The 127,011-nt window shown below is 42.8% G+C and overlaps 4 protein-coding genes across 5 annotated transcripts; all 4 read left to right on the top strand.

Annotated features, from left to right (window-relative positions):
- Positions 1-24,574: 24,574 nt before the first annotated feature.
- Positions 24,575-41,053, top strand: LOC144688778 (perilipin-3-like). The gene is made up of 8 exons (XM_078555695.1): positions 24,575-24,697; positions 24,993-25,080; positions 28,861-29,056; positions 30,101-30,183; positions 32,454-32,739; positions 35,500-35,687; positions 39,366-39,503; positions 40,539-41,053. The coding sequence occupies exons 2-8, from the start codon at positions 25,009-25,011 to the stop codon at positions 40,932-40,934; spliced, it is 1,359 nt and encodes a 452-aa protein (XP_078411821.1). The 5' UTR covers positions 24,575-24,697; positions 24,993-25,008; the 3' UTR covers positions 40,935-41,053.
- LOC144688779 (perilipin-3-like) lies at positions 24,595-89,830 on the top strand. Of its 2 annotated transcripts, none has more exons than XM_078555697.1 (8): positions 24,595-24,697; positions 78,818-78,905; positions 80,128-80,323; positions 81,720-81,802; positions 82,341-82,626; positions 84,029-84,216; positions 86,747-86,884; positions 88,361-89,830. In XM_078555697.1, exons 2-8 carry the CDS (start codon positions 78,834-78,836, stop codon positions 88,721-88,723), a joined length of 1,326 nt encoding a protein of 441 aa, XP_078411823.1. In that variant the 5' UTR covers positions 24,595-24,697; positions 78,818-78,833; the 3' UTR covers positions 88,724-89,830. The 2 variants fall into 2 exon arrangements, with proteins under 2 accessions (XP_078411823.1, XP_078411822.1); XM_078555696.1 differs by lacking the exon at positions 24,595-24,697 and adding an exon at positions 78,348-78,471.
- Positions 58,310-66,587, top strand: LOC144688310 (perilipin-2-like). Its single transcript, XM_078554740.1, has 6 exons — positions 58,310-58,354; positions 63,026-63,097; positions 63,944-64,166; positions 64,438-64,625; positions 65,053-65,193; positions 66,240-66,587. Exons 1-6 carry the CDS (start codon positions 58,310-58,312, stop codon positions 66,585-66,587), a joined length of 1,017 nt encoding a protein of 338 aa, XP_078410866.1.
- An 18,421-nt stretch (positions 89,831-108,251) lies between the features above and the next one.
- Positions 108,252-112,490, top strand: LOC144688309 (perilipin-2-like). Its single transcript, XM_078554739.1, has 7 exons — positions 108,252-108,311; positions 109,006-109,198; positions 109,840-109,913; positions 110,291-110,528; positions 110,786-110,973; positions 111,289-111,417; positions 112,134-112,490. Exons 1-7 carry the CDS (start codon positions 108,252-108,254, stop codon positions 112,488-112,490), a joined length of 1,239 nt encoding a protein of 412 aa, XP_078410865.1.
- Positions 112,491-127,011: the final 14,521 nt, after the last annotated feature.

Raw genomic sequence — 127,011 nt, 5'->3', positions numbered from 1 at the left:
AAGGGCAGAATTTTATGTCCCCCCCCAGTGGACTCTACTCTCACACCGGAAGCAGGCCAAGAGGCAGGGAGGACATAAAATCGGGTGGTATGTTAAGGGGTGCCGTGCCCATTGCCTACCCGCCTCCACTGGAATTTTACCAGTGGCGTGGTATATGTCAGGTGGCCCACCTGCCCGTGGTCAATTGAGGCCATAAAGCAGCTAATTAGTGGCCACTTCAGAGCCTCTTCCCACCTCTGCTAATATTTTACCATTTGGTTCCCTGTGCCAGCAGCAAGGGCCATCACCACTTACGATACCCAATTGTCCGGTCTCCCAAGCGCCACCCGCCCTACTGTGCCCCTCCCCAACCCCTCACCAAGGACTGCCTGACTGGTGCCAGTGAGCCCACCCCACTTACCTTTACCCCGAGCCTCCAGCACTGCTTCTCGTACCAGATCTCCTCCAAGCCCAGCAGTGGCCAACACTCCCCATGGCGCTGCTGGGACTGAAGCCCTGTTGGCCAGTCAGATTGCTGGCAGCTCTTGGAGGTGGGACATCCTGCCTCTGGGGAGTGGGGGGTGTTGTATTTCTACATTTGCTTAATACAAACTTACCAATCTCACACAAGTATAAAGATTCAACAGCTAATGTTAACAAGAAAGTACAGCTAGACCTCTTTCACACCACATGCTGCTAGCCAAACTAAAAGTTCCTCTGAACAATGTCTGCTGGTCACATGGTTTACATCCTGGCTACTTATCATTAGCATTTTCTCTCTTAAAGCGACATCACAACATTTCCTTTTTTTCCAAGATAACATTATGTACTTTAAGGCAGGGATTTTCCAGCCCTGTTGTGGTGGGACCCACTGTGGGAGATTCATCAGTCCAGCCAAAAGCCCATTGACTTTCGACGGGACCAGATGATCCAGATGGCAGACGGGGCCAGGAAATCCCACCCTAAGAGTGAAAATACATATACTTTAGGGTAGTTGCGAAAACTATTTAAACAAAAATAAATCTCTGTTCAAGAGTTTAAGGATTTAAGAGTTCAAGAGTTGGCATAACATATAGGTGGTTTAACAATCCTCCTGGATCTCGAAATAGTATGAACTTCATGAGATCTAGACTTCTCACTTGGGCATGCTTGACTTGTAGGTGTGTTGATAAGCTGTGTATTGTCGGCGTGCTGATTGTTTTCATGTTGGTTTTCCACAGCATCACTCTCCGAGTCCACCTCTGGATATGTTCTAGACACAGTTGAACTGCTTGGTGTTATACAGTTGCACAATTCTCTTAGCTGGCTTCTGTTCCTTCTTAGTGTCGCTCCATTCAGTGTTGTGACTCATAGGATCTAGGCTCATTGCACACTTTGGATACATCTGCTGGTAACCAAGATCCCTGTATGACTTGGGCCTTTTGTTCTACACACAGACTAGGCAGTTCCGCACCAGCATGTCAGTCGTACACCACCTTCATTCTCCCTTGTTTTTTGAGAAGTCTCTCCTGTACTTCTGAGAGATTGGACAGGTGATGACTTGGCAAAGTTGTCCTAAACTGCCTTTTGAACATGGTTTCCGCTGGTGACGATAAGCCTATCTCTAAAGGTGTTGCTCTTAAATGTAACATGACAATGCGGAATCTTGTTTTGGTTTCCTGCACTTTATGATTAATGACTTAACAGTGCAAACCATTCACTCGGCGAAGCTGTTGGATTTTGGATAGAGTGGCAAGATTGTCACATGGCTAATTCCCCATTTAGCACACGTGTTCCCGAAAAGGTCTGCCAGCGTACTGTGGCCCATTGTAATCTCTGCAGGCGTATAGCACAAGCTGAAAATTGAACTCATTATGTCTGCCATGGACGTACTTGAGGTATCCTTCAATTGTCTGATTGGAAACCTGGAAAAGTAGTCAGTGACTAGGAGAAAGTCATCGCCATGGATAGTGAATAAATCTATTGCGATTTTGGATCAAGGGTACGATGGAACTTTGTGAGGGTGTAAAGTTTCTTTGCATTGATGTGGCTGGTGTCTCTGGCATGTTTCTTACATCCTCACTGTCTTCTTAATATTGTTGATCCATGGCCAATACACAGAATAGCTTGCCAAGTGTCTTGTTCGCTCTATATGCCCCTGATGTAACTGAAAATATGTCCTAGCAAAGAACCAACTCATCAAGGTCAACACTGGTAGGACAGCAGCCACCATGGAGACCTTGGCCCAGGACGTCAGTCCTGCCCTGCTACACGGGCTGAACTCCATCACTGATGCTATAGTTGGCCTCCAACAGTATGTACACGAGAGGGGTGCTGGGCAGCTCAATCTCACTCCAGCTACCCTCAAGGAGTCAGCCTGGTGCTCTCGGGCACCCATAGGGAGGAGGATCAGCTGGTACACACCCCGGGGTCTTCCATCCAGTTGACTCCGGGACTGTCCAGCCCACCCGAATCCCATCTTCCTGTGACAACAGCAGCTCCAGCTCCACAGGCCAAGGAGGGAGCCACTGCCACACAGCAGCACACGGAATGCAGGCCGGGGCCCTCCAAATCTCGGCCCTCCAGAGGACGCCCTCCAAGGTCATCACAGACAGGGCATTTGTTATGAAACAGGATTTGATAGAGGCTGAGTTATTTAAAATCCCAGAGGGAAATTATAAACAACTGTCATAACCTTTTCAATTGGTGTGTTTTGAGTTGCAGCTCTAAATTCAAGAATAAGACCACCAGTTCTCAAGAGATTTTTACATCAAACTAAATGAGACATTTATCAATTTACAACAAATTAATCACATACATGTCTACAAATTACTACTATCATAACTTTTTAACAAATTCCCAAATTAATCCCCATTAAGGCAACAATAACCAATCAACTTAAACAGACACCAGGCAAAGCATTTTTCACTTCACAAATTCGAAATGAGGTTCCTTTCAATTTGGTTCCTTTGCGGATACAGTGGTAGGCTTATTGGCTTAGATCTTACATGCCTCTGACACGCACACACAAACTCCTTTTAGTTATAACCAGCCTTTCTCTTTGAATGTAAATTTTCATTGTATCACCAGGCCCTTTAAACCCCTTTCATAGTACCAATTTTATTAATAATATGAACATTGCTTGGTGACTCCTAGCTCGGGGCAAGATTTCACTCCCACTCTTAAATGCTCTATTCAACAAAATGCAAATGTTCCCTTTACCTCACTGTTTACATCTCAAAACAACTATACATACTATACAAAAATAGAAAATGCTGGAAAAACTCAGCAGGTCTGACAGCATCTGTGAAGAGAGGAACAAAGTTAATGTTTCGAGTCCATATGACCCTTCTTCAGAGCTCCAATTAATCCAATTAACACACACAGACTAAACGTCTATTTTTTTTTTAAATTTCCAATAACATTATATACATTAATATCTCTTCATGACAGCATTGCAGTCAACAGGCTGCCTCCACCTCCGCTGTGGGTGTTCAGGGAGCAACAAGACGTAGCTGCAGGGTTAGAAAAATTAAGAAGAATTAACTGTTTTGGAGTCCACCAAATAAACTAAATTAACAAAACGAGGGATAAAATAAAACACAGCCCCTAAATTAGGGAACTGCGAAACCAAAGACAAAATTTAAAGGAAACTTACAAACATCAAATCAAAATGTGATTGAGGGGGTCGATAAAGCACCCCAGTCCCTGCGGTGCCCCCCGGGCACGGAATTAAGAAGAATTAGTTGCACAGCCTGAGTACGGGCATTAATCACTCGAACATACTGTTCACTATTGTCAATGAACTCCCAAGGATGTCTCCCTGCCTATGGCTCCTTGTTATGATGACCAGTGTTTGTGTCACTCAGATGTGAAACCTTTCTGCACAAGATAAAGGCAGATGTCTCAGTCCAGGGCCTCTTCCCTGTGCTCTGTGCAGCCTTCAGACCAAAATGATGTCCCGGCCTCGCACTCCCTGGACACATTACTGATGCCTGCACCACGATAGTGCGTGTCATTGCTGCCAGAATGTAGTAGGCAGGTGTCATTGTCACGGAGTTCCGTCATTCTCTCTGTGTGCTCTTAGTACCTTTAAGGTGGGGCTGGCCCCCATCTCTTCAGCATCTGTTACCAGTGACACTATGCTCCTGGAGGGCTCAGGTGCTGAAGGCTGACAAAGGATCAGATGCTTCTAAAGTTTCATGGCTGCATCTCTATGATATGACCCTGATCATAGAATGCAAGAGAGCTGCCCTCAGTCAGGATGGAGTCAGACATTCTCAGAGGCTATGTGAAGGTTGATGGAGTGTTCTCACCGCCTGTCATCATCATCCTCCTGCAATTGAGCGACTATTAGGGCCTCCACTGCATCTCCATGGCAGGAGCATTCTCACAGAGGATATTCATGCTGCCATGAGCCAGGCTGGAGTCAAACATTCAAAGGTGCAATGTGAGGATCTATGGGGTCACCTCACTGCATGTAGTCATCATCCTCCACAAATCTAGCAGCCTTGAGGGCCTCCTGAGTGCGCCTTCCTCATCTGGCCAGTGCGAAGGGCCTCAGCCCCGGCATCATCGCCTTCAAGGACCTCCTCACCCTCATCCTCGTTGACGTCCTCCTCATCGGAGGAGACGTCCAGCTCTTCCACCTCCTTCTCAGCCAGCTCATCTCCCCATTGCAGCACCAGGTTGTAAAGGGCACAGCAGATGATGACAATACATGACACCCTCTGTGGGCTGTATTGCTTGGCTCCACCAGACCGGTCCAGGCACCGGAACTGCATCTTCAGCACCCCATGGTCTGCTCCACCAAGTTGCGGGTTGCAGCATGAGCCTCGTTATTCCTTCACTCTGATGCAGTCTGAGGCCGCCACACGCGTTCATCAGCCACATCCTCTGTGGGTAGCCCTTGTCCCCTAGGAGCCATCCCTGCAGCATCTGTGGACCCTGGAAGATTTCAGGGATGTGTGACTGACTGAGGGTGGAGGCATCGTGCAAACTCCCTGGAAACCAAGTACACACCTGCAGGATGCATTTCTGGTGGTCTCACACCAGCTGCACATTCAACGCGTGGAACCTCTTGCAGTTGATGTAGTTCACCATGAGATCTGAGTGCCACGTAAGTGCAGTCAATCGCACCCTGCACCTGCAGGAAACCCGAGATCTGGGCAAATCCAATCGCTTTTCCATCCTGGCTATCCAGGTCCCGGGCGAAATGTACAAAGTTGTGTGCCCTCGCGAAGATGGCATCCATGACCTCATGGATGCATTTGTGGGTGGAGGCTTGTGAAATCCCACAGAGGTCACCTGTGAAGCCCTGAACAGAGCCACTGGTGTAGAAATTGAGTGCCGCTGTCACTTTCACAGCCACTGGCAGTGGATGCCCTCCATGTCCCCGTGGCGGCATATCCTGCAGTAGCTGGCAGATGTGAGCAACCAGTTCCCTAAACATGCACAGTCTTCGGCGACACTGGTTCTTGGTCATCTGCAGGAATGAAAAGCGGTGTCCATTGACTCTGGGTGTCATTAGGTGCCGACCAGCGAGGCTCGCTGTGGATCTTTGGAGGCGTGTGTGGGAACCTCAACCGCCCCTTCTTCATGAAGTTGTTGCTCCTGCCTCTGTGCAGCCAGGAGCCTCAGTTGCTTTCTCCTCCATCGTCTTCACTCTCTGTAGATCATCAGGCATACAGGGTCCATGATCCTGATGTACTCCTCCTGCAGGATGAAGGAGAGAGAGAGACGTGGTTAGCAGGGGCATACTAAGAACCTGTCTTGGTTAAGTGTGAAGGCCCCCTAACGCTTCCTGGAGAGTGCTGGCCACCATTTGGATGGCCAGAGTTCAGTGCACTGCATGGCTGCCCGAAATCCCACCCACCTCCGCTCCACTCCACTTGACTGGTTGGCAGCAGCTTTGCCCACTGGACTGCATGTTGTGCTCTCAGCTCAGGCGCAGACATTCTCCTAACCCACACTGCAAGGCTGCGCTGTTAGCTTGAACCATGGGAGAGACTGGTCCAAACTGGGATGCTGACGTTGCAAAGAGCTGTGAGCGCCTCCACCAGTGACTGCTCCATGGCCAGCTTTAGCAAGGAGACTGTACAATGTGCCCAGTCATCCAAGTGTTCTGCAGTCCACCAAAACGCTCATGACTTTGAAGTCTGTGCCAGGGAGGGTGAAAAGCGTTGGAGCACATGGTAACACTTTGATTCCTCAGCATTGCTTTAGTGGGCAGATAAGGTAGAAACCCAACTCCAATCATATCAACGTGGCTGTGCCTGAACTGTCTCAGGTGCAGAAGAATGGACACTTTATAAAGGTGTGTGGCCACTTTCCTCGCCCACCCTATCCGCAGGACAATTTCTCGGCGGGTGCAGCAGACCTCACTTCCCACATGACTTGCTTACTCTCTGCGTACTGCCGACTGCACCAATACTGGTAGTTGCACCTAATGCATGAATGTGTTGTTATCCAGCTACAAGGGCTTCATATTTTCTTCCATATTTTAGCAGCATATCAGTGTGACCTTTCTTTTTCTCCAAAAGATCTTTCTGGAAGGCATCAATTGATGTTGAGGATAAAACCAGCTCCATTATTCGTTCGGACTGCTCAGCATTCTAGAAATCAAGACCCTTGCCCTTATCACGGCGCCTGCTGCTGAACTGATCAATTGACTCTTGTGGCTGTTGCCTGAAGCCACCAGCTCTAAACGGTGTATTCTAATGTTCACCTTTACACGAAGCTGATCCTCCAGCATGTTCCACAGCTTGGCATGATCCTTCTGATCCTCCTCAGACAGGCCCAAAGTGCTGACTCTGTGCAACCCCTCGTTTCCAATGGCTATCTTTACTTTCACCACTTGTTTATCTAGTTCTGTGTTGAATAAACCTGAGAAGCACAGCTCCATCCCTTGTTTAAAAAGCCTGATTCGGTGAGGACACTCTGTGGCCTTACAATTCACGCTGGAGAATCTGGTGCTCATCTTCTTGATGTTTCCTGTCTTTTACAAATGCTGTCAATATGTAGGGGCTCTGCAGCTTCTCTACACCATGGGGCGATTCAGCAATGCAGCACCTGTGTTTTTTTCCCTCTTTTCTTTCTTTAGGCTGGAACATGGGTTTTTTCCATTCCGTGTGCTGTCCTACACGCGGGAATGGCACTGGAGGACCTCATAGTGGCCCTTGCAGCTTCTACTGTCTGACTCAAAATAGGCCCTCTGATTCACCACCAATCTGGCTGCCCCCAAATCAGGCACTCACTATGGAAGCTTTGACCTCAGATTGTTAACTGCCTGACCAACTTAAAATCCAGTCGTAGCTTTCAGGGCCAGAGGAGGCGCGCTCAGCCCTGACTTCCCAGCCAGTAGGTGGAGTCACCACCTCCACATTAGGCCCCAGCCCAAAACTCTTGGGACAAAATACCTATGGCCCATAACTCTTCATAGGAGTCAATGTCTCCAAGAATTGGAGAGAAGAATACAAGAGACTGCAAGAATTACAGATACATGTTTTTGAATGATCATCACATTTTTAGGATAACATTATCATCTCTAAAAACGAATTTCCTCCTTTTGAATATTGTGAATTGCACAACCATCCTCATCCCATTTGGGATTCATCAAGCTCGCTATGCAAGAGCACAGACGGCAGCTGGTTGGCATCCAACTCACAAGTGAAGAACTTTAACACACATCAAGAAGAAAACTGTTCATTGCAATTGTTTCAGTCACTTTAGAGCGCTGAGCAATTAAAGGAGCCATTCCCTTTCTTAGGAAGCAGTCACCAGTCTAGTGGCCACCAAACTAGGACAGTAAGTGATCCAGCATTACACAGCCACTTACTATTGTTTGGTTGTGTATTGAAGTGGTACATGTATAGTATTGCCTCACACAAATGCTCTGCCTCTGTTGACTTTATTGTCTGTGTTATCAGTGGCTCTGCTAAATTGTGCTGTGCTCTGCGCTGAGTAACTCCACAGATATGAGTTGTCAGTTCAGATTCCAAAGTGTGAATCTACAAGTGACCTGATGATTCAGAGTTAAGTCCACACATCTCTGAGTATACACCCCAGGAAAACTGTGCATTATGTGCTCAGTTAGCATAACTCAGAGGTGCTGGTGAGGGTGCTAGAGCTAGCAAAGTCTCCCTGAATTTGAGAAATGAGGGTCAGCCAGGGCTCCCACTACTGATCACTATAGGATCCCCTACTGTAAAGATGGGAAGATGGCGGAAAAAGAAAGAGTCATATTTAAATAACACCTTTCACAACCTCAACACACCACAGCCAATGAATTGCTTTTGAAGTGTAGTCACTGTTATAATGTAGGAAACTGGGCAGCCAATTTGCACACAGCAAGCTCCCGCAAACAGCAATGTGATAATGACCACAAAATCTGTTCGTCCTCCAATTCCACAACTCTCCGAAATATCTGCACTCCTCTAATTCTGGCTTGTTGTGCATTCTCAGTCATAATTACTCCACCATTGGTGGCCATGCCTCCGGTTTCCTCAGCCCCAAGTCCTGGAAGCCCCTCCCTCCACATTTTCATTACGTTAAAGTCACTATATAAATATAAATAGTTTGGTAGTGCGGAACTTGAGTATTGCTGAAAAAAGACACATGCTGTCAAAGCTTTCTGTCTTGCATTTATCAGGTCAATAAGCTAGAATACCAAGGCCAGAACTTTTCGCTGAGTGAGCGGGCGTACACCCGACCCGCTCAAGCGTAAAATAGTGTATGGTGATGTCGGGCGAGCATTCCGACGTCATTGTGCACTCATGCGACATTCCGGTCGGCAGGCACGTGCTAAACTCAGAAGCATGCCCACCGACAATTAAGAGGGCTACTAAGGCCATTAATGGTGCAATTAACTGGGATTTTTCGCTGCCCATCCAACATTACAGTTGGCGGGTGGGTGAATCAGCCAGACGGCCTTTGCATTTTTCAGGAAACCTCACCCAAGGGTGGGATGAGGTTTCCATTATTAAATTATTAAATTAATAAATTTTAAAAAAACCAATGCACAGAATTTGTATAATGTCTATGCTCAGGTGACTGTTTGTGTTGCATGGACATTTTTTTCTGGATTTAAAAAGCTTTATTTGGTACTTTTGAAGTCTTCAGCTCCCTGAGACACTCTCTGCCTTCAGGGAGCTTTCTGGGAGCGCTCTCCCACAACTGCGCTGACTTCGGGGCTCATTCTCCTCCCAACCACCCCCCCCGCCCCCTCCCCAACCCAGGCAGCGCTGAGCTTTTCAGCGTGCTTGACATTGGCTGGCTGTTAATTGGCCAGCCAGCGTGAAATCACGGTCGGGGGACGATCGCAGGTGGCGGTCCGTTCCCCGGCCGCTCCCGGGCATGCCGATCATGCCCACACGCCGGCCTAAAACTACTGCCCCAAATGTAAAGGGAACAACAATTTATACTTCATGAGAAGAGAGTGCTGATTGATTTGCAAGTGAACTCTGATTGATAGAGCCATTGTCATGGAGAATGCACCAGTTATACAAATATAAGTTGTTGTTGTTGTTGTTGTTGATATTGACTGAGGGATAAATATTGGCCAAGACACTTGGGACAGTTCCCCTGCTATTCTTTGAAATAATGCCATTTGGATCCTTTGTGTTTTGAGAGGACCAACTGAACCACAGTTTAATGTCTCACCCAAAAGATGGTTCCTCCAACAGTGCAGCACTCCCATAGCACTGCACTGATTGTCTGCCTAGAACTTTGTGTTCAAGTCTTTAGAGTGGAACTTGAACCCTCAACCTTCTGACTTAAGGTTACCAATGACTAAAACAGGTAGAGACAAATATTAGGAGGAAACCCAGATTTTCCAGATCCCAACATTCACCACCAGTTTACTTAATGTTTTTCTTGAAGCTAAACTGCCCCTTCCACTCCAAACATGATCTTATGTATCATCAGGACGTGGTCTGAGCCATGGACTTCATTACTTTGGGGCTGGAGATACTGTGAACAGGTACACTGGTTGAAGTCAGATGTATTAGCCTGTGGTCAGCAAAGGTGGGCCCACCAAAAGTATGAAAAGAAATGATGCTGAATATTTTTCATCCCCTTTATAAAAACAGCTAATGGGATATTTAAAGGTCTATTAGTGAGCTCCAGCACTTCCCAATGGATTGGCACCCAAATCAGAATTCCAGCCTCCTTGGTCAGGCTTGAGATGTGCCCTATTTGTCATATTTAAATGATATGGGCTCTTCCTCACCCTTTGGCGAGGTCAGTACCAGTGGTCATAGGCAAGTGGGGTCAGTACCAGAGGTCATTGTGAAACCCTTTCTAGAATTCAACTCCACAAAATGCATCAATAGATTAAACACAGGTGATTGCTTCAAAGTGGGGCATAAATGTAGGAACAGAGAACATATAAATAGAAGTGAGTGGAACAGATTTGAAACAGATATCACATTGGACATCTTTACGGAATGAATGAAAATAATGATTGGAAGAATTGAAAGGCTATTGGAGGCAGTTCATTATTCAAAATGGAGCTCTGACATGATTGGACAGGGCGGAGCCAATAATGTGATTCGAAATCTGCAGTTCCAGGATTGATATTCCAGAGAGAACTGTGGGGTCAGCACATTATAGCAAGATGCACTAGGAGAGAGCCAAGTTGCAAAGGCTGGGATTTTGGCCTCATGGACAACGCACATTTTACTGGGGAGTGGGAAGGAGTGGTGTGGGTACAGAGGGAGCGATGGCCTGCGGGAATCTCAGGCTTCTGAGCCCCAACGGTTAAGGAAAGGTAACTTGAGTGGCCCTAATGGGAGATCGAGGCCACAATCATTGTAACCAAAAGTTACTTTCCTCCCACCCTCCTTTTCAGTGAGTGAAGTATGTAGTGTAAGCGTCTGGCATAGAAAGGGTTAATGTGGGACTGGGAGTACTGCCCACACTGTGATGTAAAGGAACGCATGACCCAAGTCTGGAGGGAAGTCTTGTACTGCACACATACCTGTGTAAAGGCAAGCCGCAATGCAGAAGGAGTGTAGCTGCAGAGGCAGGCTGGTAAGAAGACCCACCTCAGTTCTTGGGTACAGGAGCCCAGCTTCCAACATCATTCCTATGCCCTCTAAACCTCACCCTCACCTCCACCCCCCCACCCACCCCCACCCCCCCCCACCCAGACATACCCCCTCATATCCCACTTGCTACTCCATTTCCCCCTGCCTCCTCCATACCCCCTCATACCCCACATGTCCCCTCATACACCCCATACCCCCTCCATTCCCCCATGTACCCCCAGTAGCTACCCACTCAGTATCCACTATCTATGGCCCTCAGGAGTCATGCACTAGCAATGGATGCAGGTGAAAAAAACTAAACCTGTAACAATCTAATTAAACTCTCATTCAAACCTCTAGCATTGATACTCTAAATACCTGTTGAACATAGAAAAAAAAGTGCAACCCCTAAAGTGGCCATTAAGTTGTATAGACAAACAACCTCCTGTATTCAGGAACCACATCAAAGGCAGGTTATGTTATTACATAATCCTAAAAGTGTCAATCACACCCATGAGCAGATGTGTCAAGAAAGCTGAGGATGCCAACAGCTTTTGGAACTCAGCCAAACATTCATGATAGTCACAGCTGTCAAAACATTAGCTTTCAGCTCCAGTCCCCACTGAAATTGAAAGAATAGAAGGTCCCTTTTACATTTAGAGCAGATTGCCTGTTAATCAATGGAGTGGAGCAAGTGGTTAGGTTTTTTAATATTCAACAGCAGGGCAATCCTTTTCAAAGTAAAGGTATCAGGACATTTAAATCTCAGTCCAAAATATGGCATGAGAGTTTCCCAGCACATTGTTCAACAGTTTTGAATGCACTGTGTCATTTTCTCCATTGGAAATGTACTATAATGCATGCCAACACTTGCATAATGCTGGTCAAGGTATTGGTCAACTTTCCTTTCCAGATCACAGCCTTGTGATCGATCGCTGCATTAAAAACATATCTACATTCCAATACAACATCTAATAGTGACATTTGAAGGTGTCAAAATGTAGCTGGGACAAAATCTTGGAATTCCTTCCCTAACAGCACTGTGGGCGTATCTACACCTCAAAGACTGAAGCAGTTCAAGAAGGTGGCTCACCACCACCTTCTCACGGGCAATTAGGGATGGGCAGTAAATGCTGGCCTAGCCAGCTACACCTGCCTCCCAGGAACGATTTAAAAAAATTAACACTTACCTGTCAAAATGTCCAACCCCTCAGCAGGCATCCCCCAGCGGCCATGAACTCTCCAAGGAGATACGTTTTCTTTTGGGCTTCCAAAACTCATGCTAGCACACAAAGATGATGTGGAGAAAGAAATTCAAATTTCCTATTGTCCTCAGAATGACGACCCCAGCCTCAGAAGAGTTACATGTGTGTTTTGTACCCGAAGCCTTCCCAACACATGAAAAGGCCAGGTGAAAACCAGAAAGGCAGGGAAATTTATCAATCTATCTTTTGTCCTACAATCTACAAGCATTTAAAATCCAAATTGGTGTCAATTAGCCAGTAACCTACATTACCTTAAAAGGCCTCATTGTCTGTAAAGTGCATTAGGATGTACAGCAGTCGCAAAGGGCGCTAAATACATCCAGGTTCTTTATTTTTAATCCTGTATTTATCTTGGTTTCTCTGCTGCATTTCACAATCCTAGTGATAGCCTACTCTATGAGACTAGGCCCTCACCTAGTTGTCCATTTATAAACAACATCAGTGTTTTACAGGTAAGAGAGGAATGTGGTAATCTTGTGAACAACTCTTTTTGAATTCATTACCCCTTATCATTGTATTGCTTGATTAACATACAAAAGGGTTTCAGATACACCAGGTTACATTAGTCCTTGTTCCCTCAACTTAGTTTTGCATCCTTTGGTTGGTGGGTGAATCTGGCATCTTCCTTCCATTTCCAGCAGAATCCATGGAAATGAAATGGAGTGTAACATCGTAGCACCCTTTCCAAAGCCTTAACTTCTGATACACCCCCAGACCTCCAGGGTCTGGGAGGTAATCAGAATCCTGTTCATCTGAGACTAGGCATACAACATGTCACAATTAAGGTGGGGCGGATTTTGACTTTGAACAATCCTGTAAAATGGCCGATATTAAGATGGCCACTATTGGGTTGCTCACCTGTGATACATCTCTCAAAATTTTTGTTTTCTTGTCATCGATGGGGTGGAAAATTGGATGAGGTGTACTTTAATGGCCAGATTTTGCCCATTTTGCACTATTATTCAATGTTAAAATTACTCCCAGTGTCTCAAGAATTCCGTATTCTACATTTCTTTCTGTATTTGATATTTCACAACATGTTATTTTTGTTGCTGTGACTTATTGAACACAGTTTTCTAATTTGGTTAGTGCACTGTCTGGTATAACTCTGAACCATCTTTCCCGGAGCTCCATCTTTGAATCCAGCCAATCAAGTTTCCACCCCTGCCCAGTACCGAAACAGCTCTCATCAAAGTCACATGAGACCCTATGTGACTGTGACAAAGGCAAACTATCCTCTTTCTTCTTGACCTGTCTGTAGCCTCTGATATGGTTGATCACACCATCCTCCTCCAACGCCTTAGCTGGGTGGGACTGCTCTCAACTGCTTCCATTCTTATCTACCTCATTGTAGCAAGAGAATTACTTGCAATGACTTATCTTCCAGCTCCCATGCTGTTAACTCAGGTATTCCCCATGGAGCTATCCTTGGCTGCCTCCTATTATTCATCTACATGCTGCCTCTTGGGGACACCATCTGAAGCACAGCATCAGCTTTTACATGTTTGCTTTTGCTGATGACACCCAACTCTAACTCACCACTGCCTCTCCTGATCTCCACTATGTCTAAATTATCCAAAAGCTTGTTGGACGTCCAGTACAGTCCCTACAATTAAATATTGGGAGGACTGAAGCCATTGCATTTGTCCATACTGCAAAGTCCATTTCCTAGATACTAACTCCATCCATCTCCCCAACAATTATCTGAGGCTGAACCAGATTGTTTGCAAACTTAGGGTGGAACGTTCCGTGCCTTCTGGCATTGTGAAACCAATTTGCAATCGTCCACTCAGTCCATCAGTGGCGGGCAGCGTTTCCCACCGTCGGACATCAGGAACCTCATTGTAATACATTAGTGTATCATGATAAGGCCAGCCCGCCGGACTCATCCCCTGCCCCCGCTGAATAGTCCACCCATGTCGGCATGGAGATTTACAACAGCATATAAAAGGTGTGCACTTGGCAGGCTGCACTCTGAGGGGAACTCGGAGGTAAGTGCACAGTAACGTTGCAGAGTGCTTGCAAGGGAAGTCTGTTAGACTTCAAGGTTGAGGTGTGTTGCAGGGCGTGGTCAAAGGGGGTTGAAGGTTGTGCACAAGCATGTGTGGGGTAATGGGGGGTGTGTGGGTGAGGGAAGCAGCCACGCATTAGGGACACCTATAAAGTGACCATTCCTCAAGAAGAAGGGGCAGCTGGGGCTCCCGCACACACCGCCAAAGAGCCTCAACGAGCCATTGCTGGTCGGTGCCTAGCTCGACCCGGGGTCTATAGAATCCGCCTTTCGTTCCTGCAGATGACTGAGAACCAGCATCGCTGAAGACTGCACATGTCTAGGGAACTGGTCAGTCACATCTGCCAGCTACTGCAGGATTTGGTGCCACATGGACATGGAGGGCACCCACTGCCAGTGGCTGTGAAAGGGACAGCAGCGCTCAATTTCTACACCAACAGCTCCTTTCAGGACTCCACAGGAGACCTCTGTGGGATATCACAAGCCTCCACCCACAGATGCATCCATGAGGTCACGGATTCCACCATCGCGGGGGCACACAACTTTATGCATTTCGCCTGGGACCAACAGAGCCAGGGTGCAAGAGCAATTGGATTTGCCCAGATCTCGGGTTTTCCACAGGTGCAGGGTACCATCGACTGCACTCTCATGGCACTCATATCTTCATCGCAACACGCAGTCAACTATGTCAACCACAAGGGATTCCATTCGCTGAATGTGCAACTGGTGTACAACCACCACAAACGCATCCTGCAGGTCATGGTTTTCAGGGAGTGTGCACAACTCCTACATTCTCAGTCAGTCAAAGATCCCTGACGCCTTCAAGGGACCACAGATTCTGCAGTGATGGCTCCTCAGGGACAAGGGCTACCCGCAGAGGATGTGGCTGATGACACCCGTGTGACAGCCTCAGACTGCAGCAGAGCGAAGGTATAACGAGGCTCATGCTGCAACTCGCATCTTGGTGGAACAGACCATCGGGATGCTGAAAATGAGGTTCTGGTGTCTGGACCGGTCTGGTGGAGCCCTGCAGTATAGTCCACAGGGGCTGTCACACATCATCGTCGCCTGCTGTGCACTTTACAACCTTGCGCTGCGATGGGGAGAAGAGCTGGCTGAGGAGGAGATGCAGGAGATGGTGGTCTCCTCTGGTGAAGAGGACGTCAACGGGGATGAGGGTGAGGAGATCCTTGAAGGCAACGATGAGGTGATGAGACCCTCGCACTTGCCAAATGAGGCAGGCATGCTTGGGAGACCCTCATAGCTGCTAGATCTGTGGAGGATGATGATGACATGCAGTGAGGAGACACCATAAGATTCTCACATTGCATCTATGAATGTTTGACTCCAGTCTGGCTTATGGCAGCACACATACCCTCATTAATAATGCTCCCATCATGGAGACGTAGCGGAGGCCCTAATGGTCGCCCGATTGCAGGTGGATGATGATGACATGCAGTGAGGACACTGCATAGATCTGAGAATGTCTGACTCCTGTCTGGCCAAGGGCAGTTCGCTTGTGCTCTGTGATCAGGGTCATATCATAGAGACGCAGCCATGAAACTTTAGAAGCACCTGATCTTTTGTCTGCCTTCAGCACCTGACCCCTTCAGGAGCACAGCGTCACTGGTCACAGAATCTGAAGAGATGGGGGGCCAGCCCCACCTTAAAGGTGCTGAGAGCACTCAGAGAGAATGAAGGAACTCTGTGGCGCCTGCCCACGACATTCTAGCAACAATGACAAGCACCGCCGAGGTGTAGGCATCAGAAATGTGTCCAAGGAGTGTGAGGCCGGACAATCGCTTTGGTCTGAAGGCTGCACAAAGTACAGGGAAGAGGCCCTGGACTGAAACACCTGCCTTTATTTTGTGCAGAAAGGTTTCACATCTGAGCTACACAAACACTGCTCATCAGAACAAGGAGCCATAGGCAGGGTGACATTTTTTTGGAGTTTATTGACAATAGTGAACATTATGTACAAATGATTAACACCCATACCCTTCTTAACCTTCCTAATGCTGCTGCTATGTCTTTAGTGTCATATTTGACCCTGAAATGCACTTCCAACTATATATTCACAACATCACCAAGACCACCTCCATAACCTTGCCAAACTCTACCACTGCCTCAGCTCATCTGCTGCTGAAAACCTCATGCTGTGCCTATGATGCCTCTGGATTTGACTATTCCAATGCACTCCTGGCCAGCCTCTCACGTTACACCCTCCGTGAAACTTGATATCATTGAAGAGCGCAGCACAGCCCGCGCAGGTAGCAGCCCACAGCAGTCAAGGTAAGTCTGCAATGAGTCTCTTTCTCCTGATTAATAATCAATGAGTTCAAATCTCTACAGTTTGAGGATTTAAATTCAGTTTTAAAAAAATGTGAGAATAAAAAGCTTGTATCAGTAAAAGCTCTCGGATCGTCACTAAAATCCAACTAGTTCACTAATGCCCTTGAAGGGAAGGATATCTGCCATGCACAGTCTGATTTATGTGTGACTCCAGTCACAACACCATGGTTGAGTCCTGTCGTCTGTAGTGGCCTCACAAGTCATTCAGTTGTCAAGGCAACTAGGAATGGGCAATAAATAACAGCCTTGCGAGTGACACCTCCATCCTGAGAATGAATATATAAATTAAAGGGGTAATTTTATAATAAAATGAACCTGTCTAGTTGATTCACAGTGTTAAAACCCATTATTTATCAAATAAATAGAGTAACATACAGTTATCTTGAGGGTGCTTTCCATCATACCTCCCCCACTGCACTAGTAGGGCTCACATGAGCCACTGAACCAATATTAAATGTTTAAATGATTGTCTATCACATTGGCCAACTGAACATTCACCCTGCAACTGCTGCTCCACAGTTTAAACCGGCAGTACAAAGACTTTGAGATGACAGCTTTCAATAAACAACTTCTGCTCAAGTAGTGCTGGGGAGGTTGAAGGTCAGTCACCTCTCGATTTCAGGCAGAGAATTCCTGTTACAATCATGCAGAAATGACAGCAAACACATGGATTGTTAGTAAACTGCGTAACTGAAGCCTGAACCGTTTACCAGTGATTGATGTCTGTGCTCTTGTATTGGCCTGCCCTTATGGGTTGTGGGGTGGTGTAGTGACATTTCTCTGTTGTTGATGAGTGAAAGGTTGCTGCTTTTCTCTACAATTAACAATCCATTCCTAATTAACCACTTGGAAATTGCACCTTTCAAAACCATGCATTCCGAGAAAGCTATTTATCCTTTACTTTTTCAATAAAAAACAGGAATATCATCCCAAAAATGGAGTGAATTTGCCACCTGTTGTGGCACTGAACTGTACAGATCATAGCAATCCAAGTTTGTTCCGTGCTAACCGATCCCCACCAGGAAATTGGTGAGGTTGTCACAACTGTCTCCTGAAACATCCCAATCCTGCCGACCAGTCTCCTTGGGCTGGATTTTACAGCTGTAAATCAGGCAGGCCTCACCCGCACCCACCCACCCCCCCCCACCCACCCACCCCCACCCACCCCCCGCCCCCCCCACCCCCCGCGCAAGCGTAAAATACGGTGTGATGATGTCATGCAAAATGACATCATCACGCCAGTCTCAGAAATTATGGAAGGCAAGCGGTTGCTGAAACAGGAAGCCTGCCCGCCATTTTGAAATTACCAACTAACAAGGTACTGAGCTTGTTAAAGAGCCACTTGTACGGAATATTTCATTGCACGCTGCATTTTTCGGGCACCGGGCGAAAAATGGTTTGGGCAGGAGTGACGAGGCTTCACAAGGTCAGAAGAAAAGGCTTTCCTATGGCTGTCCCAAGGCTATCGGTAGCAGCAGATTCTTCTGGTGAAGGCGTCAGCACCTGCATTTGACTTAATTTATTGATGTTTTTGAGCCTGCCAAAACAAATAAAGAGACACTCAGAGAACAGGGGGACATTAAATTTGTAGCTGTGACTGACTTTCTTTCACAGCATAACCCTCCTGCCGCGTGACATTCTGGGCCTACAATCCCAATTGGGCATTGTTAATTGGCCACCTTCCCAGCGGATGGCCACTAATTGGCCTTCTGACACTTGGTTTGCCGAGATGAGATGGCAGGGCGGGAGCAAGCAGACCGCTTACTTCCCATTCTGCCTCCCTCACCATGCCGAAAACATAAAATCCAGCCCCTTGCCACTCACACCAGATTGAGATGGGAGTCAGGCTTAGATTTTGGCGTTGAGGCCCAGGAGTTTAAATAGCCCCTGGGGCTCATGCTTATTCCTCATCCTTCACCCCATTCCAATCCTCATCGCCTTGTCCTTCACCCCATTGTCTCTTAGCCCCTCACCTCACACCCTCACGCCACAATTGCACCCTGAGCTAAAATTGGCACAATAATAATCAGATAGATTGGTACAACAGGAGTTAAAAGTATGTGCAAACAGGAAAAATATGTATAGATTACAACATCTAATGTGCTATTACGAATGATTTTCAAAGCAATTATCATCAGTGGACTTTGGACAGTTACGCAATAACCTATGATGCAAATCCTAGCAGTATTTACTATCCAGCAGTTTCCCATGTGTGACACAGATAGTTCTATAGGTCAATTTACCAGTATGAAACTTGGGGGGGTGGGGAGGGGATGTGAGGAAATAACAGAATAACCAAGGTACTGAAATATACCTGTACTCCAAAAATAATAAGTGCAGAGGGCAGAGTCGAAAATAAAACTATTAGCAAGTCAGCTGTATGAAGGTCCTATATTATAAACTTCTGTAGTTTGCTGGTTGTTTGGACTGGTGTCTATATGAAACAGGATCCTGTACAGGATTTTGCAACATTCAGAATTCAAGCCAACTGGGTCGGCCATGCAACAAGTCCATGAACCTCTGAAACAGAAAGATTAACATTTTGGCTCGATACCTTCCACAGAGGAGTTCAGATGATTCAGAAACATGGACCTGCCCTTTCGTTTTATAATTGCTGATCAGCCCTCTGCGTACTTGCAGCACATTCTGTTTCTATTTTGGATTTTCACATTTGCAGCCTTATTAAAAATCTGAGCCTCTGTCATTCTTGTGAATTTTTCTTTTCTCCTCGCCCCACCCCACTCTTCCCACCTCCCATCCCTCCCAAATGCACCTCCTCTCTCCTCTCTTCCATACCCTGCCTCTCCTCCTCTCTGTCTCTCCCACTCTTCTCTCCTCCAATCCCCCCAGCCCTGCTTCCCTCTCCTCTCCTCTTTTCCACATTCCTGGATGAACACTGTGTAGTTCAATTAAAAGTGGCTCCCTTCTCTTTGGAGGAACTATCGCTCGTGCTCCCCATAATAAGATGCCATCCTGGCTGGTTATTTCATGTATTCTGTTGAAGTACGGTTTCATTTAATCAGATATGGGCTTCTGTGACCAATCATGTAGCACTTGTTCTCGTACTTGAGATAGGACTGGGTCCCGACTTGTCTGGTCTCTGATCTGTTGAGCACATACCGGCGAGGAATCTAAGAAATTTAACAGTAAAACGAGTTCCTGTGGAACTGGGACATGCTCATCATTTTCTTGTAAAGGCAAACGAGTAAGGGCATCAGTGTTTGCAATTTGATTGCCAGGCTTATGTACAAAAGTGTATTCGTATGCTGCCAGAATTAAAGCCGATTGTTGTATTCTGGCTGAGGCTATGGGCGGTATAGCCTTTTCCTCACTAAACAAGCCTAGTAATGGTTTGTGATCTGAAACAATTGTAAATAGGCAGCCATGTACGTACTGGTGAAATTTCTTGACACCAAAGATGATGGCCAGGCCTTCTTTTTCTATCTGCAAGTATCCTTTTTCCCGCTGTGGTGAGCATTCTTGATATGTAACCTATTGGCCGTTCCGTGCCACCGTCCATCTGATGAGAGAGCACTGCTCCCACTCCGTAGGGAGATGTGTCACATGTCAGCACCAATTCTTTCGTCTGGTCATAATACACTAATAGATTGGACGAGTGCAACAATTGGTTCGCCTTTATGAAAGCTTCTTTCTTGGGTGCCTCCCAAGACCAATATTGATTCTCTTTGAGTACAGAATGCAGGCCAACACTGTAGACAAATTGGGTAAGAACCGCCCATAATAGTTGATCATTACTAGGAATGATTTGAGCTCTATGATGTTCTTTAGCGCAGGTGCCTCTCTTATGGCTCTCACTTTCTCCTCAACTAAGTGGAGGCCCTGCCAATCTACCCGGTGACCCAAGTAGATTACTTCCCTCGATGGGAATGTGTACGTTTCTTTTTTCTAGCACAGACTTTAATCTCAGCCTTCTTTTTGACTTCACTATTGGCCAGATTTCTCTCAGACACAAGCTAAACTTGTCTGAGCTCAGTGGCTGAGTTTCCCAAAATTTCATTATCTGTCTGCTTCTTGGGAAATTAAGCGACTTTTGCTTAGAAAGCCTCTTTGGCATCATTTAACTGATTCTTCAGCTCTTCATCTCTTTTTTGTATTTGTTTGCTGTCTCCTGGAAATTGAACATTGTTGTGTCGCTCTGCCAACTCATTCTTCAGTTTATTCAGAGAGGTGCTGAATTCTTTCTGTTTCTCTTCATACTTTTCCAAAGGTACAAACTTTGACCTGAGGGAATCTTGTAGTGTGTGAAGGTCTTTCGGCAGGTTTTCTCTTTCCTTTCGAAGATTGCTCACATCGTCTCGGGCTCTGTCATCAAGCAGGGTCTCTTCAAGTTTCTTCTGCTGTTCTTCCATGTTTTGGCTTAAGACAGCCTGCATTTCTTCAGGTTGTTGAGTCTTTACACACTCCTTTATCAAAACAGGAATGCTTCCAGCTTCCTTTTGGAATCCCAGAGGCCAATCAAGGTCGATTTCCCTTAGCCAATTTCACCCTAGGAGGCTTGGTCCTCTGCCTCTCAATATTAACACTGGTAGCTTTGCCGATTGGGTTCCATAATGGACAGTTACTCTGCTTATGCCTTTTACTTGAATGTCTTCACCCGTATGTTTTTAGCTTGGTGGCTGTTTCTTCTAAACTTAATTGATGTTCACCATTATTCAAATATCTGAAAGTATGTTCCCCAGTTACTGTAGTGAAAGCTCTGATGTCCACTTCCATTCTAACAGGTTTGCCATTTACTTTCACTGTAACAAATATTGGTTCTGTCTTTCCAACTTTCAGATTAAACAACAAGTAATTGCCTGAAACAAAAACAAAAATTGCTGGAAAAACTCAGCAGGTCTGACAGCATCTGTGGAGAGAAAGATAAAGTTAACGTTTCGAGTCTGTGTGACTCTCCTTCAGAACTAAAGAGAAGTAAAAACATGGTGAAATACATACTGTTTAAGGGGGGTGGGACAGATGAAGCTGGATAGAAGGCCAGTGATAGGTGGAGGCAAAGGAGAGATTGCGAAAGATGTCATAAACAAAAGGTCGAAGGGGTGTTGATGGTGGTGATACTGGCTAAAGGAGGTGCTAATGGTGACATTAAGAGTAGAAAGCTGAATGAGCAAGTGACAGATGGCTCTAGTGGGGGTGGGGGTGGGGGGAGGGGATGGTGTGGGGGAAAAGATTGAAGTAGACTAAAAGGTGGGGATAAAACAATGAATGGAAATAAATTTTTTAAAATAATAATAATAGAAATAGGTGGGGAAATGTATATGTATATGTATAAAAAAATGTAAAAATAAATATATGAAAAAAGGGGATCAAAAAGGGGTGAGGATGGAGGAGAGAGTTCATGATCTGAAGTTGTTGAACTCAATGTTAAGTCCGGAAGGCTGTAAAATGCCTAATCGGAGGATGATGTGCTGTTCCTCCAGTTTGTGTTGAGCTTCACTGGAACAATGCAGCAGCCCAAGGACGGACGTGTGGGCATGAGAGCAGGGTGGTGTGTTGAAATGGCAAGCAACAAGAAGGCCTGGGTCATGCTTGCGGACAGACCGAAGGTGTTCCGCAAAGCAGTTACCCAGTCTGCGTTTGGTCTCTCCAATGTAGAGGAGACCGCATTGGGAGCAGCGAACGCAGTAGACCAAATTGAGGAAGTGCAAGTGAAATGCTGCTTCACTTGAAAGGAACGCTGCTCTCTTGCCCACATGTCTGTCCTTGGCCTGCTGCATTGTTCCAGTGAAGCCCAACGCAAATTGGAGGAACAGCACCTCATCTTCCGATTAGGCACTTTACAGCCTTCCGGACTTAACATTGAGTTCAACAACTTCAGATCATGAAGTCTCTCCTCCATCCTCACCCCTTTTTGATCCCCTTTTTTCATATATTTATGTTTTAATTTTTACATATTTTATATATATATACGTTTCCCACCTATTTCTATTATTATTATTATTAAAAATTCATTAATTTATCCCCACCTTTTAGCCTATTTCGATCTTTTCTCCCGCACCATCCCCTCCCCCGACCCCAGCCCCACAAGGGCCATCTGTCACTTGCTCATCCTGCTTTCTACTCTTAATGTCACCTTTAGCACCTCCTTTAGCCAGTATCACCACCATCAACACCCCTTCGACCTTTTGTTTATGACATCTTTTGCAATCTCTCCTTTGCCTCCACCTATCACTGGCCTTTTATCCACCTTCACCTGTCCCACCCCCCTTAAACAGTATATATTTCACCACATTTTTACTTCTCTTTACTTCTGAAGAAGAGTCACACAGACTCGAAACGTTAACTCTGTCTTTCTCACCACAGATGCTGTCAGACCTGCTGAGTTTTTCCAACAATTTTTGTTTTTGTTTCAGATTTCCAGCATCCGCAGTATTTTGCTTTTACCTTAGTGAGTAAATGTCTGAATTTGTTGTTTCAGGCTCTTCTACATTGTAGATTTCATTGGGCGTCTTATTTTGTTTACAAGCCTGGTTGAATCTTTCCTTGTACTGCCTCATCATATGTTCATTTCTATGACAACAGTAGCATTCGATTTTTAAACTGCCAATCGCTAAAAGACTGATTGTTTCCACCTCTACTAAAATTATTCTTCGATTTCGCTGCTAAGTTATTTTTCTTTATTCTTCGGTTAGCGGGGGATGTTTCCTGCTTCTCAGCAGAGTTTCACTTTTTTGTGCCACTTTCTGCTGAGGTTTCCCGCCCAATGTGGAGGACAGCACCATTTTACGCACCCTCTATTGCTTGTGAATCTTTTACTGTGCTTTTCATGGCCAGCATTATCTTTAGCGCCTTCTTGAAACCCAGATTCATTTCGGACAATAATCTTTTCTGAATAGAGTCCTCTTTCACACCACACACTAAGCGATCTCTGAACATGTCATTCAGAGTCGTAATGAACTCGCAATGTTCTGTTAGCTGCTTCAAATTTGCCATGTAGTGTGCAATTGTCTCACACAGGGCTCCATTTTGCGAATTAAACCTGAACCCCTGCATCGTGACTGAGGGCTTGGGTTGGAAATGACCCTTCATGAAGTCCACCAATTCATCAAAATTTTTCAAATCTGGGGCATTGGGTGCCATCAAACTTCCAATCAGACTGTAGGGTTTGCTCCCACAAGTACTCAAGAGGATCGCTCATCACTTCCCTTCCCCATAATCTCATTCACTTGAAAAAAGAATGTAGGCATTCTATGCATTGAGATCAGTCGTCTGTGGCTGGTTCAAAAGGATCAATTCTCCCAAATTGTGGCACTTTGAGAGTGGATAACTTCTTCAATTTTAACGGAGCTTGTTACTTACAATCACTGGGTGAGGTGCAGTGCCAATTTCTTCTTAACCTGATTTCTACTGTTCAATCTTATTTTCTCCTCATCGCAACTTTGTTGTAGGGGGCTGAGTTGTACTATTAATGATAGAGTTGATCTGCAGCCACTTCTTGGGTGGAAACATTACGTTTATTTACAATGTACTCAGCAGCAACTACGTGTGTGCTTTCAACTCCAACTCTACACTGACTGCTGAGGTCACCCACGCTACTCTACTATTGGTTACTACAGACTATGTGATCTTCCTTAACAAGTATTATTCCTAATGGTACATTACACACCAAATAAAACCCACAATTACTACAAATCCCAAGATCAGCCATGCTGGCATTGAATGACAGAGCAGGATTGACAGGCCATATGGTCTACTCTTGCTCCCATTTCTTGTGTTCTATAGAAGGTGCTAAAAGATTGATGTTCTGTTACACTACAGTCTTTTTTCGTGTCCATCGTATCTGCCAATGTCTTCCAGGGTAACTCGAAGCCATTCCCCCACAATCTGTCACTTCTGGTTTGCGCTCAGCCCATATTGACACAAATCAAAGACACGCCTCTGTACTCTTTGATTGGTCGGTGCCTCATTAAATTTCACTCTTTCAGTGTGGATTGGTCATATTCATTGTCATTCATAAATTGTGCCCCGCCCTGACAATGTCGGATAGCTATTTAAATTCATTGCTGTGCCCTAGTGGCTAAATTGCGTAGAGAATTCAGAACAGCGTACGTCTTTAAGGCAACTTTGTAAGTTTAGAAACTATTTGCTTTGTAAGTTTGTCGTATTTTTCTTCTAAAATGTTCGACGGAACTTTTATTGTTCAGTTCTGGTGTATTTTGCCTTCTACAGACATACATTTAAACTTTTTATTGTGGGATTTCCTAAACTCGTTAGTGTAAAAGTTGCTCTGACTGCCCCAGTTGCTGTCTTTATTCAGTGGAAAGTGACTTTACTCGGTCACTATCCCAGCCTCGGTGGCCCTGGATATCAGCCTGTGAGAGTTAAACTAGCTGATTTTTATTCCTAATTTCTTTCCACCAGACTTGGTCGATTTGTTATGGCGTCGGAAGTAGCCGAAAATGTTGCGTTCTCCAACCCACCAGAGCACCAGGAGAACGGGGAACAACAGGTACTTTAACTACTCCCTGTGGCAGCAAGTGTGGATGGGTGTTTCTAACTTGGTAACCTATAGACTAGTTACTAATGCGGGAAACACTCGCATTAAGATAAAAATCCAGCTGAGACGAGTTTAGACTCAGTCCTACTGGGAAATGTTGGTCACTGATTCAATAACTTATTGCGACCTTTGACCGAATTCATTATCTTAAGTATATAAAGTTGCAACATTTGCACTGTGTACATCGGCGATCAGCTTCATCGTTAAAGCTATTTTTTTAAGGATCTAAGCAGCAAGTTTAGAATCTTGCCGTTAATGTCTTTTTGGTCCTTTATTAATAAGCCCTTCCGCTCACTTTCTCTTTCATAGCCCAGCCTCCCCCACCATTATTGGGAGTTGCAATTCTCACGTATTGCAGGACCTCTCTAGTGATTCAGAAAAATGGACGCTGATGGCTCATGTGCGTGGATTTCTGACGTTAGCAAAACATTGAAAGAATAATTAGCAAAGTATATGGGATCTTGAGCTTCATTAATCGATGTATTGAATACAAAATGGAGAAGCTATACTGAACCTATTATGTTCTGGTCAGGCCACAATGAGAGAATTGCATCCCGTTCTGGCCACCACACTTTTAGGAAGGATGTGAATCAGAATGGCTCCAGGGTGATGGAGGGTTGTTAACCTCTGAGCTCCCTAGTGTTGGATTTTGTAACTCCAAAGATGTGCTGGGGAGTTCCCAGGTAAGGGTTTGCATAGCAATTGCCTAGAAATGTGCACTTCCTGTGGACAATTGCGCTGTGCTGGGAACCATCTGCAAATGTAGTTTAAATTGCAAGTTTTGGATGGTTCTGCCAGGGTTTTATCTATAGTTATCTGGGAAAAGTTAGAATTTAAACTGCTAACTTCTGGGTAACTATTGTAAAGACCAGACTGACTTTATCCCCCTCCAAAGGGGACTCTTTCTCCCCTGGACATGCCCCAAAGTTCCAGTCCCTCCTGATATCTAGCTTGCTGTGCCCCTCCCCCCCCCAAGTCGTTTTCACTTGCCCTCTCCCTGGCCTGCCAATTTCAATGGGACCTTAGTGCTATAAAAGGGATATCCTCCAATTTGTTGGATTTGGAGACAGCTGTGATGCCTACATCTTGCCCAGCCTGAGTTGGAAGGTTGGGTGAGATAGGCATGGAAGAAATTAGTATAGGTAAGTGGGCACAGTAGCAAGCTGACACTGATTGTCACTCTGAGGAAGTTACAGCTGGAATTTAGCTACAAAGTTATTTTTGAGCAGCTGGGGAGATTTGCTAGGAGTGTGCAAAATTATGGGAACTTTGGATAAGTGACCCCAAGGTGTCCCATTGTTCATGGTGCAAAAACAGGACACAGGTTAAAGGGTTTGAGCAAGAGCTGGTTTGGTGGGGGTAGTAGGGGAGGGATATGAGGAAGAAATTTTTCATGCAGCAGATGGCAATGACCTGAAACTTTCTGCCTATGAGAATGTTGGAAGTGGATACAATCAATATTCTCAGAAGGAAACTGAAGGGTGGGGGGGAAACCTGCAGGACTGTGGAGATAAAGCAGGAGAATGGGACTGACTGGATTGTCCTACGGAGCTGGCATGGATTCTGTGGGCCAAGTCACCTCCTGTCCTGTCATGACTTGAGCTTTTCAAGTGAGAGGAAGGGTTTGGGGAGGTATTATGGCAGGGCTGAGTTACCTGAAGGCTTCATTCTGAAATGAAGTGGTAACTGTGTAAACAGTTGCCAGAACTTGTGGTGAGGAGCACATGAGCAAGTCAGGCTCTTCCTCTGCTGAGTCTGGAGCTTTGGCAGGTAGTTTAGAAGGCTGGGGATAAGGGGAGACAAAGTCAAACTATGAGGTGCCTGATGAGCAAATGGATTATAAGGAGAGTGATGACATGGCTGAGATGTGAAGTTGATTGGCAAAGTGAGAAATGTCCTATTGGGATATCATACTCCAAATTATTTATCTAATTTAGAGGTATGGCATCAAATGGCAATTCAGGCCAAACTGAGATATGTAGCTAATGTGAAGGATCACACCAAAATACAGGAAGACCAAGCTGAGTAGAAAGAGAAAAGCAAGTGCCATTATGGAGCAAAGTTGTGGAGGCTCCCTTTGGGAGCAGGAATAAAAAGGCCATTGATGATAAATGAGTTTGGAGCAGATTTATTCCCTATTTCTGTGATCTCTTCCAGTACCACAACCCTCCCAGATATCTGCATTCATCTAATTCTGGTCCCATCCCCAATTTTAGTTGCTCCACCATTGGTAGCTGTACCTTCAGTTGTCTCTGTCCTGACTCTGGCATTCCCTCCCTATACCTCTGTCTGTTGCTTCTTAAGACACACTCCTTAATACTTGCCTCTTTGACCAAGCTTTTGGTCACCTGGCCCATTCACACCTTGTGTGATTTGGTATCATATTTTGTGTTAAGTTCCTCTGAAGCACCTTGATGTTTCATCAAGTTAAGGTGCTTACTAAGTATTAGTTGTGGAAGATGAGAAATTGCCAAAAAAAACAATCATAAGTGTGCAAAGCAAGAACTGGTGTTTATACCTAGAGGAATAGAAAAGTAGGTAGATTTCCCCAAATGTACTTTAGTGCATGAAATGTTCACAGCTTTGTAGCTGCCAGTTTATTTGGGTAGAGACAAAAACTTTACCTTTGCGTGTACTGTTTTGGTGTCTTGTTCTTCCAGCATCTGTCCACATAAACCTAAGCATTCACAATGTGTCAGCTGCCTTTTTCTGAGGTTTAAAAACCTTTAAAAATCCTTTCAATTGCCTTTTCAGTTCATGGTGAAATCAGATTGAACAGGCAGTACCTTTTTGGGTTCTGAGGGGATTTCACTTCTATCGGGCTAGCTGGCCTAGGGTTACTTAAACAGATGGATAAAAGTAGCAACTTGTGGTCCATAAGAGATGCTAATGATCACTCTTGATAGCATTTAAATGGGTATAACTGTTTTTGAGATGTGGTGTCTAACATTATTCCCCTGAAAACTAGTGGGGTGGGTTTCATATTGCCTATCTGGGCTGACTTATCTTTATGATAGTTGCTCAATCTTTAATGTCAAAAGTATTTCATTGCACAATATGGGAGATTGCTATAAAAGTCCAACTGTACTCTAGAACTGTACCTTGATGTCCACTGGCACTATACTGAGTATTGCCAATCTTGCTGGATTAGCTGGGAGTTTACTGGAATCTGCATCCATTGACAGTAATCCAGGAGATTTGACCTGTTTATGTATAGTGGATGGGGGTGGCAGGCAGCTGAAACTTTTTTGCCTGGTGTTGGGTGGGAGTGGCTGTTGATGGCCCCTGGACATTTGAAGAGCACTAGTTTTACTTCTAGTAAAGATGGTGGCCCCCACAGCCAGGTTGAGGCCACTGCATTCTCTAGAACCTTGGGATTGTTGTGGGTCTCCTTGCTGGCCACAGCATTTGAGGTGAAGTACAGGTGGGGAGCACAGTGCTGTGGGGTTAGTTCTACAGGAGGCTGCCAATTCCGAGTGGAATGGGAGGTGGAAGAGGGGCTCTGCCTGGAAGGGGGCCTGGGGGAGTAGGGCATCCCTGGGCTCTGCTCTTGACCTGGCTGAAACTAATGGCAAGGGGTAGATGAAGGTAGGAGGTTGTGGAGTGTCTGTCAGAATCTGTCCAGCCATAATTGGCAACCTTAGTGCTGAGAAGCATGTTTCTTTTTGTCCCTTGCATCATTGGAATGAATTACTGTGCAATGATCTAGTGATTCCATGACTTGTGTTTCAGAATGTGGTGGACAGGGTGACCAGCCTGCCTCTTGTGAGCTCTGTCTATGACATGGTATCAGCTATGTACAACAGCACCAAGGAGAACCATCCATATGTGAAGACTGTCTGTGATGTTGCTGAGCAGGGAGTGAAGACCATCTCAGCTGTGGCTGCCAGTGGTGCCAAGCCAATTATAGACCAGCTGGAGCCTCAAAGTAAGATTGGAGCATACAGTACTTGGTTCACTCAAATTGGTGACTTGTAGATTAAAAATCACTTCATAGTCAACTATCATTGAGTTTTTAAAGTGTAGCTTTAGCACCCCATTAAGAGGGTGAGTGTATCCAGCTCACTCAACGAGTGAGGGGGGTGGTGAGGAGGGTTGGAAGTTGAAATCCAGAGATTTGAGCACATAATCTAGGCTGCAACTTCAATACCATACTGAGGGAATGCTGCAGAGAGGCTCTATCTGCCCCGTTTGTGTGGCTAAAGATATTCCTCCTCGCTATTGAGGGTGAGGAAAATGCAGGAGATGTCTTGGTTAACATCTAGCCCTCAACTAATGTCACAAATCATCTGCCCATTTAGGAACATGGCCTACTCTTGCTCTTAAATCCCTTGTGGCCCATTATCTCATTGTTTGGGAAGCTCTTGCCATATGCAAAGCATTTGGTTGTTGCCATATCTCATCAGGTGTGAGCCACTCTCTAAAGAGTATCAGTTCTGCTTGCATTTTAATGTTACAATGCATAAGCATGATTACTTTGTCAACTGCAGTATTAATTACAACATAATCTGGCCTGGGTCCAGATTAGTCATTGTGACTAAAATTGGTATGTGATTTAATTCAATATTGGCCAGCAGCCTACTAAATGTGAACTATTTCCAAAATATTAGTAGTGATTATATCTGACCTATATAAAAATTCAGGCTATAGCTTCCAATCTTCTGACTTTCTGTCTAGAAAGACAAAACAAATAGCACTGTCATTACTACTGTCATATGGGTGTTAACTATTGCATGTTTTAATATGGAGTAAATGCAACTATTATAAGATCTCTTTTCAATATTCTGCTAAAGCTTCATGAATACAATTTGTTTAAAACTAAAGCTTGAGCACAAGTATAAAATAAGGCACTCTGCCAAGTTCAGTCCTTCAGTAACTATTTTTGGCAGAAGCTATTGGCTCATTCTAGAATTGGATAATGTGGGCACTTTAATGCTTACTTGCCTCTAAGCAAAGGTTCTTTTGTGCTCAGTTGCAGCAGCTAATGAATATGCCTGTAAAGGCTTGGATAAACTGGAAGAGAAGCTTCCAATCCTTCAACAGTCCACACCCCAGGTAAGGAAATAATTCAAAATGACCTGGCCTTGGTGGGAGGTTGAGGGGGGGGGGGGGGGTGAAACAAATCCTGCTTCCATCATTCTTGAATGAATAAGCCCTAATTGCCCTTGAACTGAATGGTTTGCTAGGCCATTTTAGAATGTGGTTAAAAGTCAACCAGGTAAGGATGGCTGATTTCCTTCCCTAAAGAGCATTAGTGAAACAAATGGGTTTTTACAATCAATGATATTCTAGAAATTGTTAATTGAATTTAAATTCCACTGGTTGCTGTAGTAGGATTTGAACCCATGTACTCAAGGCATTAGCCTGGGCCTCTGGATTATTAGTTCAGTGACATTACCACTATGCCACCATCGGAGAGGCCTTCTGTGCTTTAACAATTATTGATGGCCAAGTACTGTCATATCCATGCCAGTGTCTGCAGGAGGAACTCCAGTCCCATTCCCCATAGCTCTGCATATTTTTTCTCTTCAGATCTAATGTACTATGGCTATAAGGACACTGCACTTCCAATCCAATGGAGTCTCACTTAGCCACTAAGTTGCAAGTTCTAACTCCATATTTACATTTCTGTTTGATTGGTCTTACCAGTCAGGGATAACATCTGTTCTGGATGTGCTGAACTAAATTATGGCCCCATCTTTCAATTTCTTCTTTCCTCCTTGTAGTTAACTTGATATATTGAGTCCTTTCCCTAATGACTCAGTTTTTCTTAACTGATTTAAGTGTTTCAATTTGTTATATCCACCTTATGGTAGTTGTCCACTGGTCACTATCTGCCTAAAAATCTTGTTGTAATTCAGACAACCTAAAGTGGCGTGACTAGATCAGATCAACCATTCATCAGTTCATGTGAATGCATACTTACTTCAAAAACTGAGGTATCCTGCTATGTGGATTAGGAAGCCATCGCAACTCAATTGGTAGCCATCTTACCTCTTGTCAGTTTGTGGGTTCAAATCCCATGCAAAGATTGAGACCCAGATTTGTGCTCCCAACTGAGGAGTGCAGAGACAGGACATTTCCCAGCTCTGCAAACCTGGCCTGGAAGGTTGGACTGGGTCAGGGTGGGCTGGATTAGAAGCTAGGCCCCTGCCCCAGAACAGCAGAGGCTGCCAGGTGTGGAGGTGGGCTAGGCAGTAGGCCTGCCTCTCTGCACAGCACTATATCCAGGGTTTTTTTTAAAAATGGATTTAAACAAAAGCCCTCCCATACATCCCCCTCTACCATGCCCCACTGAACCCCCATGTCCTTTATAGTCCCTGTGGCTACTTGGTGCCACACATGCCCCATCCACCACCCTTTGCCCTTCATCCTCTACCAACTCACCTAGTATCCACCATGGGCAAACCTCAGGAGCCATACTGTCATTAAAAGTTTGTCTATTGGTGACATCACTATTTTTAATAAAAACACCCTCATTTCAATGGGTTTTTAAATCAATTTCTTCAATTAATTTCTTATGAAAACAAATGTTTCTATAACCACTTGGAGCTGTCAAACTGCTCACTTAACAGATTCTCCAATGTGATTAATGTTGGGTTATAAAATCAGTCACAGTACAAATCCTGTGGTGATGGCCCTGGGGCTTAAGTCAGCAGACAGGAGTGACATATTCAAGCACTAATTTTACTTTTAAACTGCATGCTGTTTTAAGTTCAAAGCCCAGCAAAGTTAGATCATTGGAATTGTCAAAATTGTTGATCAGTTTTGCATTTTTTATGCAAAATCATATCTACTTTTAACAATCAAAGGGTGCCATACTGCTGGGAACCATGGCTGTGTAATTTATAACCCTCCCCCAATTTTTCCTCTACAAAAATGGCTGAGGCTGGGTTTGGAGATGGGGCTTCCAGATTCAGGCCCCTGCTGGCAGGGACTGAGCTCCTTTGCACAGAAATTCAGACCTGACAGTCCTGTGCTGTCTTTCAGTTGATCTCCAAACTGAGGCCCTGTCAGTCCCCCTGAGTGGTTATGGGAAAAACATTGCCCCACAACCCCCCCAGAATTATTGAAAGCAGCAAATTTCTGTCCACTGTCCTAGCTAATATCTATCCCTCAACCAATATCATAAATTTAATCTGGTATTATCTTACTACTATTTGTTACCTTGGCTGTAAGCACTTTAGGGAAATCCTGAGTGATTCTGTATAAATGCAAGTCTTTTTTTTTAGATGTGGAAAATCTCTCATTCTCATTTCATACAGAATGTTTACCTGTTGACTCAGTACTAATGTACTGAATTATCATTTTTGCCTTTTAAACAGGTTGTTGCTGATACCAAAGAGCTGGTTTCATCCACAATAACAGGAGCCAAAGATGCAGTCTCCAACACAGTGACTGGAGCTAAAAATACAGTGACTGGGGTAGTGGACATGGCCAAGGGGGCAGTGCATGGTGGCATTGAAAAGACCAAGACAGTGATGGTTGAAGGAGTTAACACTGTCATGGCATCCAGAGTAGGGCAGATGGTTGTCACTGGTGTGGACAGTGCACTCAATAAATCTGAAGAGATGGTTGATCATTATCTTCCAATGACTGAGGAAGAGCTGGGTAAGTAAGAGGATCTATTTTTACTACCTCCTTCTTGCCCTTGGATGCTTTTGTATCTGCTTCAGTTGGTCCAAACATCTGGAGTTGCACCTTTAACTGAGCAGTGAAGTTTTTAAATCCATTTCTTCAATTAATTTCTTATGAAAACAAATGTTTCTATAACCACTTGGAGCTGTCAAACTGCTCACTTAACAGGTTCTCCAATGTGATTAATTTTAGGTTGTAAAATCAGTCACAGTACAAATCCTGTGGTGATGGCCCTGGGGCTTAAGTCAGCAGACAGGAGTGACATATTCAAGCACTAATTATACTTTTAAACTGCATGCTGTTTTAAGTTCAAAGCCCAGCAAAGTTAGATCATTGGAATTGTCAATTGTTGATCAGTTTTGCATTTTTTATGCAAAATCATATCTACTTTTAACAATCAAAGGGTGCCATACTGCTGGGAACCATGGCTGTGTAATTTATAACTCTCCCCCAATTTTTCCCCTACAAAAAATGGCTGAGGCTGGGTTTGGACCTTTAACTGAGCAGTGAAGTTGTCAAGTGCAAATCAGTCATTATGGAGTTATGACCACCTTGAACACATAACATTCTATAAATTTTAAAGATGTTTTGCAGGTTTGTATGAAGTACTTCAGAAGTGTAAAACAATGTGCCTAGGTATTGCTATATACCTATAAACCACAAGCAGCAAATCCAAAAGGCTGTTGATGCTTAATCCTATAAGCTGTTCCCTGCCCCATACTCTTCACAGGTGTGGTGGAATATGCCCACTTGCCTGGAGTGCAGCTCCCACAACACTCAGTTTGATACTGTCCAGGACAAAGCAGCCTGCTTGATTGGCACCACATCTACAAACATTCACTGCCTCCACCACTGACACACTAGCAGCAGTGTGTACCATCCACAAGATGCATTGCAGGAATTTACCAAGGCTCCTTAGACAGCACCTTCCAAACCCATGACCACTACCATCTAGAAGGACAAGGGCATGAGATGGGAACATCACCATATGGAAGTTCCCCCTCCAAGTCACTTGCCATCCTGACTTGGAAATATATTGCTGTTCCTTCACTGTTGCTAGGTCAAAATCCTGGAACTCCCTAACAGTGCTGTGGGTGTACATGTACCTACACCACATGGACTGCAGTGGTTCAAGAAGGTAACTCACCATCACCAAGGGCAACTAGGGATGGGCAATAAATGTTGGCCCAGCCAGTGAAGCCCACTTCCTGTGAAGGAATAAATGTTCAGTAACTGAACTGTTCAATCTGAAAACAGCAATATAATCTTGAAGTCCTAATTCATGCACTCAACACAAATGCTCAGCCTAATTTGTTTCTTGCTTGTCCAACATCTGTGTTTATGGTGCTCTTGCATAGCTCTAACTTTGAGGGCATTGTACTTGTGGCTAGGAGCACAAAAGTATAGTATAGGAAGGTTGAGAAAGCTACAATGGTGTGCTCTGTCTAGTATAATTCACCTGAGTAAAAGTTACTTTTGAATCACTGAAATGAAGGTTTGACTTGATATATCCCATTAACTGTTGGCTGTAATGACTGAATCTTCCTCTGGACAGACATGAGCACCAAACAAAACCAAACCCTTTGCCCTCATGTCAAAATCAAAACATTATTAAGGTTGCATTTATTGCCCTTATAGATGCAGGTGAGCCACCTTCTTACTTCATTAGTTCATGAAGGTATATCCACAATATTGGGAATTTGAGGTTTTTGACCCCAAGGCAATAGAACAGCAATATTTCTAAGTCTGGATGGTGTTACTTTGAGGCAACTCGCAGGTGGTGGTCCCATGTGCTTCCAGGCACTAAAGGTCACAGATTTGGGAGGTGCTACCAAAGAAGCCTCTACAAATGGCTGTGGTTTAGTAGATGATACATATCTTGGCCATTGTGTGCCCCAGTGGGGGATGGGATACCAATCAAGTAAGCTGTCTTCTCTTGGATGATAGAGCTGCAAGCTTCTAGGCAAGTGTATCATGCTGCAACTTTGTAGATATGATGGCAAGGCTTTGGGAGTCAGGAGAAAGTTGCATGCCACAGTATACCCTCTAGCCACTATGTAGCTGGTCCAGTTTCTAATCAATGGTGTCACACCTGGTTGACTATGGGGGATTTTGACATTGGGAGGTGATTACTTATATTAAATTAGTTGCTGCCTGGCACTTGTGTAATGCAAGTGTTCCTTTTCAGCTCAAGCTGAAATGTTGTCCAAGTCTTGCTGCATGCAGACACTGCTTTATGAAGTTCTAAAGTGCTGTTTGATTCCACTTCTGACCTTGTGATGGAGGAAAGGTCATTGGGAGGGAAAAGCTGAAGATGATTGGATGCTGAGGAACTCCTGCAGTGATGTTCCTGAGCTGAGATAATTGTCCTCCAACAACCACAAGTATCTTTTGAGCTAGGGTGTGATGTGGAAAGCTCCCCCTAACTTCCAGTAATTTAAATTGAGTTCACACTCTTATCAGGAGCATTCTCACCTGGAATTTGGCTCTGTTTGTTTTGCCCAAAACTTTAATGAGAAATTAAGACACTAACACTAACTGAACATTAAGTGCTTGTTGCTGTCTGTCAGCCATACCTACAATTGAGTAAACTGATAGGGTGGTTGGATTTTTGTGGACCACACATACTTGGGTTGTTTCAACTTTGTTGCATAGATGGATAATTGTGTATACAAAGAAATAATTGCCTCAAATAACAGCCTTGATCATAAGCTGTTTTTTTTTGTGCTTCAGCAAAACTGGCCTCTTCTGTTGAAGGCAGTGAAGTGGCCCCAGCACAGAAGCAGAGTTACTATGTGCGCTTAGGATCTTTATCTTCAAAAGTGCGTCATAGAGCATATCAGCACTCTACATCCAAGATGCAGAAGGCCAGACAAGGCAGCCAAGATGTTATGGTTCAGCTTCACAACACAATGGATCTGGTAAGAAATGCATGCTGTTGGTGATAGATTTTTACAGGGCTACAACCTGTTCATTGTCTCTGGAAGGAATGACTCTCAAATCAAAATATTGTACAGCTCCAAGATTGAGCTGCAACCTCTTGGGGGCTTTTATACAACTAACTATTTGGTCACACTGAAGTGACTAGTCACTTCTGGCTGCAGACATTGTCTTACTACCACCAACCCCCCACATACTAATCTGGAGCACACCTTTTCATACCCAGTAGCTAGGTAAATGAGAGTTGGACTTGGAGAATCATGGAAAGATCCTTGTTCTGATCAAATCCAATGTAATTTTAGTTATAGACACTGCAGAGATAAAACAGTGGCAATGGGAACTCATTGTAGAGGGGAAGGGCACACTAAGTTCTATAAACCAAGGGGCAACAGTAAATATGTAGATAAATTCAAAGGAATAAAGTAGAAGATTCATTTCTAAGAACAACATTAAAGGACCCAAATTGCATTAATTAAAAATCTCCTTTAAATTGGCAAAAGGGATATTAAACTCATTGTATGTAGATGGACTTTTAAGCACCTGGGACAATAGAGACCTGTTGCCTGCAGCTCCTGTTGTGCGGGGTCTCCAGGACTGTCTTGCATTACCACATGTGCAGGCAGTGCCTCCAGTTGATCAAACTGACCACTCAGCTGAGAATCACTCACTGCAAGGAAGCTGAATTTCTTGGCATGTACATCTCCTTGCAGCTAGAGTTCAAGAGAATTGAAAGTTGATGGCCATCCAACAGTGTAAAAGGTACACAGTGCAGAAATGAGTGACACTAACCAGTTTCCAGTGCTGAAAACAAATGAAGGTGACTTTTTGTCTAATGTATATACACAGTGCTGGTCTCAATGCTGTAAGAATCTTAAATCCTCCCTCTGCACAACTTCACCAGTGACATGATCACCTATTCCTGTACTCACTAACCCCTGACACTAGAGTAATGGAGATTTCCAATATAGGGCAAATGACTGCACAAGGCCACAGCAAGAAGTGTAGAAATGTGGTGGTCATAGGGCTAAGTATGAGGGGAGGGAGTAAACAGCCAGAAGTGTGGTCCATGTGGGAACCAATGCCATAGGAATAAAAAGGGTTGGGAGTCCTTCAGTCATTAATTTCTGCAGTGAGTTTGGGGAAATTAGAAGTGCAGGATTTCTAAAGGTGTAATCTCTAGATTACTCCTAGTGTCACATCCTAATGAGTAATGGAATGGTATAAAGTAACATGGTTGAAAATCTGATTCTTGTGCTTTGGGACCAGCTCCAGCTCCAATGCATGAGTGACCTAGTTATGCCTCCAGTAGATTTGACAACATTGGTCCCAAGAAGGTTAGCTCCACAGTGAGGAAGGTTGTATCTAATTTGGCAAGAGGATGGACAGCAAGTTGAAAAGATCTAACCCAGGTGAATTTGCTTCTTACCAAGGAGTTTGAATCTATCATTGAACAAATAAACTCAGTTTTTAAACTAAACACATTTCCATAATGGAGAAAAGGGCATCCAAAGCTATAGGTTAAAAGGAGGCTATAAAATTAATCAGCATAACTTTTGGAAAAACCATATTTGACTACTATTCCTTGAAGTAATAGATTGAGAATGTTGTAATATATGGATGTTTGAGGTGTTTAAGTACCAAATGATAGATTTGTTAATGCAAAGCTCATGGGGTTAAAAATGGATACAAGATAATGACAAAGTGAACAATTGTTTTCCAGTGGGGAGTATAGTGGTGTTCCCAAGGGGTTGGTAGTGGGACCTGTGCTCTAAATAGATATTGATGACCTGGATGTGTCTATATGGCATAATTTCAAAGTTTATGGGTGAGATTAGTAAAATAAGCAGTCACATGGCAGCTGAAACTTAATACCAAAAGTGCATCTTGATAGAAGAACAAGACAAACTAAATGACATGATTTCAAAGGGATGCAGGAACTGAGACCTGGAGCATATGTACACAAATCCTAGAAGGTGGCAAGATACTTGTTTTCCCTAATGCCCTTTTTTTCAGATTGCATACTAAGCAAATGAAGTTGTGATAATTTATAAAACACTAGTTACACAGCTGAGGAATATTGTTCATTTCAGAAAGGACATTAATTAGGCCTTGGGCAGGGTATGGAAGATATTTGTTCTGGGGATGAGGAACTTCAATTATAGAGAGGCTGGGATTGTTCTCCTTTGGACAGAAGACACAAATGGTTTTAAGTAGTAAATAACTGTTTCCAGTGACAGCCAAGTCTGCATTCAGAAGATGCAAATTTAAGGTGATTTTTTAAAAAAAAAACTAAACTTTAACATCCAGCTTTTATGGTCTGAAAGGATTATGTAAATAGATTCAATTTACCAAAACAATTGGGTGAACATTTGAGGCAGGAAAAAACCTGCAGCACTAGGGAAAGAGCAAGGGAGTGGAGCTAATTGAATAGTTCTACCAAAGGGCTGGCACAGGCAGTGGGCTTGTGCTGTTGTCATTCCATTGTACACAATATGGAATCTTTCTATCTCAATGTGGACTTTAAACTGAGGTTCACTTGTATTGCTCTAGTCTAGCCTAGAGCCTCTTTAGCCAAGATTGAACCTGGTCTTGAATAGTAAGAGGATCTGGCCACTGAATTATTGTGCAATAATAATTGGCCCTGCTGCCACCATGACTCTAGCAGTCAGTCAAAGCCTTTTCCTGAGGTAAGGCATGTTCATTTGATCTGAGACTTGGAGAAACCTGTAGCTAATCTGAAGTGGAGGGGCAGCAAACTGCATTTCAAAATACATTGGAATTATTCATTTGTACACTATTTAGTATCTAAAGTGGAATGAAGAGGGGAAGCTGACAAAATAGATGGCATGTATGATTGTGTAAGGGAACTTTGGGTAAGTCACCCATACTCCATTTTAAAATACTGTTCCAGTGGCCTTTCACCTTATTTCCTGCACATGGAGCTTCAAATGATTATAGCTGAAATTGGTACAGTAAATGGAGCTGATTTGCATTCTTAATTACAATTGAAAGTGCTGTACTAACTTGTATAATTGTATTTTGGCTTACAATTCTGACCAGGGTGTGTATGGACTTGATATCATTGAAGGCATTTAGTGCTTAACAAATTTGAACATTGCACCATTGTTGGCTGAGTTGGTACTATAAAGTTGATCTGAAGACACTACTTAGGTGGAAACTTTTAAGTTAATTAACAAGGTACTCAGCAGCAACTACATCTCTACACAACCAATTACTGAGGTAGCCTGTGCTGCTATTCCTATTGGGTGCTAAAGATCATGACATCTTCCTTAACCAGCATTGTTGTTAAAGGTGTTTCTAATTAAATTTCTTGGGTTTAGTTGAGAGTTAACATTTATAACCATTTTGAAAGTTCACAAGTTGTTCCACTTCTGAACTCAAGCTTATTCTAGAAATTAGGTGCATCTCTAAGTGGACATTTAACTAAACCTGACCTTGTTACAATTTTAAATTTCCTGGATGACTATAAAATCCTAAATAATACATTTGCTAACTTGGAAGTTCAGATTTAAATGACCAATAAAAACAAATCACTTTTTTTCCTTGAGCTGAAATGTGTAATGAAACATTGCACTGGGAACTGTTGGTCTACCAGTTGGTTCAATTTTTCAGTATTTTATGACTTGCTATATTTGCAGATTGAATTGGCAAAGAAAGGAGTAGATTCAGCAAATCAGAAGCTGCATGGGGTTCAGGAAAAGCTGCATCAGATGTGCGTTGACTGGCAGAAGAAACAAAAAGGTCAAGTGGAGGAAGAAGGGTGTCTGAAACCAGAGGTACAAACTCATATTTTTACTATGGGGAACAAGCATCTATACTTTCTGCTAAATTGCTGCAGCTATCAAATAGAACTTATTATTGAGTAAGAGGAAGCACCCCAGGCTGAATGTCTTTGAATCCAGATGCCATTAAACCTTGAGTTCCCCATGTGCTCAAGGATCAATCCCTTCACTTCAATGCTATTAGAAAATTGAGCCCTTGTAATCAAACAGGCTAGTCCTGATGGTGGCTTCAGTGCCAATACAGACAAATGCCAGATAGTGACTCACATTTAATAGTAATTCTGTTCCTGCAATGGCTGTCATCTGTCATGTAACCAGTTTAGTGTTCAGACCAGAGCCTGGTATGTTTGGCAAAATTTGGCTTTATCTTTACCTCTGCTGTGGTACAATTGGGTTGTACATCCACAAGTGGGACCTTACAATACCACCAACTGGTGGGATTGGCTGGTGCCACCAAAGCCAATGGACTTTTGGCTAGTTTGCCACATCCACTGCAGCAGGTCCTGCTGCAGCAGGGCTGGAAAATGCCAGCCTATATTTCATAGAAACAGGAAAATAGAAGCAGGAGTAGGTCATTCAGCCCTCCAAGCCTGCTCTGACATTCAATATGATCATGGCTGATTTTCTACCTCAATGCCATACTCCTGCTTTATCCCCATATCCCTTGATCTATTGAACTACAAACTATTGTCTATAAAACTACATGTAGTGGTGGGGGTGGTAATCATTTAGGTAACTTGCAAGCAACAGTGGAGTGTCATCAGCCAAAGCTTGGATATTCCAGAAAGTCATCTCCTGGATGTGATCACCAAGTTAAATCACCATTTTTAGCCTCTTCAGCTGTCTGACTGGTCAGCTGACTCTGCAAGAGTTACCAATGATTCTTAGTTTCATACCATATAATCCATTTATCTGTATTCAAAAACATTATGCTGAAATTGTGGATTAGAGGTTTTATTAGGCATTACCTAGGGTGCCTTTGAAATAGACCAAAGGGTGATTAAATTCTAATTGTTTCTTGCATTGCAGCAACTTGAATCCCAAACCCTAACCATGACTCACAGTCTCACCCAGCAACTACAGACTACCTGCCTGACCTTGGCTTCAAATGTACACGGCCTCCCTCAGCACATTCAAGACAAAGTGCAGCAGATCCGCAAAACAGCAGAGACCATCCACACCTCTTTCTCCTCTGCCAGTTCATTCGGTGATCTCTCTGGGCAGCTCCTGGTGCAAAGCAGAGAGCAAATGCTGAAGATCCGGGAATCCATGGATGGGGTAATGGACTATGTGCTTCACAACACTCCTCTCAACTGGTTGGTGGGTCCCTTTGTCCCAGAACTGATTGAGCACTCTCAGTCAGAGCAGATGATTGAGGACCCTCAGTCAGAGCAGATGATTGAAATGGATGAAGTCCAAGAATAGGTGTGACCTGCCTGTAGCTATATACTGTATATGGTTAAACTACAAGTTAAACTTGTCAGATTTTGTATAGTGAAAATAGCCCTATTTCTGAAAGTATGAATAAACAGCATTAACCTTCACTCTATTTCCATATTGAGTAATTGTACTACCCTACAATCTTGTAACGTGTTTTTTCCCTTGTTTGAATAATGACATCATTTTGTGGACTCTTGCTGCCATGTTGTGTTAGTGTTGATTTTTGAATTAGATAAAGCTCCTGCCTAACTTCAGTTAATTGCATTCACCCATGAACTTGAAGGGATATCAGCCCTCCTGACACCTGTTTAGTGAGTAGGAGCTTTAGAGCATTGAAGTTGAAATTTTGGATGCCTGCCAGTTCAAGAGTACTTTTTTGTAGAATTTTTATTTGCAGCATTTACTGCAACAAGAAGTTGGGTTCTATTTGAGCCTCCATTTTGATGTTACAGCTACAGGAAATTTCCCACCATCTTGGGTATTTTTCTTTTGCAGCCCAGATAAAGATAACAATCATTGTATTTGAACTGCCTGTGCATTGCAATAATGCTGAACACCAAGTGAGTGTTCCAGTCAATCCTTTTGTGTAAAGTGAATTGCTAGTGTCTGTATTTCTTATTCCAACATGGAATCCCACCATCCCCACCCAGCTGTTAAGCACATTCACCTAGCATGTCTGAGTCAAGAGATGGGTTTGATGTGCCATACAGCAACTTCAGTTTACCTTTTTACTTTACCTAAAGAAAACTACAAGAATGTAATACTGTTCATTAATGAGATGTATTAAAATTCAATGATTTTTGTAATCATGCTCCCTACTGGAGATATGGTCAAATATCACTACACTAAAGATGGGCTGTAAATTTTTCTTGCACCAATAAAGTCCAAGAGCTAATGGAGGGGATAAAGAGATTGAGTGTATTGTCAGTTTGTGCAGCCTATCTGGCATTCTCCGTACTTGTGCTTGCTGGGTAAGAATGGTAATGCTAATCTAGTTTGATACATTAGGACAAGTTACAAAAAGGATACTTGCAGACAGAGTCAAGGCCATGTTGGCACAAGTATTAACACTTCAGTTTATTTACTATTGGCTCACTCTGGCCGTAAACTGCACTTGAGGGCATTCAGCACAAACATTGTCTATACCCTGAATACAACATAATATGGTCAGAATTATTTGTGACTAAAAAAAATCTATTTAATTTTATATTGGAGCAGAATCAAGCAAAATAATTTAATTGGCTTTCCCAAAATCATGTTTTGTTCTCATAACTGAAGTATCTAAAGTGGAATGAAAAGGGGCAGCTGACAAAATAGATGCATGTATAATTGTGTAAGGGAACTTTGGGTAAGTCACCATACTCTAGTTTAAAAGACTGTTCCATTGACCTTTCACTTTATTTCCTGCACCATGAGCTCCAAATGATTAACTGAAATTGGTACAGTAAGTAGAACTGATTGCATTCTTTAAAGTAATTACAATTGAAATGTTGCACTCATGTCTCCACAGTTGTATTTTAGCTTACAGTTCTGACCAGGATGTGTAGGACTTGATATCCTGATCTAAGGCATTGTTAGTGCTCTCAAATTTAAGAACATTGTTTAATTGAGTGGTGGCCAAGTTGGTACTACTGATAGTATCTGCAGATCAACTCTAAGTGGAAACTTTGAGTTTATTTACAAGGTACTCAGCAGTAACTACACACGTGCTGTCAACTCACTCTTTCCCCATACAACCAACTACTGAGGTAGCATGTGCTAATCTTCTAGTGGGTATTAAAGGTCATGTGATCCTCCTTAACCAGCATTGATGTTAAAGGTATATTACACACTAAATTAAACCATTATTAGCATATCCCTCCCCTTTACTCAAATATAGAACTTATAAGTACAAATATCTCAAGATGACAAAATATTTACACCAGGTAAGGAATTTACAAGTTCAGCCTTTCTGGTGGCTTTCTTATGCGTGTAGAACATCTCAGCTCTACAACTTATTTTCTGGAGTTGCCTGAACACCCAGTGCTTTGGTAGGCACCTGCAATTCCGTATCCTCAATTTTTATAGGAGCATCAGCCGTGTGTGTCCTGGGTTGAGTACTCAACAGGAAATGCTGACCTGGCCATGATCACTGATGAAATTTGATTCTTGGTGATCTGTCTTTCTCCCTCTCCTGTAAATGATCCACATATCTCCCTATGATAGAGGTCTAGTCACCACTTATTTCACCTGGTAACCACTTTGGTCCCTCCCTCAAGTTTTTCATATATATCATCTCTCCCATGGTAAATTTCCTCATGGCTATGCCAGCTGCATCTAGTTTTCTGGCTTCCCTGAGTTTGGCATTATTAAGCTCAATATTATCCTGAGATAGCGTTTCAGCAATAACTCCACATGTTGTATGACAGGTAATCCTGTAATGGAAAAGAAAGCATGCCAATGTGGTCGTTAAGGAATCTCCAGTTAACTGCTTTATGCCTTGGACATTTGAACCACCCTTTTGGCCAGTCCATTTGAGGAAGGATGGTGTGGTGATGTTTTTACATGAGTGATAAACCATTGCAACTCAGCACTTGTAAATGCTGTGCAGTCATCAGAAATGACTACTTCTGGTAGTCCGTTTCTCAATTGTAGCAGTCGACATTGGTGGCTTCACCTCTTATATGTCCATCCATTTTGAGTGGTCACCAACAATGAGCAGAAACATTGTTCCCATGAAAGGTCCCACATAGTTAATGTGTAATCACACCCAAGATCTTCCTGGCCACTCACAAGGATGTAACGGAGCTGTTGATAGTAACTTTTGCAGTTGCTGACATTGCACACAATTCTTCACTAAATTCTCTATTTCGCCATCCATCCCAGGCTACCATAGGTAGCTGCATGCTTTGGTCTTCATTCAGGATATTCCTGGATGTGTGCTGTGTAGTTCAATTAAAAGTGGCTCCCTTGTCTTTGGAGGTACTATCACTCATGGTCCCCACAACCAGCCAGGATGGCATCTTATTATTTCATGTCTTCTGTCAAAGTACGGTTTCATTTCATCAGATATGAGCTCCCGTGACCAACCATGTAGCACTTGTTTTTGTACTTCAGAGACTGGACTCAGTCCTATCTAATCTGTTAAGCACATAACCGCAACGAATCTAAGAAATTTAACAGCAAAACAAGTTCCTGTGGAACTGGGATTTCCTCATTTTCTTGTAAAGGCAAATGACTAAGTGCATCAGCGTTTGCAATTTGATTGCCAGGCCTATGTATTTGTAGGCTGCCAGGATTAAAGCCCATCATTGTTTTCTTGCCTAGGCTATAGGCTGTATAGCTTTGTCCTCACTAAGCAATGGTTTGTGGTCTGAAAGGATTGTAAGATGGCGGCCATGTGAATATTGTTGAAATTTCTTGACACCAATGATGGACAGGCCATTTTCTATCTGCAAGTATCCCTTTTCCGCTGTGGTGAGCATTCTTGATACGCAACCTGCTGACCATTCCATGCCATCATCCATCCAATGGGAGAGCACTACTCCCACTCCGTAGGGAGATGCTTCACATGTCAGCGTCAATTCTTTCATTTGGTCATAATGCACTAATAGATTGGACGAGTGCAACAATTGTTTCACCTTCATGAAAGCTTCTTTCTGGGGTGCCTCCCAAGACCAATGTTTGTTCTTTTTGAGCAGAGAATGCAGGGGGGCAACACTGTAGACAAATTGGGTAAGAACTACCAATAATAGTTGATCATTCCTAGGAATGATTTGAGTTCTGAGGTGTTCTTTGGTGCAGGTGAATCTACCCAGTTACACAAATAGATCACCTCCCTCACTTGGAAAGTGTACTTTCCTTTTTTTAAACGCACTCCAGCTTGCAAGAAACATTTTAAGACTGCTTCTAAATTTGCCAAAAGCTCTTTTTCAGTGAATCCTGTCACCAAAACATCACCTAAATAGACTACAGCCTGGGGCAGTCCCTGCAATAAACTTTCCATTGTTCTCTGGAAAATGGCGCAAGCTGAGGAGACACCGAAAGATAATTACGTGTATTGGTACAACCCTTTGTGGATATTAATTGTGACAAATTCCTGGGAGGCATATCTAACTCTTGTTGATAAGCATGACTCGTGTCAAGCTTCGTGTAGGTGGTACCACCTGCCAGCTTGGCATACAAGTCCTCAATTTTTGGAATGGGGTGTCTGTCTAGCTTAGCTACTTTATTAACCGTTAATTTGTAGTCTCCACAAATTCAGACACTTTGGTCTGGTTTAAGGATGGGGACTATGGGTGCTGCCCATTCAGAGAACTGCACAGGTGGAATAACGCCAGTTTCTCTAGTCCAGTTTGGTGTCGACTTTTCCTCACAGTGCTTATAGCACTGGTCTTGCCTTCATGAATTGAGGGGTTGCTTCCAGATCCATATGAATTTTTGTCTGCAGCCCTGGATCTTCCTAAGATCGTCCTTGAAACTGTGGCATACTTTCGAAGTAGCTCTGGTAACCCACTTGCTCTCAACTGGAGAATTTCAGCCCATTCTAACTTAATTTCCTTTAGCCAGTTTCAGCCCAGGATGTTTGGCACCTCGCCTGCTACTACCATCGAGTTCAGCTTTGTTGACTGGCTTCCATAACAGACAGTTACTCTGCTTATGCCTTTGACTCGAATGTCTTCGCCCGTGTATGTTTTTAGTTTGGCAGCTATTTCTTCTAAATTTAATTGATGTTCACCATTTATTCAGATATCTGAAGGTATGTTCCCCAATTACTGTAGTGGAAGCTCCCATATCCACTTCCATTCTAACAGGTTTGCCATTTACTTTCACTGTGACAAATATTGGTTGTGTCTTTCCAACCTTCAGATTAAATAACGAGTAAATGTCTGAATTTGTTGTTTCAGGCTCTGCTACATTGTAGATCTCGTTTGGGATTTCTTCCTCTGTTTACAAGCCTGCTTGAATCTTTCCTTATGCTGTCTCATTATATGTCTATTTCTGTGACAATAATAACGTGATTTTTTTTAAACTGCCAATTGTTAAAAGACTGCCTGTTCCCACCTCTATTGAAATTATTCTTTGATTTCGCTGCTGAGTCATTTCTTCTTGTTTCTCGGCTAGTGGGGGCTGTTTCCCACTTCTCGGCAGAGCCTTGCATTTTTGTCCCCTTTTTGGCTGGGGTTTCCCGCCCGATGTGGAGTACGGTATTCAGCAACTACATGTGTGCATTCAACTCGAACTCTATCTCTACACAACCAACTACTAACTACTGAGGTAGCCCGTGCTGCTCTCCTACTGGGTACTAAAGATTATGTGATCTTCCTTAATAAGCGTTGTTCTTAAAGGTATATTACACGCTAAATAAAACCATAATTACCACAACCACCATCTTCCTTTCATTTCCTTGAGCCTTCTTCAGAATTTAATTAGCTCACAGGTACCTAAATTGGTGTCACCTGCAAATTGGATAAACAACAGCTCTTTTCTCTCCATTCAAACCATTAAGAGTGAAGGCTGAGGCCCCTTTACAGATATCTCAATGATGCTACCAATCATATTCTGCCATTTTAGAGTGATTGGCATCCTTCAACTGTGGGAGATGATGAGAATGCAGCATCTGAACTTTGAGATCGGATAATCTGCATTTGGGTGTATATCCATTTATCCTACCTCCTAACCCATTATATGCCCAGTGGATTTCCTATAATTCCACATGCTTCCTTTTTTTTAGCTAACTTTGCTTGTGGAACCTTTGCCTTCCAGCAGTCCTTATAGCAACAGCTATGGACGTTACTATATTAGTGACCTACTCTGGTTAGTTGAACATGACTTTCATTTACAAATCTATGCTGGCCTTTTCTATCTTAGTTCATATTGTTTAAAAGCTCAGTCATTCTCCCTAATAGCACATTTTACTAACTTCTGCAATAGAAAATGGGCCTATAATTTCCTGGTTGCTCTCTCCTACTTTTGTAATGGTGTGACATAGGTTCAGGGATTGTTACATTGGATTGAAAAATTATCAGTGTGCAGAAACTCATGACTAAAGCATATGCAGTTGCTTCACTTAACAAGCTGCTAGCCATAAGCTAAAATATCAAACATTTGAAAATGTTGGAAATACACAGTAAGCCAATCATTGACTGGATAAAGCATACAACACAAAGTTCAATGACTTTGATTTGCTATTTTGTTTGAATTCCAGATTTGCACGTGCAGTTAATTTTAAATAGATTGACCACCAATATAAAACTTGTGACCAAGATTCACATGGGCATCTGATGAGTGCTTTTGCTCATTAGATGTGACATTTTTGGAGATGTTTCATATTTAAGCATTGAGTTCTTTGCATTTTCCATTTACCCTATAACTTGGTCTGATTAGTTCCTGTATTGGATTCCAAATATTAATTATCTAACCCTGACTATTCTCAGTTTGGTATCAGTTGATGGGGACAATAGCATGGAAGTAAGGTCATAAATAATAATGAATTGACAAGGAATGGCTACCCCAAGAAGACCATTTTAAGGTTAGCACTGCCTAATAGCTTCTGCACTAAATCAGCCATAAAGAATTCCTGAAGTTGAGAAATAGAACAACTGGTGCTTTTTTTTTTCATTTTTCAAGGAAAGTTTATCACAGTAGCACTATGCAATTTTGTATGGGTTGGAAGGATTAGGAAAAGTCTATTCTGACCAGGACAATCTTCAAGACACACAAATTCAGCAAATCACAATCTGGTCAAACTGATTTATTTTCTAACAACTGCTTCTTCCCACCTTCCCCCCCACCCTGCCTTCCAACCACCTCTCTCCCTCCCGTCCAGCACTCCCACTCCCCCAAGAAACTGTCCAGAGTCAAACAAATTTGGATTACCATGGTTAAGACCAAATTTAGTGAAGCAGTCAATCCCCTGTGGCACCTGATCCATTACAAAGCTTTTAGCAAACCAGCTCAGCATTTACGTTCCGAATCAGCCGAGTATGTTCTAAAGATTGTTACCTAACCAATTCCAACTGAAACATTCTGCATGTGAATGACTGACTGCCTTTATCAAACCTAGGATCAAATAAACCATGAGATCTTCAGGAATGCATGCTGTCAGTTCTTTGCTGTCAGAGCAGTTTCAGTGGTAAACAATGTAAAACAGGAAGAAAATAATTCTCCCTAAAAGTTGAAGTTAAAAGATGCCAAATATCTCCTGGACCGCTTGGTCTCCACCACATGATAATCTCCTGATCTCAACTATTTTATAATATTTTCTCACAGGAAATTATTATAAAGCATATCGTTGGATATTTTGCATCCACCTGAGAGAGCAGACAGGATTTGGTTTAACCTCTCGTTCAAATGACACCACCCCTAGCAGTACAGTATTCCTTCAGAACAGCATTGGGATGTCAGCCTAGAATGTTTCGATCAGTTTTTCTGAATGGATTTTGAACCGACAACTTTCTGACTAAGAGGCAAGAGCCATGCCGATTGAGACCAGAACTTGCATGGAGTGGCAATCACAGTCCGCTCCTCGTTACTTACACTGAAATTGTTATGAAACTAACATTTTTTTTTCATTATATTATTGTGGTTTATTATTAATAGGTTTATGGGTGTGAGTGTAGATGGTTCTGTCTGTGTGATTGAATTAGAGTCAGATAGACTGCAAGCTTGAAATTATCAGAAGAAATTAGGGGCAAAAGGCATTTGAAATGTTAATGAGTAAACATGAATGAGGGCTGAGCATGTAGGTGGTAAAGGAAATTTGCATATTTAGATAAGTGAAGGGGTTGTTTGGGTTTCAAAGGGATGATAGGGTGTTTACAACTAATAAGATAAGCAAGGGCAAGCAGTATGTTTATTTTTCCCAAAGGTACTGACCATATTGGCAACATGAAAGACTTTTATATTATGGGAAAAGTAAATATCTAAAGACATATTGAACAGTGGAATTTACAAATTAAAGAGAGAGAAAAACATATATCAAGAAGGATTGAAGGCTATGTTGGGGAGGCCATGTAAGATCTAAAGGGGCCATGTAAAACAGCCTTGTGGAAGCCTCCAGCCACTTTTGCAGAAGTCTGCTGTGCACAGTAACCAAAGGTGGAGGAAAGCCTTTGGAATTCCACTGTCGAAAATAGTGCAGTGCAGCTGTTCAGGAATTCTCTCAGTCGAGGGCAGTAGAGCCAGGGGGCAAAGGAAACCACATCCCAATTTTTTACAGCACCAGCTGCCGTAAAGCAGGTATGTTTATAGGTCCCAGCCACTTTAAGACACCAGGGAGGAGGTAAATGTGTAAGATAAGTGGATAGGATTGGGCGGGTATGTAGTATGTAGGTTTGTCGGGTGGTTGGGGGATGCTCGGGTGGTCAGCGGAGTGGGGTTGATCAATGTGGGAGGAGGTTGGATGGTCAGAGGGGATACTGAGTGGTCTCCAGGGATGTGGTCGGAAGGGTAATCGGGAGGATTGGGAGGGTAGTCAGGAGGTTGCGTACGGGGGTTGGGAGGGGTCCCGTGAAGGGTCAGGAGGGTAATTGATAGGTCCTGTGGGGAGTCAGGAGGGTAGTCGGAGATGGGGGTTAGTCAGGGGGTGGGTCCAGTGGGGTGTCGAGAGGGTAGTTGAGGGTTTGAGGAGTGCAACTAGGGGTCGGGAGGGTAGTCGAAGGGATTCCATGGAAGGTCGAGGGTGGGGTCAGTACTATAGTTACCCAGGAGTTAGAAGTGATTTTAACTCTTCTAACTTTTCCTGGGTAACTATCCCTGTAAGACAATCAGGGTTTTGGGTGGTTCCCAGTGCAGGGTAATTGCCCATGGAAGTTTGAACTTCCTGGGCAACTGCCATGCAATCCTTACCTGGGGATCTACGGTGGGGGTGGGGGTGGGGGTTGTGTCCCCTAGCACTTCTGCGGGATACCTCTCGGGTACGACACCCAGAGGTCAGAGGTCATGGGCCAAAATGATCCTACACTCAAGTCCAGGTCATTTATATATAACGGGAAAATCAATGTTCCTCATACCAAGCCCTGAGGGAATCCCAATGCATATTTCACTCCATCAATAAAATCAGCCATTCACCATTATCTGTCTCCTCTCACTTAGGCAATTACATTCCTAAGTTCCTCGAATACCATGTGCTTCTATTTTCCAAATGTCTACAATAAACCTTTTTACCTTTTATGAAAATCCATATATATAAGATCATTGCACTATCGTCATCAACTATCTCTGTTACTTCATTAAAGAACTCAATAAAGTTAATCTGACATGATTTACTTTAAACAAATCCATGCTGATTGTCTCCTATTAACCTATGCTTCTTTAAGTGAGCATTAATTTTAACGTAAGATTGATTGTCCTACAGTTACTAGGGTTATCCCTCTCCCTTTCTTTTAATAGAGGTGCAATATATGCAATCCTCCAGCCCTCCGGCACCACTCCAAAATAACTGCAAGATTATGGTCAGAGTTTCTGTTATCTGCATTGTAGCTTCCCTCAGCATCCAATCGCAACTGGCTGACTTGTTAACTTTGAGTGACACTAACCTATTTAGCATCTATGGGCAGAATTTTACCCTTGGTGTGCAGGATCGGCAGGGGCAGGCGGGTATGGTCAGGAATCCGACACCCGCCTGTGATTGGCAGCGCTCCGCGATTTTACACAGGCGAGCCAATTAAGGCCCACCAGGCATGATATGCAGCCTGGGATGTGCGCGAAGGGGCGAGCAGGGGCAGGAGCACGAAGTCCGCTGGGTCCAACACTGGCAGCCAATTCAAATGCAGCCTCGGCAGCCCTGGAAGGCTGCCACCGAGGGACGCAGAAGGTTTGCCAATGAAGAACGTAACGGGTGGACACGGCAGGCGGGAGGGCAGAAGGTGGGGCAGTTGGCCCGGTGTTTTTCGTGAGAAGGTGGCAGCCTTGCCCTTGTCACCAGGGACGGGAGGAGGTGGCCCTCCACCACCCCCCCCCCCCAGCCCCCCCCCCCCCACCCCACCTCTCCCTCTTCACCAAAAAGGCCTGGGAGGAGCTGGCATCCAGGGTCAGCAGCCACGATGTTGTGAGGCCCACATGAGTGCAGTGCCATAAGCGCTTCAATGATCTCCGATCAGGAAGGGCGAGTACCGTGTTGGCATGGGTCACTTTGCAGAGCAGTTAAGAGCTGCCCATCCCCTCCTTGGACCTCAGAGGTGTTAGAGTGTGAGTGGCAAATGTCAATGAGACAGGATCTGGCCAGGGGGTGAGCCCTGACTGCTCGGACTGAGTGCCTTGCGGCCCCAGGGTGACGAATCGGCTGAGACCTGCGAGGTGTTCCTCAGGTGGGATTGGCCAGGCTGCAATGGCGCTGCAGGTAGAGAGCGGACTAATCAATGCTCCTCTGCCCTTTCAGGAGAAAACATCCCATAACAATGCTGAAAGGTTGCAGACTGGCAGGATCCCCATATCTCCTCATCCTCTCGCGATACAAGCAGGAGGTACTGGAGCTGGAGAGGCGCCATGCACCTCGGTCAAGTGGCCGTGGTGAGGTTGGAGTGCCAGAGGGAGATAAGAGTGCAATGCACTGAGATGAGAATGTCAGTTATTGCTACCATTCCAGTGTGGGCTCTATATTGATGTGAGCCTGGAATCCCCATTGATAATCAAAAGACCATGGTGGGTGTGGTCAGGACCATGATGCAAATTTCTGTCTCATCAGGATGCCAGGCATGCACACTGACAGTTTCACGAGTTAGGCTCCCCAGCAGCTCATTATGAGGAGCCTGAAGGCCCACCCCTGACCCCTGAGGACCACCATGCTGACCACGCACCAGCATCACGCCCTCTCTGTCGAGCAGGCACCAGCGCAGATACAGCATCTCGGTGGGCATAACATTGCCGTCTAACCTATCAGTGCACATTGGTGAGGGCACTTTACAGTCACTTGAGGTACAGGCGGAGGCAGGGAGTGCCCAGTCTGAGGACTGCTGGGGACAGGACAATGCTCAGTCAGTGGCTGATGATGGGCCTCTGGAGTCGTCCCTGAGGCAGCAGATGCTGGCTGTCCAGTAGGGTGTACGGGAGGATCTGGCAGAGATACATGAGGGAATGCGTGCCATGGTGTCCATTGTGGAGGAGTCCATGCGGAGCATAATCACTCTGTTGACCCTCATGGCCGAGTGCAATGCCTCCTCCATAGAGAGAGTGGCGACTGTCATGGAGAGGCTCCTCCAGGGACTCAATCAGGGATTCCTGGGGATGTGCTCGGACCTGCAAGCCCTCACACCGGCAATAACCTCAGCTGGTCAGTGTCAGTGTGGGAGATGGATTGGGCACCCAGTATCCCAGCTAGGTGCCCATCCATCAATGGTGAGCAGGGAGGTACAAAGCGACATTGGCGCACAAGCTGCCTGTTGCCTCTGTGGGCTCCTCTCATGGCGCTCCGGATGAGGGCAGCAGCTCCTCCACCCCTCTGCCAATGACCATGGCATCTGATGAGGTTGTGGTGACTGGGGAGATGCCAGCAGTGGAACTGACCATTCCCTCCCAAGTGGGTCCATCACAGGCTCCACGGGCCAGAGGATGCCCACCGAGGTCATCAAGGCCAACAAGACAGCAGGGTGAGCAGGCTGTCTCCAATGCCAGTGCCAGCAAGGGGGGAGCACCTAGACGTAGCACCCACAAGCGAAAACTTAAAGCACCTTAAGCACAACATGGGCTTATCACGGATGATATTTGGTTCCCCCATTTTTCTTCATTTTTTAATGGTGTGATGGAAAACACCAGTTCATGATAATTTCTGCGACTTTTAACATTCACAAGTAAATGATATGTTATTTTGTGCAACTGGCATCTGTATGTTTCATTTGTTCTGTAGGTGCAGGATAGGCCATGATGTTATGACGGACGTGTGTCTCCTGAAACTTTATTGCAAAGGCACGTAGTGTATGTTGTTAACCAAGGAACTGGTCCTGTCAGGGATCGAGTATGGACCCTGAAGCCCTGGTATGCGGTGGTGGTTCTTATTTGGTAGTCTATCTAATGGAGCATTGGATCAATGCTTCCCAGGTGTCCCTGCCTCCCTGTAGGTTACCCAGGTCTGCGTGTATGCCCTCAGTGTTCTCCTCATCATGCTTATCCTCTAACCCACTACTGACTGTTGCTTGTGCAGCTGCGTCAAGATCTTCTTCCTCCACTGTATGCCCTCTTTCCACTGCCAGATTGTGGAGAGCGCAGCATGCAACCACTATCAGTGACACACAATCTGAGGGGTATCGGAGTGCGCCCCCTGAACGGTCCAGGCATCGGAATCGTATCTTGAGAAGACTGATGGTTCTCTCAACCACAGCCCTTGTGGAGGCGTGGCTCCTGTTGTACAGCTGCTCAGCTTCTGTTCTTGGATGGCAGAGAGGCATCATGAGTCACCTTTTGAGGGGTAGCCCTTGTCACCCAGCAGCCATCCAACCAGTCAGGCTGGAACACTGAAGAGCCTCGGCACCTGGGAGTACCTCAGGATGTAAGCGTCATGGGAGCTGCCTGGGTACCTTGCACAGACTTGTAGAATCAGCATCCTGTGATCACACACTATCTGCACGTTCATGGAGTGGAAGCCCTTCCTGTTGACGAAGACACCCGGCTCACCCGCTGATGCCTTGATGGCCACATGTGTGCAGTCATTTGCACCCTGGACGCAGGGGAACCCAGTAATCGCTGCGAAGCCTCTGGCTTGCTCAGACTGGCTGGCCTCATCCATATGGTAAAGAACAAAAGTCAATGGACGCCTGAACAGAGCATCTGTTACCAGTTTGACACAACTACGGACAGCTGATTGGGACATTCCACAAAGAGCACCCACTGATCCCTAGAAAGAGCCGGAGACATAGAAGCTGAGGTCCACCGTGATCTTCAGCGCCATCGGCATGGGGTGTCCACCCACACAGTTGAAGTTGATCTCAGGGCCAATCATCTGACGGATGGAGGTCACTGTCTCCTATGAGAGACGGAGCCTCCTTCGGCACTGAACCTCAGACATATTGAGGTAGCTGCATCGCTGCCTGTAAACCCTGGCAGCAGGATAGTGACGTTTTCTGTGGCCCCTTCCACCTTGGACTTCCTGTTGGCCCTGCGCCCGTTGTGCCTGCACCTCTCCTCCCACAGCTCGCTCCCCTGGAAGCTGAATAGGGATGCCTGGCCTCCTCCCACTTCTGGTGTTCTCTTCCTCCCCAGAGGAGGTGCCTCCAGCGGAGACCACAATCCCCATTACCAGTGTAAGGGAAGACTGTCTGATAGCTGGAAGGCCTCACGCGGTGTGAATCCTCCAGGGGCCTGGAAGACAACAGTTGAGTCCTGAACTGAAGTCTCTAAATTCTCTGAATGCAGCTCTGAAGCGAGATGAAGCTGTGCTGTTCACAGGAGCAAGCAGCAGCAAGTGATATCCTGACTAATCCTGAACTCCTCAATAATCGCTTTGACTAGGCCACTGGCCCCTCTTATCCCACCCGTGCTTGAGGTTTTGCAAATTGTGGCCTCCCCGCCTGCCCGTTTTTCCCTTGCGATGGCCTAAAAATCGCACGGGCTACGTAAAGTCTGAAACAATTTGTGTCTCAAGGGCCTTAACTGGCCAATTAATTAATGGCGGCTGTGCCTCCATCTCCATCGTGCACCCGCCTAGCGAAATATTGCAAGAGTGCGCGTTGATGTCGGCACACTCAGCTGACATCAATGCACTTTATTTAACACTCGAATGGGTCAGGCATGCTCCCTCCCGCCAAACTAAAAATTCTGCCCCATGTCTATTTTTATCCTGTCCAAAACTCCTCCTCTTCTGCAATATTAATTTCATCCTCTTGTGAGGACAAATGCAAAGTATTCATTCAGTATCTCCACAAAAAGATTTTCTTTTAAGTTCCTAATTGGCCCTACCATTCCTTAACTATCCTTTGACATTCTGCATCCTTATACAAAATTTTTGGGTTGCCTTTTGTGTTACCCATTAACCTTTTCTCATTTTCTTGCACTTTGTTTACCCTTTTTAAATATTCCCTTGCCCTCTTTTGCCTTCTTTTCTACTGCATTCTGCACCTAATTATCAGAAACCTTTTACTGGTTTAATTTTAACCTCTATTTTCTTTGTTATTCAGGGAGTTCTAGCTTTAGATCCTTCCTGCTCATGAGAATTTTCTTGTTTTTTACTTGAACTATCTCAGCCTTGAAGGCCTGCTATTGCTCAGTCATTTCTCCAGAACAATATTTTTTCCAGTATACCTGTGCTAGGTTCCTCCTCCAATCACTTATATTATCTCTCTTCCAGCTGACTATTTTACCTTTAGTTTTTCTTTGTTTCTTTTTACAACTTATAACTTTTAACCTTTATTTAAACCTAATTATATTACGATCACTATTACCGAGGTGTTCTCCCACTACAATACATTCCACTTGCCCTACTTCATTCCTTAGAACTACATGCAGCACTGTTTCCTTCCTCATTGAGCATACAGATTAAAGAAGTTGTCCCACAATTTAGAAAATCTTCGTTATCCTTTCTCTTTATCCTGTTTTCGCCCCCAATTGTATGTTAGGGTAATTAAAGTTCCCTTCTATTGCTGCTCTATTATTTTTACATTTTTCGGAAATTTGTCTACAGATTTTCTCTTCTAAATCCTCGTCATGATTTGGGCACTGACGGTAAACATCCAGGAACGTAACAGCTCCTTTTCTGCTCCTTAACTCAAACTAGAGGTTTAAAATTGAATCTATTTGGTTGACCATATCTTTGAAGAACTGTAATATAATTCTTAAGCAATACTGCTAACCAACACCGCATCCTCACCACCTCCCCCCCTCCTCCCCCGGCACCCCCTGTCCCAAACATCCTCGCCGTGTTCTTTTTCCTTCCCAATCCCTCCTGAATACATTGTAGCCAGGAATGTTTAATACTCACTATTGTCATGAAACTATCATATTTTTCATAATATTGGAGCCTCACGGGTGTGAATGTGGATGGTTCTGTTTGTGTGACTGAATTAATTAGACTAGAGATGCTTAGGCTACAAGATTGGAATTATCAAAAGAGTAGGTGTAAAACAGACTTTTGAAATGGAGATGGTTAAGCTAGAATGAGGGTTCCACAGATAGGGTGTGAATGAAATTTGTATTTTTAGATAAGTGAAGGGGTTGTTTGATTTTCAAAGGTGTAATTTTTATGGTGTAATCTTTACAAGTAACAAGATAAGTGAGGCAAAGTAATATGTTTATTTTTCCCTAAAGGAAAAGGCCATATTGACAGCATGAAAGATTTTTATATCATGGGAAAAATCAATTTTCAAAGACATGTAAAACAATGGGATTTTACACGTTAAAGAGAGAGAGACATATATAAAGAAGGTTGGAAGACTATGTGGGGTGTGGCCGTGTAAAATCTTGAAAGGAACACCAGAGGTGAAGCAGTCTTGCAAAATGCCTCCAGCCATTCTGAAGAAGTGCTGCTCCAGAAAATAAAGTTGTGTTAAAAAGCCTTTAGAATTCCACTGTCGAGTGGGTGCGTGTGGTAATCTTGCTGGGTTGATTATTTAAATTCACAATCTATTTTCAACTTTTGCCTTAAAGGGGTTGTATATTTGGGAATCAGGAAAATTAGGAATTTTGGGATTTGGCATAGTATTAAGTAACTGTAATCTTATGTATGTATTTACATTCTTTTCTTTTGTTAATAAATATTTTAATTTATTTTTTTAAATCACTAAAGGTGTTAGTGGACTCATTACTTCTGAATTCAGTGCATAAATCTTCTCGTAATAAATACAAGTTGCAGAACCGTTGTGATAGCGTGGCCAAGTTTCCCTTGTGGATTTGGTCCGCCTGGTATATATCACCTGCCACATCATAGCACTATGTCCATTTTTAAACCTGGCCTTTGATATAGCCACTAGATCATAACCAAGTGGGAACTTGTACCTGCAACTTATCAACCTTATTTGTAAGATGGAAGCTCAGTTACCTTATTAGAACTTAGACACAGAAATTTAGGCTGACACTCTAGTGCAGTACTGAAGGAGTGCTGCACTGTCAGAGGTGTCATCTTTTGGATGAGACATTAAATCAAGGTCCCTCCTTGCCTCTCAGGTATACATAAAAGATCTCATGACACTATTTTGTAAAAGAACTGGAGAGTTATCTCTAGTATCCTGATTAATATTTATCCCTCAATCATCACAAAAAAGGTTTTTTTTATCACATATCACATTGCTGTTTGTAGGAGCTTGCTGTATGCAGGTTGGCTGTTGTGTTTCCTACATTACAACAGTAACTATACTTTTACAAGTATTTCATTGGCTGTGGAGCACCTTGGGACATCCTTTGGTGCTATTTTAATGCAAGACTTTGTTTTTTTAAGATTTCCCTGTTATTCTTATAGAGGTTAACTCACCCTACCCTAAATCTACTTAAACAGTAGCATAATGAAGGGCTGTAACAATTGTATCCTTTATTACCTGAATTGGGTATTTGCCCCTCTCACACAATACTTCTTTAATTGTCTGAAGGCAGACTAAGCAATCATTTGGCGAGACAAGGCTTGATCCAAATCATTAAACTGCTTTATTTCATAACACCATATAGAGCAGAGTTATGATGTAGATTCACTTAATTCAATGGTGTAACCTGTATTTGCATTATAATATAAAAATAATCAACACTTTATGCTTCTCCACATTAATGAATTATCTTGTTTGCCTTTAACAAACCAATTTTGAATTTCACTGAATTATATCTGTTATATAGCCTTTTTCTGGTTCTCATTGGTTTATAGCTTCCTGTCTCAAAAATCGTTACCTGTTGTTTCTGTTTGTCTGCCTGTTTGTCTCTCTTTCTCTCCCTTTTTAATCTTTTGCTGTTCATAGCCAGGCTGCTTGCCAAGTGCCCAGAGCCAATAACTCCCTGCTGCAGGCATTCATTGATTACTAAGACAGGCTAAGAAATTGCTTATTATTTACAGTACATGAAGAGACAACATCCAAATTAGTTCCTTAGCATCTCAGATAACTATTGTCTCAGGTCTTTTTATTAATCCTGTGTGAATACAGTGGGGGAAATATTGGCTGACCCCAAAAATGGGCATGGGGATTATGGTATGTGATTAACCTGCACCCCTTCATAGCATTGCAGGCAGAACATTGGTGCTACCTACTCTTTTAAGTGATTGCTGAATGTAACCAGCACTCCCTGTGTAGTCATTGACTGCAAGCAGAAGCAGGGGCTCTGATATCACGAGGACTGTCCCTACTTAAAGGCAGCATGCAACTCTTAAAGAGGAGGTGGATTGTGGTTACAAGAAGTGGCCCAAATTTTTTCAAAAGACAACCTGGGTACAAGTTGCAGCGGATGCCAATGTCAGGATAATTGCATTACGAACACAGATGAAGTACAGGAAGAGGTTTAACAATCTGACGCAAGTTGTCAAGGTGAGTGAGTTTACCTTCAAATGGAATATCCTACCACGAGCCTCATCCACTGTTTAATTACCACAACCCCTCAACATCTACCGACAATCTCTATCAATCAGTACTCAACCCTGGAATTCAAAAATTATCTCCCCTTCATATACTCAGCACTGTTGCAAGTCTTAGGCAAACAACTTACATCTTCACACTGGTGGCTATGCAACCTTAACAATATCACCCAAACATATTGCAGGACACTCACTGACACACTTCCCACTTACTTTCAGGAGAGAATGATGCATAACAGCAAGCAAAAACTAGAAATTGGATTAGAACAAGGGTACCTGCATGTTTTAAACCACATGGAGGGCAGTGCTGGCCATCATGGGTAAAAGAACTGAGAAAGACTTGGATTTATAACCACAGGCCCTCCCAAAGTGTTCTGCAACAATTGAAATATTTTGAACTGGTGTCACAGCTGTAATGTAGGAAATGTGGTAGCCAATAAGCAATGACCCAGTAAGCTCTCTCAAGCAGCAATATGCTAATGAGCAGACAATCTGATGGGTGTCACTGAGGCCATGGGCCACTGACAGGCTCAATAAGGATGGTAACTACATACCTAATCATCCTCTCATCCCACAATCTCTTCTGATTCACAAGTTGCAGATGAAATAAGCATGCAATTCTTACTTTCTCCTCTCCCCCTCATCCCAATCCGACCCTTGTCAATTTTCCATTTGATGTACCCAAGAATTGGAACCTTCCCAGTCGATGGAGGAAGAGGAAGAAGACAGTGAAGATGAAGAGACACCATCACTGGATCTTACACTCAGGCAAAAGATTTTATAGGCTAGAGGACAGATCTGCACATGGTGAGACAACAGGCACAAGTGTGCAGGAGCCAGGGTGGTCGGGAAGCAATTGTGTATATCGCCAAGGTAGTCTAGAAACAGTCAGACACATAAAAAGTTAAGGACCATGGTCACTATGGCTGCTACAAGCAACACTAGCCTTGCCCTATTTTAAGGATGCAGTTATGGCTGCAGTAGTTGACAGATTTCAGTTACAGCCTCTTTTATGAAGCAAGGGCATGTCAATTAGTTGTCACTGAAATTGGGGTAAGAGAATTGGTTCTAAATTCCGTCAACAGAAATGGCCTCCTGCTGGCTGCCTCTCTCCCCTGTCTCCTCTTCGCTCTTCTTGCAACTTGTCCTCTTTTGGTTTCCCCATTCATGCTTAACTTCCAGAGGAAGCCCCACCAGACCTCTCATGTGTCTCAGCACAAACTTTTAAATTAACTAAAATGTACTTAACTGCACCAGCCAGACCTAGACTATCCAAACATTAGACACGTATAGGAAAGCTCCTAAAGCCAGTACATTGGCACCAGCAATTAAAGAAATAAACCAGCATCAAACCTGCAAATAGTTCATGATCCCTTTAACTAGCGCTGGTAGGGGTCTTCCATCATGTTTAATAGGTGTTCAGTTGTGTGAGGTTAAGACAGGGTGTAGGCTGGAGCATAGAGTTCTAAAATGGCAATCTGACATCAAATGAGCAGTACACCTGTCATATAATAAAGGTAAAATACTGCAGATGCTGGAGATCTGAAATAAAAACAAAGTGCTGGAAAAACGCAGCAGGTCTGGCAGCATCTGTGGATAGAGAAGCAGAATTAAAGTTTCGAGTCCAATATGACTCTTCTTCAGAACTGAAGAGAAGGAGGAATATGATGGGTTTTATGCTGTTGACAAAGTGGGGAAGGGCAAGTGGAGCAAAAGAGGTCAGGGATAGGTTAGAGGGTGGGAAAGATTAAATGACAAGGATGTCATTTAAGGCAAGGCAAAGGGAATGGTAATGTTGAGTTTTTCCAGCATTTTCAAGTATGTGAAAAGAAAAAGATTAGTGAAGTCAAATGTAGGTCCCTTACTGTCTGACATGGGAGAACTTATAATAGAGGACAAGGAAATGGCAGAGCAATTAAACAACTACTTTAGTCGTGTCTTCACGGAGGAAGACACAAATAACTTCCCAGAAATACTAGGAAACAAAGGGTCTAGTGAGAAGGAGGAATTGAAGGAAATTAGTATTACTAAAACAATAGTGCTGGGGAAATTAATGGGACAGAAAGCTGATAAATCCCCAGGGCCCGATAAACTACATCCCGGGGCACTAATGGAGGTGGCCATAGAAATAGTGGATGTATTGGTTGTCATCTTCCAAAATTCTGTACATTTGGGGACAGTCCCAGCAGATCGGAGGGTGGAAAATGTAACCCCAATATTTAAAAAAGGAGGGAGGGAGAAAACAGGGAATTACAGACCCGTTAGCCTAAAATCAGTAGTAGGGAAAACGCCTATTATAAAAGATGTGACAACAGTACACTAGAAAATATCAACAGGATTAGACAAAGTCAACATGGATTTATGAAAGGGAAATCATGTTTGACAAACCCACTGAAGTTTTTTGAGAATGTAACCAGCAGGTAACAAGATAAGGGAGAACCAGTGGATGTGGTGTATTTGGATTTTCAGGAAACTTTTGTTAAAGTCCCAAATAAGAGGTTAGTGTGCAAAATTAAAGCACATGTGATGGGGGGTAATATATTGGCATGGATTTAGAATTGGTCAGCAGACAGGAAACAGGGAGTAAGAATAAACGGGTCTTTTTCAAAGTGGCAGGCAGTGACTAGTGGGGTACCACAGGGATCAGTGCTTGGGCCCCAGCTATTCACAATATATACCAATGATTTGGAGGAGGGAACCAAATGTAATATTTCCATGTTTGCTGACAACACGAAGCTTGGTCGGAATATGAGCAATGAGGAGGGTGTTAAGAGGCTTCAAGGCGATTTAGGCAGGTTGAGTGAGTGGGAAAATATATGGCAGGTGCAGTATAACGTGGATAAGGGTGAAGTTATCCATTTCGGTGGGGAAAACAGAATGGTGGGTTATTATTTAAATGGTGATAGATTGGGAATTGTTAATGTACAAAGGGACCTGGGTATCCTTGTACACCAATAACTGAAAGCAAGCATGTAGGTGCAGCAAAGTGTTAAGAAGGCAAATGGTATGTTGGCCTTCATTGTGAGAGGATTTTAGTACAGGAGCAAGGATGTTTTACTTCAGCTATACAGGACCTTGGTGAGGCCACACCTGGGGTAGTGTGTGCAGTTTTGGTCTTACCTAAGAAAGGATATACTTGCCATAGAGGGAGTACAGCGAGGGTTCACCAGACTGATTCCTGGGATAGCAGGATTGTCATATGAGGAGAGATTGGAGCTACTAGGCCTGTATTCACTGGAGTTTAGAAGAATGAGAGGGGATCTATGTATAATGTATAAAATTCTGACAGGGATGAACAGATTAGATGCAGGGATAATGTTTCTAGAACAAGGGGTCACAGTCTCAGAATATGGTGTAGACCATTTAGGACCGAAATGAGGAGAAACTTCTTCACTCGGAGGGTGGTGAACCATTGGAATTTCTCTACCACAGAAGGCTGTGGAGGCCAAGTCACTGAATATATTTAAGAAGGAAATAAGTATATTTCTGGACTCAAAGGCATCAAAGGGTATGGGGAAGAGCACGGGAGTATGGCATTGAGATAGAGGATCAGCCATGATCATATTGAATGGTGGAGCAGGCTCGAAGGGCCAAATGACCTACTCCTGATCCTATTTTCTACATTTCTGTTTTTATTTTAGTATGTATGTCATAATCTGTTGGTCTATATGTGGCCAGTGGTCATCAACACTTCCTAATAGAAGTGAGCATGTGCATCTGACACTACATTTTCAAGCATTAGGAGGACATTACCACTTACAAGATGGTTGTGACAGGTCCCAATATTTCCCCACTATGTTTTAGCATGCATCATTTAAAATAACTAATTCTGAGATATTTCTGTTGAAAGATGATCAAAAGATCTCAAAATGTGACACCTTGCCTTTCTCATTAGCATTCAGACCCACCATAGCAGCCTAGCTTAGGTCTGCTAACAACACAGGCTAGGAATTTAACCTGGGTCCTTCCTGAACTGGACAAAACTTTTACCCATAGAAGATTTCCACCTCTCTCATTTTTTTGATAACCCTTTTCTTCTTTAATACTTCACTTATTTGAACTGCACCTTAAGAACCCTCCCAATTGTCCCAGCCCCCTTTGCAATTTATTAGCCTTGCTTTTGATTGGAATAGGCTGTGAGTGATTGAGGAGTATTAACATTCCTCCTCTAACACTCTCAGCATTGGTTGATGACAGCAAGTTTGTTAATTTTGTGAGTTTCTATTGGTTAGATTTTCTTTTATTATTGAAACAAGCCCATCCATCTGATGGGTATATAAATGTATTGCATAAGCAATTGATAAAGAGGAGGTTAGAGAAGAGTAAATTTGTTGAGGGTGAGGAATGGATTGTTTTAAGATCATTTCTGTTCCTATACCATTTGTGTGGTTGAGTTGCTTTAATTTTGTGCAAATGATGAAAAATTTGTGAACTCTTGTATTTTAGTAGACTCCTATTTAAGTTGTCTGTGATTTGAGTTATTGCTTTACAAATTAGTGTGTGAAGGTGGATGTAAGTTGCTATGTTGTTGAGGCCTGTCCCTATTACATACTATATGGTTCTTAATTTTTAGGTGGTGACCATTTAAAGTGAAGCCAATTTTTTTTTTTTTTTACTTCTGCAGGATTTTTGGCACAACATGGCATCAACAACAGAAAAACAGGTTCCCAGCACTGCAGAAAGCAGGAAGCAGCAGGTATTTAATTGCTTTTGGGGAAGGAGTATGATTTTTTTTTTGAATGAAATGTTAGCTTATTTAAATCTACTTTTTGATATTTAAGATTTTTTTTTTGTTTAGGGTATGGAGGTTAGTGTTTCCTTTTAAATAAATGTATCTTGCCTAAATAGCCATGAGTGTACATCTATACTGCAATGATTATTACACAGAACACTAAGATTTGGTGTTTAATTCTTTCCAAGAGGACTTCAGTCTCCTGAAGAAAATTGCATTGTCAACTTGGTTGGAGTGTTGCAGCCAATTAAGGCTACAACTTTTGGTTGCTTACAATTTTTAAATCCAACAATTAAAAAAACAATTGTGGCTTGGTTATTTGATGTACAAGGCTACCTTAAGAGGGCACTGAGTGACTAAAATTGTGTGGTAGGTTCCCTGAAGGTTATTGGATGAACAGATTTCAAACAAATCTTTATCTCTTTCTCCCCTCTTGTGAGGTCAAAGTTCCCAGATATATTATCTTTAATTTCACTGACAGCATTCAAGCTCTTGAACTGCTGGTCCAATACTACTATTGAACCCTGGAGTGGGAGCTGCTGTAAATGTTGGGTTTAAAAGCTCTCCCTGCTAATGCAGGGCTTTCCTCCTTTGTGCCTGCTCTCTTTCTCCTCCTCCTCTTTCTCTCCCACCCACCCCCCCCCCCCCCCCCCCCCCCCGGCCTCTTCGCTTCCAAAAAAGAGCGCATCTATGGTATCTGGCAACTAGCTAGAATTTTTAAAAAGGTGAAATATTTTCATGGATCTGTACATAACATTTAAACAGCCATTTTTAATCATCAAATTGAGCTGCACATCCATTGTCTTGCAGGTCTTTGTTGAAACAGGGAATCTAGTGACCCTGGCTGATGTAAAAGATACAGCAATTGAGGTTGTAAAAACTGCAGTACAAGACAAACTGGAAAGAACTAAAGCAATTGTGGTTGAAGGTGCCAGTGCTGTGGGTCAGCTCCTGGCTACTGGTGTGGATATTTCTCTCCTCAAAACTGAGGAGCTGGTTGATTACTATCTTCCTATGACCAAGGAAGAACTAGGTAACTAGAAACCTGAAACTTTGTATTCATGTTATCTTCCTTGTAAATCAATTTTTATTATCCTTGGCTGTTGATCTACTTGAGCTTTTAAACCAGATCTTAATCACAACCTGGCTGGCTATTCTTCCTCCAGTCTGACTTTGGTTCTGGTTTGCTTTATCAAGCATTTTCTGTTGACTTAGCATATGAGCTTATTTTGGGGAAAGACTTTTCTAAGTCCTCCCATTCATTATCTCCAATATTCAACCTGAAGACTTTGTTTCTGTCTCAGCTAAAGTTTCCACTCCCATTGAAGATTCTGATACTGCAACAGTACAAGAGCAGAGTTATTATGTACGCTTAGGATCTTTATCCTCAAAGGCTCACAATCGTGCATATGAGTATTCCATAGTGAGAATGCAGAAAGCCAAGGAGAATGGCCAGGAAACACTCTCTCGCCTTCGCAGCCTTGTAGATCTGGTAAGAAAAACTGGCTTTTTTTGGATGCTATATTAGCTGTGCTCATTTTTTCTACTCCATTCAAGGCCAACAAGAATTTTGAAGAACTGCATCTAGTAAAATTTTTTTGTTTTGATAATCATGGGAGAGGAGTAAATAGAGGATAATGCTAATGGACTAGTTGGGCTGAACGATTTATGCATTCTAAAAAATTAAGACTGTACACTAACCACCCCATAGATCTATGTAAGCTGTTATCCTTTTTCCATATGTACTATAGGATCTTTGAATAGTTCAAGTTACTCTTTCTTTAGAATTAATTCAGTACAGTTAAGTATTCATGATGTAGTTGATTCTTCAATTTTGGAATGGTGTTCTGAATGGGGATGCTTGAAAGTTATTCCTGCTTGGAAGCTGAATATCTTCCCAACAACTTATGTATTTCCAGATTGAAATGACCAAGAAAGGGGCTGAATCAACTCCTGGCAAACTCCAAGAGATTCAAGCCAAATTAAGTCAGATCTTGCTCAACTGGGGACAGCACCAGTTGGGTGATCAAGCAGAAGTAGAGCTGTCAGAAAAAACTGAAGTAAGAACTTTAACTTTAACATCAAATGACAGGATCCTTAATTAAATTAAATAATAGTCTCTAACCTCCTTTAGCCAAGTGGCATAAAAGGGCAACCACCTGGGTGAAGGCTTATGACAGAAATTGTAAACAGGTCAATCATCCCTAATGAGTTGGTTAATTAGCACTAACCCTACCATCAACACCCCTGGTACAGCAAAATCTTATCCTTCCAAAGGGTGGTTATCAAATGCAAATTTTAACACTATTTAAATATTAGTAGATTTTTTTTTTCAGAGGAATCCATTTTTAAGGTGGCTATGACCTCCAATCTTTACCCAGAGGATTTGGCTGTCAAGGCAACCGTTTGTCCTTCAGTCAATGCCAAAATCTCTTATAACAGGCTATTATGTTTACACAACTTGCTTTTAACATAATAAAGCATCCCAAGGCATAATCAGACTAGCATAATTTGACACAGCTCCTTAGCTATTGGGGTAGATGGCAAAAGCTTGGTTGGATGTTACAGGAGCTTGGGATATAAGCGGTGAAGGCATAACAAATGGGAATGATGTCAATTAATGTGCAGAGATCCTAGAAGGTGATGGGAGAAGGAAAGATGGAGGGATTTGAAAAGCAGGATGAAAATTCAAAATGAAGGCAAAGGAATGGGTTGGTGGGATTTTTCTAGTTGGTAAACTTGATCTCTCATTCCAAAACTCAGTACATGATCTTGGGAGGCAGATCCAGAAATTTAATAAGTAATTTCTGGACATGGATGACCATTCTGACAGTATGTGACCTAAAGTAGGTAATGTGGTGATTTCAGAAGCTCATCTGTTGCAACCTTTGTCATTTTAACTGTCTGGTTCAGTCTTTGGTTGAACAGGGAATGGTTTGTGGTGTAATTTGAAGTGTGCTTTTTTTTGATTCCTAAATAGTCTTCCCTAAACTGGTTCTCATTATTAAACTAGCTGTCGCAAATAATTTGCAAGTACTTTCTCCCTGTCTTCAAAGGAAAGTTTATAGGCTAAAACTAAATGTTTGTTTGTTTTTAAATATTGCAGCGTCTTGAATCTCAGTCACTGGCCATGACTCAGAATTTCTCTGACCAGCTCCAAACCATTTGCCGAACCCTGGCTTCAAATGTTCGTGGTCTGCCTCAGAATATTGAGGATCAAGTGCAGCATGTCTGTAAGTTAGCAGAGGAGATCTACAGCTCACTTTCATCAGCCACCTCCTTCCAAGATCTCTCAACACCATTCCTGACCCAGAGTAAAGAGCAAATGCAGAAGATCCAAGAGGCAATAGATGGGGTGATGGACTATCTGTGTCACAACACCCCCCTTAACTGGCTAGTGGGGCCCTTTACCCCACAGCTGACTGAAAATCAGGAGGCTCAGGGGTCAACTTGAAATGAAGCAATCTGAGGTGTCCCAATAGATTTGGGTTTTCCTTCCATTATCATGGGCATTTATTGAATTGTATATTTGTTTCTCCAATTATCTCTGGGTATGAATATATTTACAATATCTGCTGTCTTGAGTAAGGATAGTTCTGATTAGGAATGGTTTAAGACTAATGTGAATTCTACTTCATAAGCATGATTTTTATTACCACTATAATGCTGCTTGACTTGAATACTTCTATGTACTTTCCAGTTATAATAAACAAATGCATACCGAACAAATTAGGCTAAGCCATTCTATCAGTCAATTTTTCCCTAAATCCACTGCTGATATTGAACACTTTTTTTTTTTCCTGGTTACATGCTGCTGCAAGTAAAATCATTTGCCTTGTGTTAATCTTTCCCTCCCTTCAATCCTGGACCTATCCTTTCACAAGGACTGAGTCTTCAGCAATTGTTTCTCAATTTCTATATCCTGATCAGCATGATCTCAATATTTTTGTTCTTTTAAGCTAAGTTTAACCAACCCAGCTCTTGCAGGTACATTAAATGTTAGTTTTTCAATGTCAGGTTTTATGAACTGACCATCACTCTTGAGTGATGACCATAACTAGCTTGCTGGTGTGCATCTGGAATACCAGCAATAGCATATTCCAAGTGTCAGGTAATCCTTGATTGAGCTTATTGATTCATTTGGTATTGAACAAGGTGAGATCAGGATGCCACCCTGATGACTAATGTCCTCTTAAAACAATCTGCCTTTCTCACTCCAGCCATTTGTTATGCTCTTGTACAATTTCCTAGAATATTGGAACCCCTTTTGTTTCCACTTAACTGTCTCTTTCAAATGTAGATGAATTCATGCCACAGTCTTGGAAATGGCAACAAGTGTCATTCATCCCATTGTGCCTGTGCTGTTGCTTAGTTCAACACCCTTGCTTTTTTTGTTACCTTGCAAGTTCCTCAACTATCTACCCAATCCCTTTAAAATTAATAATGGAATCAGTTTCCTCCACTCTTGGTACAGCATCCAAATCCTGGAAAGATTTCTCCTCATCCACTCCAGCTCCTTCACCTAAGGGTTTTAAATCTAACCTCTGGGTTCTATTTTCTGTGACAAGTGAGTGGATAACCAATGTTAAACTATCTATTAGTTCCCCTCTTAACTTTTTCATTACTGAAGACTCTCATTCCCTAGTCAGATTTCCCTATGCTGTTTTGAGGCTTTACATCTTTTTCTGGAGTGTTGCCCCAGAATCGCTCAATATTATAGCCGAGGCCTAACCAGTGATTTTAATCAGTTCTCTGATTTCTGCTTTTATATGCATCCCTCTTAGTCCATGTTAGCTTTAGCCACCTCAAACTTACTATGCCACCTTTTTTCAAGGATGTGTATATGGACACTAAGATCTTTGATCATCTAGCCTTAAGTTGTGCTGTGTTTAAGTCCATGCAAACTGCATCATTTCCCACATCGCCAATTTCCATTGACTTTGTCTCTACTTTGTTTTCACCATCCTATCTAATTATCCTCATCATTCTCTAACCACATTGCTAAGTTTCATAACTCCTCCTGTAAGGTATCATCGAAGAGGGTGTTGGTGACATGGAACTCCATTGGTTTGGTCCATGATTATGCTTAGCAAAATACTGCTGTGGTTTACTGTTGCCTTCTGCGGTATAGCTAACCAGGAAACACTTACTCTTACCACCTGCTATCAGGTGTGTTGTAAGGATTTATGGCTCATAATGTGGCCAAACAGGTTGATTATGAGCATGTCTTTTGTGGCTATCAACTCCTGATATGGGACTTGAACCTGGAGCTTCTGGCCCAGAAGTAGGGACACCACCATTGTGCCACATGACCTCCACCCTCTCATCACCTGCAATCTTTATAATACAGCTACCCACACCCAAATATAGGCCATTTATAAAAATTCAAGAATAATGGAACCAAAGCTGCCTCTTGGGATACTCCACTCCAGAACATCTCCCAGCCTGGAAAGCATCCATCCAACATAGTAGAAACATGCTCTGGGAGGCTTGTTAGTCAAACGAAACAAACTTTATTTACACAAGAGCTTCTGTGGCTGCTTCTATCTAACCAGCCCCCCTCAACCATTTTCTAAGGAACTCCTCCCCTAGAATTCATTCCACAATGCTAGTAACACATTGGGTGAACAAATCATATTCCTACTCAGTCAAATTGATCTTAAAGTGACAGTCATCACAACCACCATCCTCTGCTCCCTATCAATGAACCACTCCCTTTCCATTCTGCCACTTCCCCTTAATTCCATTGTCTTCCATTTCTTTAATGAATCTCCTGTGTGGCACTTTCCAAAAATTCATACATACAACATCTACTACGCTACCTTAATCAACTTTTTACCACATCAAAGAATTAATTCAAGTTTGGCAGACGGAGTTTTTTGTTAACAAATCTCTGCTGGCTTTCCTTGATTATGAAAGTATTCCTTTGGGTCCTTAATTGGCCCAATGTTTTCCTAGTTAACTGCATGTTATCTATTTATAAATTCTTTAGGGTTCAATTGAATGTTGTCTGATAGACTTTTCTCATAACCTCTTTTTGTCTTCCATTTTAATCTTTTCAATGCCCTGTCTTAGCCTCAACATTGTTCAATTTGTACATTAATGACATGCCTCCAACCCAGTCCTGGAAGTTTATCTATGCAGGTGACACCTGCAGTGGCGTACAGACTCACTCTCCCTGAGCTAGAATACACATTAAATGACAGCATTGCAAAGCTGGCCGACTCCTGCGAGACATGGTGCCTAAAACCAAATACCATTAAACAGCCTCTAGCATATTCTGCCTTCACGATGACAGTGCTAAGAAAAATCACCCAGGATGGCCTCTGTTTATCCAGAGATCACCCTTGATGGAACCCTCACATACAGACAGTACCTCATCAAGACTACAGGAAAAATTAAAACCTGCAACAACCTCCTGTCATGAAAATATAATTTTAATAATAATGTGATTTATTGTTAAAGTGGGTTAATAGTGAGGTTTGGATTAGTTTCTCTGTGTATGTGTGTGTGGGGGGGATTTTATTAAATTGAAGACAGCTATTCTGGAGCTTTTGAGTTATCAAAAGGGAAGCTAGGTTTGAAATGCTAAATACATAAACATAGAGTTTTAGAATGTGAGGTGTGAGGAACATTTGCATTTTTCAATAAACCAGAGGAGGTTGAATTTCAAAGAGATGATGAGATGTTGCATCTAACCATAAGAGGCTAAGCCAAAGTGTGTTTATTTTTCCCAAAGGTTACTGATAATTCAAGTACTAAGAAAGTTTTATATTATGTGAGAAGTAAAGTTGCAAAGACATCTTAGAACAATGAAATTTACATTAAAAAGGGTGAAATATGTATAAATAAGATGAGGTTATGTGTGAGGGAAGAAGGAATTGTAAGGTCTAACAAATATGAAAAGGCTCCAGCCTCTAGGTATCAAGTTGCTGTCTACAAGAACCAAAGCTAAGAAAACTCACTGTGACTATTACTGTCCAGGGTATTGTGTACTTTGCCTGGGTCTGTTGAAATCCATTTTGTTTTACTGTTGCCTTAACAGAGGTGTAACTGGGAGTCAGATTAATTAGGGGAGCTAGGAGTTATCATAGTAGTAATTTGTAGACCAATGTTATGTGCTTAAAATCTTTCCTTCTATTAATAAGTGTTTAATTTATTTTTTTAAAAAGACCTCAAAGACTAAGTGGACTTATTACTACTGAATTAAAGGCACACATCTCGAAATAAAATACAAATTGCAAAAACAGTTGTGGCAATTGTTTCAAGTTTCCCTCTGGGATTTGAGCAGTTCAGCATTTACCATCCATGGTGCCATAACACCACCTTGGTAATTAACTAGCTGGTATCTCAGGAGGATCACAAGCCCAGACCAAAAGACCTCTGCTCTTGCCATCACAAACTCAACTACAGAATGCTACACCCCAGTGTGGTACCAGTCCACCCAGACCAAATTTATTGATGTGCAGCTCATTCAACAATGCGCACCATCATAGGTACTCTTCAGCCAACTCACATCCTCTGGCTCCAAGTCCTGACCAACATTGTCCCCCCACCCACATCAGGAGGGTAATTGTGGTGTACCTACACCACTGGGACTGCAGCAGTTCAAGGAGGCAACTCACCACCATCTTCTCAAGGACAATTAGGGATGGGCAATAAATGCTGGCCTGGTCAGTGATGCCCACATCCCATAAACGAATAAAAAAAAAACACCTGCCCTTATTCAATGACCTCCTCAACCCACCAACAATACACCTTCCCTCATGGCACCCAATATGGTTAAGTCCACCATGCTGAGTAACAGCTGAGGACCTATGACAGGAGGATTGGCAGGAGAAAACATCCACCAGAAACCATTCTCTCATCATAGACCCCACAGCTCATCCAACCAGCTTTGATCTCCCATGTCAACAATTGGCCCTTTTAAACCATTACCAGGCTGGCCAAGGCCTCTGTGCAGCCACCTAATATCACTGGGGTCACCAAGACCAACCAAGCTGCAGCTGTGGTGCAGTCCAAACAATGACTCACATTGTCAAGGAGTGTCCACTGACCAAACTTGAAGGTGGGCTTAAAGAATTCTAAAAACAAAAAGCTAAAAGCTACTGCGGATGCTGGAAATCCAAAACAAAAACAGAATTACCTGGAAAAACTCAGCAGGTCTGGCAGCATCGGCGGAGAAGAAATCAGTTAACGTTTCGAGCCTTCATGGCCCTTCGGCAGAACTGAAGCATAGTTAGAAGAAGGGAGAAATAATAATTGGTTTAAGGTGGGGGGGTGGGTGGGGGGGGGGGGTGTGGAGAGACACATTGAGGGTGTGATGATTGTGGAGATGAGCAGATAATCAAAAGATGTCACAGACAAAAGGGTCAAAGAGGCGTCGAAGGTGGTGACATTTGTCTGAGAAAAGTGCTAATTAAGAATGGAAGACAGGATATTCAAAGTACAGCTCTAGTGGGGGTGGGGTGGAAAGACTAACAAGGTTTTAGTTTAGATTTAAAAATAATGGAAATAGGTGGGGAAAGAAGAATCTATATAAATTATTGAAAAAAAAGGGGGGGGGTGAAGAAACGGGGTGGGGATGGGGGGAGGGGGAGTTTAAGATCTAAAGTTGTTGAATTCAATATTCAGCCCAGAAGGCTGTAAAGTGCCTAGTCGGAAGATGAGGTGCTGTTCCTCCAGTTTGCGTTGGGCTTCACTGGAACAATGCAGCAAGCCAAGGACAGACATGTGGGCAAGAGAACAGGGTGGAGTGTTAAAATGGCAAGCGACAGGGAGGTTTGGGTCTTTCTTGCGGACAGACCGCAGGTGTTCCGCAAAACGGTCGCCCAGTTTGCGTTTGGTCTCTCCAATGTAGAGGAGACCTATATAGCCACTGACAAGGCTATTGTCTGGCTCTGTGAATATGCACATGCTAAATAAAAGTAAATAAATGCCCTCTTGTACTTTCTGTAATGTTCCAGGTTATTAATTGAATCTTACTCCAGACTTTTGTCTTAAATTTCCTTCTTCTGTTTTATCTTTAATTTCCTTTACATCTAGGGACACTTTACCTTTTCCCTTCTGAGGGGTATACCTAGTTTGTACCCAAACCATCTCTTCCCTGAAAGCCCTTTACTTCATTATTGCTTTATCCTGCAATCACCTTTTCTAATCTACCTTATTAGGAGCCTTCTTTAAGTTAGTTATTCCCCTCTTGAACATTTTTACCTTCAATATTTTCTGGCTTCTTTCTGTTTTGACTTTAACCTGAATTATGTTATGGTTATTGTTAGCTAGGTGATCTCCTGCTGTAACATACAACAGTACACTTTCCAACATATTCCAATTTCTCTACTTCATTTCCCAGAACCAGATTCAACACTGCTTCCTTTCATAATAAAAACAGAAAATGCTAGAAAAACTCAGCAGGTCTGGCAGCATCTGTAGAGAGAGAAACAGAGTTAACATTTTGCGTCCATATGACTCTTCTTCAGAGCTCCGTTTTTATTTCAGATTTCCAACATCCACAATATTTTGCTTTTATTTTACTGCTTTCTTCCTTGTTGGATTGGAGGTAAATTGATTTAGAGAAAGTTCATCTGTACACAAATCAGAATTTCCTCTCCTTCCTTAATCTTAGTGCTATGTTTTTCCCAGTCCATATAGGGAAATTAAAGCTTCCTAATATTACTAATCTAATTTTTAACACATGCCTTTGAAGTTTATTGACAAATTTGCGCATTGATCTCTTTCTCACTGTTTGGGAGTTCTATAAAAAAACTTCTCAACGATGTAAGTGTTCCTTTTCTGTTCCTCAACTCAAGCCTGTTCAGACCTAGAACCATTTAGTAAATCATTTCTATTCTTCTCAGAAACAGCTTTCTGATTAATACTGGGGGCATTGTTTCTATTGAAGATTCTATTCATAACCATTATTGCCACAGACACCAACACAGCAGCTTTGGGTGCACATCCGCAATATAGGCCAGAAATTATTGTGGTGATAATAAATGAATGCTTTACACCTTCTACTGACTTTCCTTTGTTGACTTTTTTAAACAGGTTAACCCGTCTGTTAGAATAACAGATGGAGAAAGGTAATACCAGTGCATTAAGCAATCATCTATTGCTAACAGTATCAACTATGGTTGATATGCTGATTCGCATCTGAGAAGTAAAATCAGGTGAAAATTTGGGTGTGGCCCTTCATGAGAATTCAGTTCTAAGGTTTTGTTTCAGTGATATTGACTCATCCTTATACCTTCTGAAGCCACTGAAAAATTAAAGTTACTTATTTAAAACAGTCAATTCAGCATTTCTCTAACTTGACTAATCGCAATTATGGGCTGCCATGAGGTCAGCGACAGGAGCTCATGCAAAAGTGAGGCAGTTTTGTTTTGTGTATAAAGAATGCAATACAGTTCATAATTACACATCTATCCCAAAAGATATCCCAAAAGATAAAAATTATGATGGCATATCTGGGGTTAGATTTGCTGGGCCCAGTGAAGTTGTGCTTTAGGTCCCTACATTTCCTTTCACTTTCAACATATCTGCATCTATTCCAGGAGAAATTATATTTGGCTTGAAAGGTGAAATCACCATATGCTCTAAAATGTCTGAAAATACACCAAATAAAATATGAAAATCACAATTTCATGAACATGCCATCAGCATTCAAATTTCAGATTCTAAATCTGTCAATATCACAAACAGCAATTTCTCAGGTACTTTATTTGTTTCCTTCTTCAATAAAATTATGGAATATTGGTTTATTGGTATATTGTAATATTGGTATATCTGCAGCCACAAGCCTGTGTCCCATTGCACTTTTAGTCTAACTTCATGTTTCCATGAATCACTGTTTTTGGACTGTCAGCTTTTGTCATTTTTCTGGATTGACATATTTTTTGGACTGCTGAGTCCTGGTCTGCTTTGTCAGTTTGTCATGCTTCCCTTTCACCTGCCTATTAAGAGCATAGGAAATAAGAGCAGGAACAGAGCAAACAGAGACTTGAGCCTGCGTCACCATTCAATAAGAACATGGCTGATCTTCTACCTCAATGCCTCTTTCCTGCTCTATCCTCATATCTGATATTTTCCCCATACTTTTAGCTTTTCACACACTGTGGGCGGTATTTAATTGAAGTGATGGGAGGGGAGGTCTCATACTCTGGCTGGAGAGCCATCAAGAGCCCACGTTGTCTCTTTTCGGAAGGCCTGCTTCATGAAGTACCAATGAGGCACTTAACTGGACAGCGGCCAGCCTTCCCCCAGTGCAGACCCTTGGAGCAGAGGTCCCACCTGCTGAAAGCTGCCAGCCAATCAGAGGCTGGCACTATGCCCACCCAAGGCCTTGGATAGCCAAGGGACACAGGAATATGCAACTGATGGCAGAAGGGGTTTTGCAGGATGGAGGTCACAGGTTGGGGTTCACAGGGGGAGGAGGGTCAGCAGCAAGGGCAGGAGGTGGCTCTCAGCAGGCTCCGCCCCCACCCACCCCCTACCACCACCATCCTGATGCTGGATCCGCTGATCAGGCACTGAGTGCTTGACAGTGAGGATCCGTTCCCCAGCACCCCCACCCCAGTGCCCTCACACTTTTTGGGTGTTTCCCACTCACCGCTGGGTGAATGCCGGCTGAGGTAGGATAGGGCATCATGCAGGAGCAGAGCATACAGAGCCTTGAGCCTTGTGCAAGTGGGCATTGAACTAGTTTGTTATCTCTGTAGGTGTTGCTGGACTTGCTGAGTTTTTCCAGCATTTTGTGATCTTGTTTCAGATTTCCAGCAACTGCAGTATTTTGTTTTTAGGCAGCTCAAAAGCAATTTTAGGACTAATATCTGGAAGTTCTTCACACAGAATGGTCAACACACCAACAGACTCCCACTGCAGCCAAATACCCTGGAATATGTTAAGGAGTCAGTTACTGCAGTAAGGAGAGATGATATCTTGGAGGGGGCATCGAATGAAGCTCTGTTGGTAGAGCTTAGGATTAAAAAAGGGGCAGCCACATTGTTAGGTGTTTATTATAGACCCCCTGACAGTCAGCGGGAAATTGAGGAGCAAATATGTGCATAATTTGCGGAGGTGTGTAAAAATAATAATAGGGTAATTATATTAGGTGATTTCAACTTTCCCAACATTAATTGGGATAGACATAGTGTTAAGGGCTTGGATGGAGTGGATTTCTTGAAACTTTTGAAACTTGAGGACTTTTTAGGACAATATGTAGAGGGTCCAACAAAGGACAGCGCAGTGCTGGACCTAATTCTGGGGAATGAAGCCGGACAGGTGGCTGAGGTGGTGGTGGGAGAGCATTTTAGTGATAGCGACCACAACATAGTAGAATATCACCACCATCAACACCCCTTTGCGCTTTTGTCTATGACATTTTTGGCAGTCTCTTCTTGGCCTCCACCTATCACTGCCCCCCCTATTGAGCTCTCCTGTCCCACCCTCTTCTACCAGCTTATATTTCATCACATTTCTATATTTCTTAGTTCTGATGAAGGGTCATACAGACTCAAAACGTCAACTGTATCCCTCTCCGGAGATGCTGTCAGACCTGCTGAGTTTTTCCAGGTATTTTTGTTTTTGTTCTAGATTTCCAGCATCCATATTATTTTGCTTTTATTATGGTACAATTTAAGCTTGTTATGGACAAAGAAATAGACAAGTTGCAAAAAAATGTTTTGGATTGGGGGAGAGCAGATTTTAGTAAAATAAGGCAGGATCTGGCCAAGGTAGGCTGGAAACAGCTACTTGTGGGGAAATCTACAGAAGAGCAGTGGGGGGCGTTCAAAAAGGAAATGGGGAGGGTACAGGCTCAACATGTTCCCTCTAGGGTGATAGGAAGGAGTAACAAGCCCAGAAAACCATGGATGACCAGAGATATTCAGGATATGATGAGAAGGAAAAGAGAGGCTTTTAGCAGATACAAGGGAAGCAAATTAGTGGAGTACAGAAAGTGCAAGGTGGAGCTTTAGAAAGCAATTAGGAGAGCAAAGAGGGGATATGAGAAAGCTCTAGCTGGTAAAAGTAGGGAAAATCCTAAGATATTCTATAGGTATATCAATGGGAAGAGGATAACCAGGGAAAGAGTAGGGCCCATAAGGGACCAAGGGAGCAATCTACGGTTGGAGCCAGAGGACATCAGTAGAGCGTTGAACAAATACTCCACATCCGTCTTCACCCAAGAGAATGAGGATGAAGGTATCAAACTCGGGGAGAGAGACTGCGAAGTTCTTGAGCAAATTGATATAGGGAGTGACAAGGTATTGGGGATGTTGGCAGGCTTAAAAGTGGACAAATCTCCAGGTCCAGATGATTTGTGACCCAGACTGCTGAGGGAGGCAAGGGAGGAGATCATAGGGGCTCTGACCCAAATTTTTAATTCCTCTCTGGCCACGGGGTAGGTGCCAGAAGAATGGAGAATAGCTAATGTGGTTCTGCTATTTAAGAAGGGTTGCAGAGATAAGCCAGGGAACTACAGGCCAGTGAGTCTCACGTCAGTGGTAGGGAAACTATTGGAGAAAGTTCTGAAGGAGAGAATCTATCTCCACTTGGAGAGGCAAGGTTTGATCAGGGATAGTCAACATGGCTTTGTCAGAAGGAGGTCATACCTAACAAATTTGATTGAATCTTTTGAGGAGGTGACCAGGTGTATAGATGAGGGTAGTGTAGTTGATGTAGTTTATATGGATTTCAGCAAAGCCTTTGACAAGGTCCCACATGGGAGACCTATAAAGAAGGCAAATGCACATGGGATACAGGGTAATTTGATAAGGTGGATTCAAAATTGGCTTAGTTGTAGGAGACAGATAGTGATGACAGAAGGATGCTTTAGTGACTGGAAGCCAGTGTCCAGTGGCGTACCACAGGGATCTGTGTTCGATCCCCTATTATTTGTCATTTATATAAACAAGATAGATGACTATGTGGGTGGTAGGATTAGTAAGTTTGCGGATGACACAAAGATTGGCCGGGTGGTTAACAGTGAGGTTGAGTGTCTTGGGCTGCAGGAAGATATAGACGGGATGGTCAAATGGGCAGATAAGTGGCAGATGGAATTTAACCCTGAAAAGTGTGAGGTGATAGACTTTGGAAGGAGTAATTTGACAAGGAAGTATTCAATGAGTGGCATGACACTAGGAAGTTCTGAGGAACAAAGGGACCTTGGCGTGTGTGTCCATAGATCTCTGAAGGTGGCGGGGCATGTTAGTGGGGTGGTGAAAAAGGCATATGGGACACTTGCCTTTATCAATCGAGGCATTGATTACAAAAGTAGGGAGGTCATGTTGGAGTTGTATAGAGCCTTGGTGAGGCCACAGCTGGAATACAATGTGCAGTTCTGGTCGCCAAATTATAGGAAGGATGTGATTGCACTGGAGGGGGTGCAGAGGAGATTCACCAGGATGTTGCCTGGGATGAAACATTTAAGTTATGAAGAGAGGTTGGATAGACTTAGGTTGTTTTCGTTGGAGCAGAGAAGACTGAGGGGTGACCTGATCGATGTGTACAAGATTACGTGGGGCATGGACAGGGTGGATAGGGAGCAGCTGTTCCCCTTAGTTGAAGGGTCAGTCGCAAGGGGACATAAGTTCAAGGTGAGGGGCAGGAGGTTTAGGGGGGATGTGAGGGAAAACCTTTTTACCCAGAGGGTGGTGACGGTCTGGAATGCACTGCCTGGGAGGGTGGTGGAGGCGGGTTGCCTCACATCCTTTAAAAAGTACCTGGATGAGCACTTGGCACGTCATAACATTCAAGGGCCAAGTGCTGGTAAATGGGATTAGGTAGGTCAGGTGTTTCTCACGTGTCGGTGCAGACTCGATGGGCCGAAGGGCCTTTTCAGCACTCTGTGATTCTGTGAATATTTTAAGAACCAATTGGATGGTGCCGATTAAGGACAGGCTGAATGAGTGAACTGAGTCAAATAGTCTTCTTTGGTCCATTATTATCTTGTGATCTCACTTGTAGTCAGCTGATAAAAACATTACTGTTTAGTATTACTTTAATATTTTGCGTACCTACAATATTTCACCAATCAAACTCTTCCAAGGTCATATGAAGTAACCTCGCCCCGCCCCGCCCTCACCCCGCACTCCAGTCACATCCAGATTCGGTTCAGCCCTTGACATGACTGAAATGAACCAAACTCCGCCTCTGAAGTCTTTGATTTGTCCATGCCTAAATCAATTTCATTCTTTCCATGTTGATTGCTCAGACCTTTTGACAAGCATTTAGTGTGCCCCACCCGGATAGCGTCATAAGGGTTTTAGAATTTACCACTCCGTACTAGGAACTAAACTGTAGAGGGTGTAAAGAGTAGTGTAAGGTTTTGAGCGGAGTTGGTAAGTTAAGATTAAACTTTTTGCCTATTTTCCAAAACTTTGATTATTTTATTTAGTAGGTTTCTGATGCGTTTTTGTTCGAAAGTGTTTCAAAGTAACCTCCACTGTTGTAAGGATCTTCTCTGGTGTGTTTTGGCACAGGCAGACTTTTAAACTTTCTACTGAAGGGTTTCTGGGATTCCGCCCAACTTTTAATAAGCTGGTCAATGAACTCGTTACTGTAAAAGTTGTTCAGAATCTGTCCTTGGTCTCTCTTACTCGGGCATTATCCCAGCCTCGGCGGCCCTGGATATCAGCCTGTGAGAGTTAAACTAGCTGATTTTTATTCCTAATTTCTTTCCACCAGACTTGGTCGATTTGTTATGGCGTCGGAAGTAGCCGAAAATGTTGCGGTCTCCAACCCACCGGAGCACCAGGAGAACGGGGAACAACAGGTACTTTAACTACTCCCTGTGGCAGCAAGTGTGGATGGGTGTGTTTCTAGCTTTCTAACTTGATAACTAATACTCTATAGTTACTAACTACCGCAATCTATTGAGAAATCCTCCCATTGTACAGTGTAAGATGATGACCTGTTTAGCACGAGTTTAGGGCCTGCGGTCGGGGAGTTACTTTCTGTTCTGATGGGAAATATTACTCATCGACTCAAGCACTCGGTATTGTGACCTTTGGCCTAATTTGCAACAAACTTAACTTTCATTGCCTTGAAATAGCTGCAAAATTCGTCTAAGAGCTTCTATTGTAAAAGGCAAACTAATATATTTTTTTAAAAACTAAGCAGCAGCGCATTTATAATTTAATGTTCATTTAAAAGGGGCCTCTTTCCACCCCCCCCCCCCCCCCAAAACTCGATTCACCAAAACACTTGGCCCTCTCCCAACTGTTCAGTTCTTTATCATTTTTTTGTTTATTCCTTGCGCTTCAATGAAGCCAAAAGAACTATTTTTTTTTATTAAGGTTATTTATTGTTGTAACTGTTAATAATTCAAAACGGACGGATGAGAGAAGCTGATGTTGTCTAGTGTTCCATTTTGGGATTGCAGCTCTAGACAGAAGCTACACCCTATCAAAATTAGATGGGGGTAGGATAGGGGCAGGATAAGATATGTGAAACAGGAAGGGTATTTGATTGGAATGATGACTTGCTCATAATTGGCAAATACTGACCCATAATGAAATCTCGAAGCTTATTGCTGGAAATGCTCAGTATGTCTGGCAGCACCTGTGGTGAGAGATTTTAAAAATTTGATGTTTTGAGGTCATTAACCCTTTTTCTGCCTGAACTAACCCAAAGTAGTAGGGCTGAATGGCTAGTTTCCATATTGTAACTTCTATTTCTTGTCTGGTCTAACAAGAGATACTGAACAGTACCTAAAGTGGTTGCTGTAAATTATAGGTAGAACTATGCTGAACTAGACAAAGTATCTGAGATGCTCACTAAATGTACAAATTGATATACTAAAATCCTTGCATAATCTTTTAGGATGATTGTGCAATCTTTTCTATTTTGTAAGCATTTCCTTACACTGGGTATGGGAAGTTGCTATAAAAGTCCAGCTATTCTTTCTAGAACTGTACTGGGCAGTTTCTTTTGTCCCTTGCCTCATTGGAATGAATTACTGTGCAATGATCTGGTGATTCCATGACTTGTTTCAGAATGTGGTGGACAGGGTGACCAACCTGCTTCTAGTGAGCTCTGCCTATGACATGGTATCAGCTGCATACAACAGCACCAAGGAGAACCATCCATATGTGAAGACTGTCTGTGATGTTGCTGAGCAGGGAGTGAAGACCATCTCAGCTGTGGCTGTCAGTGGTGCCAAGCCAATTATAGACAAGCTGGAGCCTCAAAGTAAGATTGGAGCATACAGTATTTTAGTTGCCTGAAATTTAAAGGCTAAAATTTGCCTTAATGGTGCCTGTTCATTAAGAATAAAATAATTGAATATTTTGCTTTGGGACCCCCTGGACACAAGGAACCTTTTTTCTGAAATGTAAGCTTGGTGCCTGGTGATAATTAAAAGGAACTAGAATTCTCCTAAATAAGTGCAAAATCATTTTTAAAGTTTTTCGAGATCAGGCAAAGAATCAATTAGTTGCCAAGTATAATTAAGCTACAATTTCTAACTGTCACATGGCTCCACCCAAGTAGAGGATTAAGAATTCATGTGTGAATTCTGCTCTGATCTGAAGTCTGCCCTGAAGCAATTGTTTTATATTGTATTCTACCTGCCCTTCAGAAGATTGAAATGAAGGCATGTTCAGGTATGCATCCCTAACTTTCAGATGAAAGCATTAATCTGAGGACCCAGACCTATTGGGTGGCTGTAAAAGATTTTTTTAAAAGCAAGATGCCCAGTAGTTATCCCTCAACTAACATCGCTAAACAGATTTAGTCACCTTGGGACTTTATACAGGTTTATTGCTGTATTTCCCTATATTACAAGTGACTATTTTTGTTCTTCTGCCAAGAATACTAAAGTAGCATATCATATCTGCTGCTAAACACTAGGCATTATTGCATCATAAAGGAAAAGTGGGAAGTTATTTTCTCAATCTCTAGAAGGTACAAACTGACAGATTTTCATATTGAAGGTTCAGTTTCAAAAATGGTAAATAAAAGCTACAGAGTTCTTGTGCATTACCAGTAGCTTACTAATGAACTGAGCTTTATTCAGAAGCTCTGCCTTCCTGCTTTACAAGACCCTTCTAGTAGTTGAGAATGTTTATAAGCAGGGACTCCTGTACTATATATTTAAAGCTAGCATTCAAAAGAATCCTGGGCACTTTAAGCTTTGCTTAGTACAGCCCTTGCTGTGGATAGTCTCAAAACTTAAGCTCAACAAGAAGTTGTTGTGGCCCTCTTGGCTCTAATGCACTTGGGAGTGAAGCCTGCATTTTAATTCCCAAATTTGGCTACTTTTGCATTTTGTCACTACAGCCATATTTAAGTAGTGTGATGTTTATCAAAGCAAATAGAGGTAATTGATGTGATTGTAGGTATTTACTATTGTGGATTAGTACAGTAAAATATGAACATGTAATACTATTTTTGATAAGCAAACAAGGGTTAAAAATCTCTACAATTTTTATTTAAACTATTTAAAGTGTAAGATAAATACTGAGACTCAAGTTCTCAGCCCTTCAATAACTTTGTGTCTAAAGCTAAACTTCTAGAGTGGGCCAATTGGCTCGATGTGGACAATTTACAATTGTTTGCCTCTAAGCAAAGGTTCTTTTGTGCTCAGTTGCAGCAGCTAATGAATATGCCTGTAAAGGCTTGGATAAACTGGAAGAGAAGCTTCCAATCCTTCAACAGTCCACACCCCAGGTAAGGAAATCATCTATAAAATAACCCTGCAGATGGTACCTAGCTTTCAAAAGGATTGTAATTTACCAATAGTTTATAGGAACACTGCACTTCCAATCTACTGAAGCCATCTTTTACTATAGTGGCTAGTGAAACCACTAAGTTGTAACTTCATATTTAAATGCCTGCTTAGATGGTGTCTCAAACTATTACTTTTTTTAGAAAGCCCTATCTTTTAAATTTCCCTTTGCCTTAATTTTTTGAACACAACCTAATAGTAACTATTGGATTCTGTACAAATTGAAATAATAGCTGACAATTCCATAATTTTGTTAGTGTCTGGGCTTGTGTGGGGAGGAAATTAATTGTAGAAGTCAATTTGACAGATTCACCAGCTGCATCTGTGTGCACGTTTTTGAAATCGCCTCCTGTATGGATTATAGAGCTAGACAATGAGAATGCAAGTGCTCATCCAGAACCTGATGTTTGCACTGTTTGGTTTGACTAGTATTACAAAAAAAATGTACTGAATTGTCATCTTTTCCCTTTATAATTACAGGTTGTTGCTGATACCAGAGAACTGGTTTCATCCACAATAACAGGAGCCAAAGATGCAGTCTCCAACACAGTGACTGGAGCTAAAAATACAGTGACTGGGGTAGTGGACATGGCCAAGGGGGTGGTGCATGGTGGCATTGAAAAAACCAAGACAGTGATGGTTGTAGGAGTTAATACTGTCATGGCGTCCAGAGTAGGGCAGATGGTGGTCAATGGTGTGGACAGTGCACTCAATAAATCTGAAGAGATGGTTGATCATTATCTTCCAATGACTGAGGAAGAACTAGGTAAGAGAGGATCTAATTTACTACCTCCTCCTTAGTAATGGGATGTTTTTGTATCAGCTTTAATGCCATAAACCTTAAGAGGTCAAGTTGGATCTTGCACGTCAGTGATCATTCTCTATACTGTCAACCTTGAGCATGTATGCCATTGAAATTTTAAAGATATGTTCTGCAGACTTCTACCCTTGAGAAATAAGTTCTTTAGTGTGCAGAACATGGCTTGTAAGCAGTACTTGTAAACAAAAAGCAATACATCGTTTGTTAACACTTATCCCACTAACTATTCATTTCTTGCTTTCCCCCTACTCTATGCTCTAGTCAAATGGTTTAATGCTGAACTGTCCAAAAGGAAAATGGGTGTTATAAAGCTCAGTTACATTCACTTCTGCATTGGGAAAGTTAGTGCTTACTTTGGGAATAAGTGACTCTAGTCCTCACAATGTCCTTTAATGGCCAGGAGCACAGTCTCCTGTATAGGAGGTTTGAGACTGCAAAAGTATTAAACGGTTCCAACAGTGGTTAATTCTAGCTTCAGAAGTTGTCATTGTAAATGCAGATTTGACTAAGTACATACGAAATAGGAGCAGGAGTAGGCAATTCAGCCCCTCGAGCCTGCCCTGTCATTCATTACGATCATGGCTGATCTCATTTCAGCCTCAACTCCAATTTCCCGCCCTCTCCCCATAACCTTTCAGCCCGTTACTAATTAAAAATCTGTGTCTCTCCTCCAATTTATTCACCGTCCCAGCATCCACTGCACTGAGGTAGTGAATTCCACAGATTCAAGACTCTTTGAGAAAAGTAATTCCTCCTCATCTCTGATTTTAAATCTACCACCCATTAGCCTAAAACTATGGCCTCTCGTTCTAGAATGTTCCAGAAGGGGAAACATCTGCTCCACGTCTACTTTGTCTATCCCCTTTAGCATCTTGTATACCTCAATTAGATCTCTCAACCTTCTAAACGCTAGCGAGTATAGGCCTAAACTGCTCGATCTCTCCTCATAAAACAAGCCCCACATCTCTGGAATCAATCTAGTGAACCTCCCCTGGACCACCTCCCAGTGCAACTACATCCTTCCTCAGTAAGGGGACCAAAACTCTGCACAGTACTTCAGGCGTGGTCTCACCAATGCCTTGTACAGTTGCAATAACACTTCCCTATTTTTATACTCCCTTTCTTTAGCAATAAATGCCAAAATTCCATTTGCCTTCCTTTATTACCTGCATACTAGCTTTCAGCGATTCATGCACGAGGACACCCAGATCCTCTGCACTGAAGCATTATGCAAACAGTTTGATTTGAGAACCCTAGATCAGATTGAGGGTGGAAGGAAGTTGATCAAACTTGAATGTAAAACCTGTCTTGAGTAATAGCCTTGATTGGAAATCCTCTTGTGTTTCAGCAAAACTGGCTGCTTCTGTTGAGGGCTTTGAAGTGGCCCCAGCACAAGAGCAGAGTTACCATGTGCGCTTGGGATCTTTATCTTCAAAATTTCGTCATAGAGCATATCAACACTCCATATCCAAGATGCAGAAGGCCAGACAAAACAGCCAAGATACCATGGCTCAGCTTCACAACACGATGGATCTGGTAAGAATACATGCTACTGGTGACCCTTGTGCTGCTGGGTGGTTTTGACATGGACTGGAGCCTATTCTTTGCCTCTGCAAGAATCTGCCATCAGTCCAAATGTGTCCTGTAGTTTTTAATCTACATGGATATCTTCAGGTTCAGTATGACCAGTCTCTTGTATCATGGACATTGTCCCCCTTTTTTACATGCCCAAGAAATGATGGCTGGACTAGACTTATTAAGGGATCCTTCACCTATCTCCAAGTACTGGAAGGAATGTGCTCCTCTTACAAAGTTGATGCCAACTTTGATTCAATGTGTTGTTTTTGTCAATAGACAGCTGAATGGAGTGTCAATAGCACTTCTCTACACAATACATCAACTTTAAAATTTGACTTACTTGCATGGCAATTGTCCAACCTAGTTCCTCCGCCAGCTAAGGTTCTTACTATCAGCATCCACGTCCAAACTGGCCACTGATTTGATTAGTAAATGCTCCAATTGATGGCCCTGTTGCCACTTGATGTCTCCAGCTGTAAGTCAAAGCTACTACCCCAGGTTCTGATTTATCCTTTGAGCTGTGGCTTGGAGCATATCAGTGCACTCCATACACTATGCAGCAGACCAGATAAAGTAGTCAAGGCATGTCTCTGCTTCAACATGATGGATTTGGTAAGAATGCTATGTCGTTTTTGAATCATTACATGAAATAGGCATGATTCCATCCCAAGAAGCACTCTTCACTTGCAGCAAACTTGTTTATTTTTATATACAAGAGATCACTGGCTGCTCTAGCAGAATGTGCCTTCCTCCATCTAGAATGTCCCTGATCATAATAACTAGGTTCATAGGGCAGAATATTGAGCTCAGCAGAAGGGCACGAGCCCGACCCAGCTAAGCTTAAAATGACGTGATGACATCAGGTGAGCGTCCCAACATTATCACTTAATACTGCAAAATTTTGTTCTGCAGGTGTGCTGCCGACTCCGGTGCACACCCGCCACCAATTAAAAGGCCTATTAAAGTAATTAAATTCAAATTTACACTGCCCATCCAACCGTGCAGTTAGCAGACAGGCAAAAACGCCAAGCAGCCTTGCGCTTTAGTAAACCTTATCCATGGGCAGGATGAACTTTTCTAAAGCCAATAGAAATAAAAAAAAATTTTATACCTGAATTTAAAAACCATGTCCCTGCTCATGTGACAGTCACATGAGGGAACATGTTGTATGACCTTTTTATTTTGGTTATTAATTTTTTAAAGCGCTTCATCTCCCCTGAGGCAGCTCTGTGCCTCTTTCGCGCACATGCACAAAAATCATGCTAGGCCCACTCACTGCCCTCACCTGTCTGCACAGGTAACGCTGAGCACTGCCACTCACGTTCCATGCTGGGCAGGCCTTAATTGGCCCGCCTGCGTAAAATCAGTGTGGTGCCAATTGCAGGTGGTGGTCAGCTTCCTGACCACCCTTGTCGAGCACCCCAGCCAAGGGCAAAATCCTGGCTGTGGTGTGTAACATAATAGGACCTGGGGTCTAGCAACTTCTGGAGAGAGTTTAACAGTAAACATTTCAAGTCAATGACTTTTTCATATTTTCTAATGAAAAGTCATTGGCCTGAACACTTCTTTCTCTCATCCAAATTGGCTGCACTCATTCTAACATATGTGGACTGAATTTTCCAGCCCCCCTTAGTTTGGTGGAGGGGTGCCTGGGTATCAAGGCTGCTCCCTAATGCAGATCTGTCACCAGGGAAGTTTCTGAAGGGTGAGTGGGGATGCAGATCAGCTGCCTGCTAGATGAATGAAGGCAAGCAGCCAATTTTAAAGTACTTAAACCCCAGGCTCACCAACATTTTTTATTTCTGACAGCAGAGCAGCACCTCCATGCCACCACTAACCCCCACCCCATGGTGGGGTGGCTGTCAATGCAATGGAGGCAGCCTCCTGCTGCAGGTGGGGTAGTGGGTGTTACATCTGGGGGAAATTGAGACTCCTGCTCAGAAGTGGACTGGCAGCACCAACGGCCCAATGCTGCTCCTGGAGGGGTTCTCCTCATCAATGAGGCCTACTAGTTGGGGCCCCTCTGAATTGCTTGTTTATGCCTCCTGAGGGTATCCCTTTTTTCTCTTTTGAGGCCTCCTCTGTCGCCAACCTGTCTTGACAGTGCCCATCTCTTCCCTTTGGGGCTTCTGAAGCTCCTGTCCCTATGATTTTTAACCAGCAACATCAGGGCCCACCTGCCAACCTTAAGGCAACAAGTGCAAAGGTGGCCTCCAGCTGCCACAGTGGGGAAATACTGCTGGTCAAGCTGGCTCCCAGCAAGTGCAAGCTCAGGTCCCAATGTTGGAGTCCTGAAGCAATGGGATAAATCCTGCCCAATATTTTTTAACTTGTTAGCCTTCAATTCTAAAAGACTGGCTGGCAATGCACTTCAAGGAAAGCTCAATTTGCACTGAAATGGGAAATGGAGAGATTGCACTGGGAACTTTTAGTCTGCCAGTCAGTTCAATTTTTCAGCATTTTATCACTGGCTATATTTTTTCTTCAGATTGAATTGGCAAAGAAAGGGGTAGATACAGCAAATCAGAAGCTGCATGACGTTCAGGGCAAACTGCATCAGACCTGGGTTGACTGGCAAAAAAAACAGCCAAAAGAGCAAGTGGAAGAAGAGGCTCAGAAACCAGAGGTAAAGATTCATTTTTACTCTGGGGTCAGCAGGTGGAGGTTTGGGCAGCTATTGTACAGAACTTTGCTGCCAAGGGAGGGAAATTAGTTCAGGCTCTTTTGATTCAAATAGTCACTGCTTCGCAATCCCTGTGTTATACTCAAAAGGATAAATCGCTTCACTTCAAAGCTACTAAAATTTTAAAGAATGCTTGTATCTTCCTGGCTAGTTCTGTAATGGAGTGACCGTGCAATACCTGAGAACTGCCATAATGTGAGCCTTAGGAGACACAGTTCCTGTAAGTGTTGCCCTGACAGGTAGCAAAACTTGTCTTCATGCTAAGCCCAAGAGGTATTTCTCCTAAGCCAGTGGCATATTGGGATATACAGCCACTCTGGTATCCTGATTTGTGAATAGGTTATTGAACATCTGAAACTTTTTTTTGACACTTCTCTTTTAAACTTTCAATCTCTCCCCTCCTGAAAATAGACTGTCAGTCAGCCAGCCAGCACCTCGTCCAAGAAGCCATTTGTACTTGGACAGTCCAGCCAGTGGGCTTTTTGACCTAATGGGGAGGGCATTGTAGCTGGATTTAACAGACCTATATGACTTCTGTTAAAATTATGCATGTTTACCACTGGCAAGAGTATTGCAGATCCTTTTTATGCCTCCAGTTGGGTGGGTGATGGGCTGCTGCCATCTTGAACTGCTGCAGCCCTTTGTAGGGATGGTGTGACTTGGAGGTGATGTTCATGTGACATTGCTGCTCTTGTTGTTCTTGCTGGTGGAGGGGAAGGGTGGTTCTACCAGAGTAAGTTTGGTGGAAATGCTGCTGTATATTGGAGATGGATATTAATCCATGACAGGAAATGCATAAATTACTCCTCTGGCCTAGAAGATGTTTACTTTTCTTGGCTGCCTGATTGAATGGAATATCCAATTGGTTACACTAGCTCCTGCTTTCTTGGTAGGTGGCACAGGGGACCCAATCTCTTGGCTTCTTACAGCCAGGTGTTTATTACTAGGCCAGTTTAGTCATTGTTACTGTTGTCTCACATCTCAAGGTGATTTTGATAGGAAAATTCATCAATGATGGAGGTAGCCCAGCATTTTTCTCGTCATGGAGGTGGCCATTCCCTGCTCCTACAATGATCTACTTGCCTCTTGTCAGGCAAAGCCTGGATATTTTTCAGGCGAGAAACCTAGATAGTGATCATGATTGGAACACCAGCTTTCCTTCCAGTTTCCTCCTGCACCGCCCCCCGCCCCCAAATCGACTGCTGAGTCAAATTGTTACTGAGACAACTACAAGTGTAGCAAAGACAAGTAACCTAACCAGGCAACATTGTAATGTGACTTAACAAACAAGATTGTATTGTATTTGGTAGAAATCCTGTTCTGCAGTTTGAGTTTTACTCTAGAAAGCTTGAGACCCCTAAATGGTCTTTAGACAACACCAAAAGGTGACCAAATTCTAAATTGTTTCTTATGTTGCAGCAACTTGAATCTAAAACCCTAACCATGACTCGCAGTCTCACCCAGCAACTACAGACTACCTGCCTGACCTTGGCTTCAAGTGTACACGGCCTCCCTCAGCACATTCAAGACAAAGTGCAGCAGATCCGCAAAACAGCAGAGACCATCCACACCTCTTTCTCCTCTGCCAGCTCATTCGGTGATCTCTCTGGGCAGCTCCTGGCGCAAAGCAGAGAGCAAATGCTGAAGATTCGGGAATCCATGGATGGGGTAATGGACTATGTGCTTCACAACACTCCTCTCAACTGGTTGGTGGGTCCCTTTGCCCCACAACTGATTGAACACCCTCAGTCAGAGCAGATGATTGAAATGGATAAAGAATAGATGCAGCCTTTCTATAGCTATATACTGAGTGGTTACTCTGCAGGGTCAAACTTGTATTAGGTTTGGTATTTGAGCCTTGAATTGACCTTGCTGTTTTGACTAAATTATATTTGTCTTGCATAACCTTCCTCAAACAGTAACTTTTTGTCTTTGCCTGAAGTCTCTAATACATCTAATTACATAATCCCATCAGGATCACACAAGTAATTTGTAATCTAGCTCTCTTGACTGGAGACGAATACTGAAGGAAAATGCTCAGTGGACCAAGTAGCATCTCTGGGGTAGTGGGGAGAATGGTGAAAAATGTCAAGTCCAACAGCTTGAACTATTTTCATTAGAACTGGTTCTACATGGGTGTGCACATCTGAATCATGAAAGGTGAAATTCCAGTTGGAATCCACTTTAAGATTAATTATGCAGACATGACATCTACAACCTAAAATCTTCAGTTTCTCTCTCCAGTTGCTATCTGTTATATTGTTTTATTTCTGCTACATTAATGCTGTAAACTCCTGGTGCTGCTGAGTCCTAAATTTGCACATTCAGGAAATTTTGGCTTTCGGTATTGTGCCAAACTTCAGTTAATCTTCTACCCAATAGTACAATTTTATTCTAGTTTTGAACCTGATTGAGAATGGACAATGTTAGTCTAGATTAACGTTGTTCAGATTAATGTTTTGGAACTGTTACCTGCATCCTCCAGACTATGCAAGATTCAAGACTTATTGTTAAATACTTCTAACAATTAGTGACAGTACTGGTTGGAAAATTTGACCATTTATATTGGAGTAGCATTATGTAAAAGAGCTTGACTTTTTTTTTCGCAGTTTTTCCTCTTGTGATCCATGACTGAAGCTTTCTAAAGTGGAATGAAAAGAGGCTGTTTTGGTTGATGCCCTACTTTCCTCTTGTATAGATACAATTAATCTGATTTTAAAACATGCTTTCATTTCTAACTGAACATACATTTGGTTGTGATACTTTCCCATAGTGTCACCAATCTAAAATGGGCACAGGAAGGATTAAATAACATCACAAAATTTTATTTATAGCAAGTGGAACAGATCTGCATTGTTTGTATGATTCTTTGCAATAAAACTTTGTAATATTCTGATATTCTTGTCGTGTGGTGATGCTACAGCTAAGTGCATGCTTAGAATGTTAAGTTACAAAATCCAAAAGTTTAGATACTATGTAAATGCAAGATCTTTCTTCAGCATAGTTCCTTTCAGATGTTGGATATCATCAATATACTTCATAGTCATGTTTGGTGTAATCACTAATGTAGGAAATATGGATCATACCAATGTGTGGTGAGATCCTGCAATGTCATAGTGATGAGACCAATCTGTTACTGTTGGTTGAATATTCTTCCAAATAGTGCCATGGAACTTTATTTTTAAAATATCTTTGGCTTAAACATAATTCAAAAGATGACAGCCAGTGTAGTATAGTACTGCACATCAGACAAGCTGTTTACATTTCTGGAATGGTTCTTGAATCCACAACCTTCTAACTCCCAAAGTTGTAAACAGAGCTACAGCTGCCCTTGTTTAAGTATTTTCTGCTTGGATTTCAGTGTCCAAGAAAAATAACTGCATTGTAAAACATGGTTAAATTACTAATTGTGATCAAAATTTACAAATCTGGTTTCCTTTGCTACAGGTTTTTATTTGTTGCTGGTTAACAAACATACAGATTTCATTTTTATTCATTTTGTGGGATGTGGGTGTCACTGGCTAGGCCAGCATTTGTTATCCATCCCTAATTTCCCTTGAAGGCAGTGGTGAGCCATCTTCATGAGCTGCTGCAGTCTATATGGTGTTATGATATGGCAGGTGGTATTTGCCAGGCTGACTAAATCCCAAAGGGAAACTTGCCCATGCTGTCACAATTGTATTTATTATGAAAAGGCTTGTGCACTGAAATCAGAAATAATGAGTCCTTTAACACCTTTAGAGATTTTAAAGATTAAAATAAAACAATTTTTCTTAAAAGAAAAAGCTAATGTAAAATTACATTTAGTTTTATAACCATTGTCACCAGATTTCTACTTGACTAAACTCCCAACTACATAACCCTTTCAGCAACAGCCCAGATAGATTCTTAATCTATAAAACATACAGCAATATTATCACAAGCACGTACTGTTGCTGTAAGGGAGGTTTTCAGTGATTTCTCCCTCTTGCTTGAAATGGAATTGCAAAGTTTTTAATAAAACCTTGTTTTCTGGAAGAGCAAATTTCTCCAGGATGGTTAGGGGGCTCCCCCCCCCCCACCACAGATCTGTTTCAAACACTGCACCTTTCCAGGTCTCTCATAGCTACTCCCCACGCAGCTTTCCATCTTTTTTTAAATATATTTCTCCCTTTTTGACCTGTAATGATCCCATTGTTTCAACCTTTCTTTGGAAGTTAGATTTTTATCTTTCATGTTGTCATTAGGGCCAGCACCTTGGGGGGGAAATAAACTTAATAACTTTGCCTTATTTATTTTGCCAACTGTAAATGTTTTATGTCCCTTTTGAAAATCAAGTAACTTCTCAACTAATCTGAAAATGCAAATTCCATTCACGCTGAGGCTTCATCCTAGTTTATCCATCTGTTTCAAATGCCTATTTACATCTAATCCCTTTTGATGATTCAAACCTTGCGGTCTGATTGTCGGCAGTTCAATTAAACTAGAGATGGAGAGAGAGCTGCACACTGTCTTTTCTCCATCCCCCCCCACCCCCAAAACAAATAAGTGCATTAAAGTATCCCACAGTAATAATAGGGGGAAAACATTATATTTCCTACACCCACAGTGCTGTTATGAAGGGCAGTCCAGGTTTTGACCCAGTTGTATTGAAGGGTTGGTGTGATAGTTCTAAATCATGGTGGGGTGTGGCTTGGAGAGGAGTTTGTGGTGTTCCCATGTGCCTGCTGCCCTTGTCCTCCTAGGTGGTAGATGTTGCTGTCAAGAGGGTTGATGAGTCACTGTGCCACCTAACTTGGTTTGTCAGCCAACCTGGATATATGGCTCTATTCCTTCAACTGAGTCATTTATAAATATACTGAAAAGCTAAGACCCCAGTAGAGATTCCTGGGGGACACCACTAATCGTATCCTGCCAATTGGAATCCGTACATGTTATCCCTACTGTCTCTTACCTCCTACTCAGTTCCAATTTTATGTACTCTAATTTTGTTCTAAGTCTTGTTGCAAGAATTTTTTTAAAGAAAAAGATACAATTTCTAATGCCGCCTTTTCTGGCTGGATTTTCAATAAACTGTAATCCTATTAAGACAATGGAAAGACTGCCAGCTGAATATTTAGCTTGCATTTTCCCTCAAACGGAATGAAAAAGAACAGACTCTCGAAACCACCCCCACTTCCCTGGAGGGTGAAAGATCCCATTTCCTGTTGACTTTTACGCTACCACTCTTCAAAAGTTTGAGATGAGACATCAAAAAATGTAATGACCTGTTCTCAATAATTGTTTACAATAACTGCAGCAGACACGGCAATCAAATTACCCTGAAAAATACACCCAGCATAGCTTTTTAAGAACTTTTTTACCAAGTCAGAGCAGAGATCGGGACGATATACTAGAAGACTGCAAGAGTTGTCTCTGTCTGTCTATCCCTCTCTCTCTCCCTCCCTCAGAAGTATTGAGTATGGACATTGCAGAGTAACCATCCTGAGAAGAGGAATCTACTGCAAATTAAGGTCTTTTGGGAACAGAAGGTGGAAACCTGCTCCATACAGCTAAACCTAGGAAAACCAGTGAACAAAATGGCCACAATGTGGAATCCGCATATCAAGACCAGCCAAAGGACAGTTAACCATATATTTCTTTGCTTGTTTATTTTCTTCACAAACTGTAATGAATTTTTAAGCCTATCGTCATTATTCTACCATCTGTACTAGTGTGTGTGTGAATGAGAGTCATGATTTACCTAGTTTGTTTTAATTCAGGAAGTAAGATCAATAAGCTTATCCTGTTATTTAATTTACACTCAGAAAACCTATCTGATTAACTCTTTATGACCAGAAAGCGTACATAATAGGACTCCAACCGTATTGGCAAAGCACATCTTCACTAAATTCACAGATAACCATGTTACAGCCAGACCTGGAGTGGTAAGTTGGGGGAGTCGATTTTTACCTCTCCTCGCGTGGCCATAACAGTCTTTTCTGTGGAGCCTTGTTGAATGCCTTCTTGAAGTCCATATGAATCATATCCAGTGACACTTCCTTATCTAAGATGAGTTATCTCCTCAAAAAAACTATTTTGTTAAGACAAGACTAACCCTTTCAAATCCATGTTGGTTCTGTCCATTCAGTATCATGACACTGAATGTGTCAAGATGTCATAAAATGTCCTTTTTATGGTGTGGCTGTTTTTGTACTGGGCAATGAACTTCAATTTTTGAATGCAACAGATTGCAAAAGGGTTCCAGGGCTACAGGAATTTGTAATTGGCCATGATGATCTGCATCTGTTTTCAAATCCCACATTATTTTAACTGGCAGCTTGCATCTTCTCCAAAGAATGGGATGTTACCAATCAGAGGCATTGAAAATTTCTTTTGGCATCACAGATGGTATCCCAAGGTCTTGATGCCATTTCTCAGCCTAACTCTAAAACATTTTGTATTGCATAAGCCAAATTCACTACACTGTGGGCATTTTACCTTTTCGTGTGCAAACTTTTGTCTCACACTTCAAGTCATTTGGACCCAATCATAAAACAACTCATAACTTCAAAAAACAGAATGGACAAGTCAAGAGTGAGGGAAACAGGTAGAATAACTTCCAATAAGGAACCACTCAGGGCATGAACATTGAACAAAGACTAAACCAATGAAAGGCTGAACTTATTAAATTGCCCCAGATAATTCTGAAAATCTTTTTGACTACCTTTTTTAGTTCTTTGTGAGATGAAATACTGTCTGTAGACTAACAAAGACACGTAAAATTATTACATTTATGAGAAAATTAATAAATTGATGCATACAATCATATTTCTATGTTTGAAATGCCTGTGATTGAAGGTCTGAGTTTCTGCAGATCTCAAACCATTCACTATTAGCTAATGGGATTGATGCCAGAAGACTATATCTGCCAGCAGCTGATGTATTCTTACTGCAGGCATAAGGAAAAATGTCACCCAAAACACAATTGGATCACCCCTTAACCTTCTACAGTTAAGGGAATACAATTCTCATCTATTATTATAAAACAAATTACTATTTTAAAGGGTGTGCAGGAGCAGAGAGACCTGGGTGTATATGTACATAAGTCATTAAAGGTGGCAGGACAGGTTGAGAGAGCTGTTTCTAAAGCATACAGTGTTCTAGGCTTCATTAATGGGGCATAGAGTACAAGAGCAGGGAGATTTTAATGAACTTATATGAGACACTGGTTAGACCTCAGCTGAAGTATTGTGTACAGTTCTGGGTGTCACACTAAAGGAAGGATGGGAACACATTGGAGAAAGTGCAGAAGAGGTTTACGAGAATGGTTCCAAGGGTGAGACACTTCAGTTATGAGGAAAGATTGGAGAAGTTGGGATTGTTTTCCTTGGAGAGCCAGGCTTCGCTCAGTGGTAGCAATCTTGCCTCTGAGTCAGAAGGTGATAGTTTTAATCCATAGTCTAGAAGCTGGAGCACACATGGCCCAAATCTTCCAGTTTCCAGATCATGAGGCCAGGAACATAGTCAGGAGATAAGTGTGAAGACTCTACGCAAGTCCAGACGCATGGACATGCAGGATAGATCCGCAGGAATTTCAAAGTTCCGGCAAGGAATTGCTCTGATGTTTCCTCCGACAGTTGTGAGATTTGAAATGCACTCTGTTGCATACACATAGCTCTTTTATAATGCCAAACAGCCAAATTGCATGAAAAAGTTGGTAAAAATTCACATATCTTTTTTAAGTATCTTGGAGAGTTACAGATCATTTGAACATCCTATTAAACATTAAAAAAAAAACATTTTCACCAACCTTCTGGAATTCTGCAATGCAGCTGCTGCCACTCCCTATCACATTCTAAATCTGTTTCCCTGACCTTAAGACCAGCAATGGAGTTGTCTAGGGAAATCTGTATAATTCCCTGTGCAATTTCTGGGCATCTAGCCCAAGTCTCCATGGTTATGTAGACATAACATCGCAGGCGTCCCTTTCCTCAACAACCAAAAAGCTTAATGTAAAGACTGATCTCAGCACCACTATGGCTGCCCTCAAACTCAGAGATCTCACCTTGCTGCTCCATTTTTTCACACTCTTCCCCCTCTTCTCATGCAGCTACCATACTGCCTTGGTGTGAACCATTCGCCTGTGTCCCTTCCAGGTCACCCCTTTCAGGAACCTCGAATGCTACAAACAATTCACCTCATTTGATGTGTCTATGGACACCTGTGGAACTGCCAGAGGAAAAGGTTCACCGATATGTTTTGTCACATGAATTAACTCTCCTCCTGATGGTTTAAGCATTCAGCTGATGGCACCTTTGCTCATCCCCACATCTGATCATCATGTGGTTGGAAATAACAAATAGCGGCCCAGCCAACTCCTTCCACTCCGTCAGCTCCTTCGTGAATGTCACACCATCCTGCCCCAGCACCCCCGTCTGGTCAACAAGTACTCCAGCTTTAGGGACCAGCTTTGTCTAAAGGAAGAAATGAAAATTAAAAAGTACATGCTCCAGGCTTTGCTGTGCTGTCTTGTGACACATTTTACAACCATGGAGAATGCTTGTAAGCTGTACCCAAAGTGTGTGTTGGGGGGAGGTGGGGTGCAATGTGATTATGATAAAACTAATCAAAGTCAGAATAATCTCCAAGATACCTCATAAAATTGGTAAACCAAAATAACATCTCATGCCCTTTCTGTATTTTCAACTCAAAAACTAGGATTTTAAGTTTAATAAAATAATTTCTATATATATACCCTGACAGAATGCACCAAATCATTACATTTTTTCTGGCATTGTTCCAGCGCTAATGGCATGCTCCTATTTGTGCTCACTGCCTCCGCTACTTTCTTCCAGGCTAAGATGATCACTTTCCTCAGTAGTTCTGTTTTTCCACTTCCTAGGCTGCATTGACATCTCACTTGCACCTCATGGATAATAGTCAGCTTTTCATCCTGAAAATTTTGATATAATTTCTTCTGGATATAATACTCTGCGATGATCATTTCTACATGCAAATACATAAATAGGCTACACTTAGAATGAATGGCCCATAACTTCCTGGTTGGGCCTGTGGAGGGGTTGGGGGTGCTGTTGGACAAGGCTGGGCCTATGGTGTTGGGGGGGGTTGGGTTGGGTCAGGTCAGGCCGGGCTTGGGCAGGTTGTTGGGGGGTGGGGGGGTTGGGCCAGCAGGTGGAGGTCAGGTCAGGCCTGGGGTGGGGGGTCAGACAGGGGTTGAGTCCTTTAGGGAGGGTTGGGTTGAGGGGTAGACGGTGGGTTTGGGGAGTCGTAACTGGGGGCTACGCCAAAGATGTGCTGGGGAACCCACCATCCCCCGCCAACCTCCAGAGGTGCTGGGAAGTTTAAACTTCCTTTGGGCAAGTGCCCTGCACTGGGAACCATCCAATAATGCAATTTAAATCACAAACTTCTGATGGTTCCTACTGTCATACAGCAATAGTTACCTAGAAGAATTAAAACCACTTCTAGCTTCTCAGTAGCTATGACCCACCCCAACCCCCATGGGATACCCCCCACTATACCCCTGACCAGCCTCCCGGGACTCCCTCCACACAGCCTCGACTCACCCCACCCCCACATGGGATTCCCCAAACCCACCATCTACCTTCACCCCTCGACCCAACCCTCCCTAAAGGATTCAACCCCTGACTGACTCCCCACCCCAGACCTGATCTGACCTCCAACTGCTGGCCCGGCCCCCTAGCAACCAGCCCAAGCCCAGCCTGACCCGACCCAACCCGACCACCCCCAACACCACAGGCTCAGCCTTATCCAACAACCTCCAACCCCTCCACAGGCCCAACCTGTCTTGACCTGACCCGCCCCCAGGCCTGATCCAGCCTGACAACCCCCCTCCCCAGCCTTACACCATGCCCCCACACCCCCCAACCTGGCCCAACCCAACCCAACCCAAACTGATCTGAACACCCCCACATCCCAACCCAACCACACCCCCATGTCCGACCCCTCCCACCACCCCCGCCCCCCCCCCCTCCAACCCCCCCCCCCCCCCCCCCCCCCCCACTGCCCCAAGCCCAACACCTCCCCCAGGCCCAACCCGACCCGACACCTACCCAGGCCCAACTCTCGAAGGCTCTACTCGACCCTGCCCCCGTCCCCACCGGCCCAACCTGGCCCCCTGGAACAGCCCACTCCCCCAGGATAGACCCATTCCCACCACCCCAAACCCTACCCATTTACCTTCTCCCTGGCTTGTCAAAGTGCCTGTACCTTTAAATTTACCTGGTTTACGGCAGATAGTGTCATAAAAAAGGTGTGGCTTACTTACCTTCGACTGAGCTGCCCTCATCTGTAGGACTTGGGAACCACTCTGCTGGAGCGATCCCTCCTGGCCTGAGTCAGGAGATTGGGTGACATAAAAACAGCTGCATTTTAAGGTAAGAAACTAGGAGCAGAGTGGCAATCTAACTCAATTGCCACTTCACCGGAAGTTACGACCCATTAAATGTCATTAAATGATTAAAAGAAATTAAAGAAATGCAATGCATAAAAAATGCTGGAGAAGTTTAAATCACTCACCTTACTCTTTGAACTTCAACTGCTGCCTGACTTTAGTGGGTGTTCCCTGCTCTTGAAGCATCACAGGGTGCATGGCCTTGCCTCCTCTACGCTACACTTTGCTGCGCTGGAGAGTCCTAAGGAAGACCACCCATGGAAGTATGGCCTGAGAAAATGTGGGCAGCTAGTGTTGTAAACGTTGTTTGGTGTCTCACTAAGAGACCTGAGGCTTGTATGGTGTTATGAGCAATGTATAATTTTAGGTTGAATCTATATATGTATTTGTATGTTAATAAAGGCAAAAGTGATTTCAGTTTCATTTAGGTTTTGTTTATGAACATTGGTGCCTGAGAGTCTGAATAGATTGTGACTAAAATGTTTCAGGTCTTTTGGGTTTGTTTGTATATGTACATTTTAAATGAAGTCTTACAGGCCGTAAAGTTAAAGAGATTGGTTAAAGGGGCTTGAAAGTTCAGTGATTCTGGGGAAAAGCACAAAGTAGAAAAGTTTTACCATTGCCTGGTGACAGTGATCCAGGGACATATACACAGAAAAGACAAGAGCTGAGAGAGGGAGTGTTCAGAGAGAGAAGACACGGATTTTAAGCTGTCTGAGAAGAAAAACTACAAGACTGTTGGGACAATAGTGAACTGAATAATCAGTTATAGAATGCAGCAAAGTGATCAGTTTAGCAGAGGTGCTACTGGAAGACTGAGTTTAGGGAACTCATTTGTTCGCTCTGCAGTTGAAGAAACAGTGAGTTTAGAGTGCAGTTTCTGGGTGTCTCGGGAAGAGATATGAGTTGGATGAGAAGCATTAAATGAACACTCAGGAATTCACTGGAAGAAACCCGTTTGCAACTGTGCCAGTCCCAAACAAGAAGCCTTTGTGTCAAGCTAGTGGCAACTAGCCACTTACTAGAGACCTCTAATAATTGAACTTCATCATTTAGGTTATTCAAGTCCACTTTCAAGTGTTCTACTTCCTGTGAGCAACATTCCAGTGTTCTCATCAATTCTCGTTTGTCACTAACAAATTCCTCTTTCATATGTGAAAGTTGGTTCTGTATGCTGATCGGTTTTCCCTTAGCAGAATCTAATTCTTTTGTGCTGTCTTTCAAGCTCACATTCAATAATTGCACTTCCGTTAATTGTTTCTGAGACTCTTCACAGTCTTTTGTGAGAACTTGTACTTTGCCTTGCTATTCTAGGTTCTTGATTTTCATTTTGTCATATGTATCTTTTGAAATGTAATGTTTTTCCAAGTTTTCTTCCAAATGTCCATCTGTTTTCTTCAATGCTGCAGCATCTTCATTGTACCCCTTTACTTCCTTCTGGAATATAGAACATTGCTGAGTTTTCCCTGCCGGCTGGTTCTTCAGTTCTTGCAGAGTGACATTAAGCTCATTAAGCTTCTCTTCGTAATTTTCCAGAGGAACAAACTTCAACCTGAGGGATCCTTGTGGCATGTGAAGGTCCTTCCATGGGTTATCCTTTTCTTTGGAAAGCTCAATTGCTTCATCTTGAGTTTTCTTGTAATTTAACAGAGCCTCCTCAACTTTGTACTGCTGTTCCTCCATTCTGCTGTTCAAGGCAGTCTTCATTTCTTCATGTGCTGAAGGGTTATGTCCTCTTTCTGAATTTGATCTTGAAGGACAATTATCTGTTCTTTCAACTGTTTATTTTCTTGTTTAGCTCTTGCCTTCACACTCTGTGCTTCAGTGCATTGCTTTGTCATTATTGATAGTTCCAATGCAGCTTTTTTCTGAAGTAATATATGACTTCTTTTTTAACTCCTCATGTTTTTCCATGTATTGGTTCTTGAAAATGTTTTTCAAGACTGTAACTTCTTTGAGTACACTTTCTGCCTACTTTTCTGCCTGGTGTACTTCTGGTTTAGTTTTTCCAACTCCCACTTTGACTTGCCAACAACAGAATTCAGAGTAATTATTTCCTACTTGTACCTTTGTGATAACTCAGAAATTTGTTTGTTCAGATCCTTAACAGTTTGGTTCAATGAAAACTTTAGCTTATCATGTGTTTTCAAAGGTATACTCAGCTTGAATCTTGTGTTTCAAATCTTCCATTTCAGCTTTGATATGAACTTTTTCCACCCTTATTTCATTTTCCTTTTTCAGGGTTTGTTTATTTTGGGGTTCATCAGATAGCGTTCCTTCATTCACAGTTAGCTACTTGCTCCACACTGTCACTTGCCTTTGCAGTTCAGAAGTGTGTCAGGGTTTCCAAAAGGATATATTTTTAAGACTTCTGGAAAGTTCTCTGCCTCTCTGGCGCCCTTGTGTGGTTTGTTTGGGTAATGTATTTTTCCTCTTTCGTAGCTTTACGGGGGCGGGGAGGGTTTCTATTGCTCTTTTTGAGTTCCGTGTGCTCCACAACTTGCAGCTTAAAATATTCATCAAAGGCTTGTGATATCTCATCAAAGCTGGCTGAGGATTCCTCAATGCCTTGCATTAGGATTACTTAATCTGCAAATACACCAAGCAAGTATAAAACCATGTTAATTTGTATTTCTTCTGATTTCCTACATAATACTAATATACTCCTGTAATCTAAAAAAATTCCTTCTCCAAAATGCCCAATTTTGGGTCTGGTCTGCCATAGTCTAAATTGATCTGGTAATGTATAATTTCTATCCGTGGCTATTTTTTCACGCAGACGAATACAGGTTTAAATGTTGTTGCCCTTTTAAGAATGGCTGTGCAGTTACTATATTTTTCCTTCTGTTCTTTGTTCTTCCTGCATTTGTTGGGTTTCAGCAGGTGCCCTGAATGAGGAAGGGTGAAATGATATCCCTATTCTCTCTCTCTCCATGTCTGACCTTAACAGGGTTTTTTTGTGGTGTGCTTTGCCAATGCTGCAGGAGTCCACTATTTACGCTTTCAGATTGTAAAGAATTAGTCAGGCAGGTTTTCTTAGGTTAATCAAAGAGCAAGATAAATTTATTGAAATTATTTCCCAAATTTAAAAAAAACTAGGTAAATTACAGCCACTATTCATATGTCACATATATTCTCTGGGTCCACACATGCGTTAGTACAAATGGCAGAACAAGAGAGTAGTGTAAGGATTTTGTACAGTTCATGAAGAACATAAAACAAAGGAGTATATGGTTAACAGTCCTTTGGCTGGTCTCAATGCAGTATTCCATATTGCGGCTATTTTGTACAGTTGTCTTCCTGTGTGTAGTTGTATGGAGCAGATTTCCACATTTTATTCCTGAAAGATCTCAGTTTGCAGTAGATTTCTCTTCTCAGGCTGGTTACTTGCAAATCCGGGCACAATACTTATGAAAGATAGAGAGAGGGCAAATAGCTTCAGCGGCCTGTTTCAGTGCCGCATTCTGATTTTTCTCTTGCTTCGTAAGATCCATCCCTTAAATTACCCTGCTGGCTGTATATTCCAGGGAAATTCTATTACTCCATACCTGCTGCAATCATTGTTTTTTCATTCTCATCCCAGAAACTTTTGAAAAGTTTCAGGATAGTGTAAAGCCAACAGGAGGCGGGGACTTTTATGCTCCCAGAGTTCAGTGTCTTCTCTTTTTCATCCCACTTGGTGGAATGCAAGCTTGTTTATTGTAAATGTCTGGCAGTCTCCATTGTCTTAAGGTAAATTCAGTTTATTTTTAAAAATCCAGCCAGGTAAAGAAAAATTAGAAATTGTATCTTTAAAAAAAGCACATCCTGTAACAATATAGATAATTGTTATTCAGTTGATTCAAACTGATCTTAAACAGAAAATCTCTATTAGTGTTGATAGACATTTACAAATATGCATAATGGTAAAATATTTTGGGTAACAATGTAAAAAACAAAAACTATTCTGAAAGTGTGGCCCATACTGTAATTCAAACTGAGAAATTCTCCTTTTTCTCTTGAAACATAAATTCTTGATGGGATAAAGTTCCACACTAGTCAGCTGCTCACTAATATCATTAGAAGGTGACCATCCTTCATGTCAGAACCTAGAGAGTGAATATTTATAGATTATTGCATAGGGCAACAGAGTTGAGCTTGTGAAGGATGCCATCCTTTTACAAGACCCTCCTCAGACAGCATCCACATGCACACTAATGATACCCAGCACTAGCTCTCCAGCATCTCTCATGACTTCTCCATTCACTCTGTGCTGTCATACTGCTTTTGCAACACCCAGACTTAGATGAACCACAATTTCTTTTTATTCTTTCATGGGAGTTGGGTATCATTGACAAGTCCAGGATTTGTTGCCCATCCCTAAATACCCTTGAACAGAGTGGCTTGCTAGGCCATTTCAGATGCCAGTTAAGAGTGAACCATGTTGCTGTAGTTCAAGGGTCACATTAAGGCCAGACCAGGTAAGGACAGCAGATTTCCTTCCCTAAAGGGCATTAGTGAACCAGATAGGTTTTTATGGCTAGTGACTTCATGGTCACCGTTGCTGAGTCTCATTTTCCATTCCAGAATTACTAATTAATTGAATTTAAATCCAACCAGCTGCCATGGTGGGATTAGAACCATGTCCCAGAGCACTAACCCAGATTTTGGATTATTAGTCGAGTGACATTATAATTAGGCCACCATCTCCCCCATTGAACCTTGGGAAGACTGACACGATTGTCTTCAGCTTCATCACAAACTCCATACTCTTGTCACCAACTCAATTCCCTTCCCTGGTTCACTGTCTCCAGTTAAATCAGCCTGTTTACAACCTTGGATCCCCAGTCAACTCCACACTGAGTTGGGGCTCCCTATCCTCTCAATTACACTGTCCCTGCTTTAGTCCATCCTTCACAGAAACCCTTATCTATATCTTTCTATCTATATAATTCAGCAGGGGAGGGGACACAGAATGTTAGCAGAATAGGGACACATCATAATACAGTAAACAATCAAGTCAGAGGGAGTACAGCTGCAATAAGCTTCAAGGGAGTAAGGCAAGGCTGACTGGCCTCTACTTTAATGCCAGGAGTATTACAGGTAAAACGGATGAGTTAAGGGTGAGGATTGGCACGTGGAATTGTGATATAGTAGCAATCACTGAGACGTGGTTGAGGGAAGGGCAGGATTGGCAGCTCAACATTCCAGGATATAGTATCTTCAGGCGAGACAGGGGAGGGGGTAAAAGAGGAGGAGGTGTTGCATTATTAGTTAAGGAGTCAGTTATTGCAGTAAGGAGAGATGATGTCTTGGAGGGGTCATCGAATGAAGCTTTGCGGGTAGAGCTTAGGAATAAAATAGGGGCAACCACATTATTAGGTGTTTATTATAGACCCACAGATAGTCAGCGGGAAATTGAGGAGCAAATATGTGCACAATTTGTGGAGGTGTGTAAAAACAACAACAATAGGGTAATTATATTCGGTGATTTCAACTTTCCCAACATTAATTGGGATAGACATAGTGTTAAGGGCTTGGATGGAGTGGATTTCTTGAAATGTGTACAGGAGAAATTTTTAGGTCAATATGTAGAGGGTCCAACAAGGGACGGTGCATTGCTGGACCTAATTCTGGGGAATGAAACCAGACAGGTGGCTGAGGTGGTGGTGGGCAAGCATTTTAGCGATAGCGACCACAACATGGTACAGTTTAAATTTGTTATGGACAAAGAAATCAACAAGTTGCAAAAAAATGCTTTGGACTGGGAAGAGTGGATTTTAGTAAAATAAGGCAGGATCTGGCCAAGGTAGACTGGGAACAGCTACTTGTGGGGAAATCTACAGAGGAACAGTGGGGGAAGTTCAAAAAGGAAATGGGGAGGGTACAGGCTCAACATGTTCCCTCTAGGGTGATAGGAAGGAGTAACAAGCCCAGAGAACCATGGATGACCAGAGATATTCAGGTTACGATGAGAAGGAAAAGAGAGGCTTTTAGCAGGTACAGGGGAAGCAAATCAGCAGAAGCATTAGTGGAGTACAGACAGTGCAGGGTGGAGGTTAAGAAAGCAATTAGGAGAGCAAAGAGGGGATATGAGAAAACTCTGGCTGGTAAAAGTAGGGAAAACCCCAAGATATTCTATAAGAATATCACTGGGAAGAGGATAACCAGGGAAAGAGTAGGGCCCATAAGGGACCAAGGGGGCAATCTATGGGTGGAGCCAGAGGACATCGCTAGAGTGTTGAATAAATACTTCATGCCCGTCTTCACCCAAGAGAATGAGGATGAAGGTATCGAACTCGGGGAGATAGACTGCGAAGTTCTTAAGCAAATTGATATAGGGAGTGACAAGGTATTGGCAGGCTTAAAAGTGGACAAATCTCCAGGTCCAGATGATTTATGTCCCAGACTGCTGAGGGAGGCAAGGGAGGAGATTGCAGGGGCTCTGACCCAATTTTTTAATTCCTCTCTGGCCACGGGGGAGGTGCCAGAGGACTGGAGAACAGCTAATATGGTTCCGCTATTTAAGAAGTGTTGTAGAGATAAGCCAGGGAACTACAGGCCAGTGAGTCTCACGTCAGTGGTAGGGAAACTATTGGAGAAAGTTCTGAAGGAGAGTATCTATCTCCAATTGGAGAGGCAATGTTTGATCAGGGATAGTCAGCATGGCTTTGCAGAAGGAGGTCATGCCTAACAAATTTGATTGAATTTTTTGAGGAGGTGACCAGGTGTGTAGATGAGGGTAGTGTAGTTGATGTAGTTTATATGGATTTCAGCAAAGCCTTTGACAAGGTCCCACATGGGAGACTTATAAAGAAGGCAAATGCACATGGGATACAGGGTAATTTGATAAGGTGGATTCAAAATTGCTTAGTTGCAGGAGGCAGAGGGTGATGACAGAAGGATGCTTTAGTGACTGGAAGCCAATGTCCAGTGGCGTACCACAGGGATCTGTGCTCGGTCCCCTATTATTTATAATTTATATAAACGATATAGATGACTATGTAGGGGCTAGGATTAGTAAGTTTGCGGATGACACAAAGATTGGCCAGGTGGTTAACAGTGAGGTTGAGTGTCTTTGGCTACAGGAAGATATAGACGGGATGGTCAAATGGGCAGATAAGTGGCAGATGGAATTTAACCCTGAAAAGTGTGAGGTGATACACTTTGGAAGGAGTAATTTGACAAGGAAGTATTCAATGAATGGCATGGCACTAGGAAGTTCTGAGGAACAAAGGGACCTTGGTGTGTGTGTCCATAAATCTCTGAAGGTGGAGGGGCACATTAGTGAGGTGGTGTAAAAGGCATATGGGACACTTGCCTTTATCAATCGAGGCATAGATTACAAAAGTAGGGAGGTCATGTTGGAGTTGTATGGAACCTTAGTGAGGCCACAGCTGGAATACTGTGTGCAGTTCTGGTTGCCACATTATGTGGAAGGATGTGATTGCACTGGAGGGGGTGCAGAGGAGATTCACCAGGATGTTGCCTGAGATGAAACATTTAAGTTATGAAGAGAGGTTGGATAGACTTGGGTTGTTTTCGTTGGAGAAGGGAAGACTGAGGGGTGACCTGATCGAGGTGTACAAGATTATGAGGGGCATGGACAGGGTGGATAGGGAGCAGCTGTTCCCCTTAGTTGAAGGGTCAGTCACAAGGGGACGTAAGTTCAAGGTGAGGGGCAGGAGGTTTAGGGGGGATGTGAGGAAAAGCTTTTTTACCCAGAGGGTGGTGACAGTCTGAAATGCACTGCCTGGGAGGCGGGTTGCCTCACATCCTTTAAACATTGCCTGGATGAGCACTTGGCACGTCATAACATTCAAGGCTATGGGCCAAGTGCTGGTAAGTGGGATTAGGTAGGTAGGTCAGGTGTTTCTCTTGTGTCGGTGCAGACTTGATGGGCTGAAGGGCCTCTTTTGCACTGTGATTCTGTGTGATTCTGTGATTTCTCAAATTCAAATTTGACCATTCTACCGTTGGCCTCCCATACTTCACCCTCCATAAATTTCAGTTTTTTTAATTCTTCCACACAGGATATGGGCTTCGCTGGTTAGCCCAGCATTTATTGCCCATCCTGAATTGCCCTTGAGAAGGTGGTGTTGAGCTGCCTTCATGAACTGCTGCAGTCCACATGTTATAGCAACACCCAGAGTGCTGTTAGGAAGGGAGTTCCATGAATTTGACCCAGCGACAGTGAAGGAACCATAATACACCTTCAAGTCAGGATGGTGTGTGTCTTGGAGGGGAACTTGCAGGTGGTGATGTTCCCATGCGTCTGCCCTTGTCCTTCTAGGTATTAGAGGTTGCAGGTTTGGGAGGTGCTATCAAAGGAGCCTTGGTGATTGCTGCACCGCATCTTGTAGATGGTACACACTGCTGCTACTATGTGAGGAGGTGGAGGGAGTGAATGTTTAAGTGGTGGATGGGATACCAATCAAGCGGGCTTTGTCCTGGATGGTGTCAAGCTACCTGAGTGTTGTGGGAGCTGCATTCATCCAGACAAGTGGAGAGTATTCCATCACTCACCTGACTTGTGCCTTGAAGATGGTAGACAGGCTTTGGGGAGTCAGGAGGTGATTTACTCTCTGCAGAATTCCCAGCCTTTGACCTGCTCTTGTAGCCACAGTATTTGTATGGCTAGTCCAGTTCAGTTTCTGGTCAATGGTAACCCCCAGTATGTTGATAGAGGGGGATTCAGTGATGGTAATGCCATTGAATGTTAAGGAGCGATGGTTAGATTGTCTCTTGTTGGAGGTGGGCATTGCCTGACATTTGTGCGACACAAATGTTACTTGCCATTTGTCAGCCAAGCCTGGATATTGTCCAGGCCTTGCTACATTTGGACATGGACTGCTTCAGTATCCGAGGAGTCACAAATGGAGCTGAACATTGTGCAATCATCCGCGAACATCCCCCTTCTAAACTTATGATAGAAGGAAGGTCATTGATGAAACAGTTGAAGATGGTTGGGACATTAACCTGAGGAATTCCTGTAACAATGTCCTGGGACTGAGAAGATAGACCTCCAACAATCACAACCATCTTCCTTTGTGCTAGGTATGACTCCAACCAGTGGAGAGTTTTCCCCCTGATTCCTATTGACTCCAGTTTTGCTAGGGCTTCTTGTTGCCATACTCAGTCAAATGCTGCCTTGATGTCAAGGGCAGTCACTCTCACCTCACCTCTGGGGTTCAGCTCTTTTGTCTGTAGGCTGTAATGAGGTCAGGAGCTGAATGACCCTGGTGGATCCCAAACAGAATGTCGGTGAGCAGGTTATTGCTAATTAATGCCACTTGAAAGCACTGTCGATGACACTTTCCATCACTTTGCTGATGATCAAGAGTAGACCGATAGGGCAGTAATTGGCTGGGTTGGATTTGTCCTGCTTTTTGTGTACAGGATATACCTGGGCAATTTTTCACATTGCTGGCTAGATGTCAATTCTGTAGCTGTATTGGAATAGCTTGATTATGAGCATGGCTAGTTCTGGAGCACAAATCTTCAGTACTATTGCCGGAATATTGTCAGAGCCCTTAGCCTTTGCAGTATCCAGTGCCTTCAGGCCTTTCTTGATATCATGTGGAGTGAATCGAATTGGCTGAAGACTGGCATCTGTGATACTGGGGACCTCAGGAGGAGGCCGAGATGGATCATCCACTTGGCACTACTGACTGAAGATTGTTGAGAATGCTTCAGCCTTACATTTTGCACTGATGGCCGGGCTACCCCATGATTGAGGGTGGGAATATTTGTGGAGCCTCCTCCTCCTGTTGGTTGTTTAATTGTCCACCACCATTCACGAATGGATGTGGCAGGATTTCAGAGTTTAGATCTGATCCATTGGTTGTGGGACTGCTTAGCTCTGTCTATCATAGGCTGCTTCCACTGTTTGGCACGCAGGTAGTCCTGTCTTGTAGCTTCACCAGGTTGACACCTCATTTTTAGGTATGCCTGGTGCTGCTCCTGGCATGCTCTCCTGCACTCTTCATTGATCCTCTGGCTTGATGATAATGGTAGAGTGGGGAAGATGCCGGGCCATGAGGTTACAGATTGTGGTTGTATACAATTCGGCTGCTGCTCATGGCCCACAGCATCTCATGGATGCCCAGTTTTGAGTTGCTGGATCTAGATGTTGTTTATCATACTTTCCCTGTCACCATGAGCAGAATATCTCATGGTACTGAATAGACAGCAGGAGTGGGAATCTTGGGTCATTGCTGTCCTTCCTCCTTAGCCCATTGAAGAATTGTCCCTCATAGCACCATAGCCAACATGGACTAACAAGCATCAAATCTGAGAGCTTACTAACAGTATGGCACAGTACCACAGTAAGCGGTATTCTTATTTATAGCAAGAGATTTTCACCTCACAGTTTTCATAACTCTTCATTTTCACTTGCTTGAAATGCCTCTTAAAAATCCATTGAATTTTATTGGAACTGCCTGTGTGTGATTAAAAAACCCTGCTTCTAAGGCTCAGTACAATTAGAACATGTAATTCGTTGACTCAAAAGAGCTACAATTAGAACATGCTGTCAGGTTGTTCCATTTTGTGAATTTCTATTGGTTAGTTTCACAAAGCGCCTCCTCAAGCTAATGGCATCAGTTGTATAAATGCATTGCCTATGGCACTAACAGGAGAGTGGGCAAGTTGGAAGTAAATCAACTGTGAAAGGTAGTTGTAATATTGCTAAACTTCTGTTAGAGCAATGCTTAGTCATTGTAAGTTTATGTTGTAATCATCATTCTGATCAAATATTAAGTGAATTGTGTATCAGTTTTGATAGTTTAACTTTCCAGGTCTCCACTGTATTTCTGCCTTTTTTAGGAGGATCTTTGTTGATATTACTGTTTCTCTAGTAGTTTTAGAGGATTGGTGTTGTAGAAAACTTAAGAGAAATGTTTATCTTTCTAAGTAGGATTTTTGCAACTCATCATGGCAACAAGAGAAAATATTGCCAACACTGTAGAGGGCCAAGAAAATGGAAACCAACAGGTACAGCCTGTATGGATGTATTTGCTTTAAATCTACAATGGCTTTTTAAAAACTTACAAAGTGAGGAAACCCAGAGCTTTACTTGACAACTAAGTACACTGGCAAAATTATAATGTTTCAATATGCCCAATTCTTTATACTAGTTCTCTTGACTTTGCCTTTTCCCCCAACATGTATGAGATGACTGGATTTATATAAAGCAACTGTCTAATCTGATGACTATATGTAATGATGGCTACTAATTACAACATGGTGTCTTAGTTGGGTATGATTTGGTTCCATTGATTACCCAATCACTGATTAATGACTCCTGTATTTAAACTCTTTTGGGAAGCAACTACAGCTGTGTAATTAACTAGCTAATGCATTTCCATTATCAGTTGGACATCAGAGCTAAAATGTAAAGTGGGCTTGGCTATTGGAAGCCAGTTAGTTTTAACTGGGGTAAAAACCCTGGAATGACAGACTTTATTTCTACTGTTTTGAGAATTATGTTTTGGGTCTTTGTAGAAGCTAAACTTTTTTCTGGCAAAAAGCATCTGATTTTATGTCCTGCTTAGTTGCCTGCTAAATAGTTGAAATAATAAACAGTTGAACTGTGGGGGTGGAGGACCAGTTATAAATGTTTACTTGATGTAAACAGACATTTAGTATCTAACAAACTGTATTCTAAGATTTTAATCTCCTATTTCAGAATGTGGTTGATCGAGTGACAAGTCTGCCGCTTGGGAGTTCTGCCTGTGACCAAGTATCTACTGCATACATGAGCACTGAGGAGAGATCTTCTATGAAGGCCATCTGTGATATGGCTGAGCAGGGAATGAAGACCATAGCTACTATAGCTGCCAGTGGTATTAACCCAATTATAGATGACCTGGAACTTCAATGTAAGATGGTTCACTTGAGTTTTGGTTTTAAAAATGCTAGGGTTGCTGTCCAACAAAATACCAATCAATGATGCATTGTGCACCTTTGCTAGGAGCAAATGCAATCTAGAAGTAATGAGCAGTTGCTGACTATGCACCATGAAGTAATTCTTGTCATTGAATTCTACCTACAATATATGCAATTGTTACTACTTGGATGATTTTCCTAACTAGAAAAGCTCCCAGACAGATTGATCGATCTAGCTTGAACTATTGGGTTATAATCCTCCTGCCATCCCTGAGTAGGGCAGGCTTCATGGTTCAGCTGGCCTTCCTGCCTGTAATGTTGTATATTTGATTAAGGATTTATTCACTCTGGCTACACCCACACCTCACTGCTTAGTTTACTTAACTAGAGAAGCAAGCTATTTAGTGAGAGTTACTTATAGAAACAGATTTTTCTAGATATGAAAATCAGCAATACATGGACATCATTCTGTCCAAATTTTCATCCTAATATGAACTTTTGAGCAGTGTGGCACGTTCAGAACTAGTGCTAACTGTAGATGAAGACAATTCTTTCCTGCTCCTGGAATAGTGTAATATTTCATTTTTCTAAAGTGAATGAATTGTAAACATTTTACCCTTGTTCTATGCTCCAGTTGAAATCGCGAATGAATATGCCTGCAATAAGTTGAAGGAGAGTCCTCCTAGCCTTCGTCAGGCTGCAGACCAGGTTAGTGCTGTATGGATTGTCATGGTTGGGAGGAGATCCTCAATAAGGAGTTCACAATTAGCACTGCTTTTAGTATCATTCTATATTGGATCATTTTAAATTTATCAGCTCCTTTTTAGTCCTCTTTTGAGGAATCCCAGGCAAGTACTCCTGGTCTATAGAACCTTGTCAACTGTGGGCACTTGAACAGGCAAATAGCCTCCATTAAAAGATGGCACATTAATGTAATACTATAACCTAAAATTTAAGTTCTGAAATTTGAACCTATTGTAATTCAAAAGTTCTTGATCAGCTAAAAGTAAATATTTGAAATGGAATCTTTGTAATAGGAAGGGAATAACATGTAAACTTAGCCTGTAACTGTCCTGCTTTAACAGGTCCTTTCTGAAACAAAAGAGCTTGTGACATCTAAAATGGCTGATGTAAAAGAATCTGTGATGGGGGTTATAGACCTGACTACAACTGCAGTACAAGACAACCTGGAAAAAACACAAGCAGTTGTGGTTGAAGGTACCAGTGCATTGGGTCAACTTGTAGCTACTGGCATGGATATTTCGCTCATCAAATCTGAGGAGATGGTTGATCACTATCTTCCTATGACCAAGGAAGAACTAGGTAACTATGAACATAACTGGCATTGTTATTTGACCATTTTATCTACTGGCTTTACAGTGAGCCTCTGCTAGTAAAAGTAATGAATACAGCATAATTTTCCAGAAACAAGACCTTGCTTAGGACAATCATTCAGGTTTCTGTTATCTTCTATTGGCTTTACAATACCTTGGTAGCTGAACTCCCTTGGGAGTGGGAGGAATTGGTACTCTTTAAGTAACTTAAAATTACTGTCCTGAGATTCTAACTTTTTTTTTCAGCTAAAGTGGCTGCTTCCACTGAAGCCTCTGATTCTGCATCAGTACAAGAACAGAGTTATTATGTACGCTTAGGATCTTTATCTTCTAAAGTTCGTAATCGTGCATACCAGTATTCCATCACCAAGATGCAGCAAGCTAAGCAGAATGTCCAGGAGACCCTTTCTCATCTCTACAGTCTTGTAGATCTGGTAAGGAAATAACTGATTCCTGGGTGCTATTTTGGCTGTACTCTCTGCAAATTGTATTTGGCTCAACATCACAATTGATTCCTGTTTTTTTTAGTCTTCAGTCATTAGCTTGCACCCTAAACAAGCTTGCCTTATGATTTGTGTATACTATAGCTCACATGGCAATATCAACATGCCTGAAAGATTGGCTTACTGATGTTCACATATCTTCCTCAAACCATGACTTTGGTCACTACAACTAAGTGCACATCTGGGAATATATTAACTCTCCCTTATTGCAAGAATCTTGTCTAAATGTGAATTGTGTACTTCTAGATTGAAATGGCAAAAAACGGTGCTGAATCAGCAAACATCAGACTGCAGGATGTTCAAGCAACTTTGAATCCAACCCTGCCTGACTGGAGAAAGCAACAGCCTGATATCCAAGCGAGAGAGATGCTTGAAGTAAGATTGCCAATATAGAAGGCAGGCTGATGTCAATATATCCATTACCATCCTTTCCTCCTAACCACTGACTCAGGATGCCAACTAGCTTTTTATGAAGGATTTTTGATGTATCCCACCTAGGCCATTCCCACATGCAGCAACTAGATCACACTGCTATTTAGCAGGCTTTATGTTGGCTGTGACTGGCTAAGGAACAGTGGCAGAGACAAATGTCAGGACAATAATTGGTTTATTGGAAGAATATCTCCCTTTTTTTGAGGAGCAAGACTACAGGTGTTACTCACTCCTAACCATGAGTTTTCTCCTTAGACTCCTAGTAGTGATTCTCTGCATTATGGGTGGTACTGTTTCTGCAGTCCCCCACAACCCTTTTTGGCCCTGAACACACTAATACTATTGTCTTGCATCAGCACATGGTATAATGTGTTCATACTTTCAGTCTAAGTGTGGCATTAATTCTTGGCACCAACTTGCATCTAGTTCAATCAAATGCAGTAGATGGCACTATTTTAAAAGCCAAGCCACTAGTGACTTGGCATGCTAAATCCACATTTCAAGAGGTGGGGAAATTCTGCAGCTTGAAAGCAATTTGACTTTGATTTAGTTATCCTTTTCTGGGGTTTTTCCTCCACTCACCTGGTAACACCAGGACAAAATAACACTTGCTAAAATGGGTATAGATTAGAAACTTGCATTAATCTTCTTTATTCCAGCAAATTGAATCTGAAACACTGGCCCTGACTCTGAGTTCGTCTGACCAGCTCCAAACCATCTGCCGAACCCTGGTTGCAAATGTTCGTGGTCTGCCTCAGAATATTGAGGATCAAGTGCAGCACGTCTGCAAGTTAGCAGAGGAGATCGACAGCTCACTTTCATTAGCCGACTCCCTCCAAGATGTCTCAACACAATTCCTGACCCAGAGTAAAGAGCAAATGCAGAAGATCCATGAGGCAATGGATGGGGTGATGGACTATCTTCTTCACAACCCTTCCCCTAACTGGCTGGTGGGACCCTTTATCCCACAGCTGACTGACTATCAGGAGGCCCAGGGCTCAACTGAAATGCAGTAATCTGATACCTGTGTAACTTAATGAAACTCCCTGCCAGTATGAATGCTTAATCCTAACATAGATGTTTCTCACTACCACTTCAAACTGTAGCATAGGTCAATTCTAGCTTTAATGGTTCAGGGGCAACTTTATGCCCTTTGCAGTTGTAATTAATAACAAGTTGCATGTGTAACACTGGCTAATGGCACATTTTTTTGTAACTATTGTAATAAACAATTGCATATTAAAAATCAAACTCAGTGTAAATTGAGTTCTGCTGATTTTATACACAGGTTGTAACAGTTAATGTACAGCTTTAGGGAATGGCAGCCTACAGGTAGGCACATGCTCCTGAGTTTTGTTAAATGCCACTCACACTGAAGTGATGTGGCCTCAGTCACTGACTATATCTTTCTTGCCTTTGAATTCCCAAAATATTCAGCTGCTGATCCTTTTGGCCTAAAGTGGGGTCAACAGTCTGACCTAACTGAAAATACTAACTTGCTGTCCTATTTCCCTTTGTGATTTAGTAATAATTTTCACCCTACAGAATTCAGGTTAAAAGTTTTTTTGTATTTTGCAATTATCAACTAATGCAACCTTGAATAATTTTCCAGCTCATGGGTATCTCTGCTTCTCAGTACATGAATATAAAGAAGCTTTTGTAGCAGCATGTAACTAGGTAAGTTGCCATGTCTGCACTTTTTTACTGGTAAAACTGGTTAAATCAATCTAAGCCAATGGAGAAATATTACCAGTGCCACTAAAGGGACATTGCAGGGATGAAGAAAATAGTTAAATGACTCCTTTAATTCAGTGTTTTGATTTGTTTCTCAAATGCCACTTCTGGAACTAGCTTTTACTATGACACCAAGTAATTTGTAATGGTATTGATTTAGTTGATGTTGGGATGGTGCCTGAATGACAGCATTTTGACAGTGATCATAATTCACTGTTACTAAGCTTGTGATTTAGCAAATTTGAAGCAGTAAGTTGGGGGGTTGGAGAAAAGTGAGCTTGAATGAACTGACAAGCTGGGCAATGTTGTAGAAAGTCTAAGGAGAGGAAATTAAAGGGAAGATGTAGCAAATACAAGCAAGGAAAACCCAAGATCTCATTCTGAATAGAACAAGAATAACAGTATAATTAAAAGCCAAACATGACCTGCATGCAGAGGAAGGTGTTGGTTTGGCTCTTGAATCTTTGGGCATCCCTTGACCAAAGAAAGATGATCTCAATGAGAGATATTGGATGGATAAAATAGAAGAAAATTTAAGGGTTTTAAGAGCCTGGGATATACAAGGGAGGAAATAGTGATGGCTTATCTTCCAATCCTCCCTGGCTAAGGTGTGGTGCTAGAGAATTGGGTGAGGGCACATTATTGGAAAATAAGAGGGACAATATTGATCTTGCCTTTAGAAAGGCACAATTAAGGACTAACTTTATTGGGTTGAGGGTAATGCATCTGGTATACTCTACATGGGGTTTAGCAAGGCTTGTGATGAGGCCCCATGCAGCAGACTCTTCAAGAAGAAATAGCCCATGGGATGAAAGGGAAACTGGATTTTGGATCCAGAACTAGATTTTTTTTTTAAATGTTCAGGTGTTGCCAGAATGCTGTTTCCAATAGGGTTTGGAAATGGAGCCCTTGCTTTCAATGGTGTGTATATATCAATTTAGATTTGGCCTTGTCCTCTAAGCTTCTAGCATCCCTACATTGAGATATGCAGATGATAAAATTGACTTTGATAGTGAAGAAAGCTGTAGATGTAGACAGAACAATAACCAATGGAGTCTGGAGAAGTGAGGTAATCACTTGAGGACAAGAGGAAAGGGAGTACACAATCTAGATTCTAGAGGAACAAAGGGAACTCTATGCCTGTCAGGAAGATGAATTCCAATAGCATTGTGAAGTAGATTAATAGTTGTCTGACTTGATTGAATTGAAGGCTTATCTTTTGTTAAGCTTGATTTGAAATGTTAAGTAGGGAAATGGGTGTAAAGGGAACACTTTCATTTTTGAATGAACCAGTCTAGATTGATAGTGAAATATTTTCACCTAGCCAGGAGGCTAGTATTTTCCCAAAGATTACTAGTAAAATTGGTACTGAATTTTTTATTACTAGAGGTAATGTCCAAAGACAGTGAAGCAAGGGGAAAATATAGATAAAGGAGTTGTGTGCAAGGGAAGGCATTCCAAGATTTAAAATGTGAGAAGCCTCCAGCATCTAAGCCTCAAGCTGCTGTCTACAAAGAACTGAATATACTTTGAATTTAACTGTTTCAGGGCATTGTGTTACTTTGCCTGGATCTTAACATCTGTCTTACTGTTGCCTTATTAAGTACAGTTTAACTAAGATTTAGGAATATTTGTGGATCTATTTTATTAAAAGGCTTAATTTGGGTTTCTTACCAATTAGCTTCTGCCTTATTACTAAATTCAAGGCTCACATCTCAACTGTTTTACAATTTGTATAACTGTTAGTTGTTTTAAAGTGTCCCTTTGGGATTTGAGCAGATCAGCATTTACCATTGTCCATAGATCTTTTGAAGATAGTAGGACAGGAATGTAGTTTAAGATATGCAGGATTTTTTCTTTCATGGGATCTAGGCATCACTGGTTAGACCAGCATTTATTGCTTGTGGTGGTGAGCTGCCATGAATCGCTGCTGAGGTATAGAATATAAGCAGGGATGTTATGGTAGAACTCTAGTTTCTCTACAGCTAGAGTAGTAATCCAGTTCCCTTCACTACATTTGTAGGAAGGATGTGAGCGTGGGCTACAAGTGACATTTAACAAGATGTCAAGAATGGAGAAATTTGTGTATACAGAACCTAAATGGGTTAAAACATTCAGTGTCCTTGGCCCTATTAATGGGGGCATAGAGAGAGCAAGGAGGTCATGCCTTTTATGAAACACTGGTTTAGCCTCGACTAGAGTATTTCAATATTAAAGCCTTCATCTAAATTGTTTCAATAAGTGGGACCTTACTAAATTTAATATGAATTGAGTTATTTCAGCTTGTCAGCACAGTCTTTATAGTCAGTGCAGCTACTAAATCAATAATGGCATTTCTATTGGTCATATGCCCACTGGCTTCACCAGCAAAATCTCCAATTTTCTGACTTGACATTTAAGATTTTGACAGCTGAAATTTTCTTTATCTGCAGTGATACATTTTAGAGTACTGAATCTGTACTATTCATCCCAGAATTTTTTTCTAAACATTGGACATCAGTATATTCTGGCAGATAATTACAACACTAAGTGCATTGCATCCAAGATTGACTTTTGCTTTAAACCAAGCCTTTCATCAGTGCTATTGCAACTCTTATTGGAGATGATGCTGAGGAAAGGTGTTAATACTTCCACTGAGCAGTGTAGGACCTGGGCCTTGCATTTAATGGAGCAGAAATTAGGTTCTCAGTGTAATTGAAGTATTTACTATCACCCTGGCAACTGGTATTTGCATAATGTCTTGCTGGCAGAGTCCCTTAACAAATGGAAAAGTTTGTTTGGAAATAATCCTCCAGGCTCTGCCTGTTCTATCTTTGCACTTAGCCATGTGGTTTCTCACCAACTTACTAACATTCCTGTGGTTATGTACAAGCAGAACAAATCCTGGGCAACAGCTGGCTGCTCTAAATAGAAACCTCTATTCACCATTTAGAGCTGTAAATTTGGTTATTTGTACCTCTTGTGTACAATGCAATTTTGTCCTAGCTGGCTTATTCAAAAGTTAAATCTCTAAAATAAAACAGCAACTGTTTTGTAAATTGCCTAGATATTTTAGCTGTAATCACTGTCCATTTTCATTCCAAGGAAAGGTAGCCCTGCTCTTGGAGCAATGGGACCTTCCAATTATTTAACAAGCAGCTAGTTTTTAACAACTCAACTGAAAGTCAACACTCCTGCCCATCTTCCATAGCACTCCCTCCTATTCCAAGTTGTGGAGTGAGACTTCCGTTTAGCTTCTCAATCTTGCCAACTGGGTTTGAAGAACAGATGTGCAACTAAACCTTAATCTAAGACTGAAAGCTTGCCCTCAGATAAAGTAAAACTTATTGCTCAACCGTGAACATTGAGTGTTGAATTAACCTTTGCTTTTAACTTTTAACTTATGGGTTGACAGTGATGGCATTTAAAATGACAGATCGAATGAGGACAGCTAAGTCCAAAATTCCTTTGAAAAGGATTAAAATAGTTGATGTTGACATTTAAGTTGCTAGATGATTGCTATGTATCAAACATCCACAACTAATTCTGAAGGTTAGTTATTTTACAGAACTTCAATTCACATTAATGGAACCTTAACTCAGCTATAGGATTGAACATTATTAATCTCTGCAGTTTGTGTGTATATTGGACCCTAATATACTAACTCCTAATCCAGTGGAGGTGAAATCTTGAATTTGTTGCAACCATACTTTCATGTTCAGTATAAGTCCTTTACCTTAACTTTCCAGCTAAACTACAAGAGTAAATTTGAGATTATAATGCAAACTATCTAAAAGTCAGTGTGTGCTTTCATTTGTATTGGAACACAGGGATCAAAGCTTGCTGTACTTTAGCTGTTATTTCTCAATCCTTGCAGTTTTGAAAGGTATTTCAAAAGTGAATAAATATTTCACTTTGCTGCCTTTGCCCAAAACCACTAGTGGGTAGGTGAAGTAGCAATGACTATCAAATTACAGCATTAATTATAAAAAAAAAAATCACAGGCTACATTTAAACTCTGATGTAGACAGGGCAGTGTCCATGCTCCTCCCAGGTTTTTTAAACTGAGTCATACTGACTAATGAGTTGGTTTTGAATTTACTAAATTCTTCAGCCATATCCTGTGACACCAGATCTACAGTATTCAAACCAGCATCTATAAGGGGTGCTAGTTACACCCTCTGCTCTTAACATAAGGGAGAGGCTTGAAGTGCACTGGTGTAAAGAGTAATATTGCCTTCATTAGCCCATCCTTCATTTTCTGTGCAGCGAACTGCTGGGTGAATATCTAAATTTAAGGCCAGGGTCTTTTGGAGCAGAATTTGTGCTAGTTCTGGCTTTGCACTTGATATCCAGCTGAGTGATACTACATATGCCTGTTTCCAGAGTGCATGTGCCCTGCATAATTAATTTGAACAGCTGCTCTTCCAATAAGTTTTTTTTACATTGGCCTTTCACATAGGAATTTGTTACAGAGTGCCTATTTCTGGCTCCAGACCAAATAATTATAGGAACAAGGACAAACTAAATTTAAACATGTCCCTTGAACCCCACTGTCAATCATTTCATAAAACGATATAACACAGGAGGCTGTGCAGGATCCACTGTGCTTTGGTTGGTTCTTAGTTCTGCCCTTTATTTCCATTAAACCCAGTGTTTTTTTTTTAAACTCCTTCAACTATTAATCCAATGCACTTTTGGATGTTGCTGTTGAATCTGATTCTGCTGCTATTTGAGGCAGTGCATTCCACTTTCATGTTGCCTTGGTGTTCTAAGCAATCACCTTAAACCAGAAGATGGTTACTGACCCTTTTACAACTGAAAACAGTTTTCTTTAGCGCCAATTTTTTGTTTTGCTTTACTCTGAACACAGTTGCACTATGGAGGGGCAAGTTGGTAAACTAAATGACATGAACAAAGGGACACTTGTAAAGTGAAGCATATGCTGTTTATTCACATAAGCAACGGAGCATAAACACATGTGCTTCTCAAACCAGAACCCATTCTAAGCTACTGAGTGCTGTGTAGTGTGGGCTACGTTGACTATGTGACTGCATTACCCAATTAACAATCTGCTCACTTTCTCTTAAAGGTGTATTGCACCTCAGATTACCACACCCCTCCCCCTTTACTTGACGATACAAATTACAATTGTTACAATATATTTACTATTTACATAAATCAATGATTTACAAATTCAGTCCCTCTGGAGGCTTCTTCAAATGTCATAGTTCTACAACTTTGGATGGTTTGTCTGAGGCCTTTTTCTTTCTTTTTCTCTCCTCTTTCTCCACACCCCCCTCCACCCTTTCAGGAGTCATCTGTCTGCTAGGTGCTCTAGTAGGAGCCTGAAAATGTGTCTGTGACCCCCTCAGGCTCAAACCAAAGTGAGTTCCTTCCACATGTGGTGTAGACTCAAAGGGAATGTTTGGCACATCCTCTCTTATAGATCTGTTTCCCTCCTTCCTGAGGTGATCCATGTGTCTCCTAATTATCTGACCTTCGACCGATTTTGAGGTAGTGCAGTGACAGGATCTCTTTCCTAACTTCACCTAATAGCCATTTGGGCCCATTTCCAAAGTTCTTTGCAAAAACTTGTCTCCAACAGTAAAGTTTTGTTCACAACTGTGGTAATCATGTCCATTTTTCTGGGCCTCCTGACTTCTGTCTACCCACCCCCACTGTACCACTCTTTCCACCCCCCACCCCCCCCCCCCCCCAAAAAATTTGGTCTTATGAGACTCAAATGTATCCGGAGATATCTCCTCTTAAATAACTCTGCAGGGGCAATACTGGTGGTCATGTGTGGCATAGTCCTATAATCGAATAGGAAACATATTAATCTAGTTGTAATAGAGTCACCATCTAGTTTTTTCATTTCGGACTTAAAAGTCTTGACTGCCCTCTTGGCCGACCCATTGGATGCAGGGCTGTATGGCGAGGTCTTAACATCTGTTATGCCATCGAGACTTGCAAATCTTTAGAATTCCTTGCTGGTGAATGCCATTCCGTTATCAGACACTATCATTTCCGCTAGCCCCGTTTATCGCAAAACTCTGATGCAATCCATCTATGGTGGTGGCATATGTGGGTGATTTTATTTTGTATACATCCAATCACTTTGAGTGTCTATGATCAAGGGAAAATTGTGCTCAAAAAAGGCCTCATGTCGTCAACGTGGAGGCGGACCCATGGCCTCCTAGGCCATTCCCAAGGATGCAATGGAGCCAATGGGGGCAATTTCTTTACCTGTTGGCACTTTATGAAGCTCTTGATTAAGTTTTCAATTTCTATGTCCATCCTGGGCCACCATCTGTAGCTCCACGCCAACATTTTCATTCTTGAGATGCCGGGCTGAGCCCTCTGCAATCTGGTCAATAATGGCTTTCTTCCTCTTGAAGGTACAATAACTCTTGTTCCCCACAGCAAGATTCTGTAACTCCTATTAAAATAAGGCTTAATTTTGTCAGATTTTGGCTCGTTAGATCATCCCTATAAAACTTGTTCCCTTACGTGAGACAAAATTGGATCGCGGTCTGTCCACTCTCTTATGTACTGTCTGTCTACTCTCTTGGCATATACTGGTGACGAATCCAGAACGTTCGAGAGCAAGACAAGTTCTTGGGGAATCGGGATGTTCACATTGCTGTCTTTTAGTGGTAATCGACTCAGTGCATCGGCATTTGCAATCTGGCTACCCAGCCAGTGGACAAAAGTACATTTGTAAGCAGCTAGAATAAGTGTCCACCTTTGGAGGCATGCAGAGGCAATTGGGGGTATTGCCTTGTCTTCGCCAAACAAGCCTAGTGGTCGGATATAATGGTAAGGTGGCGACCATGGATGTATTGGTGGAACTCGGGGAGGCGATGGCTTAGTGGTGTTGTCGCTGGACTAGTGATCCAGAGACCCAGGGTAATGCTCTGGGGCCCTGGATTCAAATCCCTCCATGGCAGATGAAGTCTAAAGATGACCATAAAACCATTGTCGATTGTTGTAAAAACCCATCTGGTTTACTAATGTCCTTTTAGGGAAAGAAATCTGTCGTCTTTACCTGGTCTGGCCTTCACATAACTCCAGACTAACAGCAATGTGGTTGACTCTTAAATGCCCTCTGAAATAGCTTAGCAAGCCACTCAGTTATAACAAACCACTACAAAAGCACAAAAAAGGAATGAAACTGGACGGACCACTCAGCTTCAGCCTAGGCACCAGAAACTACAACAGCAATCGCAGCCCTGTCAACCCTGCAAAGTCCTCCTTACTAACGTCTGGGGGCTAGTGCCAAAATTGGGAGAGATGTCTCAGACTAGTCTAGCAACGGTCTGACATAGCCTCAAAGATCATATCTTACAGATAATGTCCCAGACACCACCATCACCATCCCTGGGTATGTCCTGTCCCACCGGCAGGACAGATGCAGTAGAGGTGATGGCACAGTGGTATACAGTTGGAAGGGAGTCAACTCAACATTGACTCCGGACCCCAAGAAGTCTCATGGCATCAGGTCAAACATGGGCAAGGAAGCCTCCTGCTGATTACTACGTACTGCCCTTCTTCAGCTGATGAATCTGTACTCCTCCATATTGAACACCACTTGGAGGAAGCACTGAGGGTGGAAAGGGAACAGAATGTACTCTGGGTGGGGGACTTCAATACTGACCAAGCTGGCCAAGTCCTAAATGACATAGCTGCTAGACTGGGTTTGCGGCAGGTGGTGAGGGGACCAACAAGAGGGAAAAACATACTTGACCTCATCCTCACCAACCTGCCTGCCGCAGATGCATCTGTCCATGACAGTATCGGTGGGAGTGACCACCTCACAGTCGTTATGGAGACAAAGTCCCGGCTTCACATTGAGGATACCCTCCATCGTGTTGTGTGGCACTACCACTGTGCTAAATGGGATAGATTTCAAACACATCTAGCAACTCAAGGCATGAGGCACTGTGGGCCATCAGTAGCAGCAGAATTGTACTCAAACACAATCTGTAATCTCATGGCCCGGCATATCCCCCACTCTACCATTACCATCAAGCCAGGGGATCAACCCTGGTTCAATGAAGAGTGCAGGAGGGCATGCCAGGAGCTGCACCAGGCACACCTAAAAGTGAGGTATCAACCTGGTGAAGCTATAACACAGGACTACTTGCATGCCAAACAGCATAAGCAGCAAGTGATAGACAGAGCTAAGCAAACCCACAACCAATGGATCAGATCTAAGCTCTGCAGCTCTGCCACATCCAGTCGTGAATGGACAATTAAACAACTCACTGGAGGAGGAGGTTCCACAAATATTCCTATCCTCAATGATGAAGGAGCCCAGCACATCAGTGCAAAAGATAAGGCTGAAGCATTTGCTACAATCTTCAGCCAGAAGTGCCGAGTGGATGATCCATCTTGGCCTCCTCCGGAGGTCCCCAGCATCACAGATGCCAGTCTTCAGCCAATTCGATTCACTCCATGTGATATCAAGAAATGACTAAAGGCACTGGATACTGCAAAGGCTATGGGCCCTGACAATATTCCAGCAATAGTACTGAAGACTTGTGCTCCAGATATTGATGCGCCCCTAGCCAAGCTGCTCCAGTACAGCTACAACACTGGCATCTACCCGGCTATGTGGAATATTGCCCAGGTATGTCCTGTACACACAAAGCAGGACAAATCCAATCCGACCAATTACCGCCCCATCAGTCTACTCTCGATCATCAGTAAAGTAATGGAAGGGGTCATCAACAGTGCTATCAAGCGGCACTTGCTTAGCAATAACCTGCTCACTGATGCCCAGTTTGGGTTCCACCAGGGTCACGCAGCTCCTGACCTCATTATAGCCTTGGTTCAAACATAGACAAAAGAGCTGAACTCCCAAGGTGAGGTGAGAGTGACTGCACTTGACATCAAGGCAGCATTTGACAGAATGTGGCATCAAGGAGGCCTAGCAAAATTGGGATCAACGGGAATCAGGGGGAAAACTGTCTGCTGGTTAGAGTCATACCTAGCACAAAGGAAGATGGTTGTGGTTATTGGAGGTCAGTCATCTCAGCTCCAGGGTGTCACTTCAGGAGTTCCTCAGGGTAGTGTCCTCAGCACAACCATCTTCAGCTGCTTCATCAATGACCTTCCTAAGCTCAGAAGTAGGGATGTTCACTGATGTTTAGCACAATGTTTAGCACCATTCGTGACTCCTCGGGTACTAAAGCAGTCCATGTCCAAATGCAGCAAGATCTGGACAATATCCAGGCTTGGGCTGACAAGTGGCGAGTAACATTCACACCACACAAGTGTCAAGCAATGACCATCTCCAACAAGAGAGAATCCAACCATCGCCGCTTGATGTTGAATGGCATTACCATCACTGAATCCCACACTATCAACATCCTGGGGGTTACCATTGACCAGAAACTGAACTGGACTAGCCATATATATACTGTGGCTACAAGAGCAGGTCAGAGGCTAGGAATAGTGTAACGAGTAACCCACCTCCTGACTCCCCAAAGCCTGCCCACCATCTACAAGGCACAAGTCAGGAGTGTGATGGAATTCTTGCTTGCCTGGATGAGTGCAGCTCCCACAAGACTCAAGAAGCTTGACACCATCCAGGACAAAGCAGCCCACTTGATTGGCACCATATCCACAAATATTCACTCCCTCCACCTCTGACGCACAGTAGTAGCAGTGTGCACCATCCACAAGATGCACTGCAGGAATTCACCAAGGCTCCTGAGATAGCACCTTCCAAACCCACAACCACTACCACCTAGAAGGACAAGGGCAGCAGATAGATGGGAGCACCACCACCTGGAAGTTCCCCTCCAAGTCACTCACCATCCTGACTTGGAAATATATTGCCATTCCTTCACTGTCGCTGGGTCAAAATCCTGGAACCCCCTTCCTAAGAGCACCGTGGGTGTACCTACACCACATGGACTGCAGCGGTTCAAGAAGGCAACTCACCACCACCTTCTCAATAGCAACTAGGGATGGGCAATAAATGCTGGCCCAGCCAGCGAAGCCAAAGACTTCTTAATGCCAAATGTAATGATAGGCCTTCTTTCTCAATATGCGAGTATCTTCGCTCTGCCATGGTGAGTGTTCTTGAGACATAACTAATGGGCCGCTTGGAGCCATCCTCCATCTGGTGGGAGAGTACCTCCCCTACTCCATAAGGGGATGCATTGCAGGTTAAAATTAATTCTTTCTTGAGGTCAAAATGTACCAACAGGGCCGCTGAATGTAGTACCTGCTTTATCGTTGTAAAAACCTCTTGTTGCGGAGCTTGCCAAAACCACCTGTGGTTTGTCTTGAGCAACCCATATAATGGAACCAGTGCTGTTTACAAATTTGGGAGAAAATGGCCAGAATAGTTCATCATTCCCAAGAAGGCCTTGAGTTCTGTGACATTTTTCGGTGCAGGTGCCTCACAAATGGCTCTTACCTTTTCTTCTACTGGGTGAAGGCCCTGCGAGTCAACCTTATGGCCCAGATAAACTACATCTTTTGCTTGGAAGATATATTTTTCTCATTTCAAACATACTCCTGCTTGTGAGAAACGCTTCAACACCTCTTCCAGGTTAGCCAGGTGTTCTTCATTAGTTAGTCCTGTTACTAGGACATCATCGAGATAAACCACAACATGGGGCAGCCTTTGGAGTAAATTTTCCGTGGCCTGTTGGAAAATGGCACATGCCGATGAAACTCTGAAGGGTAGCCAGGTATATTGATATAAACCCCTAAGTGTGTTGATAGTCACCAAGTCCCGAGGGGTCTTTTCTAGTTCAACTTGCTGGTGAGCGTGGCTCATGTCAAGCTTCGTATATGCAGTTCCACCTGCCTGCTTGGAGTATGATTAATCAATTTTCAGTATAGGGTGCCTGCCTAGTCTGGCCACCTTGTTAACGGTCAACTTGGTTATTTGCACACTCTGGTCAGGCTTTAGTACTGGAACTATGGGCGCTGCCCATTCAGAAAATTGTACAGGTTGTAAGACTCCCAATATTTCTAGCCTGTCTAATTCGACATTGACTTTTTCTCATAACGCAAAGGGTACTGCCCTCGTCTTTATGAATCTGGGGGTTCCTCAGGATCTATGTGGATTTTAGTTTGCAGCCCCTGAGTCTTCCCAAGCTCCTCCCTAAATACAGAGGCATATTTCTGTAATAATTCTTGCAGATCTTTCATTCTGAGTTGAAAAATCTTGGTCCACTCCAACATTATTTCCTTAAGCCAGTTCCAACCAAGTAGACTTGGACCCTCCTCTGCTACCACTTTTAGAGGTAGATTAATAGACTGATTTCCATATTGTACTGGAACCTTGCATATACCTCTTACTCCTATGCCTTCCCCAGTACATGTCTTTAACTTAGCATCTGAATTTTCCAGATTTAATGGGTGGTCTCCTCCATTTAGATGTTTGAATGTATGTTTCCCTATAACGGTCATGGATGCCCCTGTATCCACCAACATTCAAATGGGTTTCTCATTGACTTTCACTGTCACGTAGATTGGCTCTGTTTTACCCATTTTAAGTTGTATAATGAGTAAATATATGACTCTGTATCTTCTGGTTCCTCAATTATGTGAATGTCATGATTTCTACCTTTTTGCATGAAGGTTTGTCTTAATTTGTCTTGACAATGTCGCATAATGGGTCCATTATGATGGCAAATGAAACATTCAATTCTTTTAAACTGTTGTCCGTTTGCAGACTGTCTGGTTCCATTTCTGTCGTTGTTATTCTAGGTTTTCTGTTAAACCATTGCTTTTCACTGGTCTGTTAATGGCGGCTGTTTCCTGTCTTTCTGCGGAGCCCTGCGCTTTCACGCCATTCCTAACCGGTGTTTCCCTCCCAACGCGAAGGACGGCGATTTTTGTGTTTCCTTGATTGCTTCTGAATCTCTCACTGTGCTCCCCATTGCAAGCGCCACCTACAGCGCCTTGCTGAAGTCTAAATTCGTTTCTGACAACAACCTTCTTTGAATGGCACCTTCATTATTCCCATACACTAATCGGTCTCTTAACATGTCGTTTATCGATGTCCTGAGCTCACAGTGCTCTGTCAGTTGTTTTAAGGCTGCTACATAGCAAGTGACTGTCTTCCCTGGGGCGCGACACCTCAAACTGAATTTAAAATACTGCGTTGTTACCAAGGATTTCGGCTGAAAGTGGCTTTTCACAAGATTCACCAACTCATCAAAGTTCTTGGAATCTGGGGCATTGGGTGCCGTTAGACTACAAATTAAGCCGTATGTTTTACTGCCACATGTCAATTAGAGGATCGCCCGCCTCTTCTCCTCCCCGATCTGTCATCGGCCAAAAAGAAGAACGCAAGGTGTTCAATGTACTGTGAACAGTCATCGGTGGTCTGACCAAACGGTTTGACATGGCCAAACTGTGGCATACTGGAAGGAGATAACTCCAACGGCTACAATGAAGGCTGTACTTACACGCACCTGCAAAGTACAGCTGACTTGCTTCAGTTTAATTTCGACGGCTTGCCACGGTGTGGTCGACTGGTTGCATTTTGCTTTGTTGCCAGTTATGTTCTTACTATTGGTTCGCTTTGCTCAGCAAACATGGTTGCACACTTATTGACGGAGGGGTGAGTTGGTAAACTAAATGAAATGGACAAACAGACTGTTGTAAAGTGAAGCACGTGCTGTTTATTCACATAAGCAACAGAGCACAAACACGTGTGCTTCTCAAACTAGAACCCATCCTAAACTACTGCTTAATAATGTAGCCCACGCTATACAGCAATTGGGTAACACAATCATGTGATCAATCTGCTCACATTCTCTTAAAGGTGTATTGCACCTCAGATTACCACAAAAACCTTTTGTGATTTTGAACACCTCTACCAAGTCTCATCCTTCTCTGCTCCAGGGAGAACCGCCTAATCTCTCCATATAACTGAAGTCTCTCATCCCTGATTACATTCTAGTAAATCTGTTCTGCACACTCTTCAAGGCCTCAGCATTCTTCCTAAAGTGGTATGCCCAGAACTGAACTACCTGAGATCTAACCAGTGTTTTAGAAAGGTGTAGCTAACTTGCAGTTGTACTCTTTCTTTGTTCAAGCCAAAGATTCCATATGTTTTTTTTAAGTTGTCTTAACTTGTCCTGCCACCATCAAAGATTTGTGTACATTCAACCCTGAGTCTCTCCTTCACTGCATCATCCCTTTTTAAAATGACTGTTTGGTTTATATTGCCTCTCTTCATTCTTCATATCAAAATGCATCACTTCGTACCAATTTTCATCTGTCATCTCTACTTCACCAGCCTATGCCCTTGCATCTTTTACTATCTGCTTCATTGCATATTATATTTGTGTATTGTATCATCTGCAAACCTTGAAATTGTGCCCTTTATATTGAGGTGCCCAACATTAAGATATATCAAAAAACATAGCGGTCCTAATACCAACCATTGCGGAACGCTACTGTCTACTTCCCTCCATCTGGAAAACTATTCACCACCACTCTCTGATTTCTGTCCCCTTGTATAAATACTGCTACTGTTCCTTTTAGTCCCATGGGCTTTAAAAACAAGTCTATTATGTAGTACTTTGTCAAATGCCTTTTAACACTCCTAACTCCCTGCAACCATACAACCTTCATCTACCTTTTCTGTTACTTCATCAATGAGCTCCATGATTAGTCAAACAAAATTTGCTTTTTAACAAATCCAAACTTACTCTCATTCCTCATACTTTTCTGAATACAAATAAATTTTGTCCTGGATTACTGTTTCTAAAAATTTCTGCACCATCAATATTAGGCTGGCTGGGGTCAGATCATTGCATTTCACACTGACCAGACTAAAAA

Source organism: Cetorhinus maximus, chromosome 13 (assembly GCF_964194155.1).
Source record: "Cetorhinus maximus chromosome 13, sCetMax3.hap1.1, whole genome shotgun sequence".
Classification (NCBI taxonomy): Eukaryota; Metazoa; Chordata; class Chondrichthyes; order Lamniformes; family Cetorhinidae; genus Cetorhinus; species Cetorhinus maximus.
This window is presented reverse-complemented; position numbering and strand designations above follow the sequence as displayed.

Coding starts and splice junctions, on each gene's coding strand:
- LOC144688778 (XM_078555695.1), top strand. CDS start 25,009: ATGGCGTCGGAAGTAGCCGAAAATGTTGCGTTCTCCAACCCACCAGAG. Junction 30,184..32,453: donor TTCAACAGTCCACACCCCAG/GTAAGGAAATAA, acceptor CCTTTTAAACAG/GTTGTTGCTGATACCAAAGA. Junction 35,688..39,365: donor TTCACAACACAATGGATCTG/GTAAGAAATGCA, acceptor CTATATTTGCAG/ATTGAATTGGCAAAGAAAGG.
- LOC144688310 (XM_078554740.1), top strand. CDS start 58,310: ATGAAGTACAGGAAGAGGTTTAACAATCTGACGCAAGTTGTCAAG. Junction 64,167..64,437: donor TATGACCAAGGAAGAACTAG/GTAACTAGAAAC, acceptor TTTCTGTCTCAG/CTAAAGTTTCCACTCCCATT. Junction 65,194..66,239: donor AGCTGTCAGAAAAAACTGAA/GTAAGAACTTTA, acceptor TAAATATTGCAG/CGTCTTGAATCTCAGTCACT.
- LOC144688779 (XM_078555697.1), top strand. CDS start 78,834: ATGGCGTCGGAAGTAGCCGAAAATGTTGCGGTCTCCAACCCACCGGAG. Junction 81,803..82,340: donor TTCAACAGTCCACACCCCAG/GTAAGGAAATCA, acceptor TTATAATTACAG/GTTGTTGCTGATACCAGAGA. Junction 86,885..88,360: donor AAGAGGCTCAGAAACCAGAG/GTAAAGATTCAT, acceptor CTTATGTTGCAG/CAACTTGAATCTAAAACCCT.
- LOC144688309 (XM_078554739.1), top strand. CDS start 108,252: ATGGCAACAAGAGAAAATATTGCCAACACTGTAGAGGGCCAAGAAAAT. Junction 109,914..110,290: donor TTCGTCAGGCTGCAGACCAG/GTTAGTGCTGTA, acceptor CTGCTTTAACAG/GTCCTTTCTGAAACAAAAGA. Junction 111,418..112,133: donor AAGCGAGAGAGATGCTTGAA/GTAAGATTGCCA, acceptor TCTTTATTCCAG/CAAATTGAATCTGAAACACT.